The sequence below is a fragment of the Lonchura striata genome, chromosome 2 (assembly GCF_046129695.1).
Source record: "Lonchura striata isolate bLonStr1 chromosome 2, bLonStr1.mat, whole genome shotgun sequence".
In the NCBI taxonomy this organism is placed as follows: Eukaryota; Metazoa; Chordata; class Aves; order Passeriformes; family Estrildidae; genus Lonchura; species Lonchura striata.
This window is the reverse complement of record NC_134604.1, coordinates 89,473,915-89,618,093: the sequence shown is the minus strand read 5'-3', so window position 1 is coordinate 89,618,093 and position 144,179 is coordinate 89,473,915. Positions and strand designations below refer to the sequence as shown.

Below are 144,179 nucleotides of genomic sequence, written 5' to 3'. Positions count from 1 at the left end.
ACATTCTTACAGAGCATGCTGCCTGAACTACCAATGCCTTCTGTGTTAATACCATCAGAGAGGAGAGAGCACAACATGAAGTCCAGAACTGAGCCTGCCCAGAATCCAGCCTTCTGAGCACAGCTTCTCAAAGGATCTATGGTTTCTGTTTTACTCAAACACCTGGAGGTGGAGTTCACTTATTCAAACATAGTATTATATTTCAACTTTCCTGCTAGGAGCTTGAAGCATTCCACAAGGAAACTTCAGCCCTGCTATAATCTTTTCAACTCAGCATTTTCTACCAATTCATTTCAAAGGAAATTACCCTCTCATTATTGATATTTATTATCTTTCATTTGCTTGTTTCTCTCATGTATTTTCTTGTAAGAAAACCTGGTATGGTATCCTTTCTCAATTCCCCAAGAAATTCCAGTACCTGCTGAGTACACCTGTTTTCTCCCTTCCCTTCCCTTCCCTTCCCTTCCCTTCCCTTCCCTTCCCTTCCCTTCCCTTCCCTTCCCTTCCCTTCCCTTCCCTTCCCTTCCCTTCCCTTCCCTTCCCTTCCCTTCCCTTCCCTTCCCTTCCCTTCCCTTCCCTTCCCTTCCCTTCCCTTCCCTTCCCTTCCCAATTTAAAAGAACTCATACTCTTTGTTTCTAGGTGTTTTTTTGAGTACTCAATTGCTGCCTGAGGAGGAGATCAGGGGCAACTTGGCAACTGGCAGTGGTTGAACATGAGCCAGCAGTGCCCAGGTGGCCAGGAAGGCAATGGCATCCTGGCCTGTACCAGCAATAGTGTGGCCAGCAGGAGCAGGGCAGGGGCACTGATGCCCCTGTACTCAACACGGGAGAGACCTCACCTCAAATCCTGTGCTCAGTTCTGGACCCCTCATGGCAAGAAAGCCACTGAGGTGCAGGATTGTGTTCAGAGAAGGGCAGTGGAGCTGGTGAAGAGTCTGGAGCACAAGTCTTATGTGGAATGGCTGAGAGATCCGTAGGGTTTTCTGCAGGTTTTAAAGCAATGTTGACGTTTCAGTCCTTAAAACTTCTTTGGAGTTGTAGAGTATGAGAGTTGATAATTGTGCTGAGCTCATCTTAAATTCATTCCCATGTACTTGCAAAACACTGGTACAATCTTTAAATCATATTTCTCTTTCATCCTCTGTGATTGACACAAATTTCAGACCTTGGTTTGCAAAGTGCTGCAAACTGGGAATCGTGCTGTGGTATTTATCAAATTAGCATCCTGGTTTGAACTATTAAATTCATACTCCACACTTCAGTGTCTCATTCAGAGAAATTTTTGCATAATTTAATTTGGCATGTATTTGAAGATTTACTACTCTTAAAAGTGAAAGCCCTAACTTTCATAAATAATTGTCAAAACCCCTACATTTTCCTGTCCAGAAGGCAGCACTCTGGAGCTGTCTTTGCAGGTATTTTTATAATTTCAAATAGAGGACTGCATGAATACAACTACATAGTAGTGTCCCCTAAAACTACAGCTTAGAAAGGATTATAACTAAGTTGAAGATGGCTTCAAGATTTAAAATGCCTTAGGACCCTAGGATGGTCAGTGGCATAACAGTGTCCATTTTGCCCCGACTGTATTCACAAAATGGGACTTCTTACCATGTGAACAATGACCCCTTTATTTTCTTCTTTACTGTCTCAGCATCATGGAACAGTATTAACAGTTCTGCTCCTTTTTTTTTTGTTTTTTTCCTTTGGGTGGAAACAAGAGATTTAGATGAATTACTGGAGTCTGCAGGGCACGGCTTCAACCTAGTGTGCTAGAAGAAAAGTCAAGAAACAGCTAGAAAGTGGCCTTTTTTTTTTTTTTTTTCATTGTGTAGTATTGATTGGGGGAAAAACCTTTTAGCATTATGCCAGTAAACATAAAGAGGAAAGGCTAAAACATTACCAACAATCTTCAGTATTAGAAAGAAAATAATTATCTATCCATTTGCTAAGGAAATAAAACCTCAATATGACTTGTCAGGATCACTGTCCATGAAGGCAGAAAGTGTACCATGGAGTAATGGAATGGAGGTGCAAAAGGGATACTGACAAGCTGGACAAGAAGGTGATAATCAGGCTCTAATACCAGTCCCAGTGGGAGAACTGGGCACCTACAGAGGTTAAATGCAGAGCAGGAAAAGCTGGGACTGCAAAAGAGGGAGAAGAGGTGAGGAATAATGGTAGAGAAAGTCTGAAGAGAAGATATGAGGAAGAACTGGGACTGACTGAGACAGAAGTGTAGACAAGGAAACAAAAGAAGCTGAGATAGCTTCTGAAGGTGTTGGTGAAAGGAAGCAAGAATAAAACAAAAAAATGTATATGTGAGACAGAGAGAGCGGGCAGAAAGGGCCTGAGAAGTGATAGGGCACCTGAAGAAGAACTGGCTACCAGAGGACACAAGAGCCAGGAGGAGGAGAGGAGCTAGAAGAAATAAGACTGGAGCTCAATGGATAAGAGCAGAATGGCCAGGGGGAGAGAAGAGCATGGTAGAAAGGAATCAACAGAGGAATACCTGGATGACAGTGTACCATCAGGTAAAATCTAGAGCTGGCCTGTGATTAGAGTACGTCCTGTCTGGTGAGTGCATGTGGATTGCCTTCAATGAAAGCCAAGATGTGATAGACAAATCAGGGCAAAGACACATCCAACAGGAGGCTGCATCTTAGCTGGGTGAGCTCCTGGATCCAGGCAATTGGAAGGATTCCAACATTCACAATTTAAATGCAGCCTCTCTATGTTCAAATGGCCAAAGTCTCTGTTGTCAATCTGAAGGCTCAAAACGGGGCTGTTGCCACAGGTGAGTAGAAAAACTCAGTAGAAAGAGATAAAATATATTGATTGTTTTCTGAGAACATGACTGTTATGGCAGTTAAATATCTTCATGCAACCTTATGACAAAATTAATGTCTCTCATGTAACTCATTTTGAGTCCCTTGTAATTGTGAACAAAATCTTAAAAATGTATTATGGTAAATGTTTATATCATAATTATGGAAAGTGTTTAGTGCATTCATAGAATTGAGATGCCACAGTGCTCAGTTCAGCCTGATTTAAAGGGCTGACATTTTTGAATGCAATTTTCATTTAGTTTGCTTTTAAACACAGAGTTCAGCTACACCTCAGTACATCAGCTTGGAAGAGCAAAGGCATGAGTTCACAGCACTCAAACTGTATTGTTACACTGTTGGTCTCTGCTGTCTAGCTACCTTTGTTTAAAACTGAAAGTGGAACGTGATTTTACAGGATCAGTAGGTTCAGTGAACAAATTGAAATTCAGTGTGATAAGAAGCTCTAAAAGGAACCCATTATTCCAGCTACTTGGATCACAGTTGACAACACTCTTGAATGCTCCTCAGAGGAACTCATAATCACAGGGCACACAAAACCACACAGATGCACCTATTTTAGTTAGCTCCTGGCTTCTCAGGAGGGCAATTTTTTAACATTTGAAAGATTTTGATTGAGACAAGAGGGCAGTGCCTATTATCTCAATTTAGACATTAAGTGGTAACTTGGGTGCTGAATGAGGCATAAGCAGGCTATAACCAGTGCATCCTGGAGTTATAAAGGCACACAAGACAAGAAATGAGCTCAGCAACAGCAATACCTGCAAGCAAATGCCAGGTTTGAACTCTGGCACAGTGATTCATCAAGAAAAGGTAAAAACTGAGCCTGAATCACTTTTCAGAAATAGACTCATCACTTGCTTAAAATCTGTGATTTCAGTGGATAATCTGAAGCACCAACTCATAATTAGTCACTGTTCCCTTTTTCTGCCCAGCCTTTTCTCTGCAGCAGATCAATCAGCCTAGGCTAAGGTAGAAATTATTATTTTTAACAGAATCCAGATGAACAGGCTGTGCAACAACTTGCTGACAGTGAATTTTGTTGCAAAAGTAAGCAGAGACAGCTCCTGTCATGCCCTGCCTGTGCTAACACAGAAAAATCTTACACTGTTTTGCAGACCAGGGTGACACAAGCATTGCACACAAATGTGTCCATAACCTTCCACATTTCTTCTTAAGTCTGGCTGCCACAGGGACTCCAACCCAAGACCTCTTCCTTTTAGTAGAACACATTTTTCACGACTTTTGGAAAAAAATCTTACCTCTGCTAGTATAAATAATCTGAGGGATGAACACATTTTTCCATGCATTGTGCTCCTCTGGAAATGAAAATAGAAATAAAGCACTTTAAACATATTTCTGTACAGTCCTGTATTATCTCCTCAAATATGGCCTTCATTATTTTCCTTCATTATTGTACTGAGACTATTAAGAACAATTGTAAGATAATTTGAATTGACTATTCAAAATGTGGTCTTAAAAGTGGGGAGTTTTTCACCAAAATGTCTGTTATCTTTGTTTTGTATAACCTTATGGGCAAAAGAAGGCATCAATAGCAATTTTAACCTAGATCAGAGTTCCATCTAATGAGCCAACATACAAACCTACTAGTAAAAGTCAGAACTGGATTTCTCACTGATACTTTTCCAGTACTCGCGTAAAAAAAAAGGGAAAGACCCTGAATATGTTAAATAGTAGTAAGGGGCCTTGGACTGGGTTTTGTTTGTAGGATAAAAATAATTTACTCACTGATTAACCAGAAGTGTGCAGTGGTTACCAAGTATAAACTTGTATATCTGTCAGATACTTGCATGGACTCATTCCTGTTCTTGACATACTTCTACTTGTCCCACTGGTTTTGTACATTGTAAGAATTCTCAGTAAAGATTATGCTTTCTAACAGGGATAGGCAGCTGTATAGAAATGAGTATAAAGTTGTTCTGAAAAAAAATTATTTAAAACAAGCACAATGTGAACTTTGTCATGGAAACAAAGAATATTGCTAAAATATACACATCAAATATCATCATGCGTTGTTTGAAAATTAGAAAGCATTTAAATTCAGAAGAATATCAGAAACACAGCTTTTTGTGAGAGAAGTGGGGGAAATACTACTTCCAGGCAGAAGGAGGAACAGATATGAATTAAAATCTACAGTAGAGAGTAACAGGCTATTAAATTATCCTGTATGCAGGTACACCCCAAAGACAAGGCCTATAGGTTAGAAATTGGAGATCTTTCAAGTCCTTGTTTTGCTGACACTGTAAACAGACTAATCAATATGCCAGGAAGCAGCAGTAAAGTCATGAGGGGTCAAAAAAAAAAAAAGAAAAGTGAATATTTTTCCCTAGGAGGACAACTTCAGCCATCTGAAGATATTTACCCATTTCTGTGGAGTCTGAGGATTATACCCAAGAGGGAGAATTAGTAGTTGTTACTTGAGAACAGACTCTGGGGGACACAAGATATCAAGTCACACATGTAAAATGGAAAAGATTGCCATTGCATTTATTAACTTTTTAGCACTGTCGAGAGTAGATGCAGGTTAATGGTGTAATATAGGGTTGGCATCCCCAGAGAGAACACCTTGGATCCTGCCACCTGGTAGGTGAAAATCATAACTCTAAGACCAAAATGCTCCAGAAAAGTTATAAATAACCTAATTTTTATCCTATAAAAGAGGCTGGTGGTTCCAGTTGTTCTGCTAGATGATTTATGATCAACTCTAGCTAGAAGACAGAAAGATTCTTCATATGTATGCAACAGATTCTTAAGGCAGGAGCTGAGCTCCTTTTTCAATATCTTTTCCCATTGTTAGACAAGACATAGGCTGTGCATTTAATTTCTGCTGAATTAATACCACAGTGTGGATTACATCAAACTTCTCTTTAAGAGCTATTTGGGTCAGAACATTAATTCATTTTAAATATACAGGAACTGATGTAGACAAGCCAGGTTTTTTCTCTGCTAGAAAAAGAAAACAAAGTTCATGGGAGGAATTGAACCAAGGTAATATCATTGCAGGAGAATTAATGAGATATGCAGGACAAACCACAGATATAAAGATAAAGGACTAAAAGACAGGATAGAGAATTGTTAGTCACAGATGCAACCAGGCTAGAAGTTGAAGAAAATTATGAAAAGCTAAGTGCATTTTGCTTTAAAAAACAGATATAATATTAATATATTTTAAGCTCCTGTCACACACTGTCCAGGCTTTATTTTGTCATGGGCAGAGACAGTGTTATGCAACCTGACAATGTGCACAATGCCTGATAAAACAAAGCATGTCAATGGCACGGCATTCCATCAAAGACTAGAGACAAATATCTGCAAGGTATTGTTTGTGTGACAGTGCTTGCTCCATTTAGGAATGTGCTGCAAGGGATATAGTCATTATAGTTCTGCCTTAAAAGATGTAGAATTAATTGGAAGAAAAGAAGAAGCTGAAGATTTTAATATCTAGAGATGGCATCAGAAGGCCTGTCTCTAAAATGTTGTCAAACAGTATGAACTATGGATGGAAGGATTATGTGAGAAAGTGGAAACCAAAGCTGCCACTTTGACCACCTTTGCACTGCCAAATTCTACAGAGTTCAGTGCTTCTGTGGGCTGCTTGAAATGTCATTGGATACAGTTTCCATTCTTGAAAGTCTGTTTTTGCTTGGGTCAGCTCTTGGTAGAACATCAATACAGCAGAATGACAAATCATTCTTAAAAATGCACTGCTTTTCTCAGACAGAAAATGCAGCAACCTGAAGCAAACTGTGTAAAGCACAGTAGTACTGGAAATCGAGGTACTAACTGAGCCTCCAAACTCCTGTTGCAAGCCTGACATTTTGGTGCTGTAGTCACAGAAAAAGCTCATTAGGTCTAAGCAGCAAGATATGAGCTGGTACTTGAAAAACAAAAAAAAAGCAAAAAAAAAAACCCCAAAACATTCTGGCATACTCTCATTGCCAAATCTCCATAATGCTCACCCCAAAATACTAATCCTGGAGTTGCAGAGCTCATAAGAAGTATTTTCTAGCTGTGCACAGAGGTGAGTATGTGCCTGAGCCATGACTCTGCTGTAACACAGGGAAATAGATTTGACCATGGATAAATTGCAATATAAAGCTGATTCTCAGAGGGGTGCACAATATAATGAATCTGCTGGCTCTGGGCTCCTTAGATCACCCATCTCCATCATGCTCCTGGTTACACACACCCACTCTTCCCTTAACAATCATCACAATTAAAATAACACAATGCAGCCTTACATCTTTTCTAAAGGAACTGAGATTCCTTTCTTCCAAAGACAGATTTTCTCTCTTCCCTTATACTGACCTGTTCAAATATGGTTTGGCTCACAGGAGCAGAGCACAGCCCAGAGGCAGGTCTTGTAAAAGGTGGGTTTACAGGAGGTGGGACAGGAGGTACCTGCTCAGCAGAGTTAGCAGCAATATCTGGGGGCAGAATGGTTGTTTTGTTGCCCACTCCCCTGCTGTGATAGCTGCCTGCTTGTATGAGTTTAGCTACATGCAATTCTCTGAGGTATAGAAAATTTAATCTGTTGTTACTGCTCATGTGCTTTTATGGCACATTTGGAGGCAATTCTGCTTAAAACTGCTTAGATAAAGCCAGATGCATTTGATGGATATTACAGGGAAAAAATCCTCTTTTAACACTTTCAAAATAAGGCTACACTTTTTATTGCCCATGCTTGGTTACTTATAACATTTCTTATAATGTAATGGAATTAGAAGAAGAAAAGTTTATGCCTTCTAGTTTCAACTGTCAGACCCTTTGAATGGAATTAAAGCTAAAAGCATATACAGGAGGATCTTGTCAGGGATGGGGACTGTGATGAAGAGAAAACAGATGTGCTGTGGTTATATATCATCCCATGTTTCCTAATGATATACAGTTGTATCAGAAAACTACTCAGGGATCATAAATGCTTATTTCATCAGTATGCAACACTGAAAGCATGGATACATTATAATGAGCCACTAGGGAGTGCTGGAGGAAAACTCAGTATCTAAGAATATAATAGAGTTTTCCCTATCACAACAGTACCATATTTTGCCCTTTAGTTTTAGGCTGGCTTTTTCCCCTTTTCCCAGAGCCTGGATTAATTAGCTAGACACTAATTACCTGAGTCATTTCCTGCACAGCTGTAAATGGGTAATGTATTGCTCTCTCAGAACAGCACTGCTGTAACACATCTGTCATCTGCAACAACTGCAATTGCAAGAAACATTGCAGATATTATTGTTATGATTCCCAAGTTTATAATCAATGGTTAGTCTAATTTTCTAAATTTGAAAGCCTATCAGGTAGAGGATATCTGTACAGAAAAGAGATTTATTTACATAAGTACTAATTGTTTTGATGCAAATATCAGTAGCAGACTAACAGTGTGGCATTATCTTCTGCTTCATTTATTTCAGAGGTCATTCTTCAGCCATACATCTTCAAATGCGTATTTTTCAACTGCCTGGCTTTCAGTCTTAAAACTAATTGTGTGTTTTAACTGGGTACTCAGACTCAACAGGCAATATTTCAAGATTTTATTGCCTCTCCTTGTCTTTTAAGCTTTCCAGAGCACTGGTAGTTTTTCAGGAAAAAGAGAAAGCAGTTTTCATCAAGTTGAGCACAATGAATAAAACTGAGCACATTGGCTCCTAGACTGAATATCCACTGCCATCAGCTGAGAGAGAGCTTCTGTCCCCTCAGGTACTGACACCCAAGGCTCATGCCAGCCCCAGCTCACACAAAGTGTCTTCCATGCTGTTCATCCTTATGAGGCCCCTATGCTGCCCTGAAAGATCAACTCCATCTCTCTGAACCTCTCAGGCTCCTCTACTGTAGGCATTTGTAGGGACCAGAAGCACTCTCAGCAAAACAATTTCTCTTTTCTTTAAAGATTCTAGTGCATTGCTCCAGTTATCAAGTGGGAAAAAACAGAAGCAGTGCAGGGCCATCATCTCTTGACATGCAATTTTTCCTGACAGAAGAGAGGCTTAGAAACCTTTAGAGGCATTTTCATTCACACAAATTTTCTCTAATTTTCTAGTTTGTATCTAAACTGTTCATATCAACTTCCACTACCCAAAAACAAGAACACTTATTTTGAGTTATTAGCACAGTGTGAGAAGAGGCCTTTTGAATTCCACGAAGATTGACCTGTCTTAAACTGAAATGAAATGACATTTCATTTAGAAATTAACTTTCTCAAATGAATGTATTTATTGACATGGTATTAATTAAGTTCTGGTGGGAAGTCCTGTGCTTTTCCTTGTGACAAAATGAGAGTTTTGCGGTGGCATTCAGTGAGACCACAATTTTACAACTGGTGCCAAGTAGATAAAGATACAAAGAACAGCATGGCAGAGAACTTAGATGGTTTAATTATAGCCTCCAAATGAAGCAAAATACGTTGTAATGACTATGCCACTGACAGTCATGGGCAACTGTTTTTTAATTCTTGAGTCTACATCATAAACCTAGGAGAACTCATGAAGTAAAAAAAAATTAAATGTTTAAAATATCATTTAATATTTTTACATGGAAAAGTCCTGCCTTGTGGGGGACTAACAACAGATTAACAATTTGTCAGCAAATTGTCACTGGCCTTCAAATACACAGTAAGGCCTTGATTTTGTTTAGTGCAAGCAGTTTAAGTGTTCAGAGTTTTTATGCATGATGTTCCTGAAAGAGATGTGTGTGTGCAAAGAACTGTGCCCTCACACATTTCACACAAAATACATTTTTCTGTGCTTCACTGCAATGAGAGTGTTCCATGTTTGTTACAGGGGCTAAGGATGCTCCAGGTCCTTCATGCTTGGAAACTTTTTTCCAGACAGTGGCTGCTGGCACTCAGGACTAAGTCTTCTTTTTAGATGAATTAAAACATGGGCAGAGCAGCTTGAGTACTGCCTAGCCTCCCCATCTAGTCTTTCTCTCCATCCCCCATGAAGCCTAGGAAGAAAACTGTCATGCTGGTGGCTGTGCTGTGGAAGGCAACATTTGGGCTCACATAAAAGGAGCGGAAGAAGCAAAAAGAAAGCACAAGTACAAGACAGCCTATGAATGTGAAGAAGGCAAAATCTGCAGCATACAGCATACAGCTTGTGTCACCTTCCTTGTGATGGAAGGTGGAGTAGCTACCACAGTGCAGCAGTTTCTTATACATAGCTGGGAACAATGAGCTTCTGTAACTCAGATCCTGCCACCCTGAAATCTGCTTCACCTTATTTGCACATTTTTCCAGCTACTCCTGCTGTCAGGTGTGTGGCCAGATGTCCTTCCCAGTCTGGTTCTCCACCAGCTTGTCCTGCAACCTCTGGCTTGTGCTGTCTGTGCCCCCAAATTGCAACCTCCCACTTGTGTTTATGGAAACAGCTGGGAAGCTGAGGTTCCTGAGATATGGATATGCAGATGCCCACGGACCCATAACACATGCATCACTTCAGTATGGGTATTGATTGAAGGGAAAGAAAAAATCAAGGTTTAAACCTATCCCAGGGCTATACAAGTGATATCTGTGGCACACAGGGGGATTGCTTAGGTTGGTTTTGATAGCTTCTGTGGTTGTTACATGCCACAGCTGCCAACCTAAAGAGCACTGGTTTCCTGTATGTCCCATGTCAAGTCCTAAGGCATCTTTGATTTTTTCACATGGCCATCTAAGAGCCTAACACAGAGAGTCAATGAAGAAGACATCAGATGAGTAAACATGAGGTGCCTACTTCAGAATGAATTGAGCTGTGCTGCAGGCTACACTGGCTGGATTGACCAGATCTCTCCATAAGGAGAGAGCCAAACCAATGAGTTTTCAGTTGCCCTGCAGAGAGGTTGTTACAGAAAAAATGTGTCAATCTCAAACCAATCCCACCAAAGGGATCTCTGCAAACCTCTTCTACCTGCAGTTGTGCTTTGAGCTGGGGCATCACAGTCCCATAGCTGAACAAGTCATGTGCATCCTGTGGTTTTTTGGAAGTGAAGCTAGTACAGAAGTTATGTCATTTAGCTATTTTCAACTTTTATCACAGCTTTAAGCTTCTTACATTGAAACTATGCAGTTGTGAGGCACAAGGTAATTCACTGGACTTTGTTAGTTCTGTTGATAATAGAAATGCAATCAGCTCTGCAAACACCTGGGATCAGGATGAGATGTGAATTTCTAGGCTCTGGAAGTAAATTTTTACCATGTCCATTCTTGTAGAACTTTCAATTTCATCTGCTGTATATGACACAAGTGTTAACTAGGAAATGAGGTAACACCAAATGGTTCAGAAGTGCAGTGGTGGAACATGAATCCTATTCTATATAATACAGAGTAATAGGATGGTTTTAAATATCATCATTATGACACTTAGTGGAAAAAAAAAAAAATTAAATTGTAGATTAGCTTTCAAGGGCTTCAAGATGATGAGTTGCCACCATCAACACCTGGCATTATAGCATTTTTTATATATAAAAGACAATTTATATATATATATATATATATATATATATATATATATATATATATATATATGTATAAGACAATTTTTATAAATGGTGAATAATTAATTAAATTAGTAGAAAGCCAGAGTGACACAGAGTTTCCTAGTCTACACAGTATTTCCATGCAATCAGGACCACAAAGGTCCTCCACAAAACAAATGAGAAACATGAAAAACTTGGGTGATGGTTTCCTTTAACCTATCAGTACAAGTCTGCAAAGTAAAGGAAAAAATCTATTACATGTGACAACGGAACAGTGCTGTACACTTTAACAGCCAAAGGATTTATTTCCTCTCTATCTAAGAGCACTCCTAAAAAAATTATCTATAATCCTCCATCTCTGGGGACCTACATTTGGTGGGATAATCCCATAATGCATTTGTCCAGTCATGTGATCAATAGTCTAAGAATAATTTATGTAAGACTTTTTTTATCTAGATCCTATGCAAATATGTGAACCAAAAGATTATAGGTAAATATATGTATATATAAAATATATTTCTGTTATGCTTAAAATATGTTGAGTTTAGGACTGCTGACCTTAGGAGGATGTTTTGTATTTCTGACTTCTCATGTTAGATTAGGAAAGCACTGGTGTGCTTTCCTAGAAAGAAAAGAAAATAATTTTGACCTTAGTATCCAAATACAATACTGCTGTATTTTGTTTTCCATAAAATTATCAAAACCTTTATACTTGGTTTTCCATAGGAACATCAATATCAGTATTTTAAGGCCAACAGGAATTATAACATGCAAGCATGCATGTTGGGAATTTATTGAGAAATGAAACAACCCCTCATTGTAGATAACATCTGCATTCAGTGCCCCATTCTGGGTCATCTCAAGAGGTTACAAAGCTCTGGGTTTACCTCCTGTTTAGGCACCTGTGCAAACAAAAATCTCCTGAAGATCTGCTGCAGTCCCTAAGGATGTGGGATGCTTCACACATGCATCATCAGTCCTGCCCTGAGCACACAGGCAGCTGTTTTTGTGCATGGGGCATTATCAGTGGCCCACAAAGGGAGAGCAAGACTCTGCAGCAATGAGATTGGTGAGCTGGATGCAACGGGACAGCAAAGATCAGTTAAGATCAATAAAAAATACAGTGTTCCATGTGAGAAGCAAGGATGCATAAGACAGCAATTCAAAATACAGAACTAGGTGGGAGGATTCCTTTGTGCTGACATGCTGTTTTCTCTGGGTGCCTGATTACCCATTGATTTTCATTCTGATTCTTGGTCTGTGTGTACATAGCACCAAACAATGAGGTGCTTGTCTTCACTGGAGTATCTGAGTGGTATGGAAACATAGCTTAGTCTAAACTCAAAAATCTGCAAATTTCTAGCTATTGACAGAAGAGCTGCGGTCCTCATTTGTAATAGTATTAAAACAGTACAAAACATTTTATTATCTTACTGAGGAAAGATTATCTTGTCTAACCATAGAATCCTCTAGATCAGTGAACCTTCAGACTTTGCTATAAGAATAGCCACTCTTACACAGTCCCTACTCTAATTGCCTTGATTCTTTCATTTGCTCTGAAGTAAAGAGCCATGTTCCAAAAGCAAAACCAAAACTCCTTGGTGCTCTTCCAGGTTAATGTACTTGTCCAAGACATTGCCAATATTAACTAGTTGAAATATAGTCTCTGCCATTAAATTAATGTCAAAGAACTCAGTTTGGATTTTATCTCTTCCTGATTCAAGCATACAGTTTATTGTGGTTTGTGGGTAGATGAATTCTTAGAAATATTTTCTGTATGTGAAAAAATAATTGGAAAATAAATATGATTATACATTTAATAAGAGAACACAATAACAATTTCAATATAAATAAGAAATTCTTTACATATCAAAGAGAAAACATGAATAGTAACTCAGTCCAACAGAAACCATGTTATTTTGTTCAAGCTATTGTCATTACCTGAGGTATAATACCTCTTTTAAGAGGTACACAACAGTGTAAGAGGTACTGCACTGGCACAGAGCTAATAATATTGTGGAGGGCAGGGGCATGTAATATCTGAAATTTCCTTTCCAAAAGATTATTTTCCAGAAGAATTTACCATTTTGTGTTTACTCCCCTGTGAGCAAACTTTGCTTGACAAAGTTTGGGGAAGCTGCTGGGTTTTCTTTTTTGCAAGTAACATTCTTCCAGTCTCCACATGCACAGGCTCAGACACTAATAGCACAAAGGGATGGTTAGAAATGAGGAATTGCTAAATCCATTAGATATTGTTCATAGTGACATTGTTACAAGATCTATACTAATGATTTGCAGAGGAGGCAGGAGGATGGCTTTTATCCCGGGGAATATAAAACAACATAATTTCATCAGTGTTGAAGATGGAGAATTAAACAACTTCATCTTGTGCAGTTTGCATTACTAAACTATAAGTGGAAACTAGTGCAGCTCTAAAACAAGGCCAATGAACACCAGCAGCTGTGCCAGACATTGCTCTCTTCATCCTAATGCATTAGAGAGTTGGATGTCGTTTGATCTGATACTTTAACACACTGAGGTTGGGTGGGGTTTGTGGTTACAGGAAAAGACATAAAACCACAGAGCATGAAAGAATTGATTCAGAAGGAAGCTGAGTTTCAACATTCTGCCGACACTTCTGTATCTGGACAGTTTTACAGTTAAGGGAAGGCTTTTGTCACAGTTGTCATTAATCTGACTTATTTGCTCAGCTCCATTCAGTAATCCAGCTACCCCTGTAGTAGTTAGAAAGACATTTCCAGGTTCAGCTACTTGTTTTAGGATGGGATGAATCACTCTACAAAGTAGCCTCATTCTGGATTACTATCTTATAAGAGCAGCCTTTTTTCAAGTGAGTGGCATGAATCCCACCTAGAATGTCAACATCTAAGTCAGTTGCAACAAGAAATCTGTGGATTCCAGTGAGGATTGCTCCCCCATCCAAATATCTGAAAAACTTCTCTCTGTATCTGGTTTAAAAATACTGATGCAGAATATTCTTACAAATTTAAAAGTTGATACTAAAGCCATCACTTGGCAGGAAATGTCTTTAATGGCAAGCAGAAGAACTGGAAAAAAGATGAATGATATATGAAGTGAAAATATCCTTCTTTAGGGTCAAGTCTGTGTCTTGTGCTAAAATGAAAGCCTGCTTCAAGAAGTGGTAAAATTTTGTGCCTGAAAGGGCTATTTATTCACTGAAGAAGATAAAATGCCCACTAAATCTGTTTTTTCCTTCACTAAAAATCCTTGGACTTCTGTTCCCACTGTGGCATCCTCTGCAGTCCTTGGGATGAGTGGTGGCAGTCCTATAAATCATTTCAACTCCCAGTGAAGGAAGCTCTGGTCTCTGCAAGTACAGCACTGAGATGTCTTCAAGAAGAAGGAAAGAGACAAGCAACATAAAGAGACAACCTTACAGATCTCATGTGTTTTTCCTTCCTCTGACTGCAAAAAAACAAAATAGCACTTGGCCAACTCAGCCGGGGGCTGCATTCCAGTCCAGTTCTCCCAGCACACCTTCATCCCACCTTCTGAGGTCTTGCAGGGCACCAGTTGTTTGAGGATGCAAGAGAACACAGCAATTGTGACACATGCCAGGACAGGAGGGATGTGTAAGCTGCCCTTCAACAAGCAGCTCCCATTCCTACATTCTCCCTCTTTCACTTGCTTCAGCCTCCCACCACGTACAGTGTTCATACCTGGAATAAACCTCTTCTTGGCTTCAGGATCCTCTTTCCAGCCTGATAACCTGGTAGAGGTCATGCAGGAACAACTCTGCTGCCTGTAGCCTGTGCATTATCCCATATCTGAGTTTGAACCTGAACCAGGACACGTGCACAGGGCAGGTTCTCTGCCCTAGCTGGCAATAGGAAAGTAGAAGGACTTCTCTGATGAACTGATGCTCTCAGAGTAGAATAGTTTCTTACAAAAGTAACCTGTTTTTTCCCTCTGCTTTCTTGCATTTCTGTCTCCTTCTCATCTTTCCTCTCTCCTTAATTTGATTAGGATTTTAATTTATCCAACTGTGCTTTTAAGTTTGAAAAATGCATTTATAATATGTGTACTATTTAAAAACTACTGCTTGAATTATTTATGTGCACATAATGTGCATAATGTGACTTGGGTTTTTCTCTTGAAAGTACAAACACAAAAAATTAGGTCTTCAATTTTCTTTTCATGATACAAAGCACATCCTTGTGCTTTACCTAAGCTACAGGATGTTATAATATATCCCTGACTGTAAAATTTTCAGTCCCCAGTTTTATACGAGACGTCGGGAGCTTTTCAAACTGATCAGATATACACACTTGAAAAATATAAATCTTGAATATCCTTGGCTTTTAAAATCCATTTGAAGGTCATATCTTTTATGGCTCTTAATTTGAGGGTAGGTAAGTAAGCTGACAGATAAACACTCTAGGGGCCTGCAGGATGCATTTTAATTAGTCATGAACTGTCATGCCTCTACACAGAAATTATTTTATATTTGAAAAGACATTTGAAGATTTTAGGAACTAAAATAACTTCAGTCTGCACACTGATTTGTGTTTTCATGCTTGCCTTCAATTCTATGTTATCCCTGATAATATAAAGATGTTTAATGTCTTGGACAAAAACACAGTAAGAACAATGGTGATTCAGCAGCTGTTCCTGAAGTAAGGAGGAAATTCTAAACAAGAAGTGAGAATAATATTGTTGTTACACACACATACAAACAAACACATTAAAAGTAATACAAATACAGAATTATAGAAGAGAAGGGCAAAATTCCTCTGCCAACTTCAGAAAATCATGACAAAAGTACATATTTTTTCAAGAATGACTGCATTTTTGGTGATCCATAATGAAATATATAGTAGAAGTCTGATGATCAAGAAATGAACAGTGAAGCTTTCTTTTGAATGAGCTGTATCTTATGCTGAAGTGTGCAATAGAGTATCTAAAAGTCATCTCAAGTATTTGGCCAATTTTTTTTATTAAGTAAAAATTCTTTGGGAGATTATTTGGTTTCAGATACAGAATCGACATTTAGGAATCTTAATAACTCTCTTCAATAAGATTTTTTATCCTGTCTTCTGTGTACACTTCTGTATGACATGTACTCCTATATACAACTTTATCTTATAATAAAATGTGTAGTTCTGCTAACATTTTTATTTAATAGCCTCTGGCAGTAGAAAAAGGAAAAAGGAAAATAGCGAGGGGCTAGAGACAAATTCCTATTTTCATTAATATTAAAAATTAATCATTACATATCAGCTGGGTCAATTGTATGATATGCTTTATCTGTACTGTATCTACCCAAATAAATTCATTCATTTTACTGTGATTCTTTGCACTGTGTACAGTAGATACAAACAGAGAACATTTTCAATTGGCAATATATAATTTTTAAATTTTTGGAAAACTAAATTTTTCTCAGCTGTGACTCTGAAATCCCCATTACTTTATTTTACTTCAGGAACAATATGACCAGTATTCAGAAGGACTTTCTGTAACTGAGTTAGAAGGAAAGTAACTTGGATCTGATTTTATTAAAATGAGTTTCTCCAGAAGAATGTGTTTTAGCCTGATATGTATTCCAGCAAAAGTCAAAGCTAAGTATTCATGTACTTGATTTAATTTATTTTTATAATTATCTTCCAGTTATGTTTTTTCTTTCTTGTTTTAACAGTATTTCCCATTTATCTCGGCTAATAAAAAGATTGCTCTTTAAGTTTATAAACTACTGCATTTACTCTGTGTGAAGATGAAATATGACAACATAATTAGGGTAGATCCAAAAAAGATGTCTACTGGATTAGAGATATAGAGAGGAGTTGGCTTAATTTTATGGAAAGATCATGATAAGAAACGTTGGATATAAACAATATTCCAGCCAAAGAAGGGCAAGCCAAAATGTTCCTTTTCTTTTTGGAATATTTTCAATGACTTTTTACTAGCTCTGCACAGTGTACAAGTCCAAATATGCTTTCCAAATACCAGCCTTGCAAACTCAGGACAGGATTAGAAAGTCAGGTTATAATATTTATTAGATTTATACTGTCAGGAATAAAATAATTTTTAAAAAATTAATATTTCACATTCTTGCACAGATGAGCATCTCTAAAATTCCAATATGATTTTTACTCTGTGATGGCACTAACTTGGTAATACTGAAAGGAATGAAATGCTATTATTGATGCTGCATTCTAAGCTCCCTGAAAAGCATTCAGAATTTCTATTTACCCTTTCTCATACAATTTTTAAAAACTATTTTTGTTACTAACAGGTACATTATACCATCTAACGTTGATATAAACAAAACTCCACAGTAGTGAAAACAGTAAACCCTGTGGAGGTACAGACAAAAATATTTATATATTCTGTATTATGTTTTGCTGTGTCTTACTATTTCAAAATTACAGAAATGTACAGATTGTTGGGACTTCTAATCTCTATGTCTGGACACTTATTTTAACTATTAAAGAGTTAAATATCTGCTTTTGTGCCTGGAAAGTCATATGACTTAGAAAACTAACTTTTATTAAATGGATAATGTATGATGAGGCTAGTGGGCTGTTTCAATAAAAACAGTATAAAACTGTACTCACTTCCTTGAAAATTCTTAATTTTTATTATTTCTCTCAGAAGCTGCAAAAAGGGACATTCAAAAATCTTTCACCAGTACATGTAGCCTTTTGTGCAGTTAGAATAGGGTTAGATTACTGTTGGTTTAGCTATGATCAAAGCTGAATTTTTGCCTGGCAAAAACCAAGCTACTTGATATGATTGTTCAGATTCACTTTACACCGCTGAACCACCACTCTGACTACAGTCTGTCTTTTGTGATTATGCTCCTTCTGTCACTGAACCACCTCTGTTCTTTTATTGCTGAATGTCCTCTACTGAGATATTTAACCTAAAGCAATTTACTTTAAACATGTTCTTAAAAATCTTACCTTCCAATTCATGCCTTGAACATTTATGCAACTCATAAGCTTTGAATAGTTCCCAGGGATATAAAATATGCAAGAAGGATATTCTGCATTCAGAAACTCCTTTTCCATCTCTTAAACCAAAATTGCTTAGGTTTTTATGTTGGCGCCTATCCAAGCTTCCCAGATGCTGCTATATTATTCATAATTAGAACTACATACCCTTTTTCAGTGATTTCATTATAGTACTGCAGTTCATGCACACAGAAACAAAAACATGAAGATAAATGAATTCCTAAATAACACCTCATCTATCAATATACATTTGTAAATTGATTTTGCACCCACATTTACAATTGTGATCTGAGAGATATCGAGAAAGCTGCAGGTTTCTTGATTTTCTTTTTTTTTTTCCTATCAGAAAAGTGTAATAACAATGAATTCCTCTCAGTGGCACAAAGGTTGCATGTGTGCCACACAGTTGTCTGATTCTTGACCATATTGCTTACCAATACTATATAATGCTCAACGCAATGGCTGATTATGCTTGCTAGCTATTTCTCCTCTCTAAGGCTAATTAAGAGATTACCAGTACATAAGACTAGGGGCCTAATTTATGAAAGCATTATAAATTATAAGTTTATAATGGAGGGCAGAAGAAGAGGGGGAAGGAAGAGAGTCAGACATGACCATTGCTCACACAGATATGATAATACAGTTTTTTTGCAGTTTGAGTGTAGTGGGTACAGAAAATTTTCTACACTCTAAACCTGTTAACAAGTCAGAACATATGCTAATAACCCAGAAAAACATAGAAGTGCTGTAGCACTTCTATGGCACTTTTAAAGACAGACATTTTAAAGATTTTGCTGTTTTTACATTCAGAAAACTGTCTGTCTAGTGTATTATTCTCTAAGAACAAATTCAGTTTTCTGCTTAAAATGTCAACAAAGAAACAAGGCTTCGGGGACTAAACTCCAGAAGAATGTGACCATGAGACTCATTCTTTAAACAGATTTAAGATAAAAATGTAGCAATGTAGGATACAAAGGAAATTTTTAGGCCACAGGTGAGCTGACAGCTGGCCAGAAATTAGGTAATAGAAAAGCATTTGTCTCCTGCCTGTCTGCTTCTGTTCTGTGAACAGCCTGAAATAAGGACATAGGGCTCTTATGTACCCAAATATTCAATGGATCACACAAATGTGAGTCACCGTAACCATCATTCCTTTGCACAAAACAGTTTTGGGGACAGAGGAGTGAGAGGCATTCACATTCCTGCCCTATCTATAGTTTACCCTCATACAAAATGTGCTGTCAATGCTTTGCTACTGCTGAACTATAACTTCTGCACTCCTCACTTCTGCTTCTCTGTTCCCCTGGCTCTCTCATCTGAAGTGTCTGATTTTTAGAGTGAAAAATAATCCCTGATTCATAAAGAAGCTGGAGCAGGGACTTTTTAGATGGACTTACCCTGACAAATTTATCACTTAATTTTTTTTCCTGTCACTGAAAACAGGTCTGGCTGACCTACTGCTGTGGAAAGCCTCCTCAGGGCCCCTCTTTCTTCTCTCTTTTTTAACTTAGTTGAGCAAACACCTTCCAGATAATTCTGTATTGTTAACATAATTCTTTCTCTCTCCTTTATGTGTGTGTGTGTGTGTATGTTTGGTTTTTATATGTTTGTTTGATTTGTTTGTTATTGTTTGGGGTTTTCCGTTGGCTTCTTCCACACGTATTATTTTACTAACAGAATTCTCATTAAGTCAGTGATCTTCTCTCAGTATAGTTTCAATGTCACACATCTGACTTCCCTTTGGCACCCGCTTGCTGTCTCAACTTTTTGGAGACTATTTATTATGTCTTCCTTTTTAAAATTCATAATACACTGAGAAGAAAGGAAAGCCTTATGGCTGTGGTGATGGATAAAAAAGGCATAAACACACTTCTTTTTTCAGATTTTTGTATCTTACATGTTCTTATTCACCTAAACAATCATTGCTTCCCTTTAATTAGATACAGTTATTTAGAATACCATCATTTGAATATGGCTATTTAACTTTTGTGTTTCTGATCTAAATGCCACTAGACAATGGGCTTTATGGTTATCTGTAATTAGCATACCATTATACACACCATATCATAGATATATTACATCTATAAAACTATATATAAATAGTTAACTGTGAACTGCAGACATCAAAGATTATGCTTTGTTTTATTGGAAAGTGCTTTGATAGGCACTTTGCTTTGAGTTCTACCACAAAAAGTCAAATAATAATGAACTCTTGGTTTTCTCTCCAGCTACTTAGTCGAATGCATTTTCTCCTCTTTATACACCATTAAGACATACTAAACTTACCAAAACAATTGTGTTTTGCTTTTTACATATTTGCAATTAGAAAATCTGAATTTCTGAGTGATAAACAGATGTTTTTCAACAGAAAATCAGATTGAAAAAATGGAAAGAAAGGAAAAAAGAAAACAAGGTGGATAAAAGAAAATTTCTTCAGAATCATTTGTATTCCAGGCCATGAGATAACTACACATGGACACTGTTTTCAAAAGACTTCCAAGTGTCTGAGTTTATGACATCCCGTAATTTTTACCAAATTATACCAAGGACTGAGTTTCCTCACTGATGACTTTAACCACTTTAAAATTACATATGTGAACTGAGCTACCTTCCTAGACTCACTAGGAACAGATAACTACTTCTGAGGACTGGTCATCTCACATTTAGGTGTCTGAATTATAAAAGTTCAGCCACCCTCTTGATTTTCTGTCAACACTGCATGAAACCTGAAAAGGTTCAAAGAGTTGAAACAATATGATATGCTAAAATGACTAATAAAGAAGTTTTGTCTCACACAAAGCATTAAGGAATGGCTTTATTCTGAATTATGAAAGATTTACACAAGTAATGGACTCAGAAATGGAAAATATTGTTCCGAGGAAACCACATTTATTTTATGTCACTACCAAGTGGAAAAATTGCAAAATTGTTTTCCATTATTGAATTAACAAGGGCGAATAAAGATGCCCACCAACCTAGCTTTGCTGCTTACTCATACTGTAAGAAACCACTCCCTCAGTCTCTGTACAGAAAAAAAGCAGCCCATGGGTGGGCAGGAGTAGGAATCAATGGTGGCACTCATGACAAAGCCACCACACAATTAAACCATGACCTGGAATCTTCCTTAGAGCTGCACTGCCTGGTGTTTGATAAACTGTGAGATAAAATCTAACACTAGACTCAAAGCTGGGGAGCAAAAGCTTAATTAAGTTGACTAACCCAATTAATCCTTTTAATTCTCAGTACAAGAGACTTCATGACACTACAAGCTGCAGGGCTGGACACTGCTTGCATATGACTTTTGCTCTGCAACAAAATGTCAAGTGTCTTAAATATTTCCATAAATTGAATCTAGTACCAGTAGTGTCAGATGTATATTAAGAATATATAAATATATTCACTGTCCTAAAACACTGGTGCTAATTTTGTTTATGCAGATAAAACTCTGTAGTGATACCATTTTTGATACTGATGGAGATTTTCCAGCTTTAGGGTGTTTTATTTCTCTACTGATAATCTGTGATTTATCATTCATCTGATTTACCAGTAGTGACATATAACTTGTTCCCACCTGCTGTTTTTTCCTTCATCAGATGCAGTTAATGTTTCCTTTGTGGCAAAGCATGTATATCTGTAAAAACTCATATTTTAAACCTGAGTGGAAGGGTGATTTAATTTTTGTTTGTTTGCTTTTTTCCTGAAACATAACAAACCTTTTCAAAATTAAGAGAGATCTTTCTTGGTAATTATCAGTTGTTCATTTCTCTCAGGACAATGATAACTGATGCTATTAGCTTTCTTTAAAACATGCTGTTAATACCTATAAACAAGCACAAAACTTCATGCTGTAGTGACTGTAATGTCCTGATTTTTCCAGGTGGATTGTAAAATATGGAGTAGAATGAGCAGCACTAGAAGGTATAATTTGTATTCTGAAATCTAATATCTCTTCCATGTTTTCATAATCCTTTTTTTCTGTACAAAATTAAAATAATTATAACAATGTGTGTTGGTATGCAAAAAAATGCCTTGTGTTTCACTGAATTACTGTCATGGTGACATAGAAATTATAATTCTACTCTGCTGTATGCTGTAAAATTAGTCAAGATGCTTGATTGTGGCCCTACATTATGAAGAGCTGATTAGTACATATTTCCATTACATTCTTTAGGCTATAACCTTGGACATGCACATTGCTTTCAGTAGGCAATACAGGCTCAATCCTTTCCCCATTGGCAGCCAAGAGATGCTGTTATTGTGGAAGGCTTGCAGTGTTTGTCTGCCAGATGTTTAGAAGGCTGGATGATATATCTGACTATTTTTACGACAGCCAGAGAAAAAATAATCAATTTTTGAACTTTGTAATAAGCATTGTCAGTCTAGGTCAGCATTTTTGACAGCTGAGAAGCCCTATTCAACCGAGGTGTTGAGATGATTATTCTTCTCTGAATAGGAAAAGGAAAGGGCAAAGTAAAAAAAAAAAAACAAAACAACAAACAAACAAACAAACAAAACAAAAAAGCCACATCAAAACAAAACAAAAAATAAAACAGAGGTTTGATGAGCTCCTCTTGCAAAATGTGACACGAGCAACAAAGACAGGACTGTGCCTAATAGGATTAACATCATTGTGCCAAAACACATTTCCCCAGGCAACTTCATCCACTTTTTAAAAGAATTTGCCTAGAAGCACTATCTTCTTTGGGATAGTGATGTTTACAGACACATAAAGCATTCCCTCAAGTGGTGGTTAAACACTAACAATCCGTTAAGAACATGCACTGACAAAACCTTTACAGATCATTACCATCAGGCTTTAGCCTCTAAAAGACCTTTGAGTCTACTCACAGTTCACCATCTCCAAAGGAAATATTACCAAGGAAGAAAACAGGAAGACTCACTCAAAATTACCAGGGCATAGGAAGTTTTTTAGCCTCTTCTCTCACAGCTCTTCAGTGAGAGTTTGGTTCATAGGAACAAAGCCACAAAAACCTTCCAGGGGGCTGTGTGGTCTCAGAAATCCTGGGTCTCAGAGACACAGGGACACCAGCTATCTGAGGATGTCTGTCCTTACCTAACTTCATGTCAGCTTCTCTAGAGGCTTTATTGGAAGGTGAAAAGGGTGCAGAGGAGTGGGGGCAGATCTTTCTGGTGTAATTCAGCAGATGCAGGGCACCCAAGAGGCAGCTTAAGAGCCAGATTCTGAAGACACGGTTTATGAACTAAGCTGGTGTAAGGCTATAAACTCACGGTGCTTCACAGTGGTGAACAGGACCACATTGCCACTTTGAGCTCACCTCCAGAAGCAGCAACACAACTTCTTTCAGAGTACTTAAAGAATTCAGTCACTCTAATTCCAATTTACTCTTTTTGCAAAGGTTCTTTTAAGAGCCTGGCCTTATGAGCAGAGGTGAAGAGATGATATAATTTGTCCTTTTTCTCTTTGTGTTGTTCACCATCTCTGAGGTGTTGCCACAGGGAGCCCTTCTGCAACAGGGGCAGTTTTATCTCCATCTGAATTTGAGTAAAGTCACACCTTGTCACCCAGCATCTTTTGCATCCCTTGCATCTCTTCTTCTTCTTTCTGAGGTGCTACACGTGGGGTGTTTATGAGCTTTTTCTTTCAATCTCTTCAGGATAGACCTCCTGCTGGAGACTTCCCATCAGGTAGAAGAGGACTTGCAGCACTAATGGGAAGCTCCCTTGGAGGGGCTTTGACTACTTTTTAGGCATGCACTCTATACTCTTTCTAGGTGAACAGACAATTTTTTCAACAAGGATCTCCTGCATCTTATGATGGAATGAGAACACATCTCACATATTAACATCATTATTTGTAGTATAATTTTGTGCCCTGAAAAGGCCATCATTTGTCATAGAAAAAGAATAATTTGCAGCTTAAAATGTTTTAATTATTTCTTCTTGAAATTACTTGGTCATTCAGCATCTCACACTATGTTGCCTATTTGACAGAAGGAAATAAATAACATCAGTAGGATCTTAGGAGGCCAGATAATGAGCTCTCTTGGTATCAGTTCTTTAGTTACACTCATCTTACAATTTCTGATCTAATGTTTAAAGCTCACCAGTTGGTCCCACTTCAACATCTCAGTGTTTGTAATAGATAATACACAGAACTTCAGAGTTTTAAAATGAGAGCTGCTGAGTGCACCTCTATTTTTGTCTTTATAGCTCTCAGGCTTTTTGCATGGAAATAATTGAAGGTTATGAAAACTTTCACAAAAATGAACAAACTAATTTTAACTCCTGATTTAAAACTTTTGGTCTAATATGGTAATGTTTTACTGATTTGGAATGTATTTGAAGTAGAGCTGTATGGAGATAAAGTAAGGCGGATCTTAGCCTTAACTTCATTTAATGAGCGCATTTCTCAGTTACAGACAGATTGTTTCATCTCTACTTAGTACTGTCATTATAGAAATAATTAAACATATCTATTTGCAACCTCTTCTGTTATTTCCTTTAAAGTCTGCAAAGTCATCCTCTCATTTCTTGTCTTTTTTTTTTTCAAAACTGCCTACAAGCCTGACCTTTTGACAATTCTGATATTTCTTCTCCTGGCACTTTTTGAAGTTAATCACTTCAGTACACGACAAAAACAAAAATAAGATCAAGGGTAATCAAGTAATCCAAATGACAGTTTAAAATATCTTCGCAGTCATAGATTTAAATCTCTTTTCTTCTTTCCTTTTTCCATTGCAATATATTTTCATGCTGTTCATTTGAAACTAAATTGGCTTCAGAAAACCAGAAACCTGCAGAAATGTAGTTACAGAGCAAAGGCCATTCTTAGTACCACCAAGCCACCTGTAGCTCAAACCTACATGTGATTCCAGATTCCCTGAGAGAACATAATTATAATAACATGGCTGGAGAATGAAGCCATGGAGAATGGAGCTCTCCTGGCATGGCAGGATAATGCCCCTTGCAGCAAACCTGGCCTTTTTCTGCAGTATTCCTATGGCACAGCTTAAACTATTTCTTCTGAAAATTTAACCCCAAACTTCAGCACTTCAGCACAAACTTCAGTCAAATGTGTTGTTCTCATATATTTCATGACACAATATATAAAGGGAAGTGAGAGCAGCACTTTGTGTCCTCTGGAGACTGTGCATTGCTGGTCAGCCTGCAGGTAACATCCAGAGGTATCAACACCTTTGTAAGAGAGACAGCTGTGAATCTCTATAACAGCTAACAGTGACAGGAAAAATATTTTTAGCCACTGTTTCCATCTATCCAACCAGGATTCTGGCTGTCTTGGAAAAAAACTGTCCCTCTGGTATTTGTGTGTAAAACATCTTGTGCAAGGGAACACTGGTGCCTCAGTAGAATCCTTAATTTTCTGCAGTAGAAATACCTATACTGTGCACAAGTAGGCTAAAGGTTTCACACTACAGCCTCCTAATTTATTTTTTCATATTCTATAAGAGCCTTTTAATATTTAACAGCTCTTTCCTTTGTTATTTTTTTCTTTGAAGTAAAGTTTGCCAATAAGGCAATTCTGACATGTATATCAGATATGAAAGCATTAATGTTTTATTTAAAATCCTGACTATAAATTTGCTTTTCCTAGTGGGGTTCCAACAGCCAGCTACTTCATTTTTTCCTTTCCTAGCGGAAGTTTTGTATTCATTTGTAACAGAGATTTGTAAGTCAAGTTTAGCAGTGGGAATGCTGTAGCAGCCTGCAAACATGGCAAAGTGTATAATGAGCATATGTGTCTGAACTACTACAACACTTAACAGTAATAATATTACTATTTAAAAAATCTAAGGTTCCAAAAAAAACCTCTGTTACACCTCTTTCCCATAAAATATAATTAAAAGTATACATATTAATATAATATCCCAGAACTATATTTTCAGTATCTCTGAGAGGCATTTCCGTATGTCTCTTAGCCAGAAGAGATTTTCAGTGCATCAGTGACTGGGGCACAGTGGTGATGAGAAGCTGTGGTAGCTGTGTGACCCCTGCTGGCAGGAAATAATTGAGACTAAAAAGTGAGAGACAATGCGAGTTCTGATTGTAATGAATGACACGCTGTGAGGGAATCAGTAACCTACATAAATGTTTGCAGTATCAATTGAAGAAATAAATAAAAGGCCCTGTCGTTGTGAAACGGAAGACAAATGAGTAAAAATTCTTCATTTAAAATGTCATTTTAGCATTTTACCAAGAGAGGATGAAAACCTCTGCCAGCCCACCTTTGCACTAGACTTGTCCTGATGCATTGTGCCTCATATTCATCCCCAAGAGCCAAACCCACCTGTGATATACGATGTGCTGACAAACTGCCCCTCCTGCAACTAAGGCAGTGCTCAGAGTTGCCCATCTGTCCCAGGGACTGCAGTTAACCTTGGCCAGCATCCAGGCTACTGCAGGAATGTCTGAAACAGCAAGAGAAAATAATGTGTAAGTGCCAATCTTGGACATGGTTACTGGAGTTTTCTAATTATTTTGGCCACTACTACTGGCCACAGCAAATCCAGCCTTAGTGGCACAGAGTTGAGCATGGTCCAGAGCTGACACCTACTCCCCAGATGGATCACACTGAAGTCAATAGTATGCTATAGCATATTTCATGCTGCACTTTTTCTTGAAGCCAAATAGAACTTAGAAGAAACAGAAAAGAAAATGCTCCAACAGACTGTCTGCGATGTTGTTAGTATATAACATTTCTGTTAGTATATAACGAATACCTTAATTTGGATTTCAAAACACAGTAGATTTCTAACACACTTAGACTAGTTCCACAAACTAGTCATGCACTGATAAACTGTCATGTACTTTATTGGTAATTTGCATTACTAAGTCTGAGACTGACTCATGACTTATTAGTCCTGTGCTCCAGACTCTCCCTCTTGACTGGGCATAGCCATTGAAACACAAACCCAATCTGAGGGCCTTTCCCATGGAATAGTCAGTTGAGCTCTCCGCTATAACTCACAGTTTTCTTCTCTGAAATACCTACAAGGTAATGAGGTTAAAAAAAACCAAAAAAACAAAAAAACTACAAAAACAGAAAGATGCTGAAATAGAAAAGAACAAATACAAGGAGTTTAATGTAGCTAAGTTGCATCTGCCATTTACATGGGAGGAACAACCCCAGGCAGCATTACATGATGGGGCCACCCAGAGATGAAAAGCAGATATGCAGAAAAAGACCTGGATGTTCTGGTTGTCACTAAGTTCAAGCCAGACATGTACCCTTGCCATTAAAAGCCCTTTGTCACAAACCCTACAAAAGCTGGCTTGTGGTAAATCACCAAAATTGAAAGCTCATAGTGTATAGCAAATACTTACAATTCTGGTATTGCTCATGCAACTAATTAAATTACTGCATATTTTCCAGACTAAATGTATATAAACAGCCCCACATCCCCAGCCCTTCCCTCAAGTCTGCCAATTAACAGAGGGTCAGTTTTTCCCAGTTTTTGATTCACTGATCATTCTAAAACTTTGTTTCACATACCAACTCCATGTTACAGAGACCAATACACAAACAATTTTACACATCTCACAATCCCAACTCACGAGGTGTTTCCCTAGCAGATACATGTTCCCTCCTCCCATAGAGAGAAGACATGGAATAAGTAAGATATATTTCCTGAAGAAGATGTCCAAACAACAGGCTGAAATCAGCTATGTGGGATTTGCAAGCAAGCAAGACTTCACAAGAGAGGACAGAAGAAATTACAGGTTTTCCATGCAGGTAGGACCTCCTACAGGACTTTGACTTCCAGAGGGGATAGGAACAAACCTCTTTAACTCATTAACCCAAGGGCTTAACTTGGATAAAGACTAATGAACTTGGGTGAGCTTTTGAGTCTAGCAATTTTACATTGTTTTTTTAAGTTTAGGGAAATTCAATATGACAAAGAACCGAAGTGCTGCCTGCTAGAAACTCATGACTTAAAGCACTACTAGGCAAACACATATTGCAAATAGGACTGGTGAAGAGTCTCATGAGAGGCATCACTCCCCAGGTGATTCCCAGGAGCTGAAATAGAAATTCGGATTCAGTAATGGCATTCAAAAATAGAGCTATCCCTTCATTCAGTGAGCTGGAAAGGTCTTTTTCATTTATTTCTCATGAGTGTTCCTGCTTCTGCATCTACACTCTAGAGATATAGACACTGAATATGTGCTTTCTATAAGAAAACAGTGGATTCTTCAGGAAAATGGCAGTGCAGAATGACTTTTATAATTGGTACTAATATATGCATGGTCTTAAGTAAGCTAAGCAGTGTTTGGAAACATTACAGCATTTCTGTTTGGTTGTGTGTATAACAAGCTGTTGAATGTCATTCTGACAGTATTTTTAGGGTAAATATTTCTTTGTCTTAAATACAGAGGCCAGTTTTCTGCAGATTTGTAGGCTTGCAGGTTATGATTATTAATGACTATTCTCAGTGTAACTTTTGGCACTGAATTTCTTAAGTATATTAGTCTACAAAAATAAGTAAGCAGACTTTGTTTGGTTTTGGACAAAACTAATATGAAACTGTAATTTAGCTAGCGCTGGCTTGGCTATGCATATCAGTAGAGTAGATCCATTTTATAGTCCAAGCTTATAAAGGAAAAATTAATGTCTTTATTTCAACAAATTTTTAATAAAGATATTACTGTTCTCAATACATATTATTCCAGAGGAACTAAAAACATATGGCAGGTGTATTGGTGGGCAGAGACACCCAGACAGAAGAGAAAGAATGTTTGAGTTCACACACATTATCTTGTGTTGGGGTCACAACCAGCAGACAAACAGACACTGATGACCATAAAAGCATCGTGACAGGAATCAGCCAGACATGGTTTCTTTTGTCTCTTTTCACACTTTGCACATTGTGCTTTTACAAATGCCTCCCTACCCTTTTAGCTGTTTTCGCTGGTTTTAGCACTTCTCCAATCACAGCACTTCATGTTGCCATTCCAAATCAATTCCACTCCTCTATGCTGTATTTTCTCCTTTCTTTCAGAAAGAATGAAGATAAACACAAACAGGCATGACTGTAGCAGTATGTCCCCATGTACAGCTAATCAGCAATAGCTGCAGTACATTCAATTCACATTTGAAACAAAAAGGTAATTTAGATTGATTTTCAAGGAAAGCTGTGCTTGGAAAACAATAGACTTCAATTTCTGAAGATATAATAAAACAGAATAAGAACTCATTACCACAGCTTTTATATTACCCTTCCTCCCCCAAAAAATAAAAATTAAACAGTGCATTGAAACAACCATCAGAGGGTGCATATACATCATGAGTTTGGCTTGATCCCTGTTTTAGTGCTAGGCCTGGTACATTAGCTGCTCATGCACATAAAATGTGTCCATTTCAACTCGTGGACCCAAAGCTACAATTGCTCCCCTGAGGATTCAGCCCCAGTCTAAAGAATGTGTTCCAGATCTCATTAATTAGTCTGAAGGAGTTCATAAAAATTGTATGAATGTACTTGAAGCATTTTTTTTTTTTCCTAAAAGAGGAGGACTGACCCTTAAAATTCATAGACTGATCTCAGTGAAGGATATTTCTATCTTTGTTGATAGATACTTTGAGATAAGGATGGATTTGGAAGGTGTAAGAATTTTTTCACTTCCTACTAAATAGCCCATGGAAAACAAATCAAAGAAGAAGGATTTAAAATATAAATAGAGTAGTTACAAATAAGTTATATTCTGATTTGCCTGTGCAATGGTCCAGATACCTCCCAGTCATATGTTTCCAACTACAAATATCAAACACTGTGATACTGAATCTAGCAGAAACTTTAAATTATGACAAGAAGTAATCAGTAATTATTACTGATGTAGCTATGATGGTATTTCTATGGCTATTAAAGAAAGAAACTCAAACTTGTCTTTTTTTGTAGTCTTCATGCAGAATGTCCAGAAATAAGGCAAAAGTTCTCCTATTACATAAACAGACAGGAATTTTCTCTTGGAGAAACTCACTGGTATGTATGAAGCTATATTTCACAAACCTGTTTTCCACAGTTCAGAATTTTAAATAAGTCAACAGGGAGGTGAAGCAGCTAGTTTCACCTTAAAAATTTGGCTGTACTTCATTTATGGTTGGCGAAAGAAAGAAAAAGCAATATTGTTACTTTAGAGGGAGACATTAAATTTTCCACTCCCTTCTTAATTAAAAAAAAAAATAATTGAGAGTTAGTCATGTTTTTTTAAAGCAATCTATTGTCAGACTGAAACCAAGACAGAATGTCACAAACTGAGAAGTAGCAATCTAATAATCCTTTTGATCTTTCATTCATAATGCCAGTGGAAGTGCCACACTCTCACTATGAATTATGTTCACTGAACACAGTTCAGCACATCATTTTGGACAACAGTTAAATATAGATCTGCTCTGCAATGTTCTGATGAAAAGAAGTAATGACGTAGCTTTAGTCTATGCTAATAATTCAACTGCTTTATCTTGTTTTAGCACACATGGGTGAGCTACACATCCATACATACAGCAATGTTTAGAGTATACACCCAAAAAACAGCAAATGCCTCTTTTATGAAAAATATGAACTATAGAACCTAATAAAAATGGGTTAAGTTAAAGAATCTGAATACCAAATCACAGAATTGCTAAGGCTGGAAGGCAATGCCAGAAACCTTCTACTCCAATCCTCCTCTCAAAGTAGGGTCAACTACAGCAGCACTGAACACTGACCAGGAAGGGCTTGGATCTCTCCAAGAATGGAGATGCCAGAACCTCTCAGAGCACCAGAGTGCCAGTGTTTGATAACAATCACTGGAAAAAATACAAACCTTGTATTTAATTGTAGTTTCCAGTGTTTAGCTTTTATCCACTGCCTCTTGTCCTGCCACTGACCATCACTTAGCAGAATCTGGTTTTAACTGCTTTATTTTCTCCAGCAAATATTCCTACACTTGAATAGGATGCCCTGAGTCATCTCTTCTTCAGGCTGAGCGATCCCAACTTGCTCAGCCTCTCCTTGTACTAGAAATGCTCCAGTACCTTAATAATCTTAGTGGCCCTAGCTGGACACATTCCAGTCCATCTCTTTCTTTTACTAGGGAGCCCAGAAATGAACCTGGAATTCCAGATATGTTTCACCAGAGTTGGTTAGAGAGGAAGAATCACCTCCCAAAATCTGCTGACAGTGCCCTTCCCCAGCCAGCCCAGGATGCTGAAACTATTGCGCAACTTTCTAATACTTACAGCACTAACATCCTATTCATAAAACTGGCATCTTCACAAGAATTTGATTTTTTACATGGAAAACCCCAACTGTTTACATACATGACAGTTACATAACAGAATATATCACTCAAGAATGTACAGCTTACAAAAACAAAATCCAGTCTGCTTAATAATGAAAAAATACTTTGTCTTGGAGCAACTGGGAAAAGACACAAGTGTTTTAGATAACAGTAGCTTATAAACAAAAACATTAAAGTCAAAGCTATTTATAGTGTCTGAGATTATACAACTTCAGGGAAAAAAATCATTAAGAAAACACTGCTCAGTTTCCTCAGTCTGTTTTTGAAGTTGTTTGATCTAGATAAGCAAATAAATTTAATTACTTGAAATAAAATAATAAAACTATAAACATGAAATATCTTTCTTTCACCAAGGTGGAGATAGGATGCAACATGTACAAATTAAAAGGAAATAAGCACTTCCTGTGCTATATGTAAAAGCCATCCATGTGCTTTCTTGGGTATTTCTACTGCAACTGCCAATGGATAAATACCCTAAAGTGTAGCAGGGGCTGTAAAATATCCGTCCTTAGTAGTTTCAAGACCTGGCAATGCAGTCCTAACAAATCTGCTCTTTTCAGAGAGCTGAGTCTTCTTTAAGAAAGTTGCTGGACTAAAATCCTCCAAGTTTTCTTGCAACCTGAATAATTCCATTATTTGATGGTCCAGATTATTAGATTTCTTCTCTGATATATATAGTGCTTGGAGACCTCAAAGGCTGTGTGGACTCATATGGAAAATAAGTTCTTTGCAAATTTGTTATCTATTTCTTACTTTATTTGTACTGTTCTGCTGTTCTGAAGCAGGAGGAAATATTCTAATTTGAAAGTGGAAATGTAGTCAGAAAATTCATTTATGTTACTTAAACTGTAAGTAATTTCTTCTTTTCCTTGAGGCTGTCAACAAAAGAAGAATAAACTCTAGTAAGACTATCGGAGGAGATTTGCAATCTGACAAAATATAGGATGGGAAAATGTGTCAGAGACTTCTCCTGTTTCATCCTTTACCAAGATCTGAATGTCTTTACCAATGATCTGAATGTGTTATAGAATTAGACCCACTTCTGATTTTCTGCAGACTCTGGTACTCAAAGAATTAGGTTCGTCTTCCCCTAAACCCCTAAAGTAAGCAAGATATGGAATAGCTCCAGAATGAGAGGTAGCTCTTTGTGTTAAAACACACGTATTTCCTTGAATATGCTTGTTTTTTTAGATAATTTCACAAAGATGGAATGCAGAATTTCACATTATATAAAAGATTTTATGAAGCAAACACAACTGAAAAGCTTTTGTCAATTGAAAGGAATAGAAAGCTATTCTCTGTGGAGGAGAAGCTTTTACAGGATAAGAAAAGATTTTACAACACAATCCAAAGCCAAACAACATCCATTCCACTGCAAGTCTGTCCTCCCAAGTGTTTTGAAAAGCTGTACAAACCTAAAAATAAGTTTAGTTTAGTACAGAGTAACCTTGGCATAAAAGCTTCAGAACCTGAGTTTAGAATCAGAATATCTCCACTGCTTTAATCACCTTTTAAACAAAATCTGTCAAAAGTAAAATTTGCAAAGAATTTTCCTCTGGAATTCTCCACTAAAAACAAAAACAAACAAACAAGCAAACAAACAAACAAACAAACAAAACCCACCAAAAAAAAAAAAAAACAACAAAACCCTGTTTTCTAATTTAAATAATTTGGTTAAAGAATTTTAAAAAATCAAGAATTCTAGACAACTGAAACTGGTAAACTTCATACAGCTTTGTCTGTGAAGGTCTATTTGCCTCATTTTCCTAGAGCATCATAGTGTTTTCTTTAAGATTTGTTAAGCAGTTCATCTGCAAAATACTCAAAATAGTGAATCACACCAATATAGCGTAAGGAGTGAATTAAGACATAGCAGGACTAATTCAAAAGGAATTATAATACTCAGTTTGATAACTACTAAAATTTCAAACAAATGGGTAAAGTTGAAGGTGGTTTTTCTTTTGCTGTGCCTTCACACACACACTTAGTCCTGACCTTCTACTGTAACCTCTTCACAACCTTCTACTGTAACCAGCTTCACAAGTCTCTTCTTTCTCCACTCCCACTCCGTCCCCTTGCAGACAAGACCCAAATTGTCCTCCCCTGTGGGACCCCCAGTTTGTTTGGTGACTGTGTGGGAGCATCAGTGCCACAGGCAGTGTCTGTACATGCCAAAGCCGGGTCAGGCTGAGAAGGATGTCTGTCCTGAGAGGGCACCCAAGAGGACAAATGTATTTACTGAACAAAATCTTCCTCCTTAATCTGTGCTTGCACAATGGGCTGTGCAGGGAGGACTCTCCATACCAGCCTTTCAGTGAACACAGCCCTTCTTCCAAATAAGATTACGAGGCAGAGCCACCACCCTTGCGTCTGAGCACTACCATGCCACCTTGGCAGTCCATGCACGTGCCAATCCATGTGCATGGCAGCCAGTGTACAGGCCAGGGTGTATCATTAAAGGCCTTTTCTGCATGGAAGCTGGAGAAAATGGCTCAGGACTACACCCCTTGGCTCTCTTGGGCCAGAGACCAGGAAGGCAAACAACTCCACATACTTACCAAACACGAGCAGAGGTCCCACAGGGGAAATGCATAGAAACAGTTTTTAAAAATAGTTTGCAAAGTCTTTTTCCACTTATTTATTTATATCCTGAATTACACAGGCTGAAGATGGAAAGACAGAAGTGTCATTAGGGAGTGACTAGAGACAAATAAATATTCTGCATTAGAAAGCAAACAAGACAAAACAAGGTGCTTTTTGCTCTGTGAATATTCCCTCTAGGTCTCATTAACTGTCAGAAATTAGGCAAAGTTCTAAACATTTTCTACTGTGGCTCTTGCTGCTGGGAACATTCATATTGATGTCACCATTTCAGAAGCGATTCAGAGCAACTTGAAAGCAGAAGTCAAACTTTCTACTGACAGTAATATCATTGGCTGTCATTTTACATTAAAATTTTGTTCCCTGTGTTGCAGCAGTGCTGTTTGTGTGACCTTCCTGGTACCGAAATGTCAGAAAAAAAAGCCCAGGCATAGCTTTTATGTTTGTTTTTGTGAGTTTTTATTGTGACCTTGCTTGCTCTGGGAAGAAATGGACCAAAAGTTGCCCTTTGTTGTTACTGCTCTTTAAACTCTGTCTCTGCTTACAGCTTCAGGAACCCCTAGGTAGACAGTTTTTAGGACTGTGCCATGCTCTTTTTCAGTGCAGCTCTTCTAACACTGGGATAAAAGGAAAGTTATGCCAGAACACCTCTTTTACTTCCTATTCTGTGCCTCTGAGGCACAGATACTCAAAAGCACATCAGTGGCTAATGCAGCCCCAATAGATACCCTGGCTGTCCCAGGAGGTGCCCAAACATCTTTTTAAAATCCGAAAGAATTATAGAGGGGAAACCTACATGGGTCAAGCTGAACATAACTATGACTGCAGGAATCTATCCTCTGAATTCACTCACCCTGTGCTTACAAAATGAATATGCTTAATAAAATTAATTAATAAAATTAAGGGTCTACTAGCCCAGCTAGGAAAAAGCTCAAAAACTGTCTTGTTTATGGCTGGCATTTAGCTCTTCTGCTTCTCAATGTACCTGGAATTACTACTCCATATGAAAGCTGATCACAAATAGTTTTCATAAGTTAAAACAGAATAGCAGAAAGAAGAACAAGAATCTAGGGCAGAGTCACTGCAGATAAAATGAAACCAATTAGGTCAGTTGATGATTTGCCATTTCTCTTGCAAAAAGCATGAATATTAATGATCTACACATTTTTAAGAGGAAATGAAATGCATACACTGAATTACCTGAATTAATATAACATTTCTGCTAAATCATCTGTTATATGCAATATAAAAAAATTATGTCTCTGATAAGTATATTGAAATCTATAAATGAATTTTCACCACATTGCTCAAAGAACCTATTAAACAGGGAAAAAGCTAAATCTAGAAAGGTCTGCTCTACTCTTGATGTGGGCATCATGGTCTCACCAATCCATTAGAGAACAGTGTCCTGCTGTTAGGTTGGCTTCATTTAGGAGTTACTGTCACACATCATATTGTCAAGATTCATAATACTTCTGTAAAAGAACAGTTTAATAAAATTTGGGTAATCAGCTTTTACCCTGAGAGAGGGTATCTGAGTACAGCTGCAATGAGCAGTTTAGAGCAAATGCCAAATGAAACTCAAAACTTCACCCACAATCTCCATTAGCTGCCAAGGCATTGATCTTGTGTTTTTCTGTTTGCAGCAATGAACAACAGAGCAGCAAGAATTATCTGCTCTAAAAGAAGTCTGCAGACTAATTTTCTTTTTGGAATCTGAGCCAGAGATTTATAAAGCCCCATTCCTGCATGCCTTTATAAATACTAGAGCTTTATAAGTCCTGTAAATTGCATTCTAAAAGAGGTTGGAGTGATTTCTTTTAGAATGAAGCATAATCAGATGTGTCAGATGTTCTATCAGCATTTTCTTCAGCACAATGTAAACAGGTATGAAAAAAATCCTTGGGCTAGCAGTTCAAAGCACAATGAATTACTGAAAATTAAAACATAAATTTAATTTAGTCACTCTTCTGCATCAGCTACTAAATAGAAGAAGACCTTTGGATGAAGTGAAAAATCCCATGTTGTGGCTGAAAGAAATCCATACAAGTTTACCTACATATAAGTTATGCAAAATGGAATTGAATTTTCTTATCAACCAGCCTTAAATATACCAAACATATGGCATTTAAGATACCATTACCTGTGTGGGAGGCACATGTTGATCACCTGGCCACATAATGTTTCCATTATGGCAACACTGCTCCTTCATTCTCACTACATGTAGGCTCATGAAAAAGATTGTTCATATATTCTTTCTAATCCATTGGGTAATATGAGAGAGTATATAACTTAAAATATAACTGTGAACATATAAATTAAAATAGCAAAGATGCAAGGCTTTGCGGTTTTCTTGGGGGTGGTGCTGGAAATTGCTATAATGAAATCTAGAGGTAGGAAAATGGAAATGCATGTTGTATTGCTTCCCCTCAGTGACAGGGTGTTGGAAGAAAAAGTCAATCCTGCCATATACAATGTATTATTTATACACTGTCAGACTAGTATGTAGTTCTAGCAGTGCAAAAGTAACCTGGGTAGAAATAGAAATCAGTAGCATGCAGACACACGAATATGAAGGTGGACATAAATAGCACTAATTTAGATGTGTTACAGCAAAATTGTAATTTTTTTAGCATATCTGCAGGGCTGCAACCCACATCATCAAGCAGTGCAAAACAGGAGACATTGTAGAGAATGTGACAGCAGTTGTGCCTGACCCTTTGTATAGGATGGCCCCTGAGGGGTGTTCTCCATCACACATTAAACCAGAGTACAGCACAATGTGTAACCATAATGCATGAACTTTTGTTTCCATTTAGAAATGCCCACACCATTGGGCCAGAATGGTCCTCAGAATTTCCTACTCTTTTTCCTTCTTTCTTTAAGGTTCACTTATCACACAGCTCTTTTTGGCATCCATTTTGCACACACCAGTAGGACAGTGTATCATTGCATATGCTGCCTCCAGAGAAAGAAGATGGTAGAAATAATTACTTCAGCAGGATCAAATTTTCCTTATCTGGATAACCAATATCAAAGCAAGTTGGCAGAAGTGAAAGCAGATATAGCAGAAGGAATGACCCAGTATGTAAGACTGGTCCTTATTCAGTAGCTAGCCACACAGTCCTCTCAATGCATTCATCCCCATCTTTGTGCTGGCAGCTGGAAAAAAAGAAGGAGGCTGCTCTTAAAACACTTGTGCAGGTGGATGCATGATCAATGGCACAGTCTAGTACTCAACATGTAATATTTATGTATTGACTACATATGGAATGACTTTACTAGAAGTCCAGCATGATCCAGAGAGAGAAGACCTCAGGTTACCAAACACTAAATTGTGGTGAGCCTTGTTTTGAGCTTCTCTCTGCATTAAGTGGAGAGAGGGAGAGATCAAAAAGGTTGTTTTCAGAGGACAATATGCATGGTTTCAAATGAGAATATAGGATGACTCACTAGAGGCATTTAGATCTCCTCAAACTCTGTACAGTGCACATAAGAAGATACTCTTCAGTCCTAGGTTAAATTAATCTATACATGATAAATCTAATCCTAACTCTTGTTAATGTCTGCAAGATCCCTTTCAAATTGTCTGTAGCTAAGCAACAAAGAGCCAAAGATCTCTTTCATCCTCTTGTAGATTGGATGGAAAACCATCCTTCAGGAAAATCTCCAGGAAAACCTGGACAGGATAAAGAAATGGACTGACTGGCATCTTATGAAGTTCCACAGAACCAAATGCAAGGTCTGGCACGTGGGGCAGAACAACCCCTGCACTTTTGCAGGCTGGGGGCCAGCTGTCTGGGGAGCAGCTCTGCACAGAAGCTGACAAGGGAATTAGACTTGATGACCTTCAGAGGTCCCTTATAAACCAAAATATTTGGTGATTCTGTGTTTCTGTGAAAAATCCTGTACACAGGAATACTAGAGGAGCATAGGGAAAACTTCCAGCTACTAAGCAAGGCAAATGATGGAAACACAATTCTGTCAGGTCTGAAAAGGGTTGGAGAGGGAATGCAAAAGTGCAAGTGTTCTACATAACAGAGAAACACGAGATTTTGTGTAAAACATTGGAGACAATACAGACAAATGAAAAAGAAAAATTGCCTTTAACTTAAGAAAACACACAATATTTTGTCAAAATTTTCTTCAGCTACTGTCCTAGAACTGGACACCAATTTTCCCATATTTTAAAAATGAAATAAAATAAAATTGAAAAACAATTTGTAGAAATTGAACTTTCATGAAAACCAATGAGTAGAAATACTTATAAAATGGAAACAAGCTAAAATTGTGAATGAAAGAGAAATAGAAACCTAAGATATGAGAAATAAACCCAAAAATATTTCTAGCCATAAATAAAAAAAATCAGTTCTTATCAAAAATTGGTTAATGTGCCCTTTTTGATATGCATGTCTTCTTTTAAAGAAAACCTGTTTACAAAGGGCCTGGAATTAATGACATTATATTGTTTTGTACAACAGCAGAACTGAGTTCTGCAGCTTTCAGCTAGCCACACATTTTTGGCAACGCAAACCTCTAAAAAATTAGTTTACTAACATATAGCTGTCATTTCTCCCAAAGACATCTTTCAGTAAACAAAAAGCAGACAGACATACTAATATTTATTAAGTGGCAGCAGCATGAATTTGACAGCCCTTTATTATACTGCTGTGGCAAAATCTATTCTGTCATCTAGCTTGAAAAAACATTATATTGAAAGACAGTATTCCATTTCCTTTCAGATGAAAGATGAAATGGTTCTTTTTAACACCTTTTTGTACTCTAACATGAAGCAGGTCATGATTTGCCTGCACACTTCTGAACCAGGATAAATACCTAATTATATATAGTCATTATTTTAGAGTACAATATCTAATAGAACAGATGTGACTCCTGTAGTATCTGCAGGTGAGAGTGGCCTGCAGCTGTTACAGAAGCTAAATGCCAAATTTATACATTATTCTAGAATATTCAGCAATATTCCAGAATGTTCATCCTTTAGGAACACTTGAAACCCCCTGCCTCTCCCTTCAGAAGTTCAGTCTTTTGCAAAAAATCAAACTAAAAGACAGGGTTGGAGACAGCTACCATAAAAGTGGCCTGGTACTTAGTGACCCTTTAGTAATTGCACAGCACATTGGCCAGAGATACCAGAAGTGAAAAAGCAATCATTTCAAACTAAAATGATGCAAATGAAAACAGTAGAAAGCTGAAACACTGGAAGAGTTTACCAAAGCAGTAATAAAAATAACCCAAATTTTCTGTTGTTAATACTCTCCATTCTGCCATCATTATAAACCACTCTGGTTTATATACATTTTTTATGTTTTCCTGGTGGAATAGGAAGTTAAGCTAGAAAACACAGAAAAGATGCCTGCCCAGAAATGTACCATTGTAGTTTGGATCAATACTGCTTCCATTCAATCTCTGAATGGTAATTAAAATGCAGTGGTTTTAGAAAGCTCTGATGCATTAAATTCTCTTGGTTGGAAGTGTTTTGTTAGTGGGATTACATTACAAGCTTTCCATTTGGTTCTGCAGAACCAAGCTTCTGCATCTTTCAGCAACCCTTGCTTATGTAAATATCTCTTTGTTCTATGATTTGTTTGAGTAGAAGTATTAAAACTTTTAATAATTCTTCCTCTCTGAAATGTCTGGGTACAGCCTGAAGATTTTGGTACAGCTGGCAAAATGGAAAACCTGAAAACATTCAATGCTTTAGCCATTCTGAAGAATATAAGTTGCAACAGGTAAAACTGGCTGAAACAGCAAGAAAATAACAATCTAATTCAAACATCATCGATTTCCTTAGGCCCACAATAGCCCTATGTTTTTGTCTACAATGCCAAGTTTTTCTCTTGTGAGGTTGCTGTTGTTTTTAAAATTCCTTTTTGACTGGGTCACCAGAATGTTGTTATGGTTACTAACATATTGCATTTGGAGAGCCTCATCATGAGAAGTAGCTTTTCCTGTCATATGTGGAAGGACCATGCAGACATGGGGAAAATTTTTAAATTGCAGTGGATTGTAAATATAAGTGCAGCACTCTAGCACCTAAGGACAATGACAACAAGGGGAAAAAGTGGAATTAATCTGATATAGAATAGGTGCTGTTGTATTTCCAGAGTTACTCTGGACATTTGGGGAACTATAAATGAGTAGACACAATAATTATAAATTCTAAGACAGTTTTTCCTTAACTGTAAAATAGACTTAAAAAACCATCAAGAAATTCATCCAGTATCCTAGTGAGCCAGTGAACACACACACAAAAAAAACCAAACTACCTCTGAAAATGTTTGATTCACTTGCTAATAAGACTGTCATACTTTTCAGAAAAACTTAACTGCTATTTTAGTGACATTTATCAGGATGAGCTATATGCTCAGCTGAGATCAGTGGGGCACCATTTATGCTCAAAGACTTGAACCACTTTCTTTCTGATAATAATGGAAATATCAAACATTGGGACTCCTACTGTAGCAAGCCTTACTGTAAATAGTGTGTATGCCAGCTGAGGAGCATTACGTAGCAGCCTAAGCTACCTTAATTATGCAAAATGCAGTGCTGGGTACTGTGAGCTGAAAGTAAGAAAATCCTGATTACATAGGTCTTCATAAGAGCTGATGATGCTATCTCTTGTGAAACAAGCTTTCTATAAATCTTGCTCCTCACAAAGTGTGCTGTTTAGACCATGAAATCTTAACTGTTCTCATTATTTGCACTAGACAGTTCATTGCTCTGTGTTATTACCCTAACAGCCATTCAAGGCAGAAATGACACAGGTGCTTTACTCTATTATGATATTACTATTTCAGATGGCAAAATCAATCATTCACGTGTATTCTGGGTGACTTCAATGTATTGACCTAGATAGGAATTCTGAGAATGCATTCAAAAGCTAAGTTGAAAATAGATTTTGATGGTATGTTGCTGTTTACTTTTCCCAGTTTTGAGGATGCTGTGCAAATTACTTTATTATAAAACATAAGCAACCTTAAATACTCAAGCAAGGTTTAAGTTTTGCCCTACAGATATTAAACTGATCCATTTGAAAAAGTAAATTACAAATTTTCATTAGAAGAAAACCAAAACTTTAGCCAGAATTCACTCTGGCACTTCTTATGCAACAGATTTTCATGAGCTATATTTGAAGAACTTCAATGCAGTGTGAATTACTATATATACCAGGCAGGTTTTGGTGGCTAATGCTGAAGGGTGAACAGTATCTTGGGAATACAACCATGGAATCATAGATTGACTCATAGAATCACAGAACAGTTTGGGTTGGAAAGGACCTTACTGATCACCTAGCTCCAGCCCTCCAACCCATCTTCATGGCCCTTCTCTGGATTTTCTCCAACAAGCCCACATCCTTCTTATATTGGAGGTCCCAGATCTGGACCCAGCACTCTAAGTGGGATCTCACAGGAAGGAACAGAAATGTAAAATTCTCTCCCTCGACCTGCTGGCCATGTTGCTTTTGATACCACCCAGGACAAGTTTGGCTTTCTGGGCTGTGAGCCCAGAATAGCTGGTACAGGGCTTTCAGTCCCCATCCTCACTGTCACCCTCTGTCTGAAGAGCATCTGCTGCTTTTCACCTACTCTGCATTTTTATACAAAATATGCAAATTTTGGTCCAAGTCTGACACAAAATTTCTTCCTCCTGTCCAGCCACTTGGATCTGTGTTCTCTCTGTTGGAAAAAAGGGACAGGATAGGAAATGAACCGTACCATGCTGATCCTTGGGATTCCCTGAAAGAAGGGTTTTGACTTATGTTTGTGAATGAAATAATACAGATTTCTTCCTATTGCTCATAAAACAATTTTAGTTAGGATACCAGCATGAACAGTGAATTTGGGAGAATTAAGGAGTGCAAAAGTCTCATCTAATAAAATACAACAATGTACAGTAGAACACCAGAGCACTAATACTGGAGATGCTTAGTGAAGTGAAAGAATAAATCTCATAACCACAATCAGAAACAATCTATTTCTGGTCTTGTAGAAAATGATCTCTTCTCTTCTCCCTTTGGATCCTTGTCTAGCAGTAGATAGCAAAGTCTTCAAAACACGATATCATACAGAAATCATGCAAAAATTATAGCTCCAGTGAAACACAGGAATTTAAACAATACTAAACTATGTGAAATTAATCAAATGGAAGACAAATTAAAATTATTTTTTTCAGAACACTGATGCATTCATGCATTTCTTTCCTGACTGATGCTGAGAAATGTTAAATTGCAAATTTTATTTGTTTTCACATTTAGATCTGTTTATGGCTTCACCATACATATAGGTTTTCCCAGGGAGAGAAAAATATTGTAAATGCACCTTTAAATAGTTTAAAATTTATATTGTAAGCATATATAAAACCAAAACAGATTGCTGTGAGGTGGCATGCCTTATTGCATTAGAGGGTTAGAATTCTGTAACAAAGGCCATGGGGGCAGAGCTCTGTTCCTTGTAGGCTCCTGGGGGAGCCTGTGGGCACTGGGTTTGGTACTCAGTGATCAAGTCTCAGCAAGAACAGGAGCAAAAAAAAACAAAACCACAATCACATATACAATGAGATAAACTGTAAGATCTTTAGGCAGGTAAACTTCTACCTGAAAGTCCCTTCAGAGTGGGTCCCTTCAGTGCCATGTCAGACTTGCACTGCTGTACATGAATGAAGATTAATGTTTCTGCACTGTTTTTTTCCCCCTACTGCTGCCCTGGGTAATAGCTTGTAATCAACTGTTTAAACTACAAAAGGGACAGTTTGTACTGTGGTTGTACAAGCAAAAAAAGCTTGCAGAGTCATGTTGTGTATTTGGTGCTCCCTTTAAGGGGTAGTTTTACTCTCCATTAAACACCAGAAGTTCCTCTAGTAGGGGTGAGGAAGCAGGGAATAAATTAAGAGAAAGGGACACAGGAAGTTGAGCTACCTCAGTTCTATTGTGCTCAGAATTCCTTGATCTTCACGTGTTCATTGGCAGATGGTCTTAGCAGACAGTTTTCATCCTCAATGAGATGACTGTGACACCTATGCCTTTGAAGAACTAATTAGAACTCCCATCACAGAAAAATACCTTTTCCTGTGTCCCTTCAGAAACCGAATGATGAAGGCTGCCTTTAGACCATGTCCCCTGCTTTCTTCTCCAAACCATCTTGAAGCTGCTATGTTATCCAGAAATTACAAGTTAAAGTGAAGGAAAAGCCATCACAGCACAAGTCAAATCAAGACTATCTACTCCTCTTAACTGATTTCTGACACAGAGAAACAAAGTTATGTGCAATCTGGGAGATGAGAGGCTATGTTTCTGTCAGGCTGTGTTGCCAAAGTCTGTCTAGAATTGTTGATTTCCTGTGAAAACTTGAACCTCTAGTACGAAAATTATTCCAGCTTCACATTGTATTTGTGTACTTATCTTTTTACACTGTTTATTCAATCACTCACTAGTTTTATGCAGAGCACAGTTTGTAGAAGAAGACTCACTCTAATCCTCCCTTATCCTCTATCATGGTCTAGACCCTCTGGGATTTCCTCAAAATACTATTCGCCAAATGTGTTATGTGCCATCTCACAAACAGTAATTCTCTTTCCTTGTGCAGTAGAAATGCTCTTAGCACAGCCCTTAGAAGTAATATCCTTTTAAAATGTTTATCACTGGCACACCACGACCCTTTATTCACTGCACCTTTGTTGCTGCTCATCACTGGCAGAAAGACTACACTCCAGGAGCAAATAGATATTTCACTGTGAGGCAGCAGGGAGAGATTTATTTATTGCTAGTTTCTATGACAGGTCTCACTGCCTAACACACCATTCCTGGCCATCTGAGAGGCACTTGTATTTTTGATTTTGCAATTCCTCTGTTTTACAAAATCTCTGCCTCCCTTGGAAATAGAGTTATTAATGAAACAAACTCATTCCAGTCTGCTTATAAACACAGCTGAGCAGCCTTCCCAACAATGCCAGGAACATCTGTCCCTTCCAGTTGTATAGCAGGTCTTACAAACCCCAGTGAATCCCCACTCAAAACCATGGGAATTACTTATTTTCCCTTTCACCTATCATTCCCAGGCAGCAATTCCTTATCTGCAAGTACCAAATCTGTACAGAAGACACTGAAAGGCAAAGGGGACAGGATCAGTATGGGAAATGCCATACACTGCCTAAAAAGAAATTAGAAATGACATGCTCATCTTTATGGTAACTGACTTGGTCCCCTGCTCATTGGAAAGAAATTAAATCACCCCTCTTCCTTGTTTTCCCTCTCACTTGTCTGCCCTTTTGACTCAGGTGCCATTACCTTTGGTAGAGGAAAGCACTCAAATAAGCCACTCCACCTCCTCTCCCCTTTCTTTTCCCTCACCCCACCATGACAGAAAGGCCATTCCAACCAGGGCCTGAGAGAGAGAAGGAGTTAATTTGCTTATTCTTCTAGCTCTGTTAAATGAAATATGTGTGCTGATACTTGCTGCCAAACACATATTCCAAAATTATTTTTGCTACAGTTAATTTATAGCTACCAGATAAAGCATTCATTTGATTATGGTGTAGTAATGGGGAATAGGAGTGGAGGGGGAAGTGTATATATGGGTATATTTGTGGGTTTTACACGTTTATAAATACATACAACGTGTAAATTAACCATATTGTTCAATTTAGTAATTGAATTGAATTTTTCCCATTAAAAATAAATTAAAAAGAGAATTTATAAGATTAGAACACAGAAAACAATTGAGAGTGGTAACAATTCGGAATAATAGCTAAACCTTTTGCATATCTTGAAAATACTGAAAATAGAGAGAACATTTCATTGTTTTCAGTTAAAACTAGCTCAAGCTCAGCAATCACTTGCACTACAAGAAGAGTGGCAGTAATATTTATTTTAAAATCTTCCTTTGAACAAAAAAATAGATTAAGATGTAGATTTAGACTCATTCAAGGAGCAAAGATATAAATAGCAAAAGCCAGAGGTGACATGATGAAAATAAAATACAAAATATATCAAAATTCTGCTTTTTGTAATATAATATAAAAATGATGTGCTAACCAATGAAATTATCATTTCATTTTTTCCTGAAATCTTTTCCTACTCCGATTGCCCATTTGTTTTTTTTAAGCTACTACTTCAAACACATTAAATTATATGATTGCATTTGTAGCACATGTAGTAATGCAATTGGCATTAAAGGGAAAATCATGTTCAGAACAAAAGCTTTAATTAGATCTAAATATAGAATTATAGTGCCACTAGTCATTTCAAAAGGCTTTTGAATCATCAAAGGTTAATTGTCAAGATAACACTGGTGTGATTAAAGGGAATAAATATGTCACCTCAATTTGGCTCAGCATTAATGCACTAAGTAAATCCTAAATTACTGCTCTCCCTCTAAATCAGACTACTGAAAGTAGATTCTTAAAAAAACTTTGAAATTATCTGCTTCCATCCCAGGGATAATTGTTCTAGATAATTGGAATGTTATATATCTGAATGAGCTGTCAATATATGAAGGTATTGCACTGATTTAGCAAAGCAATTGCTAGACTGGGAAATCCCATGGGATTTGAGCACCTTCTGAGCCATTTTGCTTATATTAATTTTTTAAAAATTAAAAAAATAGGAAAACAAAGAGGCATGTAAGAGATGAAAGTTAAATGAAATTAAAATATTTCATAGGAAGTGAGGAATCAGAGGCAACATCAAGTCTAGCAAGTATTTGGGTGTGAAGTGGGTCAGCAGGAAAGCAGTCAGTGTTTGTCTTTTATACCCATATAAAATGGTACGGAACTTTTACCTTCATCCACTCCTCTGGATGCAGACTGAAGTTGTCCAAAGGACCATGATTGATTTAGACCTTTAGGTCTCTTTGGGGTTGGGGTGCACTTGATCCACAACAGGAGCACTAAAATGATTCTTTAATATTTATCAAAAGAATATTGAGTTTGAAAACATCCAACTGCTCTACAACTGAAAGCAGCCAACACGCAGCTAGAGATAATTAGAGGAATTCACTACTTGGCTTTAGCTGTGTATCAAAGGAAAGTTTGATGAATGAAAGTAATGTAGATAAAGATACAGATCCCCATAATCTGCTTCATCAAATGGCAAGCAATGTTTTCTATGACCTGCTTGTATTTACATCAGGAGAATTAGTATGAAACCATTAGAACAATAGAGATTGAAGCATAACTTTTAGACATGCGCATTAGTTCTTTTTCATATTTGGTAAGCATGTGAAATATTAATGAAAATATAAAGCTTTAGAGGAGAGAAGGGGATTGTGGAAATGAATCCATCTATTTCAATTAAAAATCACAATAAAACTAATACAACTTCATGATTTCCTACTTAATTTTGGACAGACAGAAAATCATATATAAATCTTACTAGATAAAAGCTCAACTAATCAGAATATTTTTTTAAAAGCAAAATAGAGAGACAGAAATTGCACAATTCTTCAGGCATTCTTCTCCATTTTGAAAAGCTTTAGTGGTTACTCATTGTGCCTGTCAGAATTTTTGTCAGTCACATTAAAAAATAAATAAATCACTTTTCTGCCATATGAGAACTTTTTCTAGGCTGAACTTCTTGTCTCAACAATGTGTCCTCACCTTGGAAATGAAATCCAAACTGTAGTCCACTCTTTCTGTTACTAATTCTACAAAGTACATTCTTGTTTAACTTCTTCTGGGACACTTCTGGAGCTATGCAGTACATTATTAATATAACAAATGAATAAAATAAAAATTCTCAAATTACAAGTAGAGCTTGCAGAATTTCAGTTTCTCTGGTGGAGACAGCCAGTCAAAGTCCACATTCATGTGCTTCTTGTTCTTTTGGTATGAGTTTGGGATCAGAGTGTATTGTTGCCCTTTGTTTTCAATATATGACTTTTTGGCCTTCTTATGTTATATAGCAAATCCATTAATTTTGGTTTTAACAGTACTGGATTTAAATACATACATACCTGATTTTATAGCTTCTACTTCAATTTGAGTAATCAGTTAAGCCCAACTAGAGTTTAAAATAAGTATTTAAACTTTCTTCACCATTATCTGCAAAGCCTCAGAATAAAATTGCTTTGTAAGTAGTGAATTTAACACTGCCTGGAAAAAGGAACAGAATGGGAAAGATGCCTCAGGAAGTGGAACCAATTATTTTCTGTTCCTTTTCTGATTCAGCATGGCCAAATATGCTGAGCAACTGATGACAAATCGAATAAGGTCACGGGGAAAAGATAGAAAATGGAAAATAATGACTAATCAGCAAGTCTATGCTTCAAGATATAATTTTTTTTCTTATGACCTACCATGTGAAAAAATCAGTGTTATGATTTTTTCAATCTTATTCTTGGTCAACATGTTCTCCAATGATTTATTTACAAATGCAAGACAACCTTCCAGTTTAGCTAATGGGCTACACAATGAGTCAGCATTGCTTACCATCACAGTCATATTAAGAGCATGGAAGCAGGGAGGATGCCATTCTATGAAGCATTAAAAATCAGTGCCCTATTCATCATAGATGCTTTCTGCTGACTAAGACAACTCTTTAAATTCTGAGCAAAGCCAGTTTTTAAAATTTTCAATTCAAAGTTTTAAAAACCATGAACAACAGTGAATCACATTTTTCTCCCTGAAGAAAATCCTGAAAGTAAAAAATCATTTATTTTTTTGAGAAATCAAACATTTCAGTAATCAAAAGGAACTTGTTTAAGAACTCCTATCATAAAGCCTCATGAGAATTCATTGTCTCAAGCGTCCTTGTTTTCCTTAGGTCAAAATCCCAAACACTTGGTGCAGCCTCAGATGGTTTATTGAGAAGGACAACCAGAAAACACAGCTGGGGCTTTATTTGAATCAAGGAATCTCATCTATACAGAAAAGCATGCCATGAGAAATCTAACAACAGTTCCTGTGAGTACCTCTGAAACAGAGATTTTTTAAATGTACTTTTCAATTTCTGAATTTTTGTTTAATCATTCCATAAGTAAAAAGGCCTAAAAATATTGGCATGAAATGATAGAAAACAAAGTTAAATGTTCTGAAGGATTCATTGAGTTCACAGTGTCAAGTAGACACAAATGAATTTCAGAGAAGTTAATCTACCATCGTTTCAACTTTTAGTGGTGCAGTTTCACAACAGAATTTAAAAGACACAAAGAGCAAATGAACAATGTGTATGTTCTGCAGCACAAGAACCATTTTCCTTGACAAATATTTCATTCTCTGCTGTTGTGAATGCAATATCTTAAATTCTGGTAAATTACAGAGCCTGCTGCAAGATATTTTGACACATCTACTACATTTTCTGCCAGTAATGGCTGGAAAGGAGAAGACATCTGCTGAGGGAAATGCCTCAGGGTAGAGAAGAGATGATGGGCAATCTGTAAAAGGATGGGGCCGCTGAATGTTTCAATGTTATCTTCTCCATTATTTTTCACTGACTTTGTCCACTTCATTGATGTTATAGTTTGAAAAGTTTTGAGAAATACAGAGCTGCAATCTGTGAACAAGATATAGGCTTCCTTGTTACAGTAAACTTTGTTAAAAAATAACCTTTTTTCACTTTTTAAAGAAACAGCTAACACCTCTTGTAGAGAACTTGTAATATCAAAATAATTGCTGTGTGACAGCCAATTCTGAAAAATATAAGACCTACTCAAGTCCCACCCAGCAATGAGTTGTTCTCCAGTCTGTAATGACTAGACCAAGTCAGTAAATAAGAAATAATTGCCAAACTGCAATATATACAACAGCTGTCTATGTTTTAGATGTCTGTGAAAGAGGGCTCAGGGAAGGGCAGAGGGCAGAGAAGAGTCATGATGCAGTAAATAATTTTTTTCCATGGTCTTGGTGATCTCTGTGTTTAACTTGCTGGGTATCTCAGCAACTTCTAAGCAAGTGAATATTCCTAATTTGCCCATAAAACAGAGTATGGAGAGAGGACCCAGTTTTCAATTCTTTCTCTGCAGCAAAAATCAAATCTGTTTAAATGAGAACAATTCCTTGTCTCTGAAATTCTTGCCACTATAGACTTTTAGGTTCTCATATTTTTGCTTCTTCTTTCCAAAACTGTAATTCCACAAGATGCTGTGAGTTCAGCTGCGCTGTCCTAGTGCAACTGATTTCCTGCTGATGGAATCACTGCCATTCCTGAAGTTTCTGAATCAACCCTTCTTCCCCAAAAAGCAGTCGTCATGGAAAGCAGTTGGTTTAAGGGAAACATTGTCTTTCCTGAAGTAAATTGGTGAAGAAATAAAGAGTGTTTTGAAGAATCAAGCATACTGGAGACAGTTTTCCCCTTCCATTGAAGGAATGGAACTACTTCAGCAATTCCATATAGAGTTCACAGTCCCCATTATGTGCTCAGCAAATAAGTCCCAAAAATGTAAGGGAGGGCAAGTGTGTAGGTGAAACCCAAAGGTTCCTTCCAACCCACTTTGTCATACTACCCTGACAGCAATCCAGCATTCTCCATAGCATAGTAGACCTGATATTTTCATGGCCTTTAGCAGATTGTTCTTCCCTATTTTATTTTCATCAGAACTGTCAGTGCTGCCATTAACATTACTTCAGAAATAGCTGCTATTCTGAAATTCTCATCTGTTCTTATGTCAGAACTCTAGAAGGCTTCAGAAACTCTCAGCAGAGATGTCATTATCAAACCAGCAGCATCACAGTCGCAACAGGAACCAACATGCTCAATTAGTTTTAATGTACTGCATTTCTGTTCCTAATTTAATAGCCTTGCAACCTTTCCTGCAGCATCTGTTAGCTGCAGCAAGGTCCTCAACTCTTTCATTAGTGCTGAACAGCAGAAAGAACTGGCAACATGCAGAGTTTCCTCAGAACACCCAGATTTCCTGGGTGTCACTAATGTTATTAGTACAGATAGCACTTCTTTCCTACAGAATCACTCTGCCCTTTGGTGGAGTTGGAACTGGGTTAGTAACTGATAATTCTTCAAACTACACTAATTACAAAGATGGGAAATTCAGTGAAGGAAGAGCTACAGCAAAAAAGTGTTTTAAAAGCATGGGGAGTTTAATAATATGAACTGTCACAATATGACATGAAATAACTCATGCACTCACAATCTGAAATTAGGAAAAGAGTAAAAGGAAGTAATTTTATTTCTGACTTTGCAATATATAGGATTCTAAAAGTGACCATAGATTGGAGGATGAAATTGCCACCTCTCCAACCACACTGGTTAAACCAACAGTCCATCAATTCTCTCCTCCCACAAAGAACAATGCAAAACAATCGTTATTTACATGACCATGCCTGAGAACTCCGGTAGAAATATGTAAGCATCAGAAGACATAGAAAACTTTTAAAGGAACTTTAAAACTTTTAATAGAACAGGGCAACAATGAACCTTACCTTTTCAGCAACAGGGGGAAAATAAGTCAGAGAAATATGTAAAAGTGTCAAAGGTGCTGGTAGTAGCCACTTCTAACTAGCACTGTTAGAATTCAGTTGCCCATAAGGAATTCATGAAAGAAGTGCAAAACTAAACTAGTTAGTTCAATTAAAGCATCTAAAGCAGTAGGATAGACAGGATAATCCAGAAAAAATAGGTATCTTCTCAGAACTAATCAGTCATTTGTCATCTAAACTGTAATGAATTACCATTTATTAATCTAACTGTTCAATATGTAGACATAAAAATATATAGAGAACATAAATCATGGAAATTAGAAGTTCAAAATTCTGATGCATCCATAGGCTTTAAAGAAAATGGAGAGAAATGGCAAGGCTGTGACATGACATATCAAGGAAATCAGGCTCACCAGGTAAAGCAAATGAGATCATTATGCAGACTGAAACACCTCAGTTGTAAAATTTGTTGAGGTTTTATTAGAAATTGTTTATATTAATTTAATTAAACTATTCACAAGAAATGCTGTCTGCATAAATCATTCAACACTTCTGCTCTTTTAAGTAAATCCTGAATAAATCTTTCAGCAAATGCATACGGGTCAAGATTTCTGCTCCTGATATTTCTAACATTAATAAACCCAGTAAACCCAGAAAAAAGTCTCTATAAAGTGCTGCTCATTCTCCAAACATGAGGCTTTTCTTCTTTTATTTTTTTAAAGAGAACTGATAAACTTTGTGGACCCCTTGTAATGAAATAGTAGATACATTCTCACTTGTTGATCAAAAGTCAGACAAATTTGTACCAAGAGCAGAGCACTGAATTATATTTTTTCTCTGTACAGCCACATAGGATGGTATATGACATGCCAAGACTCAGGGCTACATGCCAATTTTTAAGATTAACCTTTCCAAAGCAACAAATATATCAATTTGTTCCAGCCATTTGATAAAAATGTTTTACTTTGTATAGGCCAAGATAAAGCCATGGGGTTTTAAAAATTATATTATTCCCTTAATCTTAAACACATTTAATTTCTGTGACACTGAATAAGCATGAATAAAACAAATACAAACAGTTTTCATCAGGAATCATTCTTATCAGCTATTCCTTGCCATAGGTTAATACTCTGCAAAGTACCTACACAAATAAGGACTTGTGTTTGCAAATACATTCAATGAATATGCAGAGAAACTAAATGTTGATATGACTAGTCCTCCTGTTTCAACCCCTGTATTACCAGGCTTGTGCTGCTTTGCTGTATTTTTCCTGTGTTGTGCATTTTTCGTTTTATTTCTGTTACATCTCAGAGACACCAACAGAGAATACAGATTGCCAGGAGCTGACAGCAATCTTCTGGTAAGATGTGGTATGATACCAGTAAAACACATCAAGAGGGAAAATATACTTACAGTGACATTTTTGTGATTAGTAGCCAAAAAAAGTGGAAAAGAGGCAGGGAAATCAGCTCACTGCATTACAAAGCACGTGCTGGTTGGCAGACTGAATTCCTTAATGACGTTCTTATTAAGTTCTTGCTGCCAAATGCTATTTGCTTTTGCTGTCAGAACTGTCTGCATTTATAATGAATAACTGCTTCGAAGCTACTTACATAAAGCATTGTTTTCATGTCACTGCCACGGATGGCATCTCTAGGCAGATGAGAGCACCTTCTGAATGAGTTCATTGAACAGTACTTTTTAACACATTTGTGCTGGGACAGTGTTTCTATGGACACAGTCACATTGGTCTGGACTACAGCATCCCGAGGATGAAGATCTCCAGACCTAACATACTCTTGATCTGAGTAATCTGATACCATATTTTCACTATGTTTGCAATTACGTTAACTCTACTGTGAAGAAGGCTATCAGAGTAGTTATGAGAGTAGTGGTTGTGGGAAAGCCTTCAGACAAATGTAAATACACAATACACCAATGTCCTAGGGTAATAGAATCCCAGAGGTAGAAGTCTCTTGGCAGATGGGGCAGGGTTGCAATACATGAATGAGCTTGCTGGGTAGTCTTGTAAAATCTTGCCAAAATTACACTGTTTACACAACAAATAAAGCAGAGGAAGATGTCACTTTCCACACTCTGCAGTTCTTACCTTTATGCTTTTACCTTAAATGTTTAATTTCCCCCTGGTCGACACCAGCTCTATCTGCAGAATATACAAACAACACATAATTTAGAATGAATGTCTCACAGCAAAATTTCCACTATGGAGCTGGTTTGCTTGCAGTACTTTGTTACTGTGGTGATGTGATGAGTGTGAATTCTGGATATTGCTGGGAAATTGCCACAGCAAAACTCTTTCTTTGTGAATGATTTTGTGTATAATCTATCCAGTAACTGTAGTGTATAAATGCAATCCAATAACTGTTGATGGATCACTAATATGTCTTTTCCAAATAAAGTCTGACACAGATTGGGCCCTGAGCAGTGAAAGGGTTTTTGAAAACATCTAGGCTTTGAAAAGTAAGCTATACATAGCATGCACTAGGAGTCCTTCTCAGCTTTAAGAAGGTATTACTAGAAGCAAGTTTTTTAACGTGGAACAAAGCATGTAGTGGTAGAAATAATTTAAAGGAGAAAAAACTATAGGAGAAGCCTAAAACCTTCAAAAGGTAAGAAGGTCAATCCTAAAATGCAGTAGTCAAGATCAATGGTGCAAATAGGTGGAAAAAAGCCTTGCAGGCTGATGTAATCTCTAAAGTATTTACTTATCACCAGCTATGTAGTCCACATCTGCCCCCTATCACATTGGCTGCAATGTGATTTTACCACCTTCATGTTAGGTAGTTGTATTCATGTAGTGTAAAGTGTGACTACAAACTGCTCAGAGACACAAAAAGAAAAAAGTTGTGTATGTATCTCTAAGCATCATTGCATAGCATTATAGGACAAACTCTCACATGACTAGATTTGACTTTACTGTTAAGGAGTACAGACTCATTGTTTGGGTAACTCAAATACTGGCCAAACCACATCAAAAGTGAAAATTGGAGTCTAATGCACATGTAAAATTTTGCCTTTTTTAAGTATGTTGGTGAGAGTGTGTATGATTTTTTTTTTTTTTGCCATTTTAGAAAATTCTAGGTGGCATGTATTTCATGCAGTCCAGAATACACCCCTCAGCCTTTTGTAGTAAGTCAAATAGTAACATTACCACCCTGCTGAGAGTATATCTCAGTGGGTGGGTGTTGGGGGAAGACAGAACTTTATTTCTGGCACAATTACAAAGGGAAGAATTGTCAAGTATAGACAAGGTCATAGCATGACTATTCCTTATCCTGCACAAGAGCCCTCTTCACCTCTCAAATGCCTTTTCTTTCTTCAGGCAGGCATTGCACTGTATGACACCCAGGCTACTGCTAAAAAACATGCCTGCTGCCATGAATCTCCCTGTCAGGAAGCAGCAAGGTCTAACTGTGCCATAAGGAAAAGGCAGTGGGAAACCAAGGATGATGAAGCAGCTAGCAGACAGAGGGGCCATGACAGCAAGGATCAAGTCCCACAGTACATGACTGAGGTAACCAGAGAAGCTGTGGTGACAGCACTAAGCTAGACTGAAAGTTCAGATAATGAGACAAGATCATAGGGAAAAAGCGGAATGATCAAGTCATAGAGTCAAACCAAGATGTAAAATCAAAGTCTGGATCAACATTGTCCACATCTGGGGATGGGCTTGACTGTGGTTACAAGGTAGCTCAGGTAAGGACAGGGGCAAGAAACTCAGCTTAAAAGCAAATCTGAAGGAAAGGAATGGGGACCTCTAGGGCATCTTCAATCTCTTCTTCACAAGAGGTCTTCTCAATGAGCCAGCTTGAACACAGACATTACACTCTTGACACCAAGCCCAGGCAGGCAAACTCCCAGGAGGGGAGGGGAATGTGACTTCCACCTTAAACACTGAGTGTGGGTTCTTCAAAGTGGTGATGATCTCTTGAAAGGAATGAGAACAGCGCTCAAGTGGAATTATGTATTTTTAGAATGACTGTAATATACTTTTAGAGAAAATCTTACTGTTTGTTCTGTGGTCAAAAAAGACGTGGCTGTAAGAAAACTTGACAACCATACTATCTGAGGATATTGAATCTCAGAAAAATGGAAAAATAGACTGCCATCTGGTTGTGTTTAAAAGTGGATAGAGACTGTTATATTTTAGGTGACATGCATCCTATTTCTCAGTGACAGATGGTAAAAGAATATATAGTCACACAATTTAACTCAGACAAGTCTTTATTCTTAGTATTGAATTCAGACTTCTTGTCAATGAAAGACATTGAATCAGAATGTGAGATTATAATTGGATAACTAGTTAGCTGAGTACAGCTGAACTACCAAATTAATTTAGATGGAAAAATCAAGTGAGTCAGATAAGAACCTTGTTATGAAGTTCTTTATAAAACCTCCATGAATCGATAAAGTAGGAATTCCCCCAAGAGACCACATTTGTTATTTAAATCATGTAATACCGATTCTGATAGCTCTTGTGCAACCACACCAACCTGCAACCCCATATTGGTTGCTCCAGTTTTCCTCTTTTTCACTGTAAATAAGGGGGAAGATATTTTTGATCTAGTCCCATCACGATAACTGGTGCAAGAAAGGGCCAATCAGAATGATGTTCAAAAGAGAACTAGTTCTTATAGGAACCTGGTAGATATTTTGAGCTAGAGCTGATAAGGAACTTGATCACCTGAAACTTGAATCCCAGAATTGACTAATGCTTAGACATCTGACCCCAGAATTGAAGCTATAACCCTGTGTCTTGAATTATCTGCATAAAGTATGAGGAGAATTGGCTAGCTCAGAGTCAAGTCCATCCAAACAATGAATTATAAATTGACTCATGTGGTCCTGGTGTCAAGTGAGTTGCGTTCCTAGTAGATTCAGAACCTGCAAGGAGTTCGCCTATATCATATGAACCATTTTGCTATAGTGCTGTTGGGTGGGTGAAGATTCCACTCATATTTTTCAAATTAGTAGATGCCATTAGCTTCTGCAACATAGTTACAGCTGAAGTGGGGTCTCAAAGAATATTTAATTTGCAATTGTGTTACAATTACACAATTGTAACAGATGCTTACATGTGAATTGCAGATACAGCCTTTAAGAAGAACTATTGTTCTGCAAAGCATTTTTTCAGTGCAAAGTACAGAAGAGTAAGGGTTTCTGGAATTCATGTTTGTTAGTAGGTTTACTGTCTCAGTATTTATTTTGGAAAAGGTCTGCACTGAAGTGATGCAGCCAGACAAGATGCTGCTTCAACCTTCATGGATCCTTTGTTACCAATCTCCCAATCCAGAGTTTAGTTTAGGATTTACACTGCATCCAAAGAAGAGCAACAAAGCTGACAAAGAATCTAGAATACAAGTCCTGTGATAAACAGCTGAGGGAACTGCAGTCTTTGTCCTCGAGTAAAAAGCAATAGGACAATACAAAATGGCCTCTAGTAGAGCTAAATGAGGTTTAGATTGGAGGTTAGGAAAAATTTCTTGACAAAAGGGCCATCAAGCATTGGAACAGTCTGCCCAGAGAAGTGGAACCACCATCCCTGGAAGTGTTAAAAAAATATGTGAGTGCAGCACTTAGGGACCTTTAGTGGTAGGCTTGGCAGTTTTAGCTTTATAATTGGACTTGATATGTTAAGGTTGATAAGTTAGGTTTTTCCAGCCTAAGCCATTCTATGATATGGGCATTATACAGGTGTTTTAACTCTGTGTCTGCAAGAAATAACTTAATTATTCACCTTTTTGAAATATACTTTCCTTACTTCCTTGCTTTTAACTCATACCTCAAGGAATCCATCTGGTTTAATTTTTGAGGGTCTTTACAGACTTTTCAATGGTCCACATTCATAAAAGGCGTGTTTGGTATGTACAGCCCCATGAAATTCACAGGGAGTAGAGGGGCTGTTAAAAAGTGTATTCTGGAAGAAGGGCAACATATAAACAGATATTGAATATGGAAGCCTCTGAGTAGCAGCCTCTTAGCTGTTATCTTCCCTCATCTTGAGTTATCTTGCTCCTAGGGGATTAGAGTATGACATATAAATAAAAAAATTACTCTCTTTTGCAAACCAATCAGTGAGTAGGTAGATCATAAATAGACATATCTTAATTTTGTCAGATTGAAGTAGAATTATATAAACTATAGCACTGCTTTTGCTGATGGAAGAGATTTTAAATAGCATTTCTCCAGACTTTATTTGGAAACTGGATGGTCAGATGATAATTACCCTATTTGCATATCTAAATTACTGCCAGAAGAGCCTTAGCTACTGCAATCTAGCAGAGACCAACACTTCATTGGGCTCAAGAGGCAATTAGACTATTGAAATCTAAAACAAGGGAAGCATGAACAGTTTTTCAGTGTCTTGCATTAATTGTTCAAAAGGCTTTACTTACCTTCTTGAGATTGTCTGATCTGTAAATTGGGATGATCATTTGCATTATGGTAATGAAAATACTGTACACATCAAAAGGATGAAAAAATTCCCTAACTGCCTTATTTTTAGTGATTGATTTCTAATAATAAACATGAGCAGGTTCAAGGCAAAGGATCTCACTGGGTAAACTGAAGATATGAGCTGTAGACTGAGCGCCTGCCTGGCTTTATTGCAGGGATGCAAAAATTCTACATAGCTTACTTACTATTTTCAGGGTTCTGACTTTCCAAACTGTTCAGGTATATAAAAAAAAAGAAAGATATTTGAGGAAGGTAGTGTCTGTGTGTTTGGGGGGTAATTAACAGATGAAAAGCTGAAGAGTAAAAAACTAAAAATCATCTCAAGCAGAAGCAATATCCAGGAACAGGCTCAGTGCTGGAAGAAATGTTTTGCTGACAAAGGCAATGAAAGTAAAAATCTGAAGTACAGAAAGCTATTGCACTAAAAGTCTTCCTAGTATCCTCTCCCTCTCAGCCTGCATTTTTCCTATTTGATTAATGAATACTAATGATCTCCTGAGTTTCCAGGCCAAGTGAACCAACATCCAGATGTTGCTGCCATGTCCATATACAAACCCTAGCTGAAAAGCCCTACTCAAGACCACAGATCATGATTTGCAGCCCCATTTTCTCCATGGTCTACTCACATCCACAGACAGCATGGAATGTAATAGGCCATGATGCCTATGCTACAACCCCAGTCAGTATCCCACCCACACCTTTCCTGGGCCCTTCTTCATGCACTCGTTTGCACATTTGTACTGGTTTGGGCTGGCACAGGGTTAATTTTCTGCCTAGTACTCATATGGTGTTGTGTTTTGGACTGGTGACCAAAAGAGTATTAGTAATTCAGGGGTATTTTTGCTATTGCTAAGTGGCTTGCACAGTGTCAAGGCTTTTTCTCTTTCTCACCCCACCCTGCCAGTGAGGGGGATGGGAGTGCACAGGAATTGGGACAGGACATAGCTGGAAAAGCTGACCCCAGCTGACCAAAGCTAATCCCAGACCATATGAAGTTTTAGTTAGATATAAAAGATGAGGGAAAAAGAGGGAAGAAGGAATATTTGGAGTTATGGCATTCATCTTTGCTAGTAGCCCTTAGTGTGATAGAGCCTGGCTTTCCTGGAGATGGCTGAACACCTGCCTGACCAGGAGAAGTCTTGAAGGAATTCCTTATTTTGTTTTGCTTATGTGCAGCTTTTGCTTTACCTGTTAGAGTGTTTTAATCTCAATCTACATGTTTTCCCATTTAATCTTTCTGCTTCTACCCCCTTCCCAAGCAGGGGGAATGGATTATGGGAGGGCAGTGAGTGAAAAGCTGCATGGGGTTGAGCTATCTTCAGTGGTTAATCCACAATACTACACCAGCTCTTCACCCCTCTTCATAAAGAGTCTTTATTTTCACTCACTTTGTCCAGTACCTTAGCTTACATTTACATAGGGAAGATGAAAAATTTTGTCAGGTTTTCATGTCTCTGGACTATTGCCATTCCCTCCTGCTTGCCTGTGATGTCCCCAGGACCAGCACTTGGCCGCTCTTCAGATGAAATTGTGAGTATATGAACCCAAAGAAATCATCAAGACTAGCAGTGGGACATACTAGATGACAGATGAAAGCTGGGGAGCACAAAGAATTTTGTGCTGTTGTAACAGCTCTTGCACTGTAATGATGTTTTGATGCATGGTCTGAGATGAAAAAAGTGAGTAACAGGAATATGGTACTAGGTACTTCAGCTCCCAGTGAGGACAACAGTGTACAGCATCTTACCTAACTGCAGGGTGCAATATAGAGAGCAACTTCAGCTAAACAGAGAAGTTTCTTTGCCCTTGGTGATAAACTGTAACTATTTCCCAAAGTGCATGACTACATTGAAGGGCATCAGAGGAGGTACTTAACACCTGGAGTTTCAAATTTTTAAATTTCAATAAATTTTTAAGTCTTAAAACCTGGAGTTTTTCAATAAATTCTTGCATAGCTATTTCATTAAGCAGCCACAGAGTGCCTCAGCCCATTAATGTATGAGCAAAGCCTTTACTAAAGCTAGACAAATGTGAAGGGTGGCACCCTTAACAGTATTCCAGACTTCACAGTCTCACAAGTTTAATTTAGGTGCTGTAAACCATAAGTCTACCTGGCTATAAGCATTGAAATAAATTATAAAGGTAGTCAGGAATATAACGTTGGAATTTCTGGAGAAGAGCACACAAATTCCTAGACAAAGCTTCTTGATGTGATACTTCAGTATGATAATTTTCTTTAAAAAATGAAAATGGAAAATAAGGCGTTCAAATGCATTCACATGTCACTGTTTGTTGACATGTGAAAACCATACAAAAGACAAGTGAATGGCCTGACAGATGGAATACAAAACTGGTTTTACTTGCAGTTCTTCACCAGTTGGCTGGATTTAGCAAATGGAGGCTGCATGAGATGAATGAGTAATTGGAGTCTCTACAGCCAAGTTCACTTTGGGTGAAAGTGGTGGGCTGAGCCAAGGCACACAAGTGCCATTCATGTGGATGTCACCCTTCATTCTATTCTCCTCACACAAACAAACTCTTCTTTTTGTAAAGCCATGGAGTGCTGGGTATGGGGAGAAAAAAAATTAACAGCAATCTACTTTAGATTGTTATCTGGCATTGTTCTCAAAACTATTGAGAGAAACATGGGTAATTAAAGCTTTTATTTCAAGATATTTGGGCACAGTTTCAACAGACTACTTTCTTTTCCTGTCCCTCTTTCCAAAGTACTTTCCATCTTCTGTAGATTTCTCTTCTTCTGAGGGCTTATTCCTTTCTCCCAGGAAGCTGTCACTATGGACTTCATTCTTAAGTTTTGTTACAAGAATTAGTAACTCCAAGAAGATGAAAGATCATTAACCCTGGTCTACAAAGTATTTGTGTTTTGTGGTTGGACTGTTTCATATCTTACAAATTACAAGATCTGGTTGGAACTCTCATGGTCAAAGTGTTCATATGTGTCTTTCTCCTGCTTAGAATTTTTGCTGCTTAACAAGACTTAAGAATAACATATATATATTTGTCATCTTCCTACCACAAATAAATGTATGGGCAAATTAATATCTCTAAAAGCTATGCTATTTCAGATTAAACAAGCTGGTGATTAAAAAATTACTGAGGGACCAGAGAGACAGGAGAGCATAGAGAGATGTAGGAATGTATACATACATTTATACAGGCATGTACCTAGGCAAAAGAAATCACAGCCATCAGCAGCACAGACACTACGGCTAAATCTACATCAACAGCTCATCTTACCAATATTGCCTTTTTCTTTTCAGGCTAGCAGTTTAAGTTATCTTGGCAAGGGAGTAATTTTCTAATATAATCTATGCAGGCAAATTTGTAGTGTCTGAAAGTGCACCTATCCAGTACTATCCAGTACAACTAGGAATACACAAAATGCTTTTCTATATACAGTGGACAAGTTCCTGAGCCACCTATCTTCTGGAATTACCAATTATTTGATTCAACATAAAGATTTTCCTTTCAACATGCACTCAAATTTGAGATAGTGTTTGTACTTAGTCAGCCTATCACATGTGAATAGAAGAAAGGTTTCCAAACCTTTCTGATTTACAGATCCCCCAGACTTCAGATGTAAATCTGACAATAGAATTTTTAAATTTTTTGTGCAGAACCTTTAGCAGAATGCTTCAACATAGTCCACACACTGAAAGTTCAGGACCTAGGAATATTTCCCAATGTAGTTCAGGCATATGTTCTAGCTTTGTCTTGATTGCATTCCTTCCTCAATTCATAATTCACCTCACAGTATGGTTTCCATAGCTAAAAGCAGAAGGCTGAATAAATCAGTAAGGTCACATGCTCAGTCCAGGCCTGGCCTAATCAACTTAGTTTAAGTGCCCAGTGTGGAGCCTATGATAAATGTAAACTTGTTTATTTATAAAACCTTCCCATGGAAACCTTGGTATAACATGGAAAGATAAATTTCTTATAATTATTTTTGATCTAATAATGCAAATGCTATAAACATCAGACCTTTGTGGTCTTTTGCTGGTTGTTTTTAGTAAGCACTGCAGTAATAAATCTTCAGTGCCATGAAAGGCACAAGATGTGCACATAAGAATTGTCCTTTTTTCTATGAATAAGTTTCATACTCAAAAGTTCACATTGCTTGTAGATGATTTGGAAATCTATGGAATATTGCTTTCACTCACAGTGAATTTATTCTCTGTACAACAAGAAAATTCAAAGATTCTTTAGCTAGGTTTGGTTGGTTGTTGGGCTGAAAAACAATTTCCAAATTCATTTAACTGGTATTCACCAGGGGAATTTACTGTTTATGTAAGACTATAATTTAACTTTGGAAAGCAGCAGTGAAACTTTATTTGGTTAAATCTCATTAGCCATTGGAAAACTTATCTGGAAATTCCTAATCCTCCTCATTTTAATACAGAAATGCGATACTGTAAATTACCTTGACTATAGGCTGTAATTCTAAAGGCTGTAATTGCAAACAAGAGTAAGTTCATGCATAAGGCTGTTCATTACTGTCCTTCCTTATAGGAATATTACTACTTAGATAGCTAAAGCTAGTTTATACAAAGGTAGGGACTTGTCTGGTTTTGTATCCAGCTGTATCCTGAAAAAGAACAAAAGCACACATCTAAGTAAAATATGTGGATCTGTGCTTTGGTTTGCTTTGTAAACACCAAATCACAAAATGCTTAAGGTTGGCAGACACTTGTGGAGGTCATTTAGTCTAATCCTCCTGCTCAAGCAAGGCTACCCAATGCCGGTTTCCTTGGTTCCTGCTCAGATGGTTTTGGAGTACCGCCAGGAATGGATATTTCACAGCATCCTTGGGTAACCTGTGCCTGTGCCCAGTCACCCCTGCAGTACAAAAGTGTTTATTGATTTCACAGAGAACTAAAGTGTTTCACTTTGTGCCCATTGTCTCTTGTCACTGGACACCACTGAAAAGAGCCTGACTCCGTCCTCTTTTGACTCTCCTTTTAGTTATTTGTATGCATTAATCCCTCCTGAGTCTTCTTCTCTCCAGACTGAGAAGTCTCAGCTCTTTGAGCTTTTCTTAATATGAGAGATGCTCCAAACCATTCATCACCTTAGGAGCCATTTACTGTGCTCTCTCCAGTATATCCATGTATATCATATACTGGGGAGCCCAGAACTGGACCCAACACTCCAGGTGTGGCCTCACCAGTGGTGAGAAGAGAGAAAAGCTCACTTCTGTTCATCTGCTGACAACACACCTTCAAATGCAGCCCAAGATACCATTAGCCTTCTTCCCATTTGATCACATGGCTAGCTCATGTTCAACTTGTGTCTACCAGGACCTCCAGCTGTTTGCCCCCAAGCCTGTACTGCTGCCTGGGGCTGTTCGTCCCAAGGTGCACTGCTTTTTGCTTTTCCTTGTTGAATTTTGAGAGGTTCCTGTAAGCCCATTTCTTCAGCCTGGCAAGGTTTGTCTGGATGTCAGCGCAGCCCTCTGGCATATCAGCTTCCTCTCCCAGTTTGGTGTCAACTGCAAATATGCTGAGGGCACACTTTGCCCCATCACTCAGATGATACATGATACATGATGCTCTTCTCTTTGCAGCTGTCCTAGATCCCTCTTCATAAGGTCATGGACTGTCATAGCTAAGGGCTACATAAACTTAATAATGCTTCTGTGCTACATTTCCAGAAATGTATGTGTGTAAATGTCCTTTCTGTCATCCATCTAACTTCTCTGACACTACAGCTAGAGAAATTCATGAAAGAGTAATAATATCAAACAGCAGTTTCAGAATGTTTGCACTCCAAATGCAATTCAACTGCACAGATACAGATACTTCCCAGTAATGTCTTTCTGTAAATTCAACTGTATTAGTTACAGCTTTAATGACCTTATTTACTTTCTGTTTCATTGACAGCCTGAGAGAAGTTGAACAGCACTAAGACTTTCCTTGCCTCAGAGGAGAAAACACCAATATCTAGACCGCAGAGTAGATATACTCTCCAGCATGTTGCAGTCCTTCTCCTTCAATTACTTAGCATCAGCTCCTTATTCCCAATTAAGACGATAATCCTGTAACACAGAAGCACTACCACTAAAGTGGCTTGTAAGTCATTTGCCTGAGATTTGCATGAGGAAAGGAGAGGTAGACCTTTTACAAAGCACACCACTAACATGGGTAAATCCCATCCAGACAGTATTACTGCAAGTAAAGATGCAGAAGGAAAAGGGTTTCCCTCTTCCTCCTGCTATAGTGGCCAGCACAGACTTCCAGCGTAAACCCCAAGTGGCTTTTCTTAACAAGGAGCAGTTCTCAGCCGTTATGCCACATGCACAGTACATGCATATACATCACTAGCCCACCCGGGGTATATTTATTTTTCTTCACTTTCTGGGCCAGTGATATAAAGGTAAACAGAAGCATACAGATTTAACTGTTGTATAACGTCAGAGGAAGGCATGGGCTTCTTCAGTTCTAATTCCATCTTGATCTGGATTGAATACAGCCCAAAATTGATGCATTCATAGTCATTACTTCCAAAATGCTCTAGGGTAGAGTAATACAAATTAAAAAGTTCCAAAGGGCTTGGGAAATTATGAAATGTAAAACAGTGAATGAGTAACTTGCTGACCCAGCCCAATAAACTAGCTTTGATGGATGATAAAAGAACTTTGAGGAACAGTGGTTTTAACTGCTCAAAAGTTTTTATTATCACTAATTTAGCACTATCACTGCTATTTCATTCTGACTCAATTACCAAAGGATCTTGCATGCGGCCTTCTGCACTTTCAGAATACATAAAGCACTTTAAAATCTTTTTCCAACTTTGAAAATGTACATGGCTGCTTTCAGTTAATTCAGAGGAAAAATGCATTATAAAGAACACGTACATTATGTACTTGCTACATTACTAGCTTAAGTAATGCTACCAGTCAATTTGGGAATGTTGCTTAATTTTTATTTTTTTTTAACTGAGTCACTATATCAATTTGAAGCCTGGAGCCTGATGCAACATTTTTGAGTAGTGTTGTGTCTTGGGTTTCTATATGCTTGATGTAAAAAAAGAACATCAGCTTTTACAGAATGAAATACTGGGCCTACGCTCAAATGAACAAAACTGCTCAACAAAATACATAGACCTCACTGTAGCCTGAAATACAATTATTTCCTTAGATGTTATAATTTATTCTTTGCAAGTAACTGTCTAAATCATTAAATGATTCACCTAATTTCTGCAAATCCATATTTAAGTAGTTGTTTTCATTTTATGTCTTGACACTTACTTGTTTGCTTGCATTCACTGGATGTTCTGTCTCTTGTGTGTTTTCAATGGCTGGGATTGTCTCAATTCTGCTTATAACTGTTATGATCCAATTGTATTTGAAACTGTTTATTACCATCCAAATAATAAATAATAACTGTCTGAAGCACTTAGCAGTTTTCTTTTCCTTCAGAGATATTAATATAAAAGAATAGACTCTCTTCCCAGAGCCGCATGTTCTCTTTTCATTAGTCTTTATGAAAACCACAAACCCTCAAAATTGTAACTTTTCCTGAAGAGAAACACTGCAAGTTTCAACTAATTTTTGTCTGAGTTCCCTTCTCCACTATGATCTGTTGTTAAAAGTAGAACCAAAACAAATAATCACATTCTAATCTTTTTTATTATTATTATTTTAAATCATGTTTTACAATATGTGCATGCATGAATGCCATTAGTTTTTCAAGATTATCTTGGGCTTTATACATATGGGTCAGCGTGCCTGTGCAATACAACAGTGTAACTCCACAGAATCGTTTGTTTTTAGAGGAGGATAATGATACCAGAACAATTCTTCCCAGGTAAGCATCACTAGCTCTAGGAGGCAGCTGAATGGTGAGGAAGCATACAAGTAGCTGAGCAACTCTGTGCTACTTCCTTGGCTACACTGAGCTTTCTAACTTAAGGGACCAAAGTTACAAGAGATGAAAGTAATATGCTGGTAATGGCTTGATTTTATTCTTGCATTTTCTTCAGAGCTTTGTAACTCATTTTGTTATCTTGTACATAGCAATTCTCTCTGCTCAGGTCTCAGTGCCCCAGGGTCCACTTATGTCTCCCACATCATACAGTGCAACACCATCTCTTGCAGAAACATGAATGGGACAGAAGCCAACATTTTATTGGCACTTCCACATGGCAGAAGAGTCTCCCACATGCGGCATCATGTGAAAATTCTACAAATTGTAGCAGTCGGTTTGGTGGGAGCTTTTTTCCCAATTCTGGAACAATAGCTGGGGAATTGCATAGTTTTGATCTGATATTAAGGAAAAGTACATTGCAGGGATGCTGCAAATTCTAAACTCATACTGGTCTTTCAGGTAGATATAACTGCACATTCACATTTTTAATCATTATCAAAAGTTATTTAAAAATCCCATCATTCAAAATCCCCCATTGTGTTACAGGCTGTGATTTAGTGAACAAAAAAATCAAAATGCTCTCAAAAAGCACTTTGAGAACTAAAGCTGAAAAGTGCAGTGTGGGAGACGGTGTACTGCCTGCAAACCATCTCAGTGAAGATTGCCATTAGCTGATGTCATGCGATCAGCCTGACCAAAATAATGACCCAAAGGCAGATGGATGCCTACTACCTGATTTATAGCACATTAAGACTCAGCACTCAAAACTCTATCATCCCTGTCTTGGCATATTTAGCAGCTACTACATACCAGAACCTCTGCTATTGGTGCAGAGTCCTTGGCAAAAGGTTGTGAATGTGACCAGCTGTATGCTGAAATAAGTGTTCCTGCTGTTGGCCATCATGGGTCTGGAGAAATTTATAGTATTTACAAGGTACATGTGGATAGTTATAGTTGAGATGGGACAGACTTAAGGTCACCTTCCTGCAGTTAAGTCGGACACATTCTGTTTCATTTGCAGAGTGACATAGACACAGCTGGCCCTGGCGTAATGCATGACAAACAGCTGGCCCTGCAGACAGAATGGCCAGCCTGCCTCCTGCAGAGTTTGTCTCCTCCACCATGAAGTTCCATAATGCATCCTGCTCCTCTGCTCTCCTTTTCCCATCCTCACAGATTGCAGCCTGTCTGAACATGTTTCTGCAGCAAAACTGGCATGAAGACTGAGCCAGGTGCCAAGCAAGGTGCTTTACAGAGGCAGTGATTGAGTCACAGACTGAGCAGCCCAGCTAAGGGCAGGGCAACTGTTAAAAGTGCCTTGGGCACCCCTAAGGCTTGTGGATTTTATACTGTGCATATTAATATATCCTATAATACTCTCTAGCTTTCATGCAGCACTGTTCAGCTGTAGCTTTTTGATGGCCGAATTTACTGCTGGTATAAAACTCTGCAGATGTAAAAGCTAGATCATGTTTTAAATGATGAACTGTTGTTCCCTTTACTCCATGCAGCTAGCAGCAGTGGAATGAACTTGCAAGTTAGGTATAGGAAACACAAATCAAAGGAAACAGAAATCAAGAGGAAAGGAGTGGCCTTATAATCAGAGCCCAGGGTAAGGAAATCTCAATTCTCAAGGCTTCCTGAAAAAATATATTTTCTTTCATGGGTCTCAGAGAAGGGGATATTCTTAATCTCTCTGCACAGCACCTTACTGCACTTACCCTTCTGACACTCACACATTTGTTTCACTGAGTTTACTCCTTGCAATAAGGAGTAATAATATTCTTGTTATTCTTGTGTGAGCCTCTGTTTGGCTGAGGTCATAGTTTCTTGGTGCAAACAAGCTGCATTTCTATACTGAAAAGAAGAATTTAATTCAAGAGTGCTTGCTTTCACAGTCTTCTCCCATGAGAGGCAAGTGTGAGAAAGAATATCCCTAACAAACTGTATGGAGGCCACACCACTCAAGGGGAAGGTCAGGTTGTGGAGAAGAATTTCTCTTCAGATTAAGAGTATTTGCGGCAGGAGAACATGTTTTGACACATGAGGAAGGCACCTACCCTTCCAGGCAAATACCAATCTGCAGTTTGCAACAGGCCATGAGGACTTGAGATAGAAGCTGCAGTAAAAATGTAATCCACTTTAAACCAACTGCAATCTTGTTATCCTGCACAGAGGCAAAGTCAAAAACTACTACTTGGCAGAGGTGTGGGGGAGAAGGGAGAAATTCTCATATTTTTCATTTACAGAATTACAGAAAGGGCAAGATTCAGAGGCGCCAGAGCAGGTCATCTGACTTAACCTCTGTGCTCAAATAGCATCATCCTACTGCACCTTGAGGGGAGACCTCAACACAGTCTACACCTTCTCACATGGTGGAGGGGCACACACTGACATCCTTTCTTTGGCAGCCAATGACAGGACCTGAGGGAATGGCCTGACCTTATGTCAGAGGAGGTTCAGGTGGGTATCTCAAAAAGGTTTTTCACCCAGAGGGTGGTCAGGCACTGGGATAGGCTCCCCAGGGAAGTGGTCATTGCACGTAGCCTGACAGGAGCATTTGGACAATGCTCCCAGGCACACGATGTAATTCTTGGGGTTGTCCTTTGCAGGGTCAAGACTTGGACTTCTTTATCTTTGTGGGTCCTTTCCAACTTAAGACTATTCTGTGATGCTGCAAAATTGCAGCCAGGTGGTTCCCACTATGCAGGTATGGAAAGCACATTGGGGACGAGGCAAACGGCGCTTTCAAAGGACCAGGCACTGAAGGTGCCAGCGCCACACACGTGCTGTCCATGTGTGCGCCCACATCTGCCTGTTCACTCCAGCAGGTCACCGCCCAAGGACCGCCACAGTGGGAGGTGGCAGGTGACCAAGCCCGCCCGCCCCTGAAGCACCCTGAGAGTGAGGACGGGCCAGGGGGAGGCTGCGGGCGCACTCCATTTCCCCGGGCAGCCCGCCCGGAGCGCGGGCCCGGGAGCGAACCGCTCGTCCTGAGGCGAGCGCTGCCGCGCATGCGCCGCCACCGCTCGGCAGCGTCCGCGGCCCGGGAGGGAAGGGGCGGGCGGGGGAGCGGGCGCGCGCCGCCGCCGCGCCTGCGCGGGCGGTTCCGGGGCGGGCGGAGCGGGGCCGAGCGGAGCCGTGGGTGGCTGCGGCCGTGCCCGGGGCTCTGCGTGCCGCTGCCGCGGGGCATGGTGAGCAAGGGGCCGCTGCTGCGCCTGCTGACCGCCATCAACCGCAGGAGGATGAAGCTGCTCATGGGGCTCGCCTTCGTCGCCTACGTCGCCTGTGAGTGAGCGGGTGGGGGCGGGTCTGGCACGGCCATTCATTGCCCGCTGGCGCGGCGCCCCCCGTGCCCTCCGCCCGCCGTGGGGGAGAGGCGGGTGAGAAGCATGTGGCGGCAGCACCTCCCGCACCCCGGGGCGCTGCCCGGTGGCGGGCGCTCCGCCCAGCGGGGCAGGGGCTCCCCGCGGCTCCGGGTGGGGGCTCAGGGCTCCTGCCCTGCCCGAACTTGCCCCGTGCCGCGGGCAGCCGTGCCGGCCGTCCCCGGCAGCCGTCGCTCCCCGCCTCGTCCCGCTGGCTGGCGGGGAGCGGGGCGGGCGGGCCGTGGCTCGGGGAGTGTTTCCGCAGCCGCTCCTGTCCTCAAACCGCGCTTTGTCCGCCCCGATCGCCACCTGGTAGCGGTGAGCAGCCCTCAGGGAAGTTTTTCCAGGGTAGGCCTCGTGTCTGATTTTTGTAAAATACTCACAAGTCCTTTGAGGGCTAAATAAATGTTTGTTTATTAAATCAGAGCGCAGCTGAAGTCTTAAGAGCCGGGAAAGAGGCACAGAGGTACTTCAGAAAATCTTAAAAAAGCCAGTGTCGGGGATGTTTATGACTTCACTTATTAGCAGTGAGTCAGATAGATTTAAAATGGATTTAAAACGCTGTCCTGTCAGCTCTCTTCCCGTACTGTTGCAATTTTAATTTATTTTATTTTAGCCTGTTTTGTTTTCAGACTCGGGTAGATTCTGCGTGAACAACACTATACCTTGTCAGTTCAGCTAGGGAGCAAGCCATTCTCTTGATGCTTGAAGGTACATACATATAGGTGAGCTAGCTTTGGCGGCGAGTGCGTCCATCGCATTTCAGATCCTCCCTTTGGATTCGGGAAGGTGGAGAGGTACAACACAAGTCATTTTGTCAGAGGGGTGGTGTTTCCTACCACAGAAACACAGCAATTCCTTTAATTACCGTAGGTTATTGTCGACCTCACTATTTAAGTACTTCTCTTGTGTTGAAGTTGTGTTTCAGCTCTGACTTTCAGGACAGTGTGTCCAAATGACTTCAGGTCTCTTGCATCCTAACAACTTAATGTCAGTTCGTTTTTTTGAGAGGCTTACATGTTTTGCTAAGAGTGATAGTTTTCAGACGAAAGTTTATAGGCTGCTGTGAAAACTGGATTTGAGTGGCAGGTGATGTGGTCATTGGGACCTAGATATTGATTATATTCTCTGGACAGTAATTGGTGTTTGCTCTCTAACTCTGTGAGTAAAAGTTAGCCTTAAGGAGAAGCCTTCTGACTGTTGTTTTTTGGGATTCAGAAAAAAAAAGTGGAGGAGCAGAGGGACTGCAGGTCAGTGTGGCAAAAAAGTGGCTTGAAAAGGGAATAAGTTGGTGTCTGGTAGGAACATGTTTTTTGCAAATCTAACATGCTGTGCTTTCCCATCTTTTGACTAGAGATCAGAAGTTGTGGAATCCTTAAGTGTCAGCTACACAGTATGGTGTGGTAGCAGATGCCACTGCTCTATCAGATTCTAGAGAGAATATTTTTTGTTTGTTTTTCTCAGAAGTGATTATTTATGATCCCATTCACCTACCCTAAAAGGGTACTCCTCATAATGTTACTGAATCATCACTACGCTCTGCTTGCAGTCAGATAATGTCTGACTGAAATAGCAGGGAATCTGAGGAAACTGAGCAGCTGGTGTAGGTGTATGTGCTGGCACTTCTTACATTCCTCCTTTCTGAAGTACTCTCCAAATGACTAAGTGTTTTTAGGCTGTGCGCCGCCTCTCCATGAATTTCCATTCAGTATTAGGGCATGGGCATTCAGACTTGGAGTACTACATTTTACAGGGAATTAAATAGTTGGCAAGTACATTATTTTTTTCTGAACTAGAGGACAGGGCTTTTTAAATAGTGCCATTTTTGTCAGTCTGTGTGTGAAACCCTGAGCAAATGTTTTGGAAATATCATTTAGGAAAATGTCTTATTTCATAGAAGTCTTTTGCCTTTGATTGCAAGTTGGTTACAAAGGTGCCTGAAGAACCTATCTGTGTGAGTTTGCAGACTAGAGAAAGACCTTTTTGCATGCAGTTGAAAGGCTCTGAGCTATTTCACTCTCAAGAGGCATTAAGTGGCTCTCTTGGTAGTTTCACACAGTGGTAGATGGCTGGGTTCTGCTGTCTTCAGTATCTCTGTTCCCCATCCATACAATGACTGAAATTTCTTCGTTGTGCACCAGCTGAAGGAACTAGCTGGACTGAGATCACCCTTTTGTGTTATAGCCATTTGACAGTGTGGGTATTCAACACCTGTTTGGGCCCAGCTTGAGAAGGTGGTGCACAGTGATAAAATGGGGTAAAAGCTGGCAGTGCTGCTGGCAGTGTTGCCATCACATGGTTTGCAGGTCTGCAATTAAGAGCCTGTCTCCAAAGCAGTCCTGTTTTCTTTGGTTGAAGTACTGTCATGACATGAGACACACTGTTAAGAGTCATATTATAGGATCCCTAGAACTTCTTTATGGACTTCACTAGGTCCTCTGGTAGCACTTAGAGCCAGAAAGATCCTTACTTTGGATTTGAATTAAGGTAGCATTTGATGCCTCATTTCTGTAAATCTTAATTTTTATTAGTTTAAAAAAAATAATTCAGTTGAAACATTGTGCTATGCATGGCTTGTATGTATAAAAACAGAATTTAAAATGAGCATTTCTATGCAGTAGTAAATTAAAAGTTGTTGTAACTTAAGCAACTGTTTCCTGGGAAAAGGAAGGGAATAAAGTTTAATATTTACCTTTACCTTTTCTTTAGGCCCTGGGTAAGAGGGGTGATATTGTTCCCCACTGCCCAGGTAATGAATTTGGCGATACTGCATCTAGAAAGCTGTGTGAATCACTCTCTAATATGTCAGGCTGCTGCTCAATTTTTTTATTAACACACTTCATAATTAGCTTAGTTGGCTCACCTTCAGTGCTGTCTTCTTCTTTGAGCATTGCATGACTATAGTGTACTACATATAGTGGGAAACCTTGGCCAGAGCTTGAATTTGCATTGCCCTTTTAAAGGGATAAACTTTTTAATCTCAAATTAAACTCCCAACAAAATAGTGCAGGAATTCTAATGTTAACCAAAGTGGGATGGACAGGTGTGTGGAGGTGAACTGAAACAAATTCTTTCAGTCGTGAGTTCCACTTACATCATTTTGAAACTGTTGTGAAACCACAGCTTCAGAATGTGAGGCGATTATAAAGAGAAGTGAAGTGGGTTTAATTGATTTTTGTTGTCTGTAATGAGAAATGTAGATAGATCATAAAAGAGCAGTGAATTAAATCAATAATGTTAAAAAACTTCAGTGTTACCACAATACAAATACCTTGTATGCAGGCTGAGACTGTTCTTCTGTTTTTAAAAACCCCATCTGCGTGTTGGGATGTCAGTACATAGACACGTTAAACTCACTCCCTTGGAAGTTTTTAGTATGTATTCAGCTTTATATGGGCATGCAACCATGCTTCAGTGGTACTGTCTTTGCAGAATCAGGACCTATTTAAGTTACTGGAAATACACTTGGAATCTTGTAGCCAGGATTTAAAGACCAGAGCTCATCAATCTGCATGGTTTGCTTTAATCTTGATGCTACTGTAAATAATCTGCTATGTATGACAGGGCCGTTGCATGTTCTTAATGAAAAAGTGAAAAGCTCTATTTTTGGTAAAGTGGAACAGCTCTCTTTACTCATTTGTAGATCAAATGGTTCTTGGGAAGTATATCAGTAGCCTTGTTCCTTTTCTAAGGGGAAAATGGAATAGTAACGTGCTGTCATGAGGTCCAAGCTTAAGACCTCATTTCCTTTGTACGATAAGTTATAGCACAGCTATTAAAACAACTTACAAATGAAATGTCAAAGTAATGTGAGGTAAGTGCATCCTGTAGTATAGTGGCTTGACTTTTCACAGCATTGTTAGTTTCCATGGTTGTTATCATTTGCTTTATAGGATTAACCATTTGTTTTTGTCAGATTTCCATCAGCTAGGAAGAATGCAATGTTCTCAAAATATCGAGGTGTGAGTGAGCTTTTCAGTTTGAATCTTACCAGCACCTCACATGGCTGCTTGTCTTGCATATGTTCAAAAGGAAGATTAAATTTTACTTAATATTTTGTTTTGATGAGCTTTTACTTCCATTTTTGTAATAGAAGAGCAGTTATCAAGCTGATCCTGCCCTATTGCTTCAGGCTGTCTCAATGTTATTCAGCATGAGAAATCTTCCTTTCCCAGCCATTTTTTAACTAAATGCCAGGATTGATTGACCATGGAAGAGTTCGAAATGGTTGTGTAGGACATCAGGCATGCTGGCTGGGTTCACAGTCACCAAGTTGCCTTTCATTTGTGGGTTTATGCAAATAAGTTCACTGTCGTAACAGCTTCCAGTTCCCTGCTCATCAGGCTTGCAACTAGCTGTACTCGTGTAGCTTATGAAAATTTGTTCATGCTTCAGTTGTTTGTCAGGAATAGATGGACTCTGACTATGCCTTGCTAGCCATGATATTTTAAAACAATTTTTGGCATCCTGGAGAAATTAATCTTATCTCTATTATCTCCATTTAATATTAATGTTTTTGCCTCCACTTAGTGTCTCTTCTACAGCATGTGCAGGAGACAGCCTTGTCATTTTTCCATTCAAGGACAAACACTCTTAGAGCTTCCACCTTCTTTACCCTCTGTTTTTACAAAGGGGAATATTTCTTTGATATTGATAGTGATCTCATTTATGGACTGGAGAGAGGGAGAGGCTGGGGTTATTGCTTCAATTTACCTGAAGGGGTTTGTGAAAGGTAGCTGGGAAAAGTGAGTTTGTTTCAGTTACACTGCTGTGGAACAGGAACATTCTGTGAGTCCACTGAAAACAAACTTAGCTATCAACAGATGGGTCAGTGGAGGAGCAGCAGTAAGAATGATATGCTGAAGATATGAGGCAGGAGGGAGTAGTAACAGTGAACAGAGAACTGGAAAAAAGACTTGATGGAAAACTTAAAGAGAATTTTCCATCTGGGAAACTAAGAACAAAATCCAGTCATAAAGTGACAATGCTAATTGAAATGTAAGAACAAGTACCCTTGGCTACCTTCCCATGCAGTATGAAGCTCCATTAACTCTTGTAAAGAAAGAAAATTTGCATAATGTTATATCTCACAGCTGTGGGAGGGTATTGGCTTGCCAAGGTTTAAGTGTTTCTTCTTAAGAGAGAGTGGAGAAACTTCCTGGTGATTATGTTGCCTTTGTTTTGCTAGTTGATGACTAGCTGAAGGGTTGACATTGAGTTGCAGTGGTACTGTCCGAGATACAGAGAGCATATTTCCCTTAGCAAACTCTGTGTCTTTGTGTCTAGGATACTTCTCATATTGGAAAAGCTACAGTTCCTATCTGCTATCTTTGATTTGGGGCAGGAACTTCACTGTTGAGCAAGGCATCTGTTTGGGAGATGCAACAAGAACTATTTGCCATACAGAGATCTGGGTAGACTTATCAGAGGTGTATTTTTTTAAAAATCTTTTTTAATATTCAAGTTGTATGTTCTCCAAAGGCATAAACTCAGGCAAGTGACATTTCTTAGTACAAAGTTATGATTAGTAATCGTGTGTTATCTCCACTAATATTGCAAAATGCTCTCATCAGTAAAATAATTTTCTAAAGCAAATTAACATACTGCTGGAGTTACAGATGGACTACAGTTGAGAGGGTTTTTTTATTCTTACTGAATGAAGACTATAAAAGGTGATTTGAAATATTTTGGCCAAATCGTAAAATGGTTTGCATTGGATGAGACCTTTAAAGATCATCTAATCTAGCCCCCCCACTGCCCTGGGGGGATGTTCTATATCTTTCAGTATAACAGGTTGCTTAGACCCCTATCCAGCCTCATGTGGTTTGCAGGTGTGGGCCATCCACAACTTTTCTGGGCAACCTGTTCCAGGCTTGCCTCTGTAATAGTAAAGAATTCCTTGCATCTTACTTAAGCCTACTGTCTTTTAGGCTAAAACCATTGCCTCTAGGGGTCCTATCACTACAGGCCTTGCTAAAAAGTTTTTCTTCATTGTTCTTATAAGCCCCTTTTTAGTAAGGCCACAATAAGGTCTCTTCAGAGCCTTCTCTTCTCCAGGCTCTTCTAGCCAGCTCTCTCGGACAGTCCTCATAAGAGATGTGTTTTATCCATCTGACAATGTTTTGTAGCCCTCCTCTGGACCCTCTCTAACAAGTCAATGTGTTTCTTGTCCTGGGAGCCCTAGAGCTGTATGCAGGTGATGTCTCATGAGAGTGGAGTATAGAGGAAGAATTACCTCAGTTGACAGGGTGACAACACCTCTTTAGGTGCTGCCCAGTGTTTTTGATTTGTTTTCTGAGCTGAAAGTGCACGTTGCCGTTTCATGTCCAGGTAGCCCCAGGACCTTCTTGACAGGGCTGCTCTCAGTCCTCTTGTAACTCAGTCTGTACTGATACTGGTGGTTGCTCCAACCCAGGTGCAGGACCTTGCACTTTGCTTTGAACTTTATGAGGTTCATGTTTGCCCACTCCTTAAGCTTGTCATTGTCGCTCTGGATGGCATCCCTTCCCTCAATACACTTACCAGCTCAGTGTTGTCTGCAGACTTGCTGAGGATGCACTCAGTCGCTGTGTCTGTGTCATTAATAAAGACACTGAGCAGTACTGGTCCCAGTGCACCCCCCTGATGGACACTACTTGTTAGTGATCTCCCTTTGGGTACTGAGCCCTGGGTGCAGCTACCCAGCTGCCATCTCTTGAGTAGTCCATCAAAGTCATATTTCTCCAATTTAGCGACAAGGTGTTGTGTGGGAAGTAATAGTTTCCTAAAGAAAATAATTGTTTTATTTACATTTTTAAATATGTAAAGTAATTAAATTAAAATTTTAATGCAATTGTGTTAAAAAGCATTTTATGATTTCCATTTGCATGCTCTCCTATTTTCTTATTTCTTCCAGGAGACTAAAATTGCTGAGTGACTGTGGAGAGTCAGATTTGAGCATGAAAAAACCAAACCCTCTTTTGAATGCCATTGCACCTCTCTGAAATGGAAAGTTTGACTGAAGCAATTCGCTTTGGATGGTCAGAACATACGAGTTTGCTCTAAAAAAATTCTGATTATGACTGTATATCAATTCATATTATTCCTGCATGCTGTTTCTGTTGACAGTGAAATCAATTTGTAACAAACATCATCGCTATATTTTGAGGAGCAGAAGTTGAAAGGTGGGCAATACAGGAAAAAATCCTGGGCTTTCAGCTAAACCTATTTAGACAAAAGTTTGTGTAAAAAAATTCTTTAACAGTGTCCTGAAAATACAAACAAGAAAGCAATTGTGAAAGAATAGGGTTTTAAAAGAGATTGCATCTGGTTTTGGTACAGTTTTGGTCTCTATGGACATCATGGTTTTGCTTTTTAAAATACCTATTCTGAAATGTGTGTGATATCACTAATAATTTCAGATTGAGTGTATATTACTGTCGAGAGCCTGTGATAGTCTGTGACTTGATATTAATGTCATTTAAAGAGACACAGAGAAGAGGGATAAAGATACAGGCTTCTTTTAGGATTGTGTCTTTTACCACCTTCAGGTTGTGACAGTGTTGTTTTTCTGGTTCCCCAGCTTATTGTGGATGACTTAACTATGGCATGCAAGGTTCTCTTAGTGTAGTAATCTTTATTTTAAGGAAACCTATACAAACGGTGTTATTGCAGATGACAAATTCAAAGGATATTCAGATGAAAACATACATCCTATTCCTATGTTCTGAGGATCTGGAAAGATAATGCTTGCTATGAAGTGCAGCTGGTCAGAGTTAAAAGTCTGACTGATACTGAAGTGTCTGTTTAATGGTAGATGCTCAGCAAAACCCCAGCCAAATATTTGGGATTTCTGTTGTATTTTTCAAGTGTGATTTAACAGATCTTATATTTTGTGTTTGGTTTTTTTTTTTTGGGGGGGAGGTTTATTGTTTTTGTTTACTTAATGTAGGTGTAGTTGATTTGTATCCAAAGGATAGCTCCTGGAGTATTCCTTAGCTGTCAGTATCCCAGTCCTTGCAGTCCTCTGCATTCAGCATCATTTCAGAATGGGGCTTCTCTAGAAGAACTAAACAAACTTAAATTTCCAGGAATGTAAATATATTCAGTAGGGGAAAAAAACAACACCACATTTTTTACTCACATATGACTAATTGCCTTTTAAGGGAGGTTTGAGAAGTCTTGAAAACCTACAATAACTTTACTATAAGACTGTGCCTGCCAAATAGTTGCAGCTTAATCTCAGAGGCTTGGGAAAAAAACAAAAAAGCATTTGGGTTTTCTAAAAACCCTGAGTGATTAATGTTTAGTCAGATAAATGTAAATACCTTTTTAATAACAATACTGTGATTAGGGCATTAAAAACCTTTTTTTTTTTTTTTTTTTTTTTTTTTTTTTTTTTTTTTTCTAAAAGAGGCTTTTTTAGAGAGTTCTTCATCATTTCACTGAAGGCATGTTGTCCTTTTCTGGAAGCCCTCACTTTAAAGTTTAATGTCTGTGGGAATGATTAGTGACTAATGTACTTTACTCTTCATGGTACTTGCAGTTAATCCTTGAAAAAATGCTACAATAAAAATTATTTCTCTCATTATGTTATGAAAAGGATGCAAAGGGGAAACAACATCTTGAAACAGATAGGTGTAGTCCTATTTTTACTCTTCCTACAAGCCATGAAACAGGGCTACAACAATTCAGATATTCTGCTCACTTCTCTAATGCCAATTTACTATGACCTTAGTCACTGGATGAGGTTTACAATCAGTCTTTGAAAGAAGAAGTAGAACCCCTGTCTCTTCCTCTTGTAAGTGAGTGTCTTAAATGTTAAGTTACAAGTCATGTTTCCGCCTAGTTCAATGAATCATGAATTATTCCCTTGCACAAAATTTCAGTAGATGGCAGGTAGACTGTTTATGAATGCTCTAGTTGGATGAGTTGGAAGTTCTTCACAGAGTTTGTTCTGTGTGTTCTGTGTGGCTGTGAGGGGTGAGGATGTTAAATCTCTACAGTCTGAGAATTGGCACAGGACTATTATCCTGGATTAATACCTTTTGGCTTAAAAGATTTGCCTTTAGACTTGAATTTTTATAACTGGCTTTTACAGTGAAGTTCTGGGTTGTGTTAGTGTTTGCTTAAATTTGGTCCATTAGGAGTCTCATGCTTTTGGAAAGCTGGGTTTGTGAAGTGCCTGATTCATGACCTTGCTGATGTGGAAGATATTTTAACCATCTGTGTTTGCAGCTTTTGGGACCTGAACTTGATAGGCCTGTCAAGTGGTTTTGTGATGCCTGTAAGGATTTTCATCTTGAATTTATGCTTGCAATTTTCATCGTTCTGCTTGTGGATTTGGACCTACTTACCTCTATGTTTCCATCATTCTTGCCTGAATGTCAGACTAGTCTTGACTTAACCTTTAGGGCAAGGAAATCCTCTGTGAGCTAGAGTCATGCTCCTGGTTCTCCTGCGGGGTAAGCCCATTATATAAACAGCTCTGTATTTGGAAGAAAACCAGTCAAATCTTATTTCCACTCTTGTCCAAAAATATTAGCTCTGATCCCTTCAACCTTGGTGTAAGTTCCATGTGAGCACCAGTACCTAAAGAGATCCTGTTTAGAATTGCGCATTCAGAATCTTTTATGAGGGCAGTCAGTATGTTGAAGTGAGTTTTTGCAACATCTCTCTACACATGAGAGACTTCAGGGTTCTCTAGATTTCTCTCTGTGATAGTTCCTGTGTGGTTAATTTTTCAATTCTAGATTTTTTTCATGTGTTTTCTTTAGGAAGCTAGTTCTTTGTATGCAATGTGGCTTCACTGTCTTTGCAACAAGGCTGGCATTTGTTGCAGCTGGCAGCTATTTTTTTTCCTCTTCAATGAATTCCTATTTCACCAGCTAAACTCAGATGCTTCCTGCTACAGTATAACCACTTACATTATTTGTATGAATTTCTGTAGCCCAGAAAAATAATTCTTTGTAAGGATATCTCACTCATGTTTAACTGGAGGATTCTATACATGTGACTGCCAGATCATCATCCTTTGTTGAAAGAAAACAAAGTGTTTTTCCATTAGTGTTACCATATCTAATTCTAAAATTCTAGCCAGAGGGTAAATAACTTGAATTTAACTGTGCTCAACACTGTATCTCATTTTTACTGCATTAAATTTACTTTATCTAGTTAACACAAAATCCAGGTTATTTAAAAATTCAGTTGGATTTTATGAGTAATTTGTTCTGATATAATAAAGCTTCCCTATCTTTTCCCCAGAAGATGACAGAGGGATTTATAGTATCACCACAGAGACCTCCTACAGCTTATTTCTTAGTCTGTTATGGATTCTTTCGAGTTACTCGTGAATTACTCAGCAGCACTCAGCACTTAAAAACAGTTCAGTAGCTTTCCCATCCCCTGAAGGCTAGAACAACTGCATTACTGAACCCTCATGTGTGTCCTCTCCACTCCTTCCTGGGAATGTTTCATTTCTCCTGCCTGGAAGGTGCCTGTGACTGTAGCAGGAATAGAATTTTTTGTTTTGTTTCTGTAACACCTCAATGTCTCCTTGAGCTCACTGAGTAATAGTGATGGACATGTATATGCAAAGCCTAAAGGTAGGCAAAATACTAGCTGCTACTCAAGACCTTCAGTACAGCTTACAAGATCTGTGGACACTTTAGAAGTTTTCTCTATGTGTGATAATACTGCATATAGGCTACTCCTCAAGACCCAACATAATTTGGTCCTTAGCTTGAGCCTTGTGTCTTAAAGAGCAGTTCTAGAATGATTTTCTGGAGATTTTTGGAGTATATTTCCTGTGTTGCTTGTTTTGCAGAATCCCTTACATAACTATTTCATGTTAACCTTTTTTATCTTGATGATGTGAAGTTGTCAAGTCTTCCTTGTCAGTGTAGCCTGATTTATGGCTTCTAATTTTTTCACTTTAAACTGCATTCTGTTTCCTAGTTGAAAGTTAAAAGCAAAGTCAGTGTTCTGATAGTCTTCCTATAATCACCTAAGCCCTGACCAGTGACATCTGTTGCATCTTTTGGTCTTTGATTTTGTATAGGGATTTATCTTTCTATAAAACCTTTTCCATACAAACAGTAATAAATTAGTTTTGTTTGCTTACTGAGGCATTGTAAGTTATATTGCATAGGTACCTTTTGTGTGTGGGAGTCCAGGGCTTCCCTCTGGCTGCCCTGGAAGGTCTGGGACTCTGGCAGGGAGTCAGGAACCCCCCTGTACTGAGCCCCGAGAGACACTGTCTCTGATCTCTGCCCATGGAAAAGAGTTTTCAATATTACAGGATTAATTACAAGCTCTAAGTATTTGATATAAGTAATAATTAAGTGTGGCACGAGTGCAAAAGTAAAATTTTAGGATTCTAGATAAGGGGTCCAAAGGGGACAAGATGGAGGAAATTGGGTGTGTCTTGTCCTTCTTCTTCATGCCTTCCATGTTTCACTGTAGTGTTGGCATTTTTCTATTGATTTAGGCTGGGGACACACTGTTCAACGTAGGTGATAGATATTGGCACATTATTGTAAATCTAGCACACGTAGTTTCTGGTGTATAATGTTTGTAACATCCCACTGAGGGCAGAGCCCCACACGCTGCCCTGCAGGACAGACCTGCGGCAGGGCAGCAGAACATGTTAAAGATAAGCAAGAATAGACAACCTTGAAAACCAGCAGAGATGAATTATGACTTCTTCTTTAGCTACGAGGCTCAGAGACTTTCTACAATCTTGGAATCATCTCAGTACCACAGGTTCCGACATTTGTGTTTACCTCACATTATATATGTATTTAGACACAATTATATGTGTACACAAGCACTTGCTACCTTTAATGCAGGATTCTTGAGGCACCTCTTTGGGCTGGTACAGCTCTAGCCTGTAGTGGCCAGTCTTTTGTCACTCTGCAGTTTCCAATTTGTGTGGTTCAAGTCCACAGGGCTCCTTTCTTGCTCTTGTAATTTTTCCAGTATCCATAATGAACAAGGCAAGTGTTCTGGTTTGTTTAATCTGTGTGCAGTGACAAATTGTAGGTTAAATAGATAATTCTTGTGTATTTTTTACAGTCCCATTTAATCTAATCAGAATTCCACTCATACTCTGGAACTGTGTTCTAGACACCTATATGGAGGTGATTATGTAACTTACTTAGATAGTTTGTGATTAACTTACTTAATGTTGTCTTAAATTCCTTCTGATGATAATAGGGAAACATTTCCTCAGGTAGTGCTATATGACATTGTAATGTTTTTTCTCTTCTTATTTTCCAGCTGTATGGGGAAACTTTGTCAATATGAGGTAATGTATATAATTTTTGTACTGACTATCCTTATGTTTAATAAAATTAACTTACCTTTCCTATCAATATATATAAAGCACAGAGAAAAACAGCTCACACTGTTGTTTGGGTGGTTGCTAAGCAGCTGATACAATTTTTTTTCTTAAATACAAAATGCTCAGTCTCAAAAATGGTTGTATATTTGTTATAGATCTCACCTGGAATTTTACTCACACTTCATCTGCTTTTCTTTGTACAAATTCATCTTCTGATTTTGGCCAGTTGGTTTGCATAGGCTTGGATTCTGCTTTTCCTCAGCACAGACGTGCTTGTATCTCAGTGATAATGTGGGTTTAAATACTGAAGAGCAGCACATTCCCCACTGCTTCCCATTATTATATTTCTGTACCTAGAATCAGAAATGTGCTTTGGAGAGTTTTTCCTCTTCCACAGTTAATTGGTAAGAATCTGATGGTTTAACTGCTGAAAAGCAGAAAATCTTGCATTGCCCTCTAGAATTTTTTTCCTTTAGAAATAGAAAGACAATAGGTATGCAAAACATGCAGATTTTCACATTTCTGCTTGCATGCGAGTTTATCCTGCAGGAAAATTCACTGGGAAGACACAGCTGCAAAAGAAATTGAAGAGAATATGGGTACAGCTTGTTCCCTACAGCAAAGTCATTGTGTATAGAGGACAAAATATCTTACTATGTTGTTTTGCTAGTAAAGGGTTTTGGTATTCTGTTACCTCTCCTTGTAGCACATAGTAAGGAAAGTTTGGGACAAAATAAGAATAATAATGAATTTTCTCTAGGCTCTAATGCACCCAGGATGACTTACCCTAGGGGTCTGTTCCTGTCCAAAGTGGCCCACTCCTCTTGGAGTTTCCCACCCTTGATGCAAAAAGTGCTCAGCTGTCATGCAAACAGCTGCTGGGCTGCTGTAGGTTGCAGATGGAGATACCAGTTAGATTAACATGTTATCATGACCAGTGAACTGTGGCAGCTTAGCAGCTGTTATGTGAGCAGCTGAGCATTTCTTAACAAAGGACAAGAACCTCAGAGAGGGGTTTGAGGAGGACAGGTGGGTGTGGGATCCAGAGTGTTTATTTCCTGATAGGCTCTCCTTACAAATTCTGCCACTATCTGCCTCTGAATTTTTATTTGAAATGTCCTTTATAGAGCTTTTGAGGGGGAAAAATTCTTAAGGACTAATGTTGGTCCTCAGCCAGTAAGATTGTCTTCGTTAGGAGAAAATGCTCATGAAAAATAGATTGCAGAGTTGCCAGTCCTTGAGTTGCAGGATTTGTGAGTAAAAAACAGTAGGAACTATTTTTGAGGGGACCTTTTTAAATTCTGAGGAGTTTTCCAAATTTTCCTTGCTCGCTTATAAGAGAGGAAACTGTTCCACAGTTGTTTGCATAGTTTTTCATAAATTTCTGTTACTTGGGAAAACATCTTCAAAATCCACTAAGATAGCTTAATACCACTTCCTTATAGTAAATTCATTCAACATTAGCTTCAGGGTTTTTATTTGCCACTAGTGCAATAAATGACAACTTGATTTGAACAGATGGTTCAGGGAACATGTGTCTTAGTGTAGGAATTTACTGAATTCTTTAGAGATACAAATGAATCTGGTCAGTAAGGTCTTTGCCTCAGTAATAGACTGAGTTGACTTTCTTTAAAAGTGTGAGTTTTAGAGAGGGTTATGAAGGGAATCATTGCTTTAACTTCTGTGTGGTGAGTGTGTATATATATATATATCTGCTTAACAAAGGATCTTCTGTTTCTCTAGGTGTAATGAGTTCAGGACCCAAGTAAAGGAGCTCTGTTTTTCACTTGAAAGAACTGTATTTTATGTCGGGATACCCATGATTCCTCTAGTATGCAAAAATTTAACTACTGTGAGATAAATAATTCCCTTTTCAGAAGGTTTAATTGGAAAAGAAAAAACCCAATAACACAAATGGTAGGAAAATTTAATAACCTTGATACAAGAGCTAGAATTTAAAAATACATATTCTACAGTTGTAAAAGTTTCCTCAAAAGTGAACATAAGTGAGACACTTTACACAATCAGATGCTAAAAGAGACCACATTTGTGCAAGACACTGGCCTTTTAGACAGTATTCTATTTTCACAAGTTACCACAACATACTTCATCCTTGGCCTCATGTCAAATGAGTAACATTTGTGTGAGAAGTCAGTATTGCCCATCAGGCAGTCACTGAAGATGTGTTTTAGTGCAGCTGGGATTTTTTTCCCATGTGTTTGGGAAAGTTCAAAGTGAGATACATTTGTCTAAAGGAAAACGTTTTGTCAGCATACAGTATGCAGAGACCCTCAAAGAGACATTTTGGGCCTTTGCACAGTGAAGTTACACTAAAAACAGTAATTAGACACTTTTCTAAAATGCAGTTAATTTTCTATGTAAAATGAATGTAATTTTTATTGGTACTGTTCTTTCCTGTGGGCTTGGTTCAGTTTCTGCCAAACTGATGGATTTCAATGGAAATTAGATCATCCTCTTTAATTTAATTTGTTCTAATTATGTTTTTGAAATAATACTAACTTGAGGTGGTTTGAGGATGCTGTTTTAATATGATGGAGGTGCAATGAAGCAATTATAGCATAGGTGTGTATTATTTTTTTTCTTTTCTTGTCAACAGGTCTCTTCAAGAAAATGGGGATCAGAAAGTGGAAAGTAGAATAGAAGAGGTTAGTTTGCTAATAGTTGTAATCTATTTTATTTTCAGGATTCCATTTCACTCATTTCATATTGAAGTGGTATATTTAATTTTATCTCATTACTCTTGATTCTGCTAAAACCAAAGCATTTGATTTGTTTCTATACATAAGTTTTTGAATTGTTCTTCACTGTAGTGGAGTTTCTAACATTGATCTGTGACTCCACTTTATTTTCATTAAAATCTTTCTTGAAAGTGATTGCTGATACATTTGCTGCAGAGACTATGGTAGAATCCTCCCAAGAACTGTTTTATTTGTTACTGAAAGGATGTACACAAATTCTGTCCTCTGACTGCCTTACAAAATATGAAGTATATACAAGATGCATTACAAATGTAAAGGTGCCCAAAATTGCTTTGCTTTGTTCTTAACTAATGAATAAATATAGCAATGTTTTTGGCTGGCGAGGGTGTGCAGTGCCAAGGCTTTAAGCACAAGTCCTAGCAATTTCTGGAGTAGACATGGGGACTGAACTTACTAGTGGTTTTGGACTGCTGTACCAATACCTCTGAATTTCCATTTCAGCTTCAGTTTGTTGTGAAATGTTGAGAATGTGTGCAACAGATCTTCCTCCAAATGTTTCAGCCTTCCAATCTTATAACAATAAAACAAAGTATTAAATAGATAGAGAAGTCCTTGAGGTTGTTACCCCTTACCCTTGTGTGGGTGTGTTCAGGTTGGTCTGCCTAGTGTCTTGTATTCCAGCAGGTTTATGTAGCAGCCTACTGAAATTGCTTAAAATCAATGGAGTGTCTGTATTCTTAGTTTGTCTTTTTCATTCCTCTCTCTTGCTTGTCTTTAAAAAAAAAAGTCTGGTAAGTGTTGCAAAAAGCATTGCGAAAATTCCAATTGTTTAAGAATGGTGAAATATTTGAAATTCAATGTGTAGATCAGAGTTACTGTAAGGTCTGAGAAGTTGAACATTTCTGGATCTTATTTTTAAAGTTGTACTTGTATAATGTCTTAGACCATCAGAATAACTGTTTCAAGAGCTATTTGCTGTTCCACAGAGCTGAATATTTAATTAATATAAATGACAATACCATATTATTTTGTCTTAACATGAATATGCAGCTTTATTCAGTCTATGAAATTACTGAATTGTCTAGCTCTTTCCAGCAGTATTTGTATAAAACAAATTAATGGTGATTGCTGATGTGCTGCCACTTAGTACCAGTTAGAACTTCTGACAGTTTTCAACTTGTGTATAGTCCAGGAGGGTAAATTTTGTGACAAGGCTTTAATGTCTTAAAAACATGAATTCAGGGACGGACTCCTGTTGAAATTCAGCAGGACTGTTGAAAATTTGGATTCTGTGATAAAGAAATTGAAACTGATGCCAGTTTAAGTGATTCTTCTAAAGCTATAAAAATGCAAACAGAAGTCTTGGTAGGTGAACTATATTTTCTATCAGATTTCCTTTCAATATTTTCTTAAGCCTAAATATACACTCAAATCATGATGTAGATTTAATACCCCTTTCTCTGTGTCTGTGTCCTCTGTATGCTTATCTGTTGTCCATTTAAATAGTTGTGTTAAAATTACTGTCCCATTGTTCTGTTGCTGGATATAGCAACCTTTGACAACCTCAGACAAGTCACTTACGACTTCACTTTGTCAAATAGGAATCATAACATTGGATGTCCTTATCAAGACTATGGTACTCATAGCCTTGAGATGTTTTGTTTTCAGTGGTAAGTTAAGGAATTTAATTTCACACTTTTCTAGGTGATTTGATTTTTGGTGGAAAAGGCTCAAGGGTTTTTCTATGTAAAGGAGGCTTTAAAATGTAAGTTTCTTGGAGTGTCTTCAGTAAAGTTCTTCATAGGAGATTGTTTGCCATGACTTTTGCTCTGAGGCAACTTCCTATGTGTGTGTTTTGTGATGTGAATCCTGTTTTATTCTTCAAAGATTAAATGTTTTTCCTTTATTTTAGGCTGTTGCACCTCTAAGGGAGAAAATCAAAGATCTAGAAAAAAGGTATGTCATCTGCTGGATTTGGGAAGCAGCTCAAAGGCACAGTTTCTTTTCTGTAGCAGTCAGTTCTGTAGTTGTGGGCTTGAAATAAATTTTTGTATATACCTTCAGTACTTTTGATTTGTTGTCACATATAAGTGAGGAAAGGGCATTGAATGTTGAGACAGTAATGGTTAAGGTATTCTGGCTGATTGATCCTACTAAATCAAGCTGGGAGTGCTGGACTCTGTAATGTTCAAATCCTATGGAGGTATTTGCTGTTGGAGTCCAGATGATGAATGGATTACTGTGGTTGATGTCTGCTAAGACATACTGGTTTCATCTTCAAGAGACTTAAAATATGTTTCACCACACTTTTCCTATACTTGTGATGGGTGACTCTTCCTCAGCTACTGTTCAGTGATTTGCTTGTGCATCTTAGCCTGTGTGCATGAGCCTGGCCGACCACCTTCTCTCAGGATTTGTAAGGGAAAGTGTTGCCCCTCACTCTGTCTGTTTGCCTTTGTGTCACATCAGTTCTCTGATCTGGGTGTCCTGGTGGACAGATGATTTCATCACAGAATGAGATCTGGTGTGGCAGTGAGAGCTGTCAGCTCTGACAAGGACATGCTGCTTTTGCCGGTGGTACTGTTTTGCAAGTGACACTGCACACGTTGTTGGTGTCCCACGCAAAGCAGAGAGTGCTGCATTGCAAAAAGCCAAGTCTGGACTGTCCAAGCAGTATTAGTAAGCCCTTGTGGGGTATTGTGTACTTGTGGTTGTGTGCTCTTCTTTTGGAGAGGGGACAGAATACCATTGCTGCTGGACAGAGGTGTGCTTGACACCTGCAGTACTTAGCTGTTGAGAGATTTGTCTTGTCAGTGAGCAGCTGCCCCTCCTCCTCCCACTCCTCCTGGGCTGTAAGGAGAAAAAAATTCAGTTCTGTTTTTTTACAATTGATTTGAAAGGTTCAGTGACTTGCCACATACAATTTACTTCAGTGAGAATACTGAACTGGTTGCTCATCTCTTAATATGCACATGAACTTCATAGGTTGAACTAGGTGTATATTGGCAATGTGAAACAAACTGCAGGTTGTGTCACCACCTTGCCAATTACAATATTAAATTGATTTATTTATTAAATCTTCGTTGATAGTCCAGTCAACTGTCAGCTTCAGTTGTGGGTAATTCAGGTGTTTTCTTCTGCCATTCATGAACAAACTTGGTGGGAGGGTATCCTGATTGGCTCTTTATTTAATAATTGTTGTATTTTTTTCAAATGAGCAATGAGTTGTTGAGTAGAACCATTAAGTTAAAACTTCGCCTGCAAGCCATATAAATACTATGGCCTTTTCATGTGTATTGATAAGTTTTGTTTCAGACCTCTAGGAAAAAGGAGAAAGAATCAAAATATTTTTTTACCTCTGTATGAACCAATCTTAAAATTATACTTTCACAAAGGAGGAGCTCTTATTATTGTCTTATTATTATTTTTCAAATAATGTAGCCATTTACCTCTTGTGGTTCAGCTGAATGTGGGTTGTTGCAATTAATATTTTTTAAATTTTATACCTGTGTGAAGTGGAAGTAAATAACTACTCGCTGTCAGATGCCTGAAAGCTGAGATTCTGTTTGCAAAGTTTATTCTAGTGTCAATGTTTTGTTACTTCATAAGCTGATAAAACATGAAAGCAAGCCATCTTCATGCTTTTGAGAAGCAGGAAAGACAAGAATTCCTTAATGCTAGTCTCATGACAAGAGATTGTTTAACTGAAGCTAGAGGTGTCACGTTTTTTTTTAAGAATTTGCACAGCAAAAGCATTGCTATGTAGGCATCAAAGCAGGCATTAAGTCAAGATAAATTTGGTTTTGTTGCCAAATGGTCATCATTTGGCTGCCAGACTCTATCCCACTGCCTCTAAACTGCTACTGGTGTAGTAAAAGGAGCAGAAATGGTTGTGAGGTCCCTTTGGCAGCAATATGACCCCAGGCTGGATTACTGCAACCTTAAAATAGTGGTCTTTGAAATGGAGGAGCTAGACTTCCCTTGCATCTAGTTATTTCCCACTTAAACTTATTTTGAACTCCATAAATCTCCTTTTATGCGTGAGTTTTCCTCCCTGTCTCAGAATGTGTATTACACATCTGCATTGTGCTTGAGCACAGTCTTTCATTGCTTCAGCATAAATCAAATAAATTTTTTGTGACCTGTATAGTGATCTAATGCAAGTGTAGGTAGCTTCTTTTTCAGTCTCCCTGTGTGGCTAACATTGGAAGATTCCATTGCCATATTTCCCCTATCCAAGAAACTGAAAGTAGCTTTCATGCTGTGATGAAAATTGGATAAAGTACTGAAGCATCTGTGCTCTGGTGAGCCAGTACTGCAGGATAGAAGAGGGGGTGGGGGTGCTTCAAGATCACAGTTGTAGGGTTAGTTCAATCAGCGGCTCTTGGTGAGTAGAAGAAAATGTAATTCTTGGCATTTTTGGTCCTGCATGCTACACCAGGATATCTCTAGCCTGTGGATGTACTGGAGGAGAAGAGTTTAATTTTCGTGTGGTGTCATGCTGATATTTAGTTAAGGAAAACCTGAGCTATGAAATTGCCAAGACTATGAGGCTAATTACTGAAATAAATAAAATTCACACCTCCTTTCAGAGGACTTTGTTGGCAGAATGCATGGCAGGGAGAGAGAGAAATACTTCTAAGGTTTGAAACTAAAGAGTTTGAGAGAGCACTTAAGATTCATATGTTGCATAATTTTATTTTATGGTTTCTTTGGATTGATTAAGTTCTTGTAAGGAAGATGCAAAAATTAAATTACTAGCTTGAAGACCAAATCCAGCTAGAGCAAATAAATGGTAGTCTAGTATGCCTAAGAAAATTAAGATTAATTTTCATACTGAATAAACTCTTGTAGAAATTGTTGAAATATCTTAAAATGTGTTTTTTCAACATCCTGATTGTAAACTTTATATTGGTTTTTGTAAAACTTTAAGGCAAGTTAAAACTTTGTGTTGTAAGTTTCACATTAAAACATCATGGGGAAGTGTTTGAAGTCAATGCGGTAAGCCAACAAAATTTGCTTTGAGTTCCACAGCTTTTAAGAGGGTTGTTTGCCTTTCCAAACTTTAAAAATAAGGTGTTCAGTCACTGCGCATGTCTTATTGTTTTATTCTCTTGTGATGTCATGCCTGACATTAGTTCTGCTCTCAAAGGATAAAAGTCAGGTGATTCATTATATAAAAACAGGAAGAAAATTTAAAAGCACTCTTTGCAGATGAATTTTGATATTTCACCATGCATAAGCATTTTCTTGTGTTGACCCAGGTTGTTTTTCAGAATAAAGGACTAAATATACTCTTTGAATAAAGGACTAAATGTACTTTTAGCAGAACTTTAAGAATTGAAGGTTTTCAGAGTAGTTTCTCATGTATCAGAGACAGGTATGTGAAAGAAACCAGGCTGAAACTTACTTAGTTTTTCTTCTTTGTTTTGAAATGTTCTGTAGTTTTACCCAGAAGTACCCACCAGTGAAATTTTTATCAGAAAAGGATCGTAAAAGAATCCTGGTAAGTTTGTGTTTACTCAGAAGTTGTTTTGAGGAAATACCAAGAAATTCTGTAGAATGTAATCTGTTTTGTGGGATTAAGGACATGAGAAGGGATGAAGGGAATTACCTTGGATGTTATATGTGTTGCACAGGTTTTAGGGTGCTGCTTCACTTATTTGTGTTGATGTTCTTAAATTCATCATATGAACAATACATGTGGACTCTGCTTTTGAAGTTTGACTTTCCAACTAAACTGCTCTTCCCTGTGACTTCTCAGGATCACATTGCCAAAGAGTCTTTGTGTGCACTCTCAGATGGCTTAAACTTTCAAAGACTGGGAGAATTTTTTAAGCACATCTTAATGGCAACCTTGTGTGACCAAATTGGGCAAAATCTAGTCATAAGGCTAGAAAACAAGTTGCTCAGCAGGGAGTGCTCATCTCCCTGTATCTTCTCTGTGGATTCTGTTCTTTTGAAGCATCATAAGCAGTTGAGGGGGGAAGAGGATAGCAGGTTAAGTCAGGACAAATAGTTGTCCAGGGCATTCTTAAACTTAGTGAATTGTACTTGAACTCAACTTTTGCAAACACTTTTGAAGTTGTCTGTGACCTAGATTTTTCTTTGTTTCTGTTTGTCTGGGGAGTGGGGGTGAAATTGTCCCCATGTTTTGAAGGCAGAGAAAGTATAGCTTCTTGTAATGTGTAAAATAGAGTATGAACTGCTTCTGTCGTAACGAAAGTAAAGTCTACAACAAAACCCTGCTAGTATGCCTAACGTAGCTGGTGTTTTTATTTGCTTTGACTTCAAAATCTTGAAGAAAAAAACTGAAAATATACAGAAAAAATTATTTTGTTGCATTGTTAGGCAATAATCTTCATTGCTATTGCAAAATTTCAAAGGTGTTACTAAATTACCAGTTTAGTTCTGCAGTGGTGTTCTGTCATTTTTATGACACAGACCTGTAGAATCCCAGTGCCCCTGTTGAATATAGAAAATAAACTGAGGAAAATAGAGGCTTAATTTTGAAAATTCTTAAATTGTGTACTTTGTGTGTTTGCAAGGGTAAAGTAACCTTAATGTCATGTTTTCTGTGTGAGAATGTACTTCAACAAAAGTGTCAGTGAAAGCTGTTAACAGGCTGTGGAGCTCTTAATGTTCACTTCGAGCCTTTGCCACTGAAAAATACTGGATGTTTTGTTGAAATTTATTGCTTCAACAGAGATGGCAAGTAGTTGGAATAGGAGTGTTTTCAGCTGACCTGGAGGTGAATAACTTTCTGGTTCCCTGTGTATTTAGTACAGTTTAAATGACTACAGAGAAAGCTGGCCAAAAGGAGTGGCAGATTCTTCTGACTAGTTTTCTGCCAACTCGGGTGGGCATTCATTGGCCTCCTCCAGGTTTTTTTTTTCTGAATTGAATATAGTAGAGTGATAAAAGCAGAAAACAAAAAAATATATAATTTCCTTATGGGGCATGAGATGTTTTGAATCTGTTTGCAGACAGCAGAAATGTGTAATAAATAGACAAAACTGTAAATGTCTTTAGTGAAGATAATGATATGTAATATTTGTGCCTTTTAGTAGGTGCTGAAGTTAGCAAGCATACGTGCACTACTAAGTAATTAAATATTTTCATTAATGTTGTCCTAATAATTCCTTTTTAAGATCCAAGTTGTGGTGCTTCAGTTTTGATGTGGATATGATTCATGTACAACTTACAATTATGTAGATTAATATGTCATTGTGATTTAGAGTAGTAATATTTAGTAATATTTAAAAGTATAAAAATAGTAATATTTAGAAGTGATGCTTGTATGAGTAATTACAGGAAGGTTGTACAAAGAACTTCAGTGATAAATCATCTTTTCTTCTTTTTAATGTTGCATCAAATAATGTTAAAAAACATAATTTACATAGTCTTTTTACTTTTCCAGGGCATATTCAACTCCTTTTTCAATGATTTCTTAAGTGCTTTGTCTAATACCCATGGAAGTGATATGTTAATAAAGCCAACTTAGATTCATCATAAAAACTACTTGTAGGTTTAAGGTAATTGGAAACTTCTTTCCAGACAGAATTGGTTTGTGCTTTTTTTTACCTTTTTTGTGCTTTTGTTCTTATTGTGTATGTGATTTTTTTTTCCTGTGTTTTTTATGCTTTTTTTCATTTTTTGGTTGGCTTTGTGATTTTTTTTTTTTTAAAGGGGTATTGGGAAGAAGACACTTCCTTTTACTGAACCAGAGACATATATTGCAAGCATTGAGTTTATCTTCTCTAGAATCTTGGAAACAGAAGTAGCAGCAGGAGATTTCCATGGGTCTCAGTTGAAGGAGTAGGTTCACGTATTCTACAGCAAAGTCTTGTCCTGGTCACCACAGAAAAGGCAAAACCTTGGAACATTCAGCAAGGCTTCAGCTTGCTTGTAAGTCAGGATAAACTCATGGCATTAGGTTTGTTTTTTTCCCTCTGGGAAGTGGTGAGATGGCAAAGGGCTGTTCTCCCTCAGTTACTGGTCTTCTGTCCTCATTCTCATCATTCTGCCAGAAACCTGCTCTTCCCTCCTCTCTGTTGCAGCATAACATGAGCCTTGAGATTCTTTCTTTTATTCCAGAAGATGTTTCTCCTTCAGGTTTGTCAGGGAACTGAATAAGATGATGAATTTGCCACAAGGAAGCCCTGACAAACTGAGAAGAATACTAAATAGACCAACTAAATGATTCTTTCATTAACTGCTATTTACAATTGTTTGGACACACTGGTGCCCCTGAATTTTTAATAAGAAAAGAAAGAATGAGAATACAAGAAGTGGACATGAAAGTTTTTGCAAAAGAAAACAGATGTCATTTTTATGTGGGTTTTTTTTTGTTTGTTTGTTTGTTTTCAATCTTTGGAGGTTTTCCTTTGCTTTTTTTCTAGCTTAAAAAAAATCTGCTAATCTTGCTTTTTAGAACAGTGGATGGCAGGGTAGTGGACAGGATAAATGTTTAGTCTTTGATTAACCCAAAGTAAAAGAACTTCAGGCTTCTCATCCTTTTCCACATAGCACTTTGTCATTTCAGTGCACTGTCTGTTCTTTAGATTCCTGCTTGATTCCACCTTGTCCTTTCATTGTTTAGTTACTTGTCACTACAGCTGAAGAATGGACATAACAGCTGAATCACTTTGAAAATGTGAATTTGACCATGCAGATGTAGCTGATACCACACAGGTCTTTTACAATTCTACTTTTTGAGCATTGTTATGTGTTGTGTCTTGGTTTTTGAAAACAGTTTATGAAATGCAGAAAAAATAATTGCTTCTGTAGCTAGGTGTGGGTGTGTCACACAACTTGCAGTTCTGCTCATTGTGCTGACTGCTTCAGTACTGAATAAGTGATTTTTCTTGGCTTGTTTACTGTTAAAGTCTGTGGTGAAAAAAGGGAAAAATTAATGAACTTTCTTGTTTCTTCAATGAAACAGGGATTTAAATATTTTATTTCTGCTTGTTTCTGTGCAGCAGAACATCAAGTGTCAAGACAGGCGACTACTGCATGTCAGAGCTAATGGTATAGAATAGAGTTCTTTCAGTTGTAAGGGACCTGCAAAGATCCTCTAATCCAGCTGACTGACCTCCTTAGGCCAGGATGATGTATACTATGGATGCATCAAGACACAAAAAGAATGATTTTGGTTTTAGCAGATATTTCAAGTGAAAGGTCTTCATAGAATTCCCTTCCTCCTTTCTGAGTGAAAACTTACAGTACTTACTTAGGACACCCAGCATGTCTTCCATGATGTAGACCAGACAGAAGCCGGATTTGACATGTCTGATAAATTTGATGTGAAAATAATTTGGCATTCTGTCATACCTGTTTCTTCTGAAAAATGGCATTTGCAGAAATTTCTCTTATTACCCTTCTGCATCTTTTTAGACTTTGCTGTTACAAAAAAGAGCACAATCCAATTTGAAGGAAAAAAAGGAAAATAATCTGAAAATTAGATTTTGTTGATGTGAATAGGTAGCTGACCTTCTAGTCTGACAGTGATGAAACATATCAAGTATGTCTCAAAATTTTAAAGTCTGTAAATCTTGGAAAAAAATATATACATGGAAATGGAGTTGTTTCCCCTGAAGTAAGCAAAGATCTGAAACCTACTGTTCTATCTTCATGTTTGTAGACTTTGTCTAGTGTTTCTGTAAAAAGAAAAAGAAATTTATACCAACTGTCCTAACGCAGATAACTGGAGGAGCAGGGTTTGTGGGTTCTCATCTTACTGACAAACTAATGATGGATGGCCATGAGGTTACAGTTGTGGACAACTTCTTTACGGGCAGGAAAAGAAATGTGGAGCACTGGATTGGTCATGAGAACTTTGAACTGATAAATCATGATGTCGTTGAGCCCCTGTACATTGAAGGTAAGTAGTGTCTGCTTTGGTATTCACACTTTTTTGTGCCTTTCCCTTTTAAGCGTGTGTGTGTGTAAAGAAATGAAATTTATGTTCTGAGTCCTGGGTTGATCTGTCCAATATCTGTATGCGTTGTTTATTAGTAGCCCGTTTTTCTGTGACCTGTATGAAGTAAGAGGTTCAGAGCACTTTTGTCTTTGAAATCAGTTCTTTTCTGAGTGGACAGGAGGAAAGAGACCTTAAAAACATCCTGATATGTCTGATTTTGTGAGATGGCAAGATGGCAGTGGGTCAATCTGTCTGTCCAATGCATTGTCCCACTTTCCTATGTGCCTGCACAGGCTTATGCACACAGAATCTGTGGTCCAGATATTTCATGAACTGAACTGTAATTGAGGGCTGCAGTTACACTAGACAAGCATCTTGCAGCTGTGTATGGTCAGTTGAGAGGAAATTAACTTTCCTTAGTTGCATTCAGTGTCTTCTGTAGAAAACATTGCTCCCACTTTAGGTACAGGCACCCTACAAACTGAAGAGTTGGTAAACAGCAGCACTGAATTTGCCTGTTTTCAACAGAAAAACAAGAAAAATACACCAATCCTAAAGAAAGAAGCAAACAAACAAAAGTGTGTTCTGCTTTAAAGTAGTAGCTCAATATCTGGACTATCATAAACCTCAAACTATTAAGTAACCAGATTTTAAGGCACCATTAACATGGTTGTATTGGAGAGAGACGTGCATTTACAGACTCCTGTGAGAGTATCTAACCATATAATGAGTCAGTGAAAGCATTACTCAAATTACACTGCAGTTCTGGTGGGTGTGCTCCATCCTTTTAAAACTCTGTAGCAATGTACTTGTTCATTTTAAGAAAAAAATGAGTGGTTTTTTTTTTTTTTTTTTAATTCCTGACAAATTCTAGTGGATGGAATTTCACAGGAAATATCTCTAGTAATTGCATCTCTTGTATTATTGCTTGTGATAAATTCCTGGCAAAACTACTGAAACAGTCCTGCAAAAACACATGTTCCTGCTCTATTCTGACAATGCACTGCTTCAGTTACTGCCTGTTATGTAGAAGTTATTTCAAACTTCTGTTTCCACTGATCAGGATAATGGAACAAGGATCTTATTAACTGACTCCAGGTGCTGGTAGCTCATACCTCAGCCAGATCAATTTGTCAGCTTTTCTAATCTTTTCCATTCTTTTCCTGCTTTCTGACTGATTACATTTGAGACTTTCTCAGAGAATTACCATCACTGCTATATTGTTGCCCAGCTAACTAGGCACTAATGAATGGGAATCCTGAGATCCTTCAGCTACCTTTCCTATGGCCTATGTAATTAAGATACCTATTCCCTATTTAGTACTGACAGCTAATTATTACATGTTACTCAGTGGGTAGTTTATTGAATGTCTTTTCATCTTCTAACAGTATAAATTGAGGCTGGCATGGCTAAGTTTTAAAATAAAATTAACTTTCATACACTAAGAACATGGTAAAATTCCATTTCATTATAGCCCAATGAAGCAATGGGGGAACAGTTTTTAAACAGATCAGCAAGTTTACATACAGATCAGATGCTTCTTTTCTTAGTCCCGGTTTCTCCTTTTTACTTGTAAATAGAAGTTGGAATGACTGTGAAGTCTTAATAAAAAGTAGGTTTGCATCTAAAGAATTCCTTTGTATTTGCTGTCCTGTTTAAACCAGGTTATATAAGGTTGTTTGACAGTACAGTTCCAGAGAGGATAATCAGTGCTTTATTTTTGAAAGAGACCTCATTTTTGGTCTAGAAAGAACAGTGCTTTCTCTTTGGATATGGAAAAGTGAATTTAGTCTCAAGATGGGTAGCTTTCAGCTTCACAGTGATGCCTACACACAATCTGCCATGGTTGCGTCATTGTCTCTGAACCGTGACACCAAGTGGGACTCAGCATTCTTGGATCTTGATCTAGGCTGGCCAGAGACAATAATAAATCTCATAAACACACATTTTATTTTTTAGCCTTGTGACAGCTGTAGTTATCTCTAATGCTGAATGTCTTTCTCCTCTACCAGGATTTTATTTGCTTTAGCATTTGGAAATGTCAGTGGGAAATGCACAAGTTTTCACTTTGGGTTTTTTTTTTCAAGCAGGAGAAAAAGGGTTTTGAATTCTTTAGTGGAATGATAGTAGTTTAGGAATCTTGAAAGATGAAAAATAGTAAAAAAAAATGTTGGAAATAGCTATATTAACCCTTTCTTCCTATTATAGGTCACTTCTGTGTTTTTAAAGATATTTTCGTTTCGGCCTGACCCTTCACATAGAGCTTTAATACACTATTAAATGGGCACTTTTTTGGTACAGGAAGACAAGAGGGTTTTTTTCTGAAGGCTAGTCTAGAAAGAAAAGAATCTTTTAACACTCTTTTTTGTATTATCAGAAAAAAAAAAATAGAAATACACATTTACTTATTTTCTGCCTCATTTTCTATATTCATTAAGATTACAAGTGCTCCAAGATAGTCACTTGAGAGCACTGTGGCTCATGTTCCTACAAACCATATTGTAAAGACACAGATGTTAATTGGACAACAAATGAGAATTAATGCTTCATCTGGTGTTACTGTGATGTACCCAAATTTAGGATAATGGATAAATTGCATTAGAAAATGCCAAAGGAAATTCTGTATTAAATAAATGAACATTATTAGTAATGTACTTGGTTTACATAGTGACATAAGTATTAGTGCCATTTTGTTTATACTTACCTTTGCATTTGAGTTGACTCTCTGTTGGTAGTAAAAAGTAAGGGTTTGTTTTTATATCACTTCAAGCCACCCAAGTCTCCTATTTCTACTGTGAAATATTGTTATACTTAAATACGCGTTTTAAAAAAAGCAAAAAACAAACAAACAAAAAAATAACCACAAAAAACCAAACAAGACTCCCAACCTAAAACCACAGATACATGTAAACAAAAAAAACCCCACGAAAATACACAATGCATGTACCCCACAAAATCCCCAAAAACACTCACATGAAAAACCAAGCCACTTCCAAGGTGGTATCATAAGATGGCACGTGATCATTCCACAAACTGGACTCCTAAGCAGGAAAAAATGCCTCTCAGTTTTCAGTCTTGAGGTCCAGTTTTCAACTACCCTTAGGCACACACAGCAGTTGAATAAATCTGGAAGAAAACATCAGACAGTTAGCCCATATCCTTCTCCCACTGGTGTTTCTTCTTCCTGCTTCTTCAACTAACTTTTGGAAGCCTTAAAACAATCTGTAAAGCGATAGGTGCACATTTCCTTTAAACCCAGCTATCTGCTGTATCTGCAAGATGTCTTCAGTGGAACTGTTTCACACTTCACAGGAACACACTTTGTCCTTGCATTTATTTTTGGTTGCATTGTAGTGTTGTTTTGTTTTTACTACACCTTTCACAAATTTGAAACAAAACCAGGCCTGAAAATGTGCCACAGATTTACAGTCAGCAGTGGAGTCAGTTGAACTGATTTCACTTCCCTAATCAAAGGTGCACAGTATGTTTTGAAAAATACAGTATGATAATTCTAAAATTGCAGTCTGTGGCAGCTGAAACTCCTGCCCAAACTCTTTTTGGGCAGAGCAGTGAAGAGTGGTTCCACTCTGATGCTAAAAAACTTTTCATTTAAAACAAGCGCATGTGTACTACCTAAGTAATATAAAATGAGAGAGAAGTAAAGTGTAAATGGTAGGTAATGATAAACTGTTTTATGGCTTATGTTCTGAGATTAACTGATCTTCAGTTAACTAAAACTGGTTTTGGTCTTGGTTTGTTGTTCTGTTTTAATTCTTCATGCCACCAGTCCAGTTTCTAGAAAAACATTTCTTAAATGTTGGCTCTAATTTCAGTGACTGTTGTGAATACAAAGGTAGTTTTGGCTCTTTTGACTCTCACTGAAAAGGTTTTTAAAAATAGTATAGTAAAAACACATTTTGCAAGTTGAAAGGCAGGATGTTAGCATGTGATACACATAGTGGCAAGGATGTTAGCTTTTAGAGTTTGAAGGAGGTGTTGTAGTTGCTAGTTATACGCACATAGGTAAGTAAAGTAACGGTATTTATATAATTTTAATAAATAATTTTCTTGACCGGGACTAAACCTTTTATTTTTAAGGACTTTTCTGGGTTGTATGTCTGAGTTGATTTTTAAGGCGAAGACCAACAGTCTTACAAAATAGGTCAATAGAATAGTCTATAGCCTTCTTGTGCATAACAGCCTTCCAGATGTCAGGATGGTAACATTTTACTAAACAGTATTCTACAGTATCCCAGAATTGTTCAGTATTCAAGTCCCCTCATAGGTCATTTAAAATGCATACAAATACAAACACAAAGAGTGCCTTTGGCTTCCTTACTTCCATCCCTCATTTTTCACTTCCTAGTCTTTGTTCTCTGTGCTAAATATGTTCAGCTTGCTGGTTTTAAATTGTATGGTCAGGAAAGTCTATGGCAAGGCAGAGGGTAACAAATGCTACTTTATTTTGTTTGTCCAGAGCCAAGTGCTGTGGTGCCTTGATCTTGGTCTGGTATGAGGCTCTCCAAAACTGCTCCACTATGAGCAATATGGTAAATCTTTATGAAGTTATTCCAGTTTGCCTGACATTACAGACAACATGTTTAGCATTAGGTGAATGAACTTGTATTTATAGTCTTTTTTAGTTCAGGGCGATAGAAATGTCTTGCTTCATTGTGTCAGTTTCTCTGGCCTGACCTCCAGTAATAAAATCGGCACAGCTGGTATTTTTTTTTTTTTTTTTTTTACAAGAAAAGTCCATACATTCAAGCTGTAGAAACTTACTTGTATGCTTCTGATCAAAGCTTTTCTGCTCAGTGCTTCCTGACTAGCAAATACAGTGATGGATGCAGGTGCTTAGTGGACTTAGTGACCCGTTCAGTCCTTTCTGGAACCATGACACATGTTGAAGGCAGAAATTGAAGATGAAGGTCATTTCCTGTCATAGGAAAGGTGGTAGATTTCTCCCTTACCATTCACTTAGGAAGCATGGAGACCATATGCAGTATTAGGGCTAGAAAATAAAGATATGAAGGGAAGTAGTTTTACGGCAGTATTTTGGAGTTTTATGGAGTATTTTGTCCTAGTCACCCTAGGACAGGTAGTGTTACTGATCATTCTTGTTTAGCATTAAGGAAGACACAAGACTGAATGTTTGTGTCCAAATTTAGGTCTTGCAGATACCATATATGCTAAATTTTAGGGATTTTTTTTTTAAGCTTTTCATATAGAGAAGGGTGTATTTGGCAAACATTAGTTGCTGTTTATCTTGCAATATGTTACTTAAATCTTATGTACTTCTTTATTTGCCACAGTGTACCTTGGGTACCTGACTTCAATGTTTATGCCAGCTTCTGTGTCTGTGCTATTTTGAAATGAATTTGATTTTTTGGCCTTTTTTTCAATGAAATTGTAACATAACAGATTTATTTTTTTATTTATCAGTAGCCTATGATCTTCTGCTTGGTAAACTACTTGCTGCTGTCTTTACAGTTAATAAAATTCTACTCTCCCATGTGAGCTGCACACAAAACTTGCAGAATTTTATTGTTATAATTTGTTCTTCTGTTGTGGTCCTTAACATAACACTTTGCACAACTGTTCATAAGGTTATTTTCAATTAATTGTGCTGTGGCTTTATTGCAAACCTAGCTCAAGGCTTCGTATTAAATGTTGTAAAACTTCTTTTCTTTACCTTGTGTAACAAGAAAGAGTTGTGAAGGTCAATTACTAGATGTATTTCTTTCTGTCCTTCAGTAGATATTGTCCCAGGCACCCAGACAGTTACTCCTTTGAAAAGCTGTGGCTTGGAGAGCTTTCCACAGCTCTGGCTGGAAAAGAGTTAAATTGTCTGCTATCTTAAATAACCGTTAACTTTGTGCTACAATGCACAAGGTTGTCAGCCAAGCTGGGTAAATGACTTTGTCTAGCTGGCCTGCTGAAATTCTGCAAGGAAAAAAGAAAAGTAGGTATTTTCAGAACCTGACAGTTAATTGAAGGGAGGTGGAATGAGAAACAATTATTCTTATTTCAGCATTGTCAGTTTGATGGATCAAATATGAAATGTTTATGGTAGAAACTTTTCACCCTACTGAAATGTCCAGCATTCTCCAAATGTTTTGGGAAAATGGTGATCTTTTTCATTTGTTTGAGGTTTGATAAATGAAAGATTGCTTCCCAGGCAAGAGGCAGAGGTCCTGTCGCTGCCTTGTTGCCTGTCCTGATTCAGAAGATGGCCATCTGACACTTGGCAAATTCCCCATCTTTTGTCTCTCTGCCAGTTCTGCTCTTGCTGAAGCTTTTCCATACAGGGGTTGATTTTGGCCTTTATGCATGGGGGGAAAAGTACATTAAAACAAATGAGACAGGCAAGAATGTACATCTGGCAAGGAAAGCCTTGTTTTTTCCCCCAGCTCCTTCTTTGTTCAATTTAAAACAATTGCTCACTGGAAAACAAGGGAAGAATGAAGGACCAAAAGGAGAGTGCTTTCTTGCTTGCTTTTTCTTGCTTTCTATCTTTATTTTGCACTGTTTTTTACACTTAATTTAATGTTTAAAAATAAGTAGATAAACTAAGGAGGTTTTGGGGTTTTGTATTTTATATGCATTTGTTTTTAGCTAACAGTTGTATGACCACTTGGATAATCACAAGCCTAGTTCACTCCTTGTGGAGCAAAAGGAATGGTAATTTTTGACTTTCTGTATCTGGACTGCCACATGCCATTAAAGGAACCATTCCTATATGGGCTGCTGCATGTCAAAAATAAGCAGTATTTGAAAAGAAAAAAACAAAAATACCATAAAACAAAATTAAGTGGATAGAGAGGGAGGCAGGAAAGAGTTCCTTTCTGCTTTGACAGATCAGGATTGGGCGGTTAATTACTAACAGATCAAAATGCTTTTGAAGTTTTTTCTCTTTCCAAAAATTCCACCACAGCTTGTCAAAAACCTGATTTAGAAAGGTTGTGAAGGAATAGGAAGAAAGAAACAGCGTAAAACCCAGGTCAGACTTCATCTTTGAGTCGGTGGTAGGTGACTTCAGCAATTAAGGAGTAAGCAAAGTAAGGAGCAGTTATTCCATATCAGACTTCATCATGCAGAGCAAGCAACTAGCTTCATGTTGCAGATAGACTCCTACAAGTTTCATTTGCATTAGCAATGCAGGTAGGGCTTGGAATTAAGCCTGAACTCAGAACTTTATTCCACCAGCTCTCACTATATCAGGTCAGCTTTGGATGCTGTTTGTGTTGCTATGGCAGCTGCCTTGTGTGATAGACTCTCTCTTGGTGCTGCACCAGAGTTGATAGTGGTTTGGTGTACTATTTCCTGATCATTCAACAATAGCAGAAAACCTGCTACATGAAATTTTATTTCTCTGCACATTTTTATGTGAGAATAAATACTCAAAACTATTACACATCTGCCAAAACTGTCTCCCTTTAGCTTTCTGGGCTGTTTTGACATCTAGGCAGCAGTTCATCTCTGCTCTCCAGAGATAAACAGCTGTAGACCAAAGAGATCATGGCAACATATAAGTAGATATATTTGTGGCGTCTGGATGAGCATACTGTCAAATATCATTACTCTGTCAAGACAGTAAAACTTGCAGTAACAGTCAAGTTTGCCGTAGGAGCTCATCTTATGTTTATGTTGATAGTTAGTTGTTCTCTGGGGTGAGGTATGGCTTGAAATAATTTCTCCTTATTTTGGTCACTTGACTTTGTGAGTTTCATCAGTGAATAAAATTATTTTGCAGGATTTCTTATGTTGCAGTGATAGTGCAGGGCTGCAGTATGTTTCCGTCAGATGAACCAGTGTCTGCTTATCCAAGCTACGTTACATAAAAATCAGGTGCTGAGCTTGCGCAGTAGACAGTAGACACAACAATTAATCTAGAAAAGCTTAACTTATAGACAAGCACATTTCATCAGGAATTCAAAAAGAAATTAGGTGGAATATTTTACCATGCCAATATTGCTGGTATTTTTAAAGCATTATTACCAGAAGATGTGCTTATCTTAAGAAGAATGTAATATTTTAATGTGAAGGACATACTTGTGCTTTGAAGGCTTACCTACTTTTCATTTTTTCATTGCTCAATAGACTTAAAAAGTAAGGGATGACTTTCACATGTATAATTCAAGCTACTTATTTATGATCTTGCCCTACTAGTCTGCTTTTTTTTTAATATATAAGAGGTCAAAAAGCAAAGCATTTGCTTTGTCAAATGAAATTTGAGGATGGGAAGGAAGTCTTCAACACAAGGTGTATTGCTTGTAATATTTCAGTGTTCTCAACCAGTTGAAAACAGGTGATAACTTCATAGTTGATATTTTTTCATATAGTGATTGGGGAAATGGCTTTAAACTGTAAGAAGGTAGGTTGAGATTAGAGGTAGGAAACAGAATCTGTACTGTGAGGGTGGTGAGGCACCAGAAAAGGTGGTCCAGAGAAACTGGATGCCTGATGAACACTTGAAAGTATTCAAGTACAGGCCATGCTGGATGGGGCTTTGATCAGCCTCATCTAGTGGAATGTGTGGTAGGATCCAGGGGATCTTTAAGGTGCCTTCCAGTTCAAACCATTTATGAATTTATTTTTTCTCACTAGTAGATGTAACTCATATACAGCTTGTACTGTTCAAGCAAGTATAGTTGTATTTAAATTGAGAAAAAGAAAAGCTTTTTTTGGTTTTGTTTTTGAGTTTGGTTTTTGGGGGTTTTTTTTGGTTGTTCTTTTGATTGTTTTTTTATTTGAAAGTCAAGGGTGCTTCTGCCCTGTTTTAAGTAGGAAAAGTAATTTCACTGGAGGAAAAAGTTGATTGTGTCACAGATAATATGGAAGTTAAAGCCCCCAACAGAAGGCTATAAGAAATCAGCATGTGGTCAAAATACAGATTATTTTTTAATGCTGTGATTTTTTTTCTATTGCTTTTCAATAACAAAACACCTAAGGAAATAGAAAACATCTGTTTGACCAGTAGTGTTCTGTTCTAGGGCAAGGCAGCCTTATGCAATGCATTATTTTCTTCTGTCAGAATAGCAGGTAGCATTAACTTTTCCAGCTTCTTTCTGGTTTCAGTGTCAAGTCTTCTTTAAAAAAAAACAACCCTAACTTTTCTTTAAAAACACAATGGAGTTATTTTCCCTTTATTTTATCAGGCCATTCTAATTATTGCTTCACCTTTTGATTGCTTTTCTTGAATGACCGTGGTCTATGGGATTTTTTCTCCTTAAGCATCTCATTTGAGCTTATGTTTAATTTTTACTTTTGCAGTTGCTTATCCATGGGTGTTTTTTTAAGATAGTTCTGACTTGCTGTGATTCAAGTTACATAGAAGACGGAAAGGCATTAACATATGTACAATAGTCATGTTATGAAAGGCTTGCAGGTTGAGTTTTTGAATATCAGATACTGCCTATTGCAATGAATCCAGTTTTCATTGCTTTGTTTTTATTATAATTTAACAAATACGTTTCCAACAGTCTTTTGTTTCTAATACCTCCAGCCTTCAATGATCTCAGAAAATGAATTTAGGCTAGTTCTTTGGTTAAGTGTATTTCATAACAGGGAGTGGAGGAGTGTGTGAAATCTCTGTATTGGGTTTTGATTTGTGTGTTTGTTTTTTAAATTAAGGCTAAAATACTGTATTATCCAAAGCATTGCATATATGTGACAGAAGTAACAGGGGGAAAAAGGACAAAAGTTGCATGCTTGTATCTTGCTGTATGTATTTCATATGTAAATGATAGAAAGTTGATTAATGTTTCATTGACAGATGATCTAGAAATAAAAATACAGTATTTAATTTTCCCAAAAAGTTTATCCTCATATTGAAAAAATGTTTCTACCATTTTTGCTTCAAAATCTATTTTAAAGAAAAGTACTCTAAAGCTTGTAGCCACTTAAAAACTTGAGGCTAACAGAATGCTCCAAATACTTCTGCAGCTTCTAAACATTTTGGAAGTACTCAGCTAAATTTTTTTAAGTGGAAAAGTGTGAACACCAACACAGACATTTATATCCATGTTAACAGTGTTGATATATTACATTATGCTCTAGATTTAGTTTTACTAAAAATTAATTTTTCCTTAGATTTACAACAGGTTTGTGTTCATGTCATCTGTTGGTAGTGATACAGGAAGTGCTGAGTTCCAGTGCTAGGAAGTTCACAAAGGAATACTCGTTTCTTGACTTTCTCATTTAATATCTTATGTGAGAAAATAATAATGCTATCCCCTCCATTTTTCTGTAGTGGACCAGATCTATCATCTAGCATCTCCTGCTTCTCCTCCAAATTACATGTATAATCCTATAAAAACATTGAAAACCAACACAATTGGGACATTAAACATGCTGGGTAAGTGGAATTTTTTTTATTACTTTACTTGGTTAGACATCATATAGTCCTGACTGAGTTGCTGGGGAGAGGGGAGGATGAAGCAAATGAGTTGTATGTTTTAAAAAGTTGTTTCTTTACATGAAATAAGGTTGGGGGTATTTTTACCCTCTGAAGATTTTTGTCATTTTCCTTTAAATATAAGTGTAAATGGACACTGATAACATGGCTGTCAAAGCACAATAATTTTGTGCCTGTAAGTTGGCTATGGAGTGTGCAGTAATTACAGAAGTAATAGGAACAATTAAGAGCATGGCATTTTTATAACACAGTTGTGTTCATGACTGCTGTGTTCACTTTGGTGACTATGGGACATTCTCACAATTACCCTGAGTGTTCCTTTCCACCTCAGCAAATATTGGACTAGGTGGAACTGCCCTAGTTTAAACTCCAGACATCAGGAGTACTGCACCCTCTTGTGCATGCCTTGGCTAGCAAATTCTGAAAGAGTGTTTAATGTTGAGCATTATACTGGATAATTACAAGACAATGTTTTCAGCTTTGTCTGTTTGATGCTGGGAATAGGTCTGTAAAAAGAAGACCTCAAGCCTTCGCTACTTTTTACTCCCATCTTTCTACTATTTGGTATGATGCAGTCTGGTCTGAGTATCAGTGATCCTAAGAATTTTTATGAGTCAGAAAAGATCCTGGGCATTAGCATAGCCAAGTTTCTTATTTGGTTGATACTCTAGAGAGTACAGTTCAGAGAATCAAGTGATTCAGAAGCTGTTGAGGTACCAGAATGACAGAGGAGAGAGATTTGTTTGATTTGCTAACTTGCAGACCAGAAAGCCGTTGAAATGGAATGCAAGATAATGGAATTATCCAAGGATTTTAACAAATTTAACAAATTTGTTAAAATCCTTGGATTATCCAAGCAGTTTAAAAGGGCATGATAAAGGAGAAGTTATTGATTTTTGTCCTATAAGATGTTATTCTGTATAAGTTTCTTTACATAGCTTGTCTTTAATCTATGTAAGGAAGAATTTCGTAATGATAATGTACTATGTTACAAGATCTTGGTTTCCTAAGTGGAATGCTTCCTTGGCCTGTTGTCCTGGGGTGACTTTATGATGGAGTGACCTTTATTTAGATTGTAATAGATTGAAGTTCTTGGATCTCGATTCAGTGCAACTGCTAGTCCCAGAAGCAAACACATCACATGCAGGTGCTGCTCTGCGATTTCTTAAGTTGTCTAGTGGTGGAATTGGGAGCTATGGATGTGATTTACAGCTAAATAGTGAGAGAAATCAAAATCTCTTTAAATCAAGTAAAACAGGACCACACTAAAACAACTAGCAGGAGTGAAAGATTTTTGCACTTGCTCTAATTACATTTTTCTTTCCCCATCACCCAAAATCTAGGTTTAGCTAAACGTGTTGGAGCACGGCTGCTGCTGGCCTCTACATCAGAGGTTTATGGAGGTAAGAAGAATGAAACAGTATTTGGAGCTCTTCAGATATGACTGTGTAAAAGAATATTTACACATCTTTTGTCAGATACCAAAATGATAGATTTTCATCACTGTCTTAGATTGCTTTTTTAGGAGATGATTTTACAGTTTAAAATGTGAGAAGGGCATTTTTACAGTGCTTGCTTTATGTATTTAGTCAAGAGTGGTGGCAGGAGACTTGCAGTGTTGTCTGTTATCTTTCCTGTGTCCTGGTTTACATCTCTTTTTCCAAAGGGCTTGTGGGGAAATTGAGTGCTGTACTCTAAAGTCCAGATGCCATAATGAAAACCTGAGAAGAAAGATCATTTCAATAGTAAATATGCATATCTTTTTCCCATCACATAGGAACTGTATTGTTAAGATTTAGCAATTGCCCTGGTGTGTAACAAACAAAGGACGTAACCTGCAAGCTAAGAAACTACTGGTTATGCATGCAGGTTCTTCTGGTGTCTCTTAAAATGTAATATTTGGCAGTGCTCTCCATCTTCCTCTTAGTGTTAGAAGTGAAGGAGTGAAAGAATGATGGATAGAATGGTGATTGGATGCAGCAAAAATCTTTACCAACTTCCTAAGGTGTGTAACAGACCCTGTGCCTGATAGAGAAACTTCCTTCTGTTCTGAACTATTGCATAATTGATAATAGCAGTGTTGGAACATTAGTGGAGATACAGAGGCACAGTACCCTGCTCAGTGGGACTAGATTTGAGTCTCAGCTGAAAGAACAAACAAGTAAACAAAAAATAGTCAAAGATACAATATACAAAGCTTTGTGAGCAAAAAATGAGGAAGGACAAACAACACACCTCGATGTGTTTACATTTGGTGGAGCAACTTCAGAAGATTGAAAGTAAATGCCCAAGCAAGAGATCACTAAGATGATTGGCCAGCCAAAGTGGCCTGAGCATGTGCAGCATTCCTACTGCCTCCCAAGCCTTAGATTATCTATGGTCAGGCTTTGCAGAGAAAAATGGTAGCCCCGAGGACTCTTCTGTAACTGAACATTCTCCCTTCTGGAGCATCTCCTTTCCCACACCATCTTTTCAGGCATTTTTAAGATTGTTAGGAGCTTTTATAATCAGGTAAAAGTTGTATGCATTTATCATTACTCTGTGGCTCTCATATGGCACAAATTCATCCATAATCATGTCTGAGCAGCAGAGAATCTGGAAGGTTTAATTAGGACTGTCAAGGTTGTTTAAAAAAATTAGCTCTCAACAGTAGGAAGTTCTGTAGTAATATATGCACACTTCAAACCCAGTAGAAATTATACCATTCGAAAGACAGCAAAGGAGGAAATTTAACTAAGTGTCTGCATTTCTTCAAGCATATAAAGCACACACCATCAAGGTTCCTAGGTGATCGTTGTTTGTGTTTTATAATCAAGAACTTCTGTGCTGGATCAAACCAAAGGATTGTCTAACCTGATTGTGCCCAGTGATAGCTAGTAAAAATACCTAGGGTAGAATAGAAGAAATATAAGTGCTTTGTGGTACCTCACTCTTGCCTCTTTAAGAAACGCAGTACATCTGTATTTTCTCCATTTTTTCTTTCCTTGTTTCCTATTTTGTGAAATTTGAATATGCTTTACTTTCCTACATAACTTACAATGCCTCTTCCATAACTGCTGCCTACATAACCTGTAATGTTTCCTTTGAAGCACATCAGGTAAAAGTTGTATTTATGCCCTTGGGTAGTCTGTCTTTGCAGGGGAGAGTTGAATTTAACCCTCTTTTCAAACACTCTTAGGGAAAGCAGTTGCTGGCTGTTTGCTTGTATTCAATTATTTTATTAGTCTTTCATCTTCTGCTACTGCTGCTTTCATGGTTCCAGTGATTGCACTTTAAAGAAATTGTGTTAAAATGTAGGATTTTCTGAAATATAGAATTCAGAGAGAAGGTATGCTGATTTGTATAACACAACTTTCTACTGAAATATATAAAGGATTATATAATATATAATCCTTTTTTGATATATCATAATCTAAGGTGTTTTTTTTTCTCATAGATCCTGAAGTTCACCCTCAAAATGAGGATTACTGGGGCCATGTGAATCCAATAGGTCCAAGAGCCTGCTATGATGAAGGAAAGCGGGTTGCAGAGACCATGTGCTATGCATACATGAAGCAGGTATTAAACTTGTATCAGATTCAGTGGCTTTTCTGTAATTACTGAAGGCTCAATGTATGGAAAGACTGAAATACGTGTGTTTAGAGGGAGGAGGGCAAAAAAGAACATCTTGAGTAGGAACACTTATCCTGTTGTTGCAAAATTTGTTTTCTTTAATGGGAAGGTTTTATTGCTCTCGTCTGTTCAGTGTTTTCAAATGAGCAGTGTTCTTGTAGAAAATAAGCTTTAGTTTTCTTAATAGATATGTCTTTCAGTATAGTAAATAGTTTTTAAACAGATTAAACTGAGATGACCTTAGTGTGCTGAGAAGTCAATGGGATTGAATAAGGCTATTACTGATAAATGTGTAATGTTGAAGGAGAATAATCAAAATCAGAATATACAGGTAAGAATGGGGAAGGTCTTTAATGAGAACTTATATAGAAGCAATGTATTTTAAGCACCTTTGAAATGTCTTAAAATTATGTAGGTATAAATTAGAGACCTTAATGAATACCTAGCTTTGCCTGTTTTCAGACGAAGACAGTAAGTAACATGAGGATAAAAATGCAATTTAAAATATGTTTAAGAAATCATACATGCCAGTTTCCTTGTGTTTCCTAACCAGCAAGTAGAAATTCATCATTAACTAACATAGCATTGACTGTTTAGCTGTAAGGAAATCTTGCTTAATTGTGTTTCAGCTATGCTCTAGGAGACTATTCAATTAGCAAATGTGGCACATTAATGAAAATGGTATCAGTATTTCTTGTTATTTGCAGCTTTAATATACAAAAGTATAAATCAAACATAGTGTATTGTATTGAATTTTAAACCTTTAAATTAAAAAATTCTGAGTACTTTTATAAACCTTGAAAACAGAATCAAGCTGAAGTGTTAAGTCTTTAAGAGATGGTATTTTAGTATAGAGTAGTAATTTTGTCTTATCTCTTCTACCAGACTGAGAAGGCAGAGGTTCTGTCTCCTTTGTTCTCTTTTAAATCATTTAAGGTCCAACATGGTGACATTGCTCTTGTTCAGGATGATGTCTCCAGTATTTCACTGTAGCAAAATATTCCTTATCAGTTTGGAAACCTATTTGCAGTTGAAGGTTGCAGTTTTTAATGAGAAATTTTTTATGTGCTAGAGGGTGTTGCATTTTTTTACAGGTTTGTGGTACACACTGCGTATTCTTTTAGAAGGGCATTAGTAGGTAATTTTTAAAATCATGGACTATATCTTAAAATCATGGAGTCATGATAGCATCTCATAAGTTTTATGCAGGATTCACAATGAATAGGAAAGGTTTATAAGGTGGAACTGCAGTGCATGCATACATTCAGTAAAAACTCATGATGTAAATGACCTGTCTGTCCTAGAAGCAGCTCTGTGACATATTTTTTGTACTTTGTTATGGGTTAATGTAGTCTGCCCAAGCTTGTCCTAAGTTCAGATATATTCTGAAGCACTGTTGAGCTGGTGTGGGAAAAAGAGAGGGGGTAGGTGGTGTTTAGGTGATATGTTGTTACTAGTGGAGGAAATGTTACCTTTTGAAAAGGTCTGATTTCCTCTATGCAGGTAACCATTGTGCTTTTAAGAGGATTTTCAGGCGGAGTGACCTAGCCCCAAACAGTAGGATTTGCAGTATTTCAGGCTAAAATATTTCCAGAATCTCCCAGCTTCCATAAAAAGAAGAAACAGGCAAAGTTGTTTTGCTTTTTTGATCATTTCTTACAAAGGTTTCCATCATTATGCACATTGCTAGGTACCTTAAATAACTAATAGTGTGTCTAAAAAATGTGAAGTAAAATTAAACTTCTGCATTATGCTTCCAGACATCCTGTTTGAATCCAAATGTTTTTTGAATCTAGTCAAAGTTGACTGTTTGCTGTTGTCAGAGTTCCTGTCCTGACCAAGGCACTTTTAGTGCATTCTTTTCTCCTGGTGGTGGTGTTTTGTTCACTTATTTTGACCCTATGAATTAAGCATTTCTTGACTTTATCACCTGAAAAAGCAATGGGAGGGGAGTTTCAGCACGCAGTATCGTGGTGTGAATTTTGTGCATGCTCAGGACTTGCCATTCAGTTATCTCTACAATCTTAAAGAAATTGCATTTGGCATTCTGGAGTTACCTGGAAATCTTGGTATTAATGTTTGCTCCAATACTCTGGATTAATTTAAATACTAATTAAAATCTGATACTACCTTTGTGGCAGAGATTTGCATCATCTGCATACATGTGTTGTAAATAAAAATACACACCAGTTTAAATGCTGTGCATATTAATGGTGTTTTGTGAACTAGATTTCTTTCTTTTCTTATACTACTGAGGAAATTCTCCAGAGCTGAAGCAACACTTCAGGTTGCTAGGGAATGTTACAGGACAATTTTTCTTCTCCTTCCACTTTCTTCATCCACTTTTTCATACCAGCTATGTTACTCTGAAGGCTTTGGTGGTAAGAAATGGGCTTGGTTGTGATACAACAATCACATTAAGTGATAGTTTTGGAATTGCCTTAAAATAGCTGAAGTGTTGAACTATAAGCATTACATTTCAGCTGTAAAATTGTAGGTTGTGTTCAGGAACATGCATCATACCCAAAATATAGACTCAGGTGATTGAGGCTGTCCTTCCTAGCTTGTTTAGGAGCTTTAGTGTTTATGTAATTCATATCGCATCATCACTGTTTCTGCAAAATAATTCTAAAAATCTATTAGTAACAGAGTGTTAATAGCATTTTTTTATACAATTGACAGCATATATAAATAAAATTCCTTGGACCCAACCTCACTGTAGGGTATTGTAGCTTAAACACATCATAGATGGATCCAGTGTACATAGTGCTAGTAATGCTGCTGTGATTGCAATTCAGAGGTTTGGGAACAATTTTGAGAGTTAATGATCTGTGAAATACATGGGAAAGAATATGAATCAGTAAGAAAGTGACTATTAGAGCAAGGAATGCTGACAACAATCAAAGTAATTTTGGCTGATACACTGGTAAAGATTTGTGTCAGGTCACAGTGATACCCCTGCTACTTTCTGGACTTCCCCAGCAGAATTTTTTTAATTCCAGTTGTCTGCTGGAGAGCAGGCATTTGTAGCTTTTCCTTTCCTGATCTTTTATGCAGGGAGGTCTAACCCATACTTGCTGTTTAGATAGACTCTCAAACTTTACAAAGAAGGAAGCACTGGTAATTAATAGAAGAAGCTTGCCTGATACCCTTGTGAATTATGGACACAACATACCATATTCAAATTGTTTTGATTAAAAGAAACTTGGTATTTGAATTATATTGATCTTAATTGAATTATATTGATTCTAAGACAGTCAACACAAGGAAATATCCCTTCTTTAAAAGCTTATAAAATTAAAATATGTCTTTTTAAATTAAGGAGTTATTATAACATCCTTGATACCCCTGATAGTTCCTGGACCTGGGATCTCTAAAACTAAATCACCAGCAAAGATTCATGCTGAAAACCATGGACAGCTTTGTTTTGCAAGGGAGACTGCATAATTAATACTGCATTTTGACTGACAGCTATAGAATAGTCTTGAGTACTTATTCAGAGAAGGTATCTTTGTAAGCAATAACAGCCTTTCCTGCTTTTTTACTGTTTCTTTTTATCTGTACAGACACAGTCTCTGTGAAGAAATTCATACTGGTAAATAATAGAGTGAGGTGAAGTGTTTTGCTAGTCCACAAATCTGCATTTTATGATCTTGCTCTCAGGCTCTTTTTCTGGATTGCTCAAGGAATTTTTTTTTCTGATCAGTCTGCTGTAGGAAAGCATTGTCTTAAACTGTGAGGGCAGAAGACAGGTAATCAAATTTTAACTCAGCATTAGTGATAGATCTCAAGATCTCCTACATTTAGCAGTATAAATATGAGCCAGAGAGGGTTTTTTTTTTTCTCTAGCATGGAATAAACTGCTGTACATTACTTACTGCTGCAAATCTGGTAAGTAATTGACTTTGATAGTGGGTATATGGTAGCAGTAGTCAGTAATTACTACATGTTATTGATAATATTCAGAGTAATAGGACATAGCTAAGGCAAAGTTAATACAAAAAGGAATAGAGTTGCTCAGAATAATAAAAGGATCACTTTAATTGAGATTTTCATTAAACAGCAAAAGGAGACTTAAGACAATTTTTAAGTTACTGGCTCCAAAATCTCTTTGTCTGTGGAAGAGTTTATTTTGAGGAGACAGCTTCCAGTTTTAAAGGGGCAAATGAAAAATTAGCTGCATAGAAAATAGATTTTTCAAAGCAGTAGGCTGCAGGGAAAAGTTTTACTAGATGATACTATAAATAAAATGTTACTCATTTTAGAAGACATCATTACAGTGGGGTGAGGTGAATAAATTGAAGGGAGAAGAAATAATGGGTTCATTGTTACAAGAGTAAGTGCTTATAGAGAATGTGTTGTTTTTCTTTTCTAGATCTCTTGCTAGTTTCCAGGCAATACTGGAAAACAAGGCTGCTGCTATAGCTTGTGCACTGCAAAAGTCTTTTTGGTCAGCATTGTTTAATGAGTTATTTTTATCTTGAATACTAGCTTCCAAGTGCCTTATTTTCTGCACTTGTTATTAATGGCAGTACCTGGAAAGCCCATGTGAAATGCAACCCTTCCCTGAAGAAGTCAGTGGCCTTCTTGAGATAAAGTGCTGGGCAAAATAAAGGCAGGAGCAGCTCTGTAAGAGTATTTCCAAATGCTCTGAAGGCTTCGGGAATGGTTCTGTAATGTGCTGCTGGAGGTATACATTTGAAATATTATACTGCTATACTTTTTTAGCTAGCAAGAAATAAAGACTATGTTCCCAGCTGATGCATTTTGCATGTAAAGGGACTTCTGCTCTTTCCAGAGTCTTTTTTAGCAGGAAGGACCCAGTGGATGTTGTGAGATTATTTTTTTGCCTCTGTTGTGGATACAAGCTTATTGGACAAAGACTTTGTTTCTTTTCCTGTAGCACAATAGTTACCTCCCTTCTTACTGTTAGTTTACCATTTAGTTGCAAACAAGGTTTGATCATGACAAATGAAATCTTACCTGCAGTTAAATGGAATTGAATGTTGTTTGACTTTCTCCACTGGGAGGTGTTGGGCTTTACCTGTACTACCTAGTGTTTCTGATTTCTCAACATCAAGTAATAGCTGATGTATTTAATGTCCCTTTTGCCTGTCTCTCACCTGTGAAAAGCTAGTTCTACTGCTTTCACAAAACATCTTTGAGGATTTGTTTATGAATCACTTAGAGACCTAAGAGAGAAGGTCACATTTTCCTGCACGTGTCTCTTGTATGTGAAGCTACATTTATTTCCAAGAAAAATGTGTTTCCAGGTCTTTTCTGAGTGAAGTGTGTGTGAGCTGCAGCTTTTGGCCATAGATGTAGTGACAATGCACTTCTTCCACATGCACCCTCTTCCAAGATGAGAGCAAGCATTGGTCTATGCCTTAGTAAAATACATGGAAAATAAAAGATGTTCTGTGTACCCTCTGAAGAAATGTTACGGAAGGAATATTTGCAACTCCAGAACACTGTGTTTGTGATTTCAGTTGAATCAAAGCACACAAAGTGTGCTTCAGACAAATAGACAATTTTTTTCCAGTAACTGATACAAGAATGTCTTTTTCTGGGATGTGGAAGGACTAGGCAATTCAGGAGGATACATAGGCCTGTACTGAGGTTGATACTTTCTTCTCTACCTTGTGACTGTCATGCTCAGATGGTAGCATCTATCTGTTTACAGCATACCATATTGCTCTGAGCTCAGCAGTGTTCCATTTTAACTCACAAGGGCCAAACATCCTTCTTGTAGTCTTTATCATAAACTGTGGCTTGTCCAAATGAACGTGTCCATCAAAATAACTCGAGAGATTACTTCAGTCTGCAGTCTATAACTGTTAAAATGCTTTGTCCAGAAAGGTTCCAGTTTCACATATTTGATGCATTTTGCTTTGAAGATTTGCAAAGTATTCTCTAGAAAGAGCTTCTGGAAATTATGAAAGTGCTTTCTCAGAAAAAACTACACCATTGAAGACTTTGATTGATAGCCTAATAAGAAGGGCGCTAGAAAACATTGTGGCTGTGGTTACAAAACCACTTTATGGCCTTTGTAAAATATACTTCTTTGACATGTTCAGCTTTTCTAAAGTATGGACTTCTGTAATCTATGGAAATGCGACTATATCGGCTGATTGTGAGAGTTCACTTTTGTGTGCAAAGAAAATAGCTAAGTCCCAGGTGAAGTAAGTTGTTACTGGAAGGGTATTATTGAAACATTTTTAAAGTTCTTAGTAGAACAAATGCACATGCTGAAATCATGAGCTGTTCTAGCACTGATTTAGATTTGCATTACAAATACTGAGAGCTAGTATAAATTACCTTGCTATATCCACTACATTTTTCAGGAGGGCTGAGGAGAGATTTGAAGAGCTTCATTATTAGAAAATAGTGCATGTTAAAGCTGAAGGAGGGATTCTTGAAAAGATTTTGTCAGGGTAGAGTTTACACTTTTAGGAAGATAGATGCTTTTATTAAGGAAGTAACAATTCTTTTTTCTTTGGCTACAGGAGGGAGTTGAAGTGAGGGTTGCCAGAATATTCAATACTTTTGGTCCTCGAATGCATATGAATGATGGAAGAGTTGTCAGTAATTTTATCCTACAAGCCCTCCAGGGAGAACCACTAACAGTAAGTGATGACCTGGTGATACGAAGAACCATTCACCTTTATATCTTGTCCTGATGTGTTGCAAATGAAGATTTTAGACAATACTGATGTTCCCCTCTTCCAAAATGTAGTGGTCCCGTATACCAGACTTAAATGTGTGAAAGTACATGTCTAAAGATGTGCTCTGTTGATGGGGTTGATCTTTCCCAAATTGCACTATTTGTGCAATTTGCACAAACATTTCAGCATTCTTTGTATTGATGATATAAACAAAATCCAATCATTGCCATGCTGACTAAACTTCAGCAAGAATGTAATTATAATAGAGGTTACAATAGAATGTTCTGCCCGACATCACTTTTCTGTCAGAAATAACTGTCTGATATTGAAAATTATTAGATCTGAGAAAAGAAGTAAGGGGAGAGTTCTTTAGCTGACCAGGTCAAATAAAATGAATTAGCAGCAATAAGCAGTGACTGAGGCGTAAAAAAAAATAATCATTCTTTTATCATCACAGAATTTGGCTGACAGGAATACCAAGTATGTTGATCTCTTTAGATACTCTATGTATTTGGTCTCTCAGTTCAGAGCTCTTGTTCAAATGGAGTAAATAATCTCTTGAGAGAGCAGTGTCACTGAGTTGTAGAAATTGTGGCCTGTACAAACATGACGATAGTTGTTTTGTTATTGTGAAAGAGAGATTATTAAGAGAAACTATACTGTATTTTCCAGCCATTGCCTATATATGGGAATGATAACCACATGAGTGACCTTGCAAAAATCATGTAAAAATACATAGTTCTGTAAAACTTATCCCACATGCTAAAAGTAAAGCTAAATGCAGGAAGTTCTATATAAGTACATAAATATGCTTCCTGTTTGTTTGGGAGTCCATCAGGCTGTCATAGTGCTCCTGGTGCATTCCTCTCTGAATCAGTTTTAGGGTAAAATCTTAGACCCCTGATCTTACGCAGTGTGTGCTGAAATAGGAATTCTTTTGGACTCGGAATCAGCATTGGAGAGCACAAGGCATACCAAGTAACAGATGGCCTGTGTACTGCCCTTTCTGTCCTTGAGGAAAACAAGCATGCTTTCTTTTTTGTCCTTCCTTTCTGTTGCAGCAGGTTGATAGTAAAATGTGTGAGTCCTCAGTTAAACTGAAATGTTTTCACCACTTAAATGTGCCTATCAATAGCTTTCAGAATGGAAGTATTCATGTTCTAGAGAGTTTAGTACTACACTTGGTTAAACTGTGAAAAAGAAATGGTATCAAATACCATTCTGTATGCTGCAAGTATACATTAATGTCTCTTTGAACTTCAGCAACTTGCTCCAAAGTACCAGCATGTAACATGAGGAGACTTCTTTTATTCCCCTCTAAGGTTTTGATACAAATCTGTACAGGTCACTTTGTGAGTTGTATCATCTAGAAATTACTCTGCTTCCTATTTCCCTAGATAGTAATATTTAGAGCCACATTGTTTTTTTTTTTTTTTTTTGTCCTGATTGCTTTAAACACAGCACTGTCTCTAAAAAAATTGTTGAGAAACCACTAACATTTAGTGGTCTTCTTGAAGCTGTCTGTTGTTAATGGACAAGTCAAAACTTCTCATCAAAACCACATCTTAGTAGTCTGAAGTTTGCTTTAAATGTTTGGCACTCTTTTCTGGCTGTGAGTGCAGGCTGCACCTTCTTTCAGTGTTCCAGAAGAGGACAAAGCATCACTCTGTCCTACACCCCTGAGAAGGGTTTCCTTCATGTAGAGTTCTGATTAGCAAAATGCCTAGGGATATGTTTACTGGAGACAGATCCAAGAGAAATATGACCTTCAATGAACTGATACTTTGGCAAAGGCTCTGCAAGCACTTTTTTTCCATTCCTGTAACATTGAGCTTGTGTTTCAACTGTTTCTTCTTGAGATGGTTTTCTAGAATGGTAAGGAGAAAGATAATTGGGCTAGAAAGGTCTTCTGTATTTATTAACTTCCCTATTTCTCATATGGTTTTAGGTCTACGGACCTGGAACTCAGACAAGAGCTTTCCAGTATGTCAGGTAAGCCTTGTTTGTTCTGGCTGATAATATACTTCATGGTTCGGTTAGACTGGTCAGCTTTGTATGCATGTGCATTTGCTTTACTTTTAAAAATCATTTTTTAATACAGGCACTCAAAAAACCATGCACCCATTGAAATCTGATTTCAGCATTTCTCAGCTGCCTGATCTGCTTTACTGGAGCTCTTAGGATCCAGCTTTACTTTCAGAAGGGAGACATGGAGTTCTTTAAAAATATCAAGAAGAAAAATATTAATTGGTTTAGAATTTTATTTGAGGTACTAACATGCTCTTCCAGAGACAGCAAGTAACAGACAAGCTTTTAGTGCTGTATGGTTTGTCACTCTTTGCATTTTAATGCAATGCTGCCACCTCGTGTCCTTGGGACTGCTGTGGTTGGTGTGCTGACTGTGCACAAAAAAAAAAAAAAAGCTAAAATCCTCTGCTGGCCTTCTGGGTTGTTTTAAGCATTCTTGGCTTGAAAATATTCTTTCCCTTTGCTGAAGGTAGTATCAATGGTAATAGATGTTAAAGAAACCCCATCAGGTCAAAGTACCCATTCCTTTCTTGATTATAAGTCATAATGAAAAGGATCTGGATTTCTGTGTCTAGGGCCAAGGTGCTACATCTGTGGCTAATAATCCAACATAATTTTGGGTTATATTGCTGGGAGAAAGTAACACCAAAATACTGGTTTTTAACAAACTTGGTTTAAGAAATTCTGAAAATGAGAAGACAATTCAAACAGCAGGCTGCAAAGCAGGTGGTAGTGTTATGTTCCTCTGCATTACAACTTGCTTTATTCTGTTTGAAATTCATTGGAAATCAGCCGCCAGATGTATTTGGATACTGGAGAGAAGAGGAAATATTAATAAGTTTTTAATGAAAAACTCAAGAAAACATGCACTCATATAAATCTGATTTCAGCATTCCTCAGCTGCGTAATCTGCTTTACTGGAACACTTGGGAGCCAGATCTCTTCTAGACCAAGAATATTATTTATAGAGAAGTGGAAATTTCCCCAATCTGTTCTTCCCTCTTTTACAGTGATCTTGTGAATGGGTTGGTGGCATTGATGAACAGCAATGTCAGCAGTCCTGTCAACTTGGTGAGTATGAGTGCTCCACTCTCCTGAGTTACAGTGCACTGGTCAACACCACCTGTGTTTTCTTCCTTGTCACTGATACTGATTTGTAGAAAAAATAAATGGAACAAAAAAAGGTCTTTCCATTATGAAGAATGTGTTCTTCCATGTACTGTCTTTCTAAATAAGAAGACTAAGACCCTAGATACTGAGATCTTACAGTTCCAAGAACAGGATAAAGTTGCTGGAGTTTTTCACTTGTTTTAGGAAGGTGTATGTAATTAGAATACAAAGGGAATAAATGTTTCAGGGAGACATGCAAAATGTGCCAAGAAAATGATTGAAGACTGATTTTAGTGGGGAAAAAAACACTGAAGGAATACTCAGCTTTAGATAATTAGAAAAAATTTCATACTACCCTGGATTCAAGGAAAATGTGATAGTATTTTATTGTATAGTTCTGTAATATTGTAAAATGCTTGGAACTTAACTTCTCTAGTAAGATTTTGGTTCTGACCTCTTTGTTGTCATGTTTTTCTTAGTAGTGAATTTAAGAATAGAAAAAGTATGCATATCCAAAGTAATTTCTGGTGTATGCCAGAAATCATATACTTTTGCCAAATCATATACTCAGCTCTGCAGGGCAGTTGTTCACTAGATTTTCCTTTTCTCCTGTGGCTATGAATTAATTTCTGTGTTTCTATCCAAATGCTGATATGTTTAAACTCTATCACATGCTTTGTCTTTAGAAAACTCAGTATTTAATATGTGTCTTAAGTGCTCAGCTGTTGGTCAAACAAGGTGTGGTAGAGTTTTGAAACAAGGAAATCTAGGGATGGAGGAAATTGAGTCTGAAGATGAGCTAATCCTAGCAGAAAGTGTTCAGCATATGATTGTAAAATATTGGTCAGGAAATTATGTGCAAGTTGGTTAAAAAAAAAAAGAAAAGGAATATTGTATAGGAAAGCAAACAGCCCTTACATACTGATATGTAAGCTGTAGTAGATTGAGAAACAATTGTTTGCAGCTAAATGAGTCTGGGTTCCTAACTTTGGATAAACCAAGAACTTACCATACTTCTTCATGATACCGCAACTGGGCACAGTCCTTGAATCCAGATTTCCAAATGATGCGGCTCTGTGGGCTGCTCAGTGACACAGGCCTTTACTGTAATTTCCAGCTCTTTACAGACTGGGTTTTTTTGGGGCGAGAGGAGAGGAGGCAGGGAACACCACCTCCCTACAGACACTGAATTATCAACATGAATACAATGGAGGACAAATTTTCTGATGAGTAAGGAACTTGTCAAAGTTGGATTTTTTTTTTTTTTCAATAAAGTAGAATAAAGCTTAAAGTCTAGCTTTCTCAGAGTTTAACCTGCCCCTGTTGGAACTATGTCTAGCATGTTGTAAGGTGTTTAATTGTTATTGAAATGAGCATCTCTTATATTTGTAGGGAAACCCAGAAGAGCACACTATCCTAGAGTTTGCCCAGTTAATTAAAAAACTTGTTGGTGAGTACGATTAGTAATTCTTTGTAAAGTTTATGAAATACTTATTGTCATCAGATAATTATTACTTGATTAGTGTGTGTAATATGTAGATAATTTAATTAGGTTTGGATTTCTTAGGATTAAATGCCTTTGATAAAATTAATATCATTAAATATTAATAAGATAATCCAAATCATCTCAATTATCTGTAAACTATTGCATGAAGAGTAGAATGAATACATTTTCTGTGTATCTAGGCAATCTATACCCATTAATTTTTATAATTTTTAGACAGATTTTTAGGTTGTTTTCGCACAAGGACAATACATAAATGAAATGTAAAATATTTGAATGAAAATGGCCTGCATGATATCTTAGCTGCAAGAGAGATACTTCAGGAAGGTAGTTCTTCAGTTTTGCAGGCTGTGGTCCTTCAACTATCATTAAAAACCTCATGCTGTGTCAACAGTCTTCCTGTTCTTTTCACTGTTTCTAACAGTGATTCTTGAAAGGGTTGACATCACCTGGGAAGAAAACACTGTGGCTTCCTCTTCATTCTAGCTCTGACACCTGTAGCAAATCAGAGCTCTCAAGAAAGGAAGGAAATGGTTGTGCTTGGTCTTCTAGTGTGGCTCCCTAATGTGATGAAACATCCTGCTGCCATTAGCCAAGGGCTTTTAGTCTGTACATTCCAGAAGTGCTTCTGACAGATCTGAAAAAGACGAGTGCAAACATATAACACAGAAGCTGATGCATGTGTTGTTTCTAATAAAAGACTGTTCCCTCTGGAAAACTTTTGTAAATTCACAGATCATGGAAGGAAATCAAACAATCACAGCACCAAACCCATCAGACACATAGATTGTCACCTCTGTTTGTCTGTTCACAAACAACTTGATGTTTTCCAGTCCACTCGGGGAGGCAGTTTAGTTCTAAAATGGCATGTAAACTATTTGCTAGATTTGGGTAGAAGAATTGGCCTCTTTCTATGTGTTGTTCTGAGGAAAGGCAAATGCTTGGTTATTTAAATCAGACTGGAGATTATGGGCAAAAAGAAATTGATGTCCTTTTGTAATGCCAAAGTGCTAACAATCATGGAATGATTGAGGTTGGAAAGGACCTCTGGAGGTCACTTGATCCAACCCCTCAGGTCAGGCAGGGTGACCTAAAGCCAGCAGTGGGCCAGGACCATCTGCACATAGCTTTTAAGTATCTCCAAGGGTAGAGACTCCACATCCTCCTTGGGCCATATGTGTTTCAAGTTTGTGCCCACTGTCTCTGATCCTGTCACTGGGCACCACTGGAAAGAACCTGGCTTTCTCTTCTTAATCCCCCTCATCTGGGATTTATACACATTGTTTAAATTCCCCATAGCCTTTTATTCTCCAGATTGAAGGGCCCCAGGTCTTTCAGCCTTTCCTCATATTCCAGTCCCTTCATCATCACCATATGGCCCCTTTGTTGCACTCGCTTTGTAAGTCCTTGTCTCTCTTGTACTGGGGAGCCTAGAACTGGACTCAGTTCTCCATATGGATCTCATCAGTGCTGATTAGTGGGAAAGCTGATCTCCCTTGTCCTGCTGGCAGCACTTCTGCAGCCCAAAGATAGCATTTGCTTTCTTTGTGGCAGGCACACATGGGTTTGTATTCAGCTTGGAGCCCACCAGGACTCTCAGTCCTTTCTTGCCAAGTTGTATTCCAGCTTTTTGGCCCCCAGCCTGTACTTCCCCAGATTCGGGACTTTGAACTTGTTGAATTTCATGAGGTTCCTGGAGCCCTTTCTCCAGCTGCCTTTCTTGAAATCTGAATGGCAGCACAGTGCTCTGGTGTGTCAGCAATTCAGTATTGATCCAGCATTAACCCTTGGGTTATAGCACGAGTTACCAGTCTCTGATCACCACCCTCTGGGCCTGACCATGCAGTTTTCAGTCCTTCTCACTGCTCATCCAGCACTCAGTGAGGGTGTTACGGGATCAAAAGCATCAGTAAAGTCAGAGCAAGTGATATCCACTGCTCTGCCCTTTACTGCTGAAACCTTCCTCAGAGAAGGTTAATAGACCGGTCTGTTAGTGTAACTTAATTTTTGTGAATCCATGCTGAAATCTTTGTGAAATGCTTTGTGAACCCATGTGGGACAGGTGGATTGCCCAGTTGTTGCATGCAGTGTAGCCTGTGTCTATGCAAAGCATTTCAGTGATTGAATTATGGAGCAGAGAGGTGCAGAAAGACCTGCTGCTCTATTTGGTAGAAGAGATGCAAATGCAAAGCATAGTGCATAGCAGATGATAAATCATGGTGTCTTGTTTAATAGGCAGTGGGAGTGAAATCCAGTTTCTCTCAGAAGCACAGGATGATCCTCAGAAACGAAAACCTGACATCAGAAAAGCCAAGTTACTGCTTGGCTGGGAACCCGTGGTATGTACAGATGAATTACTGTTGCTGTTTGGTAAAACACCAGGAGGCAGAGCGTCCTGAAGGGGGGCACATGATAACAGTACATTTCCCTTACTGGAATATCTGCCTAATGCCATCTCCAGAACAGTTTTAACATTTTAACTTTTTCATATGCATATTATGAGATGTTTACCTTTCTGTAAGCCAAATGAATCATTTAAATTATATGGTGCATAGTTACTTACATTACCAAGTCCATAGCTAATGGGTTTGCTGGTGTTGCTGCAATCCTCATTCCTGTTGCTGGCAATAGGAGTTGGTTTGCTTGGAGAGGTAAGATCTGCCTAATTCCTGGAAAAAGTGTGACTTTCATAGCTAGCTCTCAGTTCTAACTAGCAGAGCTGTTTGTAGCCTTCTTTAAATTTGAAGACAAAAATCATTCTGGTAAACATGTGCACCTACCTAATAAATGTAGGCCTAATAATAGAAAAGGATCCAGGTCCTTCTGAAAAGATTCACAGAGACACCTGATATTGGTAGACCATGTCTGACAGCACAAGGGTGATAGCAAAGTGTTGCAAACTGTTGTATTTCTGGCATTCTGTGTTTGGCACAGGCAGTAAAAAAACTTGCTCTGAAGTAGTAGTACAGAGTTGGTACAGCAAGGCAAGCAGTTTGTGCTGCTGTTTTTATCTTCCTGTACTGATGATGGTGTCAGCAAGAATGTCAGAGCATATGGCTCCTGAGAAAACAACAACTCTGTTGTTCTTGTCTCTATATTCTGTGCCTGTATTTAAGCACTGCAATTTGTAGGATTACAATTATTTGTATAGGATTTAAGACTATCAAATGAGATACTGGATGCCAGCTTTATACCATGCTGTGAAAGGCTCTTTAATCCTTACAAACAGAGGGGACTTAAATGCTGGGTGTTTGTCTCTTTCAGTGCATTAGGAACTGAAAGTAGAATTATGCATGTCCGTTTTGGTACTAAACTGACCCATCATAACCATGTGTGAGATTTAAATTTGTTGGGTTTTTCAATTTATGTCAGAAAATATATGTGCTGTTTAAAAGCTCAGCTGCGTCAGCAGTGAGGGGATGTAACCAGCATGTGGTGCTGTTAATACTTAGATTGGCTAAGAGTGAGATTCCTTGGCTCCCTTGTGATAGCTGTTTTAGAAAAAGATACTGTTGTGAAATGAGCTGATGTGAACCTAGAGTGATATGATTCTCTCCTCACTTTTGGGAACAGGTCCCATTGGAAGAAGGTTTGAATAAAGCAATTCATTACTTCCGTAAAGAACTTGAGTATCAGGCCAACAATCAGTATATTCCCAAACCAAAACCTGCAAGGATGAAAAAAGGAAGAACAAGACATAACTGAAGACTTAGTTGGACAGGAAATTCCCTGCTTGACATTTGACGGATGTAATTTTTTTTTTTAATTTTTTTTTGAGAGAGACTTTAAAACAGGTATCATGAAGAACGAACTGGAATTTCATTCTGAAGCTTGCTTTAAAGAAGTGGATGTGCCTAAAAATAACATAAATATTCCCTTTCCCTGCAAATCTTGCCTTGCACTTTTTAAATCTGTCTTTTTATGTAAAATAGAGTAGAAGCATCTTTTAGTATCTTCAAGTTTTATATCTTGATGTGAGATCATTTTGTTGTGACTGTCCTTGACAGTTTTATTTACTGGTTTCTTTGTGAAGCTGATGATAAACACAAATGGGATGGAAAATGCCAATTTATTTATAAAATGGGTACTATAAAATATGAGATGTTCTACTATGCATAAGAAAAAACTAGTGGTATTGTCAAATGAGAGACACATCTGCATATAGAAGAGTTTAAAAGAATTCTGTATGAGAGCTTTATGTATTCTTTAGAGAAGAGATTTTTTCAAAGGTTTAGTTTTAGTTGTACACTTGAATTTGAGATATTTTCATTGATTACCATGGATAAGGATATTTTGAATCACTACTGTGTTGTGCGTACTCTGGGAATAAAGTTAATGTATTATTGGTTACAGTGGTTGAATATGCTATTTTAATAAAATACTGAAACTTCTGTTTACTAGTTTCAAGGTTTCACTGTGGGCATTTCTCTGGATTTACACATCTGTGGATTTATTGTGTATTGAATATGAAGTAACAAACTGTAAATAATTCACTCAAAGTTAATAACTTTGGTCTTGCATTGCTTGTCTCCTAACAGATGTATAGTATGGGCTGCAGGATGTTTGTTGAAATAGATCAGACAAAACCATCCTAATCTATTTCAATTCAGGTAGTTGATAGTGATGCAGGAATAAAATATTTCTTTAAACCATGGAGCTTAACTTCAGCCTTCCTGAGGGAATACTGAGGAAGTGTTTCTATTTTAAGTAGTTACTAAAGTGCCAGTAAATGCTTTCAACTTTGGTAACTGTGCCTATCATCTTAGGAAAAAAAAAACCAACCCAAAAAACCCAACAAAAAAACAACTTCAATTCCCCTTATTTTTAATAATTCTCCTGGTTTTTAAAAGGTATTTTGGCTTAGTGCCACTCAAAATTTAAAATACTGAACCTCATCAAGCAAAGTGACTTGACTTTATCTCATTAGAGCTTGATGTTTTTATTAGCTTTTGAGTATCTCTAGGTTGATGGTAAATTGGGAATTACCAGTAGCAGTGATGTTATGCCCAGCCCTGGGAAGACTCTGAGAGCAGTGTGGCATTTAGGACCCTTTGTCTGAGCTGTCTGCCAGTGCTCGCGTGGCTTGGAGTCCCATCCAGTCTGTCTGCTAATGTTCCCAGTGACTCCAGCAGTGCATGCTGCATTCATTGCTGTGCTCTGCCTGGAGTGGGGCTGCAGGGATCCTTTTAAGACTAATGGGTTTTTCCTTGCTCACAAGTGCACGTTTTCTCCCATTGGAAATCTGCCATACTGCTGAGATGGGGAGCCACGGTGCATTTTCCTGTCTGGATTCAGAGGTGGAATTTAGATACTATGCATTACCTCCATCTTTTCACAGCCAAGCAGCTTGAGATCTACGTTTTTTGTATGAAGCCTTTTTCTAGGTCCTTGATCTGGGTTTTTATTCCATATTAAATTGCTTGGAAAGTACACCAGGGTGTGCTGCTTCAAATGTGCCTGTAACCTGTCATTACTGAAACACTCACAAAGCACAGCCTCTCCCTGTACTCAAAGCCACAGCTGGACATGTGTGAAAGTAGTGCCCACTTCTTCAATAGTTCTTTGGAGAGAACTGTAATCAGCTTCCAGCATAGAGGTTTTAACCCTTAAAACTCTTAAAATTGAGATTATATTTGGGGGATGATGCTCTTTCTCCTTAGGTTTCACTCCTCATGTAAATGCCAAAGTCTATAAAGAAATGGACGTGGTTATACCCCTGGTTCAACATTCAGCTCAGCCATGGAGAGTAAATGGCTACCAGCTGTTACTTCCAGGGCTGTTTTGGTTTTTTTTTAATCCAGTGCCTTCCATAGAAAGTATGTGAATTTGTACAGGCACAAGGATGCTACTACAGACTAGCACAAAATGTGTGTGTTCAAAAAAAAAAAAAAAAACCCTGGGGAGTCTGAACCTTTAGATACAAGAGAGAAGTATTTAAAAGCTCTTTAGGTTACTTCTCAGCCTGACTTCCTTCATAAAAGGAGCAGATTGAAGAGAGGCCAAGTGGCTGGTACCAGTACAACCCATCTGTGAGTGTGTGTGATGCCTCCCACTGGGCCCGAACAAGACTGCGGATTTCCCACTTTCCTTGTACTGCTTCTGGATTTCGTTTCGGAGGTTCTTGATTCAGCTCCCATATTCTTTTTTAATAGTGTCTTCCAGCAACAGGAGCTGAGGTAGCTGTTGCCCTTAGGTTTTGAAACCAGTGACGTGGGGCTGATTCAAACAGCATGAATCATGTTCAGAGTCTGCTGATGCTTGAGACTGAAAGTCTGGGGTACTTTGAAGTTGTCTGAACTGAGTCTTCAAAAAGGCAGATGGAGGTTTGCTTGTTGGTGCTCTGCTCCTGTCTGGAGTTAGACCTATCAGCAGGAGAGAGGCATCAAGTGTGCTGGGAACCACAGGTAACAATGAGCTGCTGCCTCTCCAGAAGAGCCACTTTTGATGGAGGGTAGCAGAATACAGCACTGAGAGCTTGGAAATACTGAATTGGGGAGTAAATGAAACTGAGACAAGCTCTCGGGTTTTTTTTTTTCCATTAGAAAATTTGAGAATTGGAATTTTCTATTATCATCTGGTCAGGCAAACAAGGTAAAACTAACGACCAAACTTGAGGTGCCTATTTACTCACAGTGATCTGTACAAATGGGCAGCTCAGCTGGTGCTGGATGCAAGTTCTCAGTCTCTAGAAATACATGATGCAGCAGAGGGAACTGGCCGGCTTGGTGCTGCTGAGTGGAACCAGCTTTCCAGAAGGAAAGGTGTGCAAGGCACCCATTGCCATGCATCTTTTGATCCTCACGAGTAGGACCACTCCTGCTGCTGGAGGTTACTACAACACAAGATCAACTGTTGGATTTTGTTATTTATTTCAAGCATGATGTACTTCTCCTTTCTTTCTCTATGTAGGCTGCTAAGGAGTATTGTCAGCCACATTGCTAGTCTACAGAGAAGCTACAGAGGGGTACACAGACCTAATTTGTTTTAAATAGTTCCATGAATATGTAACCTAGAGAAGCCTCATGCCTAATTTTTTGCTATACGGGGAAATAATGATCTGTACTTTCTGTGTCTAAGGTGTTTGCAGCTTCCCTTACCCTATATAGAGTAGTGGGTTTAGTAGCCAGTGAGTTCACTGCCATCTGGGTATTTATGTGTCTTAATCTATTTTTTTCAATAAATTTTTAGAAACGTAATATATTGGGGAAAAAAACCTTCACTTTTTGCCAAGATTTGAATTGAGTTTCAAAGTTGAAAGAGGCATAATTGCCTTAGAGAACAGGCTACAGAGGGCAAAACAAGGCTTCGATTAGTTTGATGGATTGAGCCAGTCCCCAGCCTTACTAGTATTGAGTTTAATGCTACTTGAGGCCAGGAAATCTCTGAGGGTTGTTAGGGGCCGGTCCACAGGAGAAGGTACTTTGTTAACAGCAAGGGAACTGTGTACTCAACACTGCTAGCCTAACAACCATACAGCCCTTCCCTGAAGTTGCTGGGATTATAGCTGCCACAAATCCATAGTTCCTCTGTTAAGGGCATTTCCCTGTGTGGGGATTTCAGGTGGCAGAAGGGAATACCTGACTTGCAGTTCTTGACTCCATAGAGCTACCATGAAGAGCAGCAATAGTTCTGAAGCAAAACAGGGCTCTTTTCTATGTGGCAGGAGGCTCCTGAATGCAATTCTGAATTAACAGGGAGGCTTTCCTAAAATAACAATTCATATTTCTTGCAAAAAAAACCCCAAATTTTGGTTCTCTGTTTCTCATCTCTGTCCTTCTCTTGCGTATTTCATAATAGCAGTTCTGACAAGTCTTTATGCATCTTGGTTTGTTGCCATGTACAGCCTGGGACAGGCACTAGCTTGTTTATTCTTGCAGTGTTTTCCCTAGATGCTGACATGCTCTTCAGCAAGGAGCAGCATCCTCTGAATACTCTGCTCCCTGCCATGGCTGAAACAGCTGGAAGGTCCAAAGCACAAAGTCACAGGGAAGAGGGGCCTTAAGTGGTGTCAAAGCCATGCACAGCGATCTGGGCTCTGTCCACCCCACTGCAGAGAGAGCTGTTTTAAGCAGGAAGGGGGCTGCCCTCACCTCACAGAGCTATTGCTTTGTGGTGAACAACCCCAGGCAGCAGCAAAGTGCCCTCTCAGCCACTTTCTCTGCCTGCCCCAAAGGGAGAGTTGTAGACAATCAGATGAGTACTTGTAAAGGCTGAGGCAAGAGCAGTTTAATGAGTGAAGTAAAGAAGAAAACCCAAGTGATGCAAAGGCCACTCACCATCTCTCCCAAGCAAGCCTGGTGCTCACACAATCTCTGAGAAACGGCTTCCATAGAAGGCAAAACTCCCACCCTCTTCTTCTTCATCTTCACAGGTTTTAGTGTTGAACAAGTCATTACATCATTTGGAATTGTCCAGTTTGGGTCAACTCTCTCACCATGTACCCTCCCAGCCTCTCACCCACTCCTAGCCTTCATGCTGGAAGACGGTGTGGAAACCAAAAGCATAAACATTTGTGTTCTGCCTACACTGGTTTAGTCACAAATCTAAATCATGTCATATGTGTTGTTATGTAGAAAGGCAACTGTCCCACTCCTTAACCCTGCAACACAATATAATGGAAAAGATTTTTTTTCTCTTCTTAGAGAATTCAGAAGACAAAGACCGTAGATTTGGTTGTGAGCCTGCAAGGCACAGCAAGCTGTAAGACTGAGTCATCCTGCAGGAATGGACAGAATTTACAAAGGCCTAGGGAGCGATGGTCTTTATTTACAGCACTTTTTTTAATTCTTCCTTATTCCGCGGGTCTGAATTCCCAATTGGAAATTCTGGGAAATGATGGAAATTACCAACATGGTTCAAACGTTGCCAAATTCAGTGCACTTTTTGGATAATACACAAAATGAAAGTATTCTTCTAGGAATAGGTGTTTCCCAACTGTTCAGAAGAGTCTGTGCTTGCCTCAGAATGTGATTATTTCGTATTTGGAATAAAGGCTCTTCTACCAAGGAAATGCACCAGTTTAAACTAGTTAAACTGGCAAGGATTCTGGAAACACACTAGTTTAAACCAGTTAAATTGGCTTAAGGATTCTGCTGAGATTAAGCCTAGGAAAGGCTGAGGGTTTGGAGCATATTAGGCCAGAGTGGATCTGTGTGTGCAGAGAAGTGACCAACATGTTCAGTTTGTCTCCATCAGCAAAGAGCTGTCTCCTGGGAAGTGTTCCTGCAGGGAGCTGTGTAGTGTTGTCTGCATCTCACAGACATCAGTCCACCACACAACAAGGGCTTTAAGCAAAAGATTAGGAAATACACTCAGAGTTAAGAAAGTAGTGAAGCATAAAGAATGGTGTTGCCATTATCCATGCTTTGGAAATTTCTTGTAAGCTTTAGATGAGAGACAGCTAAAGCATCTTTGCTGTCTTCTACAGTTGGTAGAACACATTTAATCTTTCTTTATTCTGATTCTTCAGTTCCAGAAGTCAGAGAAGGCAACCTTCCTCACCTGCCCCTTCCCAGTCCTCTACATTTGTCAAGTGCAAGCAGTGCTTTCCTCTGCCCAGCTTCTCCTGAAGCCCCTGACAGCTGAACAATCCCTGACATCTCCCTCCCAGGCTGATGTTGCTGGGATACAAAAATTGGTTGTGTTTAGGGATTCTTAACATACATGGTGCAATCAACAATCCCCCTTCAATCCACTGTGTTTCACTAACAGATGCCTGGTCTCTGTCATAATTTTGATGCTCAGCCTAATGTGCATGTTTCAGTCTGAACTGGGGTAGAGGGAATTTTGCAGTCTGAAATTATGATGTCAAGGGATTGCGTTGGATGCTGTCTGACACTAACTTAATTTTAAATAGCTTACTTTGTTGTTTTATTCCCTAGTTTGAGCTAGGCTGAAAGCTTGATGCTAAGTGGGATGGACACGAAGGGGAGTATTCAGCAGAGATAACCTTTGGGTTATTGTGCCTGGGAGGGGTTGGGGCCGCTCAGGTTGTATGCTCTGTGCCTCAGCAATTACTGCTGAAGTCAAGTTCCTGCCTTGAGCCTTTTCCCTGGAGGATCCTTTCACAGGCTTTGTAGGTAGGCAAGCTTGTCTGCACTGAATTTAGCTTTTGTGAATATCTGTGTCCTTGACCCAACAGGAGCTGCAGAAGTGCCAAGTCAGGCTTGGAGGGCTGCATGCTGTAGGTATGGAAACGGCAGAGAAGGCAACAAAGCAGCACTTCAATTACCAGGAAACCTTTTTTTTCTTTTCTCCCAAGAATAATTGGATTTATTTGTTAATATATATGTAAGTGGGAAGGCACATCTTAAATGTACTAGCTAATGTTATGTATTCTGTATGCCAAAGTAGATGATGTAATGTAATTTTGCAATTGATGGTAGGATAGCAAGAGGAAAAAGCCCTTTAAAAAGGAATCTGTATTAATACAGTTGGAATTAAACTTGCTGTTATGAAAACTACTAAATAATGACAACCTGATTATCAAAAAAGCTTTATTTCTATAACACTTTATATATATAGTGTACTACTAAGTAATGATAGTTTAAAAATATCATGTTGCTTTCATCAAAGTCTGGCAGTTCCTTTACTCTTGCTGTTTGACATGAATAGAAGAAAAAGGAGAGTCGTTCTGACTGAGGGAGGGCTCAGCCTCACCCAGTGCAGCCCTACAGGCCCAGGAACAGCAGGATAAATGGCATTAGTAATCGTCGTAGTTGACGCCTGCCCCGTGCCTGAAGGTGTGTGGGTTTCGTGGGCCAATTGGAGAATCCTCATCGTAGTGGTGCTGGTAGTACCCCCCGTAGTATTCATTACGAGCACGCCCCAGGTTTGTCCAGTAGGAGATGTCATCTTCAAATTTCTGCCAGAAAAAAAGAGAGCATTTGCTTTCCAGCCTGAGACTACAGTGATGAGATGAAACAGAAGTGATGTAAGAGCCTCTTTCAGAAATTCACATCCTTTGCACATTTGTCATAAATAAAATCTTTAGGTCTTTGGAGTTTTGTGACTTGTACCTATGGGATTATCAGGATCATGTGTTCAGGAATTGTCCTGCCCAGCCACACCCTGGACATAGCCCCACACCCCCTGCCCACTGCAAAGTGCTTAAACTGAGAGTGCCTTCATCTGGAATGTGCTCTAAACACCTTTAAAATTTCCATTATCTTGTCAATGGTGGACAGTAAAATTATATCAATATTTTACAGTTAAAAATCTAAAGGTTTAACTCTCCCTTGCCTTGTGCCTTTAGTTGCAATGTCCCTGACTAGGGGCAAAAGCCTTTTGCTTTCTCTTTCTCCCACCTTGCACAGGTAAAAACAGAGGTATAATGCAGCCTTCCAGCTATGGAAATGCAATAGACACTTCAATTCTGCTCAGAACAGCAGAGGAAAAATAGTGTGCAAGGATATCAAATACTTGCCAAGTCAAAGCCTTTCCATCTGAATGACTCTTTGGAAATATTTTTGGCTGAGATTTGGAGGGGGGCGGGGGGGGGGGGGGAAGTTTTGCAAATACACAATGGTTAAGTATGGACCAAGTCCTTTGCTGGAACAAACAGTTATTTCATTGTTAAGACTGTGTGTTAATACTCAAGAAAATCTATTAAGTGGATTCATTGTATCCCACAACAGGTCTCATTTTGGTTTTTTAAATGTATACAGGAGTTCAGAGGAGAATTCACTTTATCTGCATGGTTTGTCCTTGTTCCTTTTGGCATTTTCCCCCAGTCTCCAGCTTCTGGCATATAAAATCTCTTTTCCTATTTTTCCTATTTCTATTAGTGAAGGGGGATATAGCTATGCTGTTGAGAAGTGACTTTTATCCACATAATATCCAGGAGAATTTAGAAAAAACTAACCTTCATTATTTCAGCTCAAGCAAAGGATTATTTTTCTAATTGTTGCAGCTTTGAAAATTAGTGCATTCATCTTCCAAGCAATCCACATAGCATGAAGCTTTAAAATGTACTCCAGCTTCCCTGTGCCAATGCAATCTCATTAAACATATTCATACAGCTGACAGAAGCCAAGAATTCAACATCTATAACTATTTTTACCTCTTATTAAAAGCAGAAATTATTCTACATGTGGGACTGCTACCAAACACACTTTTTTTGCCTTATTCCAGCATCTATTTAGAAGAGCTTTCTGCAGGGTTTGATTCCACTCCAGGGTTTTTACAAATAAAGTGTTTTTAAAAAATGTGTCCTCCTCATTTGAAGGGAGGCTAACTGAATATTATCCAAAGGTTTTCCTTTCACACATAGAGTGGAGGCACAGCTGCCAGTGTTTGTGATGGTCAGGAGCTGCCCATGCCGTGGAGGCACAGTGCATTGGGTGCATAATGTCAGTGCTCTTTTCACTGGGGAGTGGCAGTCACAGCCAGCTTGGTGTGGATTTCTCAGCATGTTTAAAAGCTGATCAGGTTGAGGCTGAGAGGAAATTACTTTCCTGAAATACGATTGATTGCTTTGAGTCTGGCCACCTATTCCACAAAGCAAACTTCGTTCATATGTCCAGTTACAATTATTAAGCTTAAGTTTGACAGTAGGCAGGAACGCCATACAAGACCTTAATGTAATTTTTTTCTACTAATAAAATAATGCAAGAATCTCTAACATGTAACAGAGGTTATATTTCTGTGTGACATTTGCCACTTTAAAGAAATTTGGGCAGGGACACCTTCTACTAGACCAGGTTGCTCAACGTCCCATCAAACCTGGCCCTCAACACTTAGAGGAATGAGGCATCAACCACTTCTCTGGGCAACTTGTTCTAGTGCCTCACCACTCTCACAGTAAAGAATTTATTCCTAGTATCTAATCTAAATCTCTTTTTTTTTTTTTTTTTTTTTCATTTAAGACCAATTCTCTTTGTTCTATCCCTGTCTATTCTCCCTCTTTTGTTATGAGGCCTCTCCATTTCTTACACTGACCTGCTCATCGAAGCCCAGGTACAGGAACTGCTGGTACCACTGCTGCACGTCGGGCTGGCTCCTGTCCCACAGCTGGCGCCGCTGGCGTCTCAGGCTGCTCAGGAACTCCTTGGCTGCCGTTTCTTTCACTGACACCTCAGGCTTCGCCGCAGCAGCAGAGGCTGAAATTAATCCCCCCCACAAAAGGCATGCCAGGAAATTTTTGGTCAGTCTGAAGTGTACTGCTTGCAGCAAGTAAGAAAATGATTCTCACATCATGCCATTACCTTTGTGCTTGTCAGTGCAACGCCTGTAGCAGAGTAACAATAATAAACCCAAGAATCACTGATGTAATAGGATTTCTCTACTACTCTCATTCTCCTGGATTCTTGTAAAGCATTTCTGAGCTTAAGTACAGCACCTAGCTGAGGAATTTAAATAAAAACACCCAAACTCAGTGATCTTTACACTATGTACACTATGCATTTGTATATGTATTATATAAGCTATGTGTTTGTGCTTTCAGGAGAGGAGACTGACCCTAAGTGCTACAGTTGCAGAAATTGGGTTGAAAAAGAGAGGTGAGTTAAAATTACTAAGGAGGCTGGAGAAACACTGCTAACATATTAGAGTGAAGGGAAAAACATTTAAAAAGATAGATTTTTGAGTCTGATATGCAAAAAAGTAGCATTTAGATGAGTACTACTCAATGCCCTGTATGCCTGAAAATAAAAGCCCCTAGGGCTTTCATAGTAACCTACATGAGGGATGCATGGAAATGCCCTCAACCTGCCAGACCCAGATGTGCCATCTGGCTTGCTCCATGCCTAAGAGCAGTGTGCTGTGGCTGCTAGAGGAATTGATGTACCTCCCAAAGACATGGATGAGAGGACTAAGCAAGATAAGAAGAAATGGCCTCAAGTTGTGCCACAGAAGTTTTAGATTGGATGTTAGGAAAAAGTCCTTCACTTAAAGAGTGGTCAAGCTTTGGAACAAACTGCCTAGGGAAGTGGTGGGAATTGCCATCCCTGGAAGAGTTCAAAAAACACATGGTTTTTCAGGGACATGGTTTAGTGGTGAGCATGGCTCTGCTGGGTTAATGGTTGGACTTAAACTTAGAGATCTTTTCTGATCTAACAGTTCTGTGATTCTGTGACTGGCCAGTCCCTGGCCACACACGGATATGATAAAACATGGTATTGATTTGGCAGTGAAACAAGAAATAGCTGTGGGGTGGAAATTGGGGTAGGAGTAGGAGAAGTCTTGTCTTCAGATGGTTCATTTCAATGAGGGAGAAATCAGGAACATGGGTGTGCATGGGATTTTTGGAGGATGTGAGGGAAGAGACTGGGGTAGACAGGAAAGTCAAGTGGAGATGTGAAGAAAACCACTGAAGCAGGAGTGAGCAGACTCATGGAGGAAGGCAAAGGACTACAGTATAAAAGGAGATTCTGAAGATAAAAGTGATAGACGAGTTGTTGCAGTAACAGGGGAAAAGTCCTGCAATGATGAGCTGGAAACTGATAACTCACTATGAGCTTGAACTGGGTGTTATTGCTGGGAGCTAAGCAAATGTCCATGAATGAGCCCTCACACAAAGGCACTGCCAGCAAGGGAAGCAGTACTGTGCACTTGGCCTGCTCACTTTAGAAACCAACCAGAAAAGGGGAGCAAGGCTGGAATTAAAGAGGCTGCATATTCCTTCCATGATCAATTTTGCAGTTCTTCCTGATCTAAGCCATGTTGTCTGCATGCCCCAAGAGCCCTCCCCAGGCAGTCCCTCTCCCCAGGGGACCTGAACAAACAAGTGGCCACTGCTGTGGTGCAGGGGGGTCACTCCTAGCTTCACACAAACACTGCAGAATGGTAACATAAGGAACCCACACAGAAGGAAAACAGAGGTGGGTGGGATATATATTTTAGTTTTGGTAAGGGGTGTGTAGTGATGCCAGAAAAAAACCCCAGTACAAAATTAGAAAGCCTGGCAGGAAGTGGAAGTCCACTCTGTGGAGGTACAAATTCTTTGCTTCAGCCAAAGACCAGACTGAGGGGAGGTGGCCAAAACTTCTGGGATGTTTCATCTGCTGTGGTGCAGCTTGTTCCCAGCTGGATCATTTCCACCATCTTCCCTCAACCAGCAAGCCAATCCATGCTTCTGACTGCTGGGCCTTTGGCCATCATCTCTCCTGTAAGAGAGCAGTCTTCCAAAAAGGAAGCACATGTGGGGCCAAGAAGACAAAAGAACAAGTCAAGGCATCATAGGCAAGCCAGGTTTGCACATATTCTTCCCTGTGCCTGAGCCAGCAATATTTCCATGCATTCCTTGGAAAACTTTGTGACTTCCCCAAATAGATAAATGCCACGTCTGCCATGCATACATGGGAAAAGGTCGGTGCTGTGCTCTGTGCAGAGCAGAAGGCAGGCGTGCTGCCTGAGGCTGGGAACCCCGGATTTCAGAGGGAGCTGTGCTAAGCAGAGCCTCCAGCCCAACAGCCCAAACAGGCACACAGGCAGAGGCTCTGCCTGAGCAGGAGGTTTTGGTGTGGCCCTGTGCTTGTAGCCTCCTGCTCTATCTGCTTTCCTGGAGCTGGAGGTGCAGGGACAGCTCATCGACAGCCTTAACTGACAGCAACTGACTCCAAGGAAAAACAAGGGAAAGCACTTTGCTGACTCTTTACTTACCTTCTCGTTTCTGGAGCATCAGTTTAAGCTTATTTACCCTTGAAACATCTAGACAAAAATAAAACACATACATTTACTGAGAAGGAAATAACAAAAACAACATAAAATTATTTCTCAAAAATTGCTAGAAGTATTTATGTCATAACTCCAGTTCAAGAGGCAAAGTAGACAAGTTTCTCCCAGAAGAAACTTACTCTGTTTGCTCCCCTTTCCACATTTGAGTGCAATATACACTGCAGGGAAGCTTCTCACCCTCCAGCATCTTTTCTCCAGCTCACTTGGCAAGGGAAACACTATAATGGCCTTCTTCACCAAGTAAATTATTATATTTTTCATCAGAAAACTGCAGCTGGTGCCAGTACCAGCACCCAGAGCAGCATGATGACACTGAAAACCCCTAGTCACTGGGTGAGGGCTGTGCTAACTATCAGACTGCTCCAAAATTGTGCCTGGCATCCTGCCCCAGAGCACATCGAAGCAGTCATGCTGCTGGTCCCCAGACCGGCGGCGCAACGGGAGACCTGCAAGCGCTCGGCTGTTCCGAAACGCTCCCGTCACTGGCAAACAAGCACCTTTTATGAAGATGGCTAACTCGCACAGGCTTGCAGCGTCCGAAGGCTCTCACCACGCGGGATGCCAAGGGAAGGTTTTCCCGCTGCCCAGGCCGTGCCGGGTTATGCTTTCCCCGCGTCCCGCATCCCGCACGCCGCGCTCACTCACCGGGGGCCGCGCAGAGCAGCGGCAAGAGGAGGAAGAGGAGGAGGAGGAGGGAGGCCCCGGGCAGGGCCCCGCGGGGACACGGCGGCGGCATCGCGGCAGGAGCGGCGAGGAGAGGAGAGAGGAGTCCCACCTGTGCGGGAGGAGACGGAGAGGATGGAGGCGGAGGGCGGGACGGAGGAGCGGAGCGGAGCGGAGCGGAGGAAGGGCGCGTCCCGCCGGGCGGGAGGGGCGGCAGCGCAGCACGGGGGTGCCGGGGGCTCCGCATCCCAGGGCAGGACCGCATCCCAGGGCAGGACAGCATCCCAGGGCAGGACCGCATCCCAGGGCAGGACCGCATCCCAGGGCAGGACAGCATCCCAGGGCAGGACTGCATCCCGTCTGCACCGCCACCTCCCAGCCGCGCTTCTTTATTGGAGCTGCGCACAATCGATCCGGGGAGACTGGTAAAGACCTTTCAGCGGTTTGTGCAGGCTTTTCTGACAGGAGAGTTTAACAAAAATTGAAAATGGCTGTAGCGTGTCATTTCGCATTGCTCTCGATATAAATCCAGTTTGTCAGAGCCTTGTAACAGTGCATGGAAATGGAGAGATTGTCCTGATGGAAAAACTAAACAGAATCAACCAAAGGTGACTTAGTTCAAGATTTTCTCTGCCTCGCTTCCTCCCACTGCCCAAACCCACAGAAAATCACAATGCATTTTAGCTGATTAGCTTTAAAAAATAATTTGGAAATTTGGATTTTTTTTTTTTATACATATGGACAGTTTTAGTTTATTGTAAGAACTCAGGAGCCAAAGGCCAAACTCACAAAGAGCCCTTGCTCAGCAGTTCCATAACTCCAATGGTGCCCAACTTACTCTTGCCTTTTCCTAATTTGGACTTAACCCTTCCTTGGTGAATTAATCTTCTATCAGTTCCTTCCCCTGCAGATGCCAGAAACACCCCAGATGAATTCCTAATGAATTCCTTACCCATGCTAAGACACAAACCCCTCTCTCTTCCCTCGCAGCAGAGACCCACAGCACTCAGGAGACCATAATGAGCATCTCACCTCCTGCTGAACATGTGCCAGCAGAGAGCAAGGGAGAGCCAGGCTCCCTCTGTAAGCTACTTGTGAGAAATCTGGCAGGTGTTGGGGCCTTGGCTCCATGATAGAAGGATCAGTTCCAGATGAGTTGCAGATGAATACACACACACACAGAGTGAATACTCTATATATTGCAGTTGTATATAAATATGTACATTGAATATGTATGTGTATATGTACACATAGCTATGAGTGCATGGTGGGGGAGCTGTGCAGTGGCAGCTCCCTGTGAGGTGTGGAACAAACAGGCACAGCAGATCTTGGAGGTGGGACCAGACCCCATGGCTGGCTTCATCACTCCCTGTAAAATGCAGAAGAATCACCAGAGTGGCCTGGTCCCTCAGAAATGTCCCAGCCCCAGCCTGAGTGCTGCTTCAGGAAATCGCTCCTGTTTGCCCCACACATCTTTCCTCTTCTGAGAATAATCACTTGAATCTGCACTCAAAGCTTTTCCCCTACCATCCTTCATCCCCCAGCACCTCTGAGCTAAAGCTCAGGCATCTCTGCTCATCATTTTTGCGAGGACTTGTTCCAAGAGCATGAAGTGATAGGACAAAGGATAAGGACTTCAAACTGAAAGAAGTTTAGTTTAGTTGGATGGAGCTGTCTGAACAACCTGGTCTTTGGGAAAGTGTCCTTGCTTATGGTGAGGAGGGTTTGGAATGAGATAATCTTTAATGTTGCTCCCAACCCAAACCATTCTATGATTCTGTTATCCCAGTTCAAGTGGCAGTGTCAAAGTCAAACAACACCTCCCCCCCAGGTGCCTCTTGCTCTCTGCAGGAGCCACATCTTCCCACAGAGAGAGAGAGCGGGAGGCAGCAGCACCTTCCCAATCCCTGTCATGGAAGCACTTCCATAGGAAGCTGGGTCCCAGCTCAACTCCCATGCAAATGTGAACCAGAACTTGTTTTTCTCTTCTGTCACTGTTTTTATGTGGTTTTTCCTGGTAGCCCCATGTTTCAAGTGTCAGCAGACAACACCGTGTGTTGGAGCAAACGCCCCTTCTCCTGAATCAATGAGCTCTTTCATCAGGTTAATGCTGACAGCCTGTTTGCTAAAACCACGAGAGCTTTTGGGATAGCTATTTGCAGAATATAGCCAGAAGGGACAGAAGTGAAGAGCACATATGCAACAGTACATGGAAAACCTGTGATGGAGTTAATTTATAAAACCAGGGCAATAATTCTTGAATATTCATGGTTTACTGCTATACTGGTAATGGCAAAGGGTGTTTTGTTCAGCTGGTTGGTTTGCAACAAGCTTTTTGTGTGAGCTGGGGCTCTGCAGAACTTCAGGTGCTTTGTGCTCTGAGTCAAGGAAATACAAAGCACAGAACCTCTTCTGGATACTAGATACACCATGATGACTCAAGATAAAATGCAATCTTGTGAAACCCAGAGAAAGGATTGTTCTCAAGTACAAGGTTATTGTAGAAATTCATTGCTCTAGTGATGGAAGAAGTGATTGACAGAAGACTATAACCCCCAGGTTTAAAGTGAGCGCAATGTCTTCAAGAAGAGGTCACTTTCTCAGTTCAGGGGACAGAAGTTTTTGACATAAAGTAAAAAAAGCATAACAGCACTTCTTTTCAAAGATGACTGATGTTTTCCCAGTGCAATCTCTATTTCTTTTCAGGGTGTTATAAGCACTTAAGGCAGTGTTGCCCAATTATTGTAGTAAGAAACATATTTTTCTGCTGCCCTTGCAACTACTGCATTGTTGTTCCAAGTATTTACCCCTGAATGAATATCCAAGTTTATTGACATGTCTGCAGTACCCTTTCTGTTATTTACCATGAAAAACCACAGTAGCTGTGGTTTACACAGCTGGAATACTGCAACGTTTTCCTGGGATCTCTCCATCAGCAGTGGCACTGCTCTCTTTAAAACCTCCCTTTCTTCTGCATCACCAGGATCACCAGCCCTTGTTCTTGTAGGTAACTTTAACCAGCCAGGCATCTTCTGGGAACTTAATACAGCAGGAAAGAGGCAGTCCAGGAGGTTCTTAGAGCGTGTGTGACAGCTTTGTCACAATGAGCTCACCAGAGGAGGGACTGTGTTAGACATTTTCTTTTCAAATAGAGATGGGCTGGTGGGAGATGTGGTGGTTGGAGTTCTTGATGTTTGGTGAAATCAGGAGGAATATCAATAAGACTCTTACACTGAACTTCCAGAGGGCAGACTTTGGCCTATTTAGGAGACTTGGGAAGGAGCCCTTGGAAACAAAGGAGTTCAGGAAAGGTGGGTGTACTTTAAAACAGAGATATTAATGGCACAGGAACAGATTGTCGCTGTGTGCTGAAAGATGAGTTGACAAGGCAAACATCCATCCATTGCCCATTGGATAGGCAATGAGGTTTTGAAGGAACTTAGAAATGAAAAGAGGATGTATCATCTTTGGAAGAAGGGTCAGGTGTCTCAGGAAATATTTAAGGGTGTTGCTAGGGCATGTAGGAAAAAAACTAGAGGCCAAATCTTGGTTGGAACTTCAGTTGGCAACTTTTGTAGAGGATAATAAATTTTCTTTTACAAATATATTAATGGCAAAAGGAAGAGCAAGACCAACCTCAGCTCTCTACTGGATGGGAGGGAACTTAGTAACTGCAGATGAGGAGAAGGTAGAAGTGCTTAACACCTTCTTTGCCTGACTCTCTAGTGAAAAGACAGCTTGTCCTCAGGCCAGCCCTCTTCCTGGGCTGGCAGATGGTGTCAGGGAGAAGAATGGTCCCCCTGTTATCCAGGAGGAGGCAGTCAGAGACCTGCTGAGCCACTTGGATGTTCATAAATCCATGGGACCAGATGGGATCCATCTCAGGGTGATGAGGGAGCTGGCAGATGAGCTTGTGAAGCTGCTCTTCATCATTTACCAGCAGTCTTGGCTCACTGGTGAGGTTCAAGATAACTGGAAGCTTGCCAATGTGCAGCACATTCACAAAAAGGGTAGGAAGGAGGATCCTGTTAATTATAGGCCAGTTAGCCTGACCTCAGTACCCGGTAAGGTTATGAAACAGTTTATACTGTCATCACGCAGGATGACACACTACAGGATGGCCACGGTATCAGACCCAGCCATCATGGGTTTAGGAGGGGTAGGTTATGTTTGACCAACCTGATCTCCTTTTATGACCAGGTGACCTGCCTGGGGTATGCAGGAAATGCTGTTGATGTTGTGTACCTGGACTTCAGCAAGGCCTTTGACACTGCCTCCCACAGCACACTCCTGGAAAAGCTGCAGCCCATGGCTTGGACAGGAGCACTCCTTGCTGGGTTAGGAACTGGCTGGATGGCCGAGCCCAGCGAGTGCTGGTGAACGGTGCTGCATCCAGCTGGGGCCAGCCACCAGTGGTGTCCCTCTGGGTCTGTGATGGTGCCAGCTCTGTTCAATATCTTTATTGACAACATGCATGAGGGATTGAGTCTTTCATTGTAAATGTGCAGATGACACTAAGCTGGGATCCTATGTTGATCTGTTGGAAGGTAGGAGGGCTCTGCAGAGAGACCTGGAATGGTTGGATGGATGGGCACAGTCCAATTAGATGAAGTTTAATAAGTCCAAGTGCTGATTCCTGCATTTTGGCCACAATAACCCCCTGCAGTGTTATAGGCTGAGGATGGTGTGGTTGAACAGTGCTGAGATGGAAAAGGACCTGAGGGTGCTGGTGTACAGCCGGCTGAACATGAGCCAGCAGTGTGCCCTGGTGGCCAAGAAGGCCAAGGGCATCCTGGCCTGTGTCAGGAATGGTGTGGCCAGCAGGAGCAGGGAGCTCATCCTTCCCCTGTACTCAGCACTGGTGAGGCCTCACCTTGAGTGCTGTGTCCAGTTCTGGCCCCTCAGTTTGGGAAGGACCCTGAGACACCTGAGCACATCCAGAGGAGGCACCGAGGCTGGTGAGGGGCTTGGAACACAAACCCTGTGAGGAACGACTGAGGGAGCTGGGGGTGTTTAGCCTGGAGAAAAGGAGACTCAGGGTGACCTTATCACTCTCTAAACTCCCTGAAGTCACCTGTGGTCAGGTGGGGGTCGGTCTCTGTCTCCAGGCAGCACCTGACAGAATGAGACAAGACAGCCTTAAGCTGCACCAAGGGAAATAGAGGTTGGATATTAGGAAGAAGTGTTTTATGAAAAGAGTGATAAAGTACTGGAGTTGTCTGCCCTGGGAGGTGGTGGAGTCACCATCCCTGGATGTGTTTTAAAAAAGACTGGATGTGGCACTCAGTGCCATGGTTTAGTTGAGGTGTTGGGGCATGGGTTGGACTCTATGATCTTGAAGGTCTCTTCCAACAGTGTGATTCTGTGTGTGGAGGTGTTTAAGGCTTGTTTTAGGCCTTGTTTTAGGGCTTGATTTGCCTCCATTGGCACACCAGTGCTGGAAGCTCTCTGCTGGCGTGGTTGGGCCGCATTCTCAAGGGCATTAGGTAAGAAAGTGACATCATTTGGTTAAATGTCTTTCATCACCACTGGTGACAGTAGTATGTCCTTGATGTTGAAATTTCATTGAAAGATGTTAATTAATGCTGTCATCAGGGCTGTTCCCCAGACAGCTCTGGAATGAGGAGCAGTGAGCAGGGCCCCTTTCACGCATGGTGTAAACTCCATCAAGCCCCTCAGCGTAATAAAGACCATGAATTGGAGGGAAGCCTTCAGCAGGATAGCAGGATAGAGCTGGTGGGTTCATTACTTTCCCAGCATGGGGTTAGACTGAGGACTATGGTCTTGCAAGCCTGAGGCAAAAATTTGGGAGCAATCCAGTGGAAACCACTCTGAAGCTGACTTCAAGGACATACAGGCAGGAGCAAGGCAAGGAGCTCACTGAAGAAATTCTGGTAGCTTTTTTTTTGGGGGGGGGGGTTGGGGGCTGGGGGCAGAATCTCTGGCTCAAAAACATCCTGAAGTTTAAAGTGTTTTACTATTATTACTATAGCTAATATTCCACATTTTGCCTAAAACTTTGTACAAAGAGATCTCTGAATAGGAGAGACACCTCTGCTTTTGCCTCTCATCACAGTAGCTGTTGAGAGATCTGTGGTTTGTCCATTAAAATGTAAGAGATAGTATTACTAATGGCTATTCAAGGATATTCAGTCATTCCAAGCACAACAAAAAGCACACTAAAAAGATTGATTTTGGTTTCTTTCCCTCTTTCTTTATTAGGATTCATGATTTTAAGTGTTTCAACACAGTAATGTTCTTAAATACAGTGTAGATTAAATGCTCATATAATCACAGGACTCCCAAAGTTGGATTTCCAAGAAAACCTCCCCATCAAATATAATGAGACTTAGAATAAAATAATGAAACTCAATGTCATCATAACTTGATAGGCAAATAGATAAGTTGGAAATTGGCCAGGGAGTGCAGAAGATGACAATCTTTTATAAATAAGCACTGTGTCGATTTTAACAATCCACTAAAATGATCCATTTGATCAAGAACATGGCAGCACTGAACAGTGTTCCTAACACCCAGAAAAATTATTACTTTCTGCTAATAAGGTTTCCATAAATCTCCCAGCCATATTGTCCAAGTTGCTTGCCTTAGGGTAGAGGCACTTGGCACTCCAAATAATTTTCTGCAGCCTGTTCCAAGAAAACTGCAGGAGCTGTTTTCCTTCCAAACAGAAGGAAGAATATTTAAATCATCAGTCAGTTCTTTCCAAAATATTTTGAGTTTCATATTATTTCATCCACTGCCCCAGAGATGTCCTGACAGTGACAGGACCAGCCCCAAGACCCAGAGCAAACACCTTTTCTTTAGAAAAAATTTATTTGTTGTCAGCTGTGAGTCTCATCATCCTTGGCATGTGGTTTGGGACACATTTCAGCCATTGCATCTCAACTCGTTGCACTATTTCTTTGGTCCATTTAAAATATTAGAGCTCATATTTTCCATAGAAAATAACTTAAAATAAAGTTGTTGGGAGTTTTTGCTCCTGCTTGACTACTACTGATATTTTTCTCAGCTTCTGCCTGAGACTGCAAGATAAGAAATGGTGTCTGTTGGTCTGTCCATCCTCCTCCCTTCACTAACTGACAGTACTTTGCTGCCCTCACTGCAAAATTTACCTTACTGCTCTGGTGATAAACACAGTGAGAGGCAGATTAGTTCATCAACATTATCAGATCATGGCTGCTTCCTTTCAACAGAGGGATAAAAACATTCTCTCTCTAAGAAATCCTTCTCCTTTTTCTCTTCCACTGCCTCCAGCATACTTTTAGGATAAACCTGGAAGCATATAGAAAGACTGTATGTCAGATTTAACAGGAAGGGAGATGGAGAGGGACTGTAGTACCTTAATATCTATTTTTCTGACATGGCCTGATTTCATTCAAATCATTCTTTCCTTTACTGCTGTCATTTGGGATACTTAGCTTTTATGCTTCTTATTCCTGAGCAATAAGCAAATGAACTTGTGTTCATTGCCTTATTTTATTATTCACATCCAGAACGTACACACACTCATAAAAAACCCTGAAAAAAAAATAAAAAAAAATCCAGACCCACCCAACCAAAAAGCTGTACCTACTCAAAGCTTAGAAAATGCAAAATCTCAAAAATCTTAAATCTTAACAATGACAATTGTTAAAATGTGGGCATGTTCCAGAGTGGATTTCAGCCTGTGCAGGGAAGTCTCTAGAACAGGTTTGCCTTTGGAGGAGCAAAGAGCCTGAGACAGTGACAGGTGAATCTGTAATAGGTCTAGCCAAGGTTTCCTTCCCTGTGCCTCAGTCCCCACGGCGCCAGGAGCCCGCAGCGATGCTGGGCAGCCCTGTGCCCTCCACTGCCACCTCACCAGCACAGCCATCAGCCTCAGAGACCTGCAGTGATACGGCATGTGCCGAGTGAGCACATGCTGTAAAAATACCTGGGTTTTATGTGAAATAGGAGAAAGTGTGTGCAATTTCACAGTGAAGGAAACGGGACATCCCAGAGAGCTGCTGCTACCCTTGGCTCAGTTTGAAGCCCACGTTTCAAAGCAGAGGAGCTGGAACATTGCCTGGAGTGTGCCAGGCATTTTCAGCATAAGCAAAACCACCTGCTTTCCCCTGCCTGCCTTCCCAGACAAGTAGGAATCACACGGGCTGCAGCTTTCAGCAGCACTGCCAGCCTGCCCGAGGCAGGCCCGCAGGATGCAAAACATCTGCCCAAAGAGTTGAAATACAAAATATGGCAGAGTCACCCCCAGCAGAGGGCAGGTGACTGTTCTCTCCTCGGGTCAAAAATGAGCCCTTGGGAGCCTTAGGAACATGCAGTGCATCACAGCTTGGAGCATGATTCTCAGGTTATTAGAGCAGAAACCTCACTTGTCTTCCTGGCTTCATCACACATGACCTTACACCCCTCTTGATCTGCTCTGTGGCTGCTGTTGCTGGCTCTGCTTTATATCTGTGCTTCCCAGTTCCACCAATGCCCTGCCTGTGAATAAACCCATGCTTCTGCTCATCTGATGTTGGATTACTTCTGTGATTTACAGTTCAGTTTGTTTCTAGGAGAATGCACTTCTGTAGTCTCTCTGTGCTGCTGCTGAGTAAGAGATAGTGACATCTTTAATCTTCCCCCATGGAGCCCCACTGCATCCAGCAGTCCCCGGATGCCAGTGACTTCAAAGGGTGATGGTTGCAAGCTGTGGAAATTTGAGGGGAGGTTTTTTGCCTGTTGTGACCATTTAGGCACCCACCCAGCAAGTATTCATGCACACATGCATTTTTAATAAGAAGAGCCCTAAGGAATCCCATTTATCTCAGAAAGATTAAATCCCACTCTATACCTGGATCTCACAAAACACTGCTGTACAGAAATATGGCTCAGCTGGAAAGGTGGGCATTTCATCCCTGTCTCTTTGCTCTCCTGAGCCTGTGTTTGGTGAGCAACAGAAAGGAAGGCTGCTGGTCTCTGATCCCAAATCACAGCATGGGGCCTGACCCAGCTCACCTTAGCTCTCCTAGTCCTAGTAGGACTGCACATCTCCTGAACCCATGCTGGCTCTCCATCAACCAAGCAGAAGAGCCTGCCTACCCTTGTCAATGTAGACAGGCCTCCGGAGTCCCTGCTCACTCCTTGAGGCACTGGCATAATTTCTCATTTGCCCTGGAACTCCTGCCACAGAGGATGGCACAGAGGAGATAAGATGCTGCCTTCAATCTCCAGCATGTTGTTTCCC

At 38.9% G+C, this 144,179-nt stretch overlaps 2 protein-coding genes across 2 annotated transcripts; one reads left to right on the top strand and one right to left on the bottom strand.

Annotated features, from left to right (window-relative positions):
* The first annotated feature begins 68,053 nt into the window (after positions 1-68,053).
* Positions 68,054-123,003, top strand: UXS1 (UDP-glucuronate decarboxylase 1). Its single transcript, XM_021538064.3, has 15 exons — positions 68,054-68,235; positions 80,571-80,598; positions 83,252-83,300; positions 85,267-85,310; positions 88,800-88,860; positions 93,057-93,237; positions 103,529-103,633; positions 105,037-105,096; positions 107,130-107,251; positions 113,812-113,931; positions 115,919-115,962; positions 117,009-117,069; positions 118,501-118,558; positions 120,848-120,951; positions 122,186-123,003. The coding sequence occupies exons 1-15, from the start codon at positions 68,139-68,141 to the stop codon at positions 122,315-122,317; spliced, it is 1,266 nt and encodes a 421-aa protein (XP_021393739.1). The 5' UTR covers positions 68,054-68,138; the 3' UTR covers positions 122,318-123,003.
* A 6,091-nt stretch (positions 123,004-129,094) lies between these two features.
* Positions 129,095-135,112, bottom strand: ECRG4 (ECRG4 augurin precursor). Its single transcript, XM_021538715.2, has 4 exons — positions 134,933-135,112; positions 134,213-134,260; positions 131,552-131,712; positions 129,095-129,476 (listed from the first exon to the last, which is right to left on the bottom strand). Exons 1-4 carry the CDS (start codon positions 135,021-135,023, stop codon positions 129,315-129,317), a joined length of 462 nt encoding a protein of 153 aa, XP_021394390.1. The 5' UTR covers positions 135,024-135,112; the 3' UTR covers positions 129,095-129,314.
* Between the last annotated feature and the right edge of the window lie 9,067 nt (positions 135,113-144,179).

Bases quoted from the DNA above. Each gene is read 5' to 3' on its own strand.
- UXS1 (XM_021538064.3), top strand. From the start codon at position 68,139: ATGGTGAGCAAGGGGCCGCTGCTGCGCCTGCTGACCGCCATCAACCGC. The intron at 105,097-107,129 runs GTAAGAAGAATG...TTTTTCTCATAG, and splicing joins TACATCAGAGGTTTATGGAG to ATCCTGAAGTTCACCCTCAA. The intron at 120,952-122,185 runs GTATGTACAGAT...TTTTGGGAACAG, and splicing joins TGCTTGGCTGGGAACCCGTG to GTCCCATTGGAAGAAGGTTT.
- ECRG4 (XM_021538715.2), bottom strand. From the start codon at position 135,023: ATGCCGCCGCCGTGTCCCCGCGGGGCCCTGCCCGGGGCCTCCCTCCTC. The intron at 131,713-134,212 runs GTAAGTAAAGAG...GATTAATTTCAG, and splicing joins GATGCTCCAGAAACGAGAAG to CCTCTGCTGCTGCGGCGAAG. The intron at 129,477-131,551 runs GTCAGTGTAAGA...TTTTTCTGGCAG, and splicing joins ACCTGGGCTTCGATGAGCAG to AAATTTGAAGATGACATCTC.